The following is a 144,179-nucleotide window of genomic DNA, read 5'->3' as shown; positions in this document are numbered from 1 at the left end:
ATTAGGAGTTTTCAGGAGAGGTCTATGATCCTGGGGTAGAAACCATTATACCTTCAAGGCACTGACTGGTACATCAGCAGGAGTCATCAGGGTATTGGAACAAGTGCTCAGAAAAACACTAAAGGGGACCCTGAGCAGATAGTGGGCAGAAGCCCAGATAATGTTTGGCAAGTTCATTGCTTGTACATGGTCCTGTGTTACAGTTCCTGGAAAGATGAGTGCTTGTGATTGGTCATAAGAGGATAGGGGACCTGGTCATAGTCCCAGAGCAGAGAAGAACATTAGTATTTGAAGCGCCAGGAGAGAAGGGGACATAATCACAGTCCCATAGCCAAGTGCTTGCGACTGCAGGAGAGTGGGGGCCCTTCATTTGTAAAAATCAGAGCACAGAACAGAAGTTACCACACTTTACCTAAGATAGAATCAAATTGGAAACAATGAAAATGTGAGGGCCCCCTAGAACTAACTGGACAAACAGAAGTATGAAAATCCCTGAAGCTTGAGACAATACCTTCACATTACCAGGTGATCAAAGCCCTACTTTAACAAAAAATGTAAAGTGAAGAAATAGGCTGGGAAAATGAACAAGTAATAACAAAAGTGCCTGACCACAAAAAGGTATGATAGTGGTAATAAAGATCAAGACATGAACTCAGAAGAAAATACTAAGGTGAAAACGACTAGCAAAACCTCAAAGAAAAATGCAAAGTGCACACAAACCTAAAAACAATCCCTAAAAGAGTTAAAGAGATTAGTAGTGAAGGGGAAAAAGAAACAATGAGGAAAGAAAATTATTAGAAAGAGAATAAACTGTTTGGTAAAGGAGGCATAAAATAATATTAAACAAAATAACATTTTAAAAAGTCAGAATTGGTCAAATTGTCAAAGAGGCACAAAATGCATTGAAGACTAGAACTACTTAAAAAGTAGAATTGGCCAAATGCAAAAGAAGGTGCAAAAGCTAAATAATTTCTTAAAAATTAGAACTAGGCAAGTGAAAGCTAATGAATTCATAGTACATTGAAATAGAATAAAACAAAATCAAAAGAACAACAAAAAAAAGAAGAAAACATGAATTATCTCATCAGAAAGCAATTGACATAGAAAATAGATCAAAAAGAGATAATTTAATAGTTATAGGACTATTTAAAAGCAGTGATTTAATAAAAGAGAGTGCTTAGACATCCTATTTCAAGAGATTATTAAGCAAAATGGCCCAAATATCTAAGATGCAGAAGGTAAACTAGAAATTGAAAGAATCCATCAATTATTTCCTGAAAGAGATCCCAAAATAAAAACTGAGAAATATTTTAGCCAAATTACAGAGCTCCAAAACCAAAATGAATATACTTCAAATATTCAGGAAAAAAACAAACAAACATTCAAATAGTATGAAGGCACAGTTAGGTTCACATAAGATTTGGGAGCTTCCATTTTAAAGTAATAAAGGGATTGGCATATGATAATCCAGAAGATAAAATAGCTAGGATTATAACCAAGAATTACCTGCTAGGCAAAGTTGAGTGTAATTCTTCAGGTGAAAAGGGGCATGTAATGAAATAGCAACTTTCAAGCATTCCTGCTGATAGCAAAATACAAAAATTGACATTCACACACAAGGCTCAAGAGAACCATAAATAGGTAAACATGAAAGAGAAATGGTAAGAGACTTAATAATGCCTATCTTTCCTAAATGGAAAAATAATATATTTACTCCTAACAATTTTATCATTTTTGGGGAAGTTAAAAAGAGTCTACATAGGCAGAGGGCATCAGTATGAGTAAATTAGGTTGGGATGATCTGAAAAATAAATAAGATATAATAAAGAGAAATGCACTGAGACAAGGAGGAAGAGAGAAGGATGAGGAAAATTAGCTCACATTAAAGAGGCACAGAAGGAAGAGCTTTTATGGAAAAATGGGTGGGGGGGGGAGTGACAGGAAACACCTCACTCTCATCGGAATTGGTTCAAAGGTGAAAGGACACACACACACACACTCAATTTGGTAAAGAAGTCCTTCTTTACCAACTGGAAAGTAGGAGAGGAAGAGAATAAGACAAAAGAGGGGATGATAAAAGAAGACAGATTTAGGGAGTCAGAGGTAAGAAGCAAAATGAGAGACAGCAGGATAAAATGAAGAAAGAAGGACAAAGGAAATGCAGTTAGTAATTATAGCTATGAATGTGAAAGGGATGAACTCACCCATAAAACAGAAGTGGAGAGCAGAGTGGATTAAAAACCAGACTCCAACAATATGTTGTTTATAAAGAACACACTTGAAAGAGAAACAGAGTAAGAGAGAGAGATAATTAAAATAAGAAGTTGGAACAGAATCTATTATGCTTTACCTGATAAAAAAAAAAAAAGACAAGGTTAACTATCATGAAAGGCAGCTAGGTGGTCAACAGAGTCAGTATTGAGTCTAGAATGAGGAAGACTTTTAGACTTTATGACTTTAGACATTTTCTAGTGGTATGACCCTGGGCAAAACCTTTGTTTGTCTCAATCAACTGGAGAAGGATATAGCAAACCACTCCAATACCATTGCCAAGAAAACCATGGACAGTATCAATGTGCCATGGTTCATGGAATCATAGAGTCAGACACAACTAAATGACCGAACAAGTCCATGCGATCATGATCTCAGACAAAATAAAGCAAAAATAGGCTGATTTAAAGAAATAATCCTGGAAACCGCATTTTGCTAAAAGTTATCCTAGACAATAAAGTAATACAATTTTCACAAGTTTCTCTGATAATGGATTATTCTCTCAAATGTTGTTGTATTTGTCCTTCATTGCCATAGAAGATCATGCCATCAGAGAAATGATGACATGACTTGCACTTAACTTTGTTTTGAGGGAGGGAGGGCTGTGCAGGTCACCAGCCTCACTTCTCCTCTAGAGCCATCTAAATCTAGTGACCAGATAGTCATCAGGATGACTGGAGATGACCCAGGATGCACTGGGAGACCTTGTTCCCTTTAGGTCAAGGTCTATGCAGGTACTCACTTAGGGTAAGGTAATACCCATTCTTTGAATAGGCCTGTTTAAGAAGTAGCCAGGTCATGGACCCTTTAATGAGAAAGAAAAAGAAAGACATCAGGTTGGGAGGGAAACAGCAACAGTTATTATTGATAATCACTCTTAAGCCAGAAGGGTCCAGAAAAGAGCCCTTAGGCAGGGCCCAGTGTGGTCCAAGCTTCAGAGTGCAGTAGGTTTGGGAAGGGAAGGGAAGGGAAGGGAAGGGAAGGGAAGGGAAGGGAAGGGAACGGAAGGGAAGGGAAGGAATGGGAAGGGAAGGGAAGGAATGGGAAGGGAAGGGAAGGGAAGGGAAGGGAAGGGAAGGGAAGGGAAGGGAAAGCCATCCAAATTTACCTTCGTTTGGAGAAAAGAAGGAAGGGGAGGGGAGACACACAGGAGAGGAGAAGCTAAGTTACCCAGTTAGCTGAGTTCCCATTCAGGCAGCTGTGTCTACTCATAAGTTGTTGTGTTTGTCCTTCATTGCCTAAAAGGGTTGAAGTCTCGCAGTGCATCCTGGGTCATCTCCAGTCATCCTGATTGTCAGGATGAAAAGAAAAGAAATCATTTCTTCTTTTTCAGAAGAAAACAAAGCTACATATAGTCATATAAAAATCTTTAAATTACTATTGAATAGAGAAATGAAAATTAAAACAACCATGAAATGCTACTTCACACCTACTGGGTTGACTAACATGACAAGAAAAATGACAAATGTTCACTGAGATGTGGAAAAATATGTACACTAGTGCACTGTTGGTAGAGAGGTAAAGTGATCCAACCATTCTGGAGAACAATTTGGGACTATGCCCAAAAGGACAAACAACTTTGCCTATCCTTTGACCCAGGGATGCTATTAATTAATTCTGTATCCCAGAGAGGTCAAAATAAAAGGGAAAGGGACCATATTCACAGAAATATTTATAGTAGCTCTTTGCAATGGCAAGGAATTATGAATCTAGGGGATGTCCATTAGTTGGAGACTGGCTGAACAAGTTGTGATAGATGAATTCAATAGAATACCACTGTGCACAATCAAGTGAGCAAACTCAGGAAATCACTGAACACAAGTAACAGCAATATTATTAGGATGATCAGCTGTGAAAGACTTAGCTACTCTCATCAATACAATGATCCAAGACAATTCTGAATGACTCATGATGAAAAGTACCATCCACCTCCAGAGAGGGAACTGATTAACTCTGAGAGCAAATTGAAGTATGATTCTTTTTGACTTTCTTTACTTTTTTCTGTTTTTTTGTTTTGTTTTGTTTTTTGGGGTTTTTTTGGGTTTTTTGGGTTTTTTTTTGCAACATGGCTGTCATGGAAATACATTTGGCATGATTTCACATGAATAATATCGTACTGTTGCCTTCTCAGTGGAAGGAAGAGTGGCTGCAGAAAGAAAATTTGGAACTCTAAAAAATGGCATTACCTGATTGGTTAATGATCTTTAAAAATGATATTGTATATCACATGTGCTAGTTCTATGGAATGGGAAGAGTTAAGAGATAAAAGAAAAAATATATAACGATTAAAAAAAGACTTCAATAAAAGCATTTTTTAGTCTGAAAGTGAATAGAACTTTTTTTTCCCCTAGTAGTTTCAAGCTTCTCTCCTGTGAGTGAAGAAGTGTCTTTCATTATATCTTTATTGGGACTTTCACTAAATTTCCTTTACTCGGAGTTCAACTTCCTTTCAGTGATCTGTTATTTCATTTACATTGTTGTGAATATTGTTCTCTTCTTTCTATTAATTTCTCTTGGAATTAGTTAATACAAATCTTCCCATGTTTTTCAGAATTCCTGGTAAGAATAGAAAAAGAGATAGGGATAAGCATAAGGATAGAGATAAGGTCAGGGACAGAGATAGCGATTAAAGCTGATTCCATGCCTTTAGGAAATTCTTAGGTGAGAAAACTCTCTAGCAAGTCAGGGAAGCAACTTCTCTGAAACTGGCAATTTTAAAGTGCTGCTGAGAGGTGAAATGACTTGCCCCAGTTCAAAGAGGTAGTATGGGACAGGGGTGGCATTTAAATCTATGTTTTCCTTACTCTGGCAATCAATTTCTATCCATTAGATGCAGAGGTGGGGAACTTGCGACTTCAAGGCCACATGCAGCCCTCTAAGTCCTAAAGTGAAGCCCTTTAACTCAATCCAAAAGTTTAAATTCAGTCAAAGGGACACACTGGAGGACTTCGAGGACTGCATGTGGCCTCAAGGCTGCAGATTCCCCACCCCTACTAGAGCATCTACTGACTTTCTCATATCCATAACTTTTACTATACAATAAGTTTTTGTTACATTCATATTAAAGAAGTTTTTTAAGCTTTTTCAGCCTTTTGAGCTTTTTTTTTTAAATTGAGTACTTCATTTCTAATTTTTGTTACTAAGAGGAATGTTGCTGTAAATACTTTGTTAGATATTAGACCTTTGTTTCTCCCTTTGACCTTCCTTCTTTAGGTATTGTGCCTAGTACTAGAATTCCTGGATCAGGGTGTATACATTTTGATGATTGCAATTAATTTTAATTAATTTAATTAATTTTACATTTAATTTCGTTTAAATTTAAAATTTCATTTAAATTTTAAAAATTAGTTAATTTATTTGATGCAATCAATATTAATTTATTTAATGTATCTATCAAGAATTTAAGTGTGAATTACATAACTGAATTGTGTTAAAATTGTGGAGAACTGTGAGACCTATTCTTTACCCTTAAAAAACTTACAGATTTTAAGGATATGAGTTTAATATACATAAGCAACTGGAGAAAAATGTAAGATTTCATGATGAGTTGTGTTGGGACTGGAAGCTCAATTCCGTGTGGACAGTCTCGGGCAGGTAAAAGTGGGACTTCTAAATCTTAGAGTTTTACGAGGCCCTCCATGAACAGCGGGGGTTCGAGAAGGTCAGACCGAGCTAGCTCGGCTAGCTCGGGTATTTCCGCCTCTCCCCCGGAGATACCTGATGGGTGGAGTCTCCCTGCCCTCGAGGTCGTCCCGGATTGGAGCACACCTAGTTACCTAACAGCACGGTATTGAGATGCAAACTGTGTGGCTGAAGATTAAGTAGGATTGAGGAAGCCTAAAAGCTCTCTTAGCACGTGTGGAGCCAAAGAGAAAAGTAGGGCTCCGCTTCTTTTCTTTCCTCTCTCCCCTCCCCCTCTCTCCCCGCTTGTACTTCTACTTCCATTCCCTTAAGCTTAGCCTTCTTAGGAAATCTCCCCCTCTTCGTCCTAAGAAAGAAGACCCCCTGCACTTGTAACCGAAACCCTGTAATAAAGCTCAACCCCTGTTTGACTCTGGAACGTCCTTTCTCTCATACGTGCATCCGGCGTGGCCAGCCGAAGACCTGGACAGGTAAGAAAGACTCGGGTAGCCCAATACAGGCCTCTAGGCTTGGCAGTTGTCGCCCCAACAGGGATTGGGAGCGTAGATAATCCTGGGTGCTTTTGGGGTACACCCGGAAGGGGCTGTGAAAGAAGCGAGTCCCGAATCCTAGATTCGGAAGGAGAGAAAGGGGAGAGAAGCTTCCCAAACCCCTGGGAAAAGGGCAGGGATGAGGAATCAATTGCCAGTAATAAAGCCAGAGGAACAGGAGGTCTGGGCTGAGAAACTTCACAGGGAAGGCAGGGAGGCGGGGGTCACAATAGAGTTAAACGACCTCCGAGAATTTTGTAAGGAAGGGCCGGAGAGGCCAGGGCGGGATTGGAATAAGAGTGGAAGCGGAGAGAGGGGAGGGGAGGACCTTGGCGAGCAGAACCCTGGCGAGCAGAAAGTTAAGGAGTGTAGAGAAAAAATAGGTTCGGAGCTCCATCTAGAGGATGGGAAAGGCGAGGCAGGGGAGAATACGCCGTGCCTTCCCTCCGCGCCTCCTTATAACCTGCTCCATTGGTCAGACAGTTCAGGGCCACAGTCCAGTTTGGAAAAAGGAATAAGAAAGGCTATAGAGAATGGAGAAGATGTAGGGACATTTCCTGTGTTAGAAATAGCGGACCCCAGTGTCCCCGGTGGGGTTCGGAGGAGCCACATACCTATAGAGTGGAAGAGAGTGGCGACTCTTAAAGAGGCTTGTACCAAGCATGGCCCTAATTCACCCTTTGTTATAGCCATGCTTGAAACTCTCAGTGGTCAGTTCGTTCTGACTCCTAATGACTGGAAGAGCTTAGCTAGAGCCTGCCTTACCCCTGGGCAGAAAGAAATAAGTACAGGGAGGGGCCAGGATCAGCTTCCCATAGCTATTGCCCTTCCCTTAAGGCACTGGAAGCTTAAAGAAAGCCAGAGACCAGTGTGGGGAATAGGAGGGTGCCAAAATACCTTAGAGACAATGCACCCAGTAAAGTGGGAGGCAGAGGATCGCCAAGGGACCGTATGGCCGTTGGTGATTCCAGGACTTAGTTTTAACATCTGGGGCAGGGACATTATGAGCCGCCTCGGGATGAAGCTATCAAATTTTTAGTAAGGGCCATTGCAGTTGCACTGGAGTCCCCACCCTTGAATTGGAAGTCAGACACCCCGATTTGGGCCTTGACTCCAGAAAAACTCCAGGCACTACAACTATTGGTTAAGGAGCAATTAGCACCCTGGAATGCTCCTGTGTTTGTTAAAAAGAAAAAATCTGGGAAAGTCAGGTTCCTTACAGATGTTAATGAAGCATTTGTAAGCACCTGGCAGCAGCTATACCTAAGTAAAGAGCCACTATGCATTCTTATCATCTTTACCTTAAAGGCGATCCTCGCTAAACAAAGAAGGGGAAAAGGTCGCCTAATACAATCAGAGCTAAGATCAAGAGGCCTAATACAATCAGAGCTTGATACAGCTGTCTCAAAAAACTCACATACTACTCCAGCTATGAGACATTTTGTGACTTTTCCAAGACAACCCCGCAAGGAAAGTAATACCCAGGCTGGATATAAAGACACATGGGCCATGGTAAAGGATATGGCCTCAGGAAAATGGAAAGGTCCGTATAAGATACTAATATGGGGTCCAGGGTATGTTTGTGTCTCCACAGGAAAAGGTGATGCGTGGATTCCCATTAGAAGGATCCGTAGGTGGGAACCGAGGTCGGAGACGACGGAGACGCAGGAGGCGGAGACCCCGGAGAGCCCAGAGACCCCGGAGAAGGATCATACACCACCTGAGCCTGCTGCTGACAGCTTTAACCTTGCTGCCCAGAGAGGAAGCAGCCCTCATCACAACCGCAGACACTGCTGCTGACAGCTTCCCATCTAGGCATCCTTTTTTCGCCAGCTGAATGAGGACTTTGATATCACAAACCCAGGACACTTGGGTGGGGAGGAGGTGACCAATTTTCCACCTGTATAGATCCATTTGCAAGATTAAGGGAGTGGTGGTGTAAGGCGCCTACACCACCTGCTTCTCTTAAAATATGCTTTGGGATTTTAGTTGATTGCACTTCCCCTGTTGTAACTCAGCCATTTAGTTTCATCTTTGTTTTATTTGATGCCTCCCTTTGTCAGTTGTGCTAGCTGCAGATTTCTGTGTGAATGAAGTCTTGTTGTAAGGTACTCATATGCTAAAGGCCTTCCTTAATCCACTCAGCCTCCAGCCACTGTTTGCTCTAGAGCCAGGTGCGCTCCGCGCATAACAAAGAAGGGGATATGTTGGGACTGGAAGCTCAATTCCGTGTGGACAGTCTCGGGCAGGTAAAAGTGGGACTTCTAAATCTTAGAGTCTTACGAGGCCCTCCATGAACAGCGGAGGTTCGAGAAGGTCAGACCGAGCTAGCTCGGCTAGCTCGGGTATTTCCGCCTCTCCCCCGGAGATACCTGATGGGTGGAGTCTCCCTGCCCTCGAGGTCGTCCCGGATTGGAGCACACCTAGTTACCTAACAGCACGGTATTGAGATGCAAACTGTGTGGCTGAAGATTAAGTAGGATTGAGGAAGCCTAAAAGCTCTCTTAGCACGTGTGGAGCCAAAGAGAAAAGTAGGGCTCCGCTTCTTTTCTTTCCTCTCTCCCCTCCCCCTCTCTCCCCGCTTGTACTTCTACTTCCATTCCCTTAAGCTTAGCCTTCTTAGGAAATCTCCCCCTCTTCGTCCTAAGAAAGAAGACCCCTTGCACTTGTAACCGAAACCCTGTAATAAAGCTCAACCCCTGTTTGACTCTGGAACGTCCTTTTTCTCATATGTGCATCCGGCGTGGCCAGCCGAAGACCTGGACAGGTAAGAAAGACTCGGGTAGCCCAATACAGGCCTCTAGGCTTGGCAGAGTTGCATGTTTCACTACTGTTCAGTCTGATGACAATGGCTCCTCTCTGTTCCACAAGCAAGACATTTCATCTCTAGGCTCTGGGAATTCTTTCTTGCTTTTGTCCATGCCTCAAATACTTTCCCTTTACTGCTGGATTACTGACTTTCCTGACTTCCTTAAAGTCTCAATTAAAATCCTACCTTCTACAGGCAGCCTGCTCAAAAAATCTCTCAAGTCCAAAGTTGACCCCCTCTTAATTATTTCCTTTTCATCCTGTATATAGCTTCTTTGTACATATATTTGTTTGCATGTTGTCTCCACCTTTAGATTGTAGCCTCCTTGAAGACATGGAATGTCTTTTGCCTTTTTTGTATCCCTGGTCCTTATCACAGCACCTGGCCATAGCTGGTTGGTTGCTGTCCTTTGTTCTTGAAGAGGATCAATTGACATGACCATGATAAAGTGAAGTTTCAGTGTGTCTGACTGTGGCTGATCAGACCCATACGAATTCGGAATGCTATACTACAGGTTGGGTACAGATAATCCGTATTAATTTTTAGAGTGGCCACTCCAAATTTGTGCATTCTATGTTTACTTTGTGCTGTCTCAATTCTGCTTTGCTCATACAGCATATCACCTTTCTGAGGTGGACACACCATGCTGAGCGGTCCTGTGCCAGTGTCGCCCATGTTGTACAGTCAAATCCAAAGTTCTTGAGAGAGATCTTGAGAGTGTCCTTGTATCGCTTCTTCTGACCACTATGTGATCACTTGCCCCATCTTCATAAAATAGTCTTTTTGGCAAGCATATATTTTGCAATTGAACAACATGGCCAGCCCATCAGAGTTGTGCTCCCTGAAGCATAGTTTGACTGCTTGGTAGTTCATCTTGAGCAAGGACTTCAGCGTCTGGTACCTTATCCTGAGAGGTGATCCTCACACTCTTCCTAAGACAGGTCAAATGAAGGTGATTCAGTTTCCCTGAATGGCGATGGTAGACTGTCCATGTTTCACAGGCATACAACAATGAGATCAACACAACAACTCTGTAGACCTTCAGTTTGGTAGTCAGTCTAATACCTCTTCTCTCCCAAACTTTTCTTTGGAGACTTTCAAACACTGAGCTAGCTCTGGCAATGCATGTATCAACCTCATTATCAATATATACATTCCTGGAAAGTGCACTACCAAGGTAAGTGAACTTTTCCACCAGCATTTAAAACTTCTCCATTTGTTGTAATCAATGGTTTCATGTATGGATGGTGTGGTGGTAGCTGATGGAGCACCTGTGTTTTCTTGGTATTAATTATTAGGCCAAAATTAGCACAGGCAGCAGAGAATTTATACATACTTTGTTGTATCTCAGCTGCAGAGGCTGCCTTGAGTACATAGTCATCTGCAAACAGAAAATCATGCACCAACACTCCCTCCACTTTGGTCTTGGCTTGTATCCTTTACACATTGAGGAACTTATCAGCAGTACGGTGGTTGACCTTAATGCCAAGTTCATCATCATTTGAAACATTTGACAACATGGCTGAAAACATCATGCTAAAAAGCATGGGAGCAAGCACACAGCCCTGTTTCACTCCATTAGTGACTGGGAAGGCACGAGAGCATTGTCTACTATATAAAGTACAGACAAACATGCCATCATGAAATTGACATACAATACTGATGAGCTTTTCCAGACAACCAAATTTTGACATAATTTTCCATAAGCCCTCACTACCAATAGTGTCAAAGGCCTTGGTCAGATCTATATATGTTATGTACAGATCTCTGTTCTGTTCCTGTCATTTCTCCTGAAATTGTTGGGCAGTAAAGCCCTATCTACTGTTCCTTGACCCTTTCTGAAGCCTATGTCTAGCCATAGTTGGTTGGCCATAGTAAGTGTTTAATAAATGTTCATCAATTGACTGATTGACTCATGGGATCAGAGATTTAGGGTTAAGAGGGGCATTAGAAAACTAATCCAACTACTCTATTTTACTTATAGAAAAGTTGTGATTTAGAAATTAAGTGAATTGCCCAAGATTATATACACATTACAGTTTTGAGAATGACTAGGACCTGAGCTCTACCTTAAAAAAACAGGTTAAAATGGAATAGGAGCTAAGAGGATATTTTATCCTAAGAACACATTTCTCCTAAAAGTTCAGAGATAGCATGCAATAGAAAAGTCCTAACTCTACCTATTGCTATACCTCTGAGCTCCATTTCATCTGAAAAAGGCAGGGGGGAGGAAGAGAAAGGAAGAAAGAAGAAAAAGGAAGAGAAAGGAAGGAAGGAAGAAAGAAAGAAAAGAAAGAAAAGAGAAAAAAGGAGGAAGTTTAGAGTAAATGATTTCTAACGTTACTTCCAAATACAGTAGTCTATAACAGTGATTTTATACCATAGTAAATTCCAATATTATGATTAGAACAATCTTAACCTTCATTTTCAAAGAAGTGACAAGTCAGGGGATCAAGTCTATCATTTTCCCAACTATTAATTCTATTATTTTTTCCAGTTCCTTTTTTTTAAACATAATTTCCTTGGGTCAATATGAGGCTTTAGATCTAGTTAAATAAAAAAAAAAAACAACTAAAATATCACTTAAGGAAAGGATTGTCAACATATCCCTCACATGGTGATATTCAGTATTGCAAAGACGAATACTCCATAGCTAGGGTCATAGTCTCCCATTTCTTCTCTTTCTGAGAACTCCTTTTCCCCTCCCATCCCCAAAAATCCAGGTATGTCTCTACCCTTTGAGAGGATTAGCACATGGTCTCAACACATACTGATGCTCAGTTGGGGGAAAATACATATACAGGAGGGAAAGAAAAAGAAAAAAATCCTGTTCAGCAAACAAAAAGTAAGTTTGTTTTCTTTTCATCTTTTTAAGTGAGTAGACATCAATTTGTTGCGCCATATGAATCTTGACAACTACTGATAAATGGATCTTTCAGTGAATTCTTATCATCTACTCTTCCTTATCATTGGATTTCACAATTAAGCAAAAACCCCACAGCAGTTGCTTGTCAATTGTTTTCAGATTCAGCTTCCATGAAGCAATGAGCAGTCCTTCTTTTCCTGTCAATCACCTTTTGTAACCTGAAGAAAAGGGAAAGTTACTGACTGACACCAAGGAGAATTTCTTTACATTCCATTCTCAGCATCAGAGGAGTTCTGGGATTTGAGACTATCAAATTAGTGTCAATTTGAGGTATTTCTAAGAAGAGGAGGGAAAAAAATGTGAGATTACCTGAATTCATCTTGCATGTGGACCATTGCTAACTTCCAATCACAGAGGCTGTCACTCACTGAGAAGGACACTATATTTCAATGACTGGTATCTCTTTAATTATAAAGATGAATAATCCATCTCTCTTCTTGCAGACTGCAGCCCATGAAATGAAAGGGTAGAATCTGAAGCATCAACAAAAAACAGAGTTTGCAGCAATTTCTATTACTAGTCTCTTTTACTATTGTCTGAAAGCAATATTTCCTTACTGACAAAGGAAAATGGATGAGGTCTGGAAATACTTTTTTTTTCTAAGCTTCAGTGGCATTTAACAGCATTTCCTTCACCTTCTAAGGTTTTGAGACTGTGAATAACTTCAGAGATCGATGGTCTATTCCTCATAAGCTCCCACCCACATTAAAAGAGAGAAAGACAGAGAGAGATGCCAAGCCTAGAGGCCTGTATTGGGCTACCCGAGTCTTTCTTACCTGTTCCAGGTCTTCGGTTGGCCAAACCGGATAAACGTATGAGAGAAAGGACGTTCCAGAGTCGAACAGGGGTTGAGCTTTATTTCAGGGTCTAGTTTACAAGTGCAGGGGGTTTTCCTTAGGAGGAAGAGGGGGAGATTTCCTAAGGAGGCTAAGCTTAAGGGATTGGAAGTAGAAGTACAAGCGGGGAGAGAGGGGGAGGGGAGAGAGGAAAGAAAAGAAGCGGAGTCCTACTTTTCTCTTTGGCTCCACACGTGCTAAGAGAGAGCTTTCTGGCTTCCTCAATCCTACTTAATCTTCAGCCACACAGTTTGCATCTCAATACCATGCTGTTAGGTAACTAGGTGTGCTCCAATCCGGGACGACCTCGAGGGCAGGGAGACTCCACCCATCAGGTATCTCCGGGGGAGAGGCAGAAATACCCGAGCTAGCCGAGCTAGCTCAGTCTGACCTTCTCGAACCCCCGCTGTTCATGGAGGGCCTCGTAAGACTCTAAGATTTAGAAGTCCCACTTTTACCTGCCCGAGACTGTTCACACGGAATTGAGCTTCCAGTCCCAACAGAGAGAGAGAGAGAGAGAGAGAGAGAGAGAGAGAGAGAGAGAGAGAGAGAGAGAATGAGACAGACAGAGACAGACAGAGAAAAAGAGAGACAGAGAGAGAGAGAGAGAGAGAGAAAGAGAGAGACAGAGAAAGACAGAGAGAGAGAGACAGAGAGAGAGAGACAGAGAGAGAGAGAGAATGAGACAGAGAGAGACAGACAGAAAAAGAGAGACAGAGAGAGAGAGAGAAAGAGAGAGACAGAGAAAGACAGAGAGAGAGAGACAGAGAGACAGAGAGAGAGAGAACACCCCCAAATTGCAGTCAGTGCAGGAATCATGTTATCACAGATGCAGTGAAGGTAGAACTTATTCCTTTATTTCATTCAAAGAACTTTTATTAAGTGTATGGAATAGGAAGTTGATTTTTCTTGGTACTTTTGGGACTCAGAGATCTAAATGTTATTAAAGTTCACAATTATAGATTTAGTATTTAAAAAGAAATTATTGTTCAGTTTTTTCCACTCCTCTCATTTTACAGAAAATTGAACTTAAACCCTAAGTAATTAAATGGCTTACCCAAAGTCTCATAAATAGGGGAATTCGAATTTGAAAGCAGATCCTCTGACCCCAAACCAATCACGTAGTTGTTATGCCCAAGGAACTTATTATTTTGTAGTGAAATATTTAATGTACACAATTAAAATACTTGGAATTATGAATATATAATGTTAGTGCAAGAGGCAGCATATTACCATGTATAGAGAGTTGTTATTAGAATCAGGAAGATGAGTTCAAGTTCTGCCTCAACATACATCGATCATGTAATCCTTGGCAAGTCATCGTCTTCTTTCATTTAGCATAGGGCCCTGTAAGATCTGAAAGGTAGATGCTACCCTTCAAAGCACTTGAGCATTTGGGTTACCTGAACAGTTAATAACAAATCTGTACTCAAAGGAGATGAAACATTAATAATGAGTAGTCTTGCAACTGTCCCAATAAGTCTTGAAAATTAACCTCTCTACTAATTGTAATCATTTGATGATACTGTATTGCTAAGCATTCCATTTTCTACATGAGAATAAAACTAACTATTCCATAATCGATTCGTGTTTGGACCTGGGTTCTTTATTTTTTCTCCTTTCTCTCCTCTTACTGGGGAGTACCCAGAGAAGAGTAAAAAATGTAATTGTGACAAGTATCTGAGGTATGAGGGAAATTAAAGCACGAGGTCCAGTTCCCCTATTGAGGAGACAGGGAAACTCAGAATGATTTACCCAGGACAAACCCCTGGAATTGGGAAAGGATAGGGATTAGTAAATTTCTGTCCTCACCTTAGTGATTCCCTGCTATATTCTATTTTTTAAATATGATATTTTTCCCCATTACATGTTAAAATAATTTTCAACATTCATTTTTAAAATTGAATTCCAGATTCTCTCCTTACCTCCTTACCCAACCCCACCTTATTGAAAAGGCAATCAATTTGATAAAGATTATACATGTGTATTTACTTATTGGGTATGTTACAAAAGAAAACAGACAAAAATAAAAACCCAAGAAAATAAAGTCAAAAATTATGATTTGATCTGTATTCAGACAACATTAGTTCTTTCTTTGGGGATGGGTAACATTTTTCATAAGTCCTTCACAGTTGTCTTGGATCACTGTATCACAGAGAATAGCTAAGCCATTCACAGTTGATCACCTTTCTAGATTGCTGTTATTGTGTACAATGTTCTCCTGGCTCTACTTATTTCATTTTGCATCACTTCATGTAAGTCGCTCCAGGTTCCTCTGAGAGCATATAGCTCATTATGTTTTTATATCACCACAATCACATAGCACAAATTGTTTAGCCATTCCCCAATTAAAGGACATCCCTTCAATTTCCAATTCTTTGCTACCAGAAAAGAACTGCTTTAACTATTGGCTCTACATCAGTCCTGCACAACCTGTGGCCCACCAAAGGATTTTGGGCAGCCCATGAAAAACGTAGAGAAAAACATCCTCTTAGGGCCAGCAGGCAACAAGTTGTGCCAACCAGCTTTACATAATGGATGAATCAGTTCAGAAGTCTACCTACAGTATGTTAGTGTCTCGATTTTCCCATATCTCTTCTAACATTTATCATTCTCATTTCTATTCTATTAGACAACCTAATATGTGTGAGGTACTACCTCAGTATTGTTTTAATTTGCTTTTTTCCAATCAATAATGATTTAGAACATTTTTTTAATACAGCTAGAGATAACTAGGATTACCTCCTCCGAAAACTCACTGCTCATGTTTTTGATTATCTGTCAATTGGAGAATGACTCTTATTTTTATAAATGTGACTCACTTCTCTATATAATTGAGAGATGAGGTCTTTATCAAAGACACTTGTTCCAATTTTTTCATTGTTTTTTGGCACCACTTTTATAATTCCATTTATTCTCTTTTTTAAGGTTTTATTCAGTATTTTTTGTGCTTCCTTTATAAGCTGTTGACTTGTTTTTCATAATTTTCTTGCATCATTCTCATTTCTCTTCCCATTTTTTCCTCTGCCTCTCTTACTTGATTTTTAAAATCCTTTTTGAATTCTTCCATGGTCAGAGACAAATTCACATCTTTTCTTGGAGACTTTGGATGTAGGTGCTTTGACTTTTCTGTCTCCTGTGTGTGTGTTTTGATCTTCCTCATCACCAACTTTTAGTAGTCATAGTTTTTCTATTGTTTGCTCTTTTTCCCAGTCTGTTTCTTAACTTTTAATTCTTTTCTAAAGTAAGTCTCTTCCAGGGTGGAGGGCACTATAGGGATTCTGGGTTCTGTGAAGCTGTTTTCAGAAATACTTCTAGAGACCTGTAAGTTTTCAATTCTTCCAATGAGATATGATCTAAGAACAGGTGTGTTTACTAGTCTCCTGGTCTGTGCTCTTGTCTGCAAGTGACCACAAGCACTCTCTTCTGTTTTGGACTGTGATGAAGGTCCCTATTCCACCGTGACTGCAAGCTCTGATGGAGTCTAGTGCTCTTTCTCATCCTGGGACTAACACCTAGATCTGTGACCTGGTGAGTATGCACAAACCAACAGAGTCCTACCCCCAGTGCCAGCTAAGAGACCACTTTAATCTCCTTCTGACCGTATGTTTGACCCTCTTATCATCTGTGGGCTGAGAACTCCAGAAGCAACCACTTCAGCTGCTAATTCATTCATTCCCTATTCCTGCTTTGCTAGGCCCTGATCTATATTGGTGTGCCCTAAATTGGACTATGCTCCACCCTGACCCAGTGAGACAGACCTTTCCTGCCAAATTTTTAAGTTGTTTTGGGCCAAAATATTGTTTCTTCGCACTCTTTTGTGGGTTCTACCACTTCAGGATTCATTTTAGGTCATTATTTAATGGTCTTTTGAGAGGTTTGGGGAGAGCTCAGGTGGGTCTTTGTCTCCTTCTCTCTACCATCTTGTCTCTCCTGTCAGCTTCACTGGTAGAAGAGGTAAAATACACACACACACACACACACACACACACACACACACACACACACACACACACACACTTCAGTATTGTGACCTAATAGAACCAGAAAAAATGTTTATTTCCTTTTGTCTTAAAGACTGGATTTGAAGCCAGAAGCCCTGGTTTCTCATTTGAATCTACCACTTAATACCTATGTGATGCATGTCACTTAATTATTATAAGCCTCAGATTCTTCAAATCAGGGTAACAATATTTTCACTACCAAAGTTAATAGCCATGCTCACTACTAATTTGGCTCAAACTTGATTCTCTTGATATTTCTACTGTTACAATATCTGTCTTGTCATCCTGGAGATGTTTCCACAGCTATGACCCTCGACACTAATTGATTAATGGCTTTCTACCAAGAATCTCCATATGAGGAGGAGACCAAATAGTAGTATCCTGGACTCAACTCATACAAGTTTTTGAGAGCTGATTGTTAATTTTCAGTCTGACTATTTAAACCTCAGAAATCAGCAAACATTACAAATCTGGGCTTGATTTATTATTTGTTTACTGTCCATACTTAACAAAGTGATGGACAAAATGTTAACAAAGCAGATTAAATATAAAAGTGTATCACACAAATATTTTTTTCAGAGTTGATTGTTGAACATTTACACTATTCCCAAGCCGTCCTCCTCATTTCTAACATGACTCTGCACCTGACTCTCCTGATTCTATATTTTGTGCCTATGTGGGTTCCTCCTTCCCCTAACCTTGTTTTCCAGATCCCTTCTATGTGTTTACTTCATCCATTGGAAGGAAAGTTCCTTGAGAGTAGGTACTGTGTTTCCTTTCACATATATTTGTATTCCAGTTGCTTTGCAGTGGGAAGAAAATAACAAGCACTTAATAAATGCTTCATCTAAATGGTTTATGGTGAGGAAAACTTTTTGATTTTTAAAACTGTAAAGTACTCTATAAGAGGGACCTTTTATATAATTTAATGCCCTCAAAATTGTGATTTCACTGATATATATATATATATATATATATATATATATATATATATATATATATATATATATACATTCTGTCCACAGACACAAATGATATCTTTCCCTTGTGGGTAAAATTGTCTATGTCTCAACAAACAAGAATCAGAACCAAATAATTAATACCCAATAAATACGATGGAGGGAGAAATCCAGATTTTTTTTTCCTTTTCTATTCCCTCATTCAAGTCTAGGGTAACAAGGGCATTTCTGACCCTGCCCAAAGAATTCACTCCACTGAGACCATCGTATCTAGGTTAAATTCTTACTTAGCAGGGGAGAGAAAGAGAGGGGGAGAGAGAGAGAGAGAGAGAGAGAGAGAGAGAGAGAGAGAGAGAGAGAGAGAGAGAGAGAGAGAGAGAGAATGTGTAGATCTTTTTATATAGATTGCCCAAGGCAGGTGTGGTATGGATTGAGATGAATTCTTGGTCAAAGAGTGACATGTTCCACATTAGAACAGGGACAGCTCTCACTCTAATATTTACTATCTCTTTAATTGTTAACCAATCAAAGACGATTTCCACCTGTTGGGAACGTACCTTTCCAAGGGTAGATTGAAATGTCTATGGTCTGAATACCAGAACAGTTAAGCTCAGAAATGTTTAATACCATGAGGTTGGCTACTAGGTGATTATTTTATTGCATTCCTGCTAACTGACAAAGACCATCTAATAAAGTGGTAGCTGAGAAAGCTAAAGGAACTCTGTTTTGTTTGTAGGTCCTCTGAAAATTCTGATCCTCTTTGCATTGCAAAACCCACCCTGTCTGCCATCTTCCTTACTATTGAAGTAGCTAGAGCAATCCTGTCTATTATTATTGTAGGGTTACAAGAAGTAACTAAGTTAAAGAATAACGTTTCCTGTTACTACCCAAGGAACAGACATAGACTCAAGGGATAACATATCCCCTATTCCTACCCTGAAAAGCCTCATGCAGTCCTAGGGTACCCCGTTACCCAAGTCACCACCTACCCAAATTGAAACTTAAGTAAGCTTTGTTCTTTAATTCCTTTAGAGAGTCTCTGCCTTTGCAAGTGAGTCTCCTCTGTTGGTGAAACTCAATGAGCTCTTAATGGTTTCTAAATTTCAAGTAAACTGTGGTGTATGAAAAGTCCAAGATACATAGCTTCTGGGTAAATAATAAACAATTTATTAATTATGGCTATGATATAATTAATAAAATAAGACCAATGGCACTCTCAGAAGCCAAAGATGAACTTTCGATGCTACTGAACATTTATAATACATACATATATATATATACATATATATATGTGTATGTATGTATTAATCAAGTGATTTTAAAAGTCACTGTACTTGCTCTATTCATCTGGAAAAAAATAAGGCAAAAACTTATGCTCACTTTGGTCAAGAGGAAGTGCTGGCCAGATTTTGCATAGTGATCACAGAGTTGGTGACCACCTATATTACATCTCTTCCTCTTTCATTAAGGCCTAAAGGCCATACTGTGCTGATTATCTTAAGAGGTATCATTAGTATGGATTTATCAAATTAGAATTGGCTCTTAGGATATCACTTGCCAGATGTCCCACTATTTTCATGATTGTCCTATATTTCACTGAGTCCTGGGAACAGGCTTTTTGAATAGTAGAATTCCCCTTCTCCTAGGTGAACAGACAACTATGCTAGTATATTGCATTTATTGTTTTAGTCTTTTTCATAGAATAGATAAAAAAATTAAAGAACACATAACAAATCATCCTCTATGTGGCTTTTGAGGCATTTACAGTTTTCAACCTTTGGTGGCAGAAGCATTGCACAAATAACATCAGAGATCCTAGAAATTTTACTATTATGTAGTAAAATAAGATACTGTCCATATCTCAATTTTCTACTAAATTTACTATTATGTGGTAAAATAATATACTGTCCATATCTCAATTTTCCACCAAAGTCCTGCTGATATGCTTGATCATGTTTTGATGATAAACCTAGGCTTCTAAAGGCTTTAACAATGGATCAGAGGCTCTGACAAAGCTCTATCAAAGTGAAAAACTTTCTAATTTGATGCAATGGTGAAGTGTATACTGTGCTATGCATACCAGTCTCCCTAAATTCTCCAAAAACCCATCATCAGATAAAGCACAGAACTTCTCAATGACTTTCTAGTAGGTCATTGTCAATATTTTTTTTCGTATTTCTGAAATAAGACAATATTTGGGAAGACTTAAATTCACCTTGAATATGCTAAATTCACCTTCCCCTGTTTGTGTTTTCTTACATTTCTCTTAAAACAACAACAATTCACAGAATTTCCTCTAGGCATTTTAAGCCCCTAGTAGGGATTTGGAAGTGAACATTGTTTGATTCTCAATAAGAAAACATGCAAATACTAATAAACCAAACTTCAATAATAAACCAAACTTAGCAGCTTCAAAACCCTAAGCACAAATAATATCTTAGAATCACAATGTTCCTTTTAATAGATGTTTAAGTGCATTTGAATCACATCAAATAATCCAGTGATTCCATGGAGTCTAGTTTTACTCCCTTTTTACAGATAGAGAAAGGAAAATCCAGAGTAGGTAAGTTATTGATTATATTGGGATTAGAAGTCTTGACTCAGTATTATTTTTAAACACTAACATTCAGCAAGCTTTTTGTGTCCAGTAAATATCATTGCTATTAGATAATAATGGGCCTGATCTCCTAGTGAGGAGAATATTCCTTAGAATTAATGAACTCAATTTGGTGAAATAAATCAAACTATCTCTTAGACCTAAATGATGAATTAATAATCTCTAGGTCACTTTATTCCAGTTTATTGTTATGGATATAGTCAAGTGAATTTCATCTAGAATCATTTGCAAACACATTTTCCTAAAGGAAACAAATACAATTTAGCTCTCAAACACTTAATTATTGTGCTGTATGTTTCTCTAATCTCCTGTTCCCTATGCTATAAAAATCAGCCATGAAGAAGGTAAATATTTCACATGTATGGTGGCAAATCAAATTATTCAAAAGTCATCTGTATAGTCAATTAGGGAGACAAATAACAGCTACTATATTTTTACCATCTGCTTTTCTCAGTGACTCTCTCAATTTGGAAAAGGTCTTTGGTGAGAGCAAATGTCTCCAACGAAAATGTTTTTCTTCTTAATTATAGGCATTTTGGTGTTTTATATCTGTACCATGAGAAACTATACTGGGTTAAGTTCCAAATGTGATACAGTATAAAACTCTCAGAATTTGGAAGGATTAGACAGGAGATGTCATCTCAGGCAGACAATTTGATTTACATTCTGGAAGACTGAAAAGTTTACAGTTGGCAAAAAGTAATAGCCAGTACATTTATTATGTAATTGTTATTCTTTGGTGGGAGGGAAATAATACTTCTTCCAAATATAACACAAATACGCAAGGGAAATTTTGTTAATGTAGTAATCATAGAAAAATGCTACAAAGTATTTCTATATAGGAAAGAATAATGAGAGAGGGTAGAGCCAAGATGGTGGAGTAAAAGCAGGGACTTGCCTGAACTCTTCCCCAAAGCCCTCCAAATACTTGTAGAAATTATACTAAACAAATTATAAAACTACAGAACCCACAAAATGGCAGAGTGAAACAAATCCCCAGTCCACGACAACCTGTAAAGTTGATAGGGTCTTTCAATACCTGGCAGGGAGCAGAGCGCACTGGCACAGATCAGCTGCAGCAGTCTTCAGAGGACTGAATCATTCACAACTATGGCAGTTTCCAGACTTCTCAACCCACAAATGCCAAAAATGTCAGTGGCAAACTTCTGTGGGACCTGGGTGAAAAAGGAACATGTGCTGGATTCATCTGGTTCCAGTCTCAGGGTGGTGGGGATGTTGATGGCAGTGGCAGTGGTGGCAGCAGTGGCAGCAGCAGTGGCAGAGACTGCTTCTGGAGCTCTGGGTCCATAAACAGTGGGAGCTCAAGTGGCTGATACAAAATCCCTGAAGCCTGGAACAGTACAACCACCCCTATACCTAACCCTACTGAAAGTAGAGTCCTACTTGACAAAGAGTTAGAAAGCCAAGTGTTTAGCTGGGAAGATGAGTAAACATCATAAAAAACTTCAGACTATTGAATCTTACTTTGGTGACAAGGAAGATCAGAGCATAAAACCAGAGGAGGACAGCAGAGTCAAAGCTCCTACATCAAAAACCTCCAAGAGGAGTATGAATTTTGATCACAGGCCATGGAGATGCTCAAAAAGGATTTTGAAAATCAAATAAGAGAAGTAGAGGAATAATTGGGAAGAGAAATGAGAGTAATGCAAGAAAATCATGAAAAACTAGTCAACAGCTTGCTAAAGGAGACCCAAAAATACTGAAAAAAACAACACCTTAAAAAATAGACTAACTTAAATATCAAAAGAAGTCCAAAAAAGTCAATGAGAAAAATACCTTTAAAAGCAGAATTGGTCAAATGGAAAATGAGGTCCAAAAGCTCACAGAAGAAAATAATTTCTTCAAAATTAAAATGGAGCAAATGACTTTATGAAAAATCAAGAAATTACAAAATAGAACTAAAAAATGAAAAGAAAATATAGAAGATAACATGAAATATCTCATTGGAAAACCCACTGACCTGGAAAATAGATCCAGGATGGAATATTTAAAAATTATTGAGCTACCTGAAAGCCATGATCAAAAAAAGAGCCTAGACATCATCTTTCAAGAAATTGTCAAGGAAAACTGCCCTGATATTCTAGAACCAGAGGAAAAAATAGAAATTGAAAGAATTTACTGACTGCCTTTGGAAAGAGATCCTAAAAGGAAAATTTCTAGGAATATTGTAGCCAAATTCCAGAGTTTCCAGGTCAAGGTCAGTATTGCAAACAAGCAGAAAGAATCAATTCAAGTATTGTACAAATACAATCAAGGTAACACATGATCTAGCAGTTTCTACATTAAGGGATTGAAGGACTTGGAATGTGATATTCCAGAGGTCAAAGGAGCTAGGATTAAAACCACATGCCAAGCAAAACTCAGTATAATCCTTCAGGGGTAAAGCTGGATATTCAATGATATAGAGAACTTTCAAATATTCTTGATGAAAAGACCAGAGCTGAATAGAAAATTCAATTTTCAAATACAAGAATCACGAGAAGCATGAAAAGGGTCCTGAATTTCTGAAGCAAAGACTGATTGGCTACTTATTAAGTTCACGGTAAGAAAACTCATATTTGTGTTTGAGTTGGACTAAATGACATCAGAGATGCTTTCTAACACTTGAGATTCTTTTATTTTCCTTAATACTATTCAAGGTAAGAAACAATAAATTGTAATTAATTACCTGTTACCATAATGCATTTTACACTGGTAATTTTATCTGTCTCTTATAAAGGAATTTATTTAAATTCATTCTCATATTCCATTAGTACTCCACAATTCCCCTTCTTTATCAAGTCAACTGGTATCAGTATCATTCTCAACAGGGTCTTCAGGATGGACATCACCATATCTCTGCTGAGTTAATCCACTCTCTAATGGACAAAATTATAAATTTATAGTCATAATAAAGACTCATTATAATTCTAGTGATATTCAACAAACCCAACTTCAACAGGAAAACTATACAGCATTCAATCAATTCAAAGTACTCTGTACTAAGGACAAACAGGAGCTTGTCTTGGGTAGTCTTCAGATATATCAATATAAAGTTCACCATTAGGGCCTAGATCTTAATTATGATTCTCTGCTACCAGTTGGACAGTGTTATTCTATTTGTGAAGCTTGATACAAATATATTCCTGCTACCCAATAACACTAATCTTCCTGTCTACTTGGATGAAATTTATCACTCCCAAATCATATTGCAGTTGAAGACTCTGCTACTCAAGTCAAAATTCAATCAAATTCGTTCTTTGTAGCCATAGACGAAAATTATTTTGTACTTCTAGTTACCTTGTCTTTTGAATCTTCCTCTTTAAAAAGTATGGACTATTAATCCCAGACATTTCATCCCCTACAAAAAATTAGATTTGTTGCCCTGTTGAGTTAGGTCCAATACATACTATAAATGTTAATGGATGCATATTATCTCAATTTCCAAAGGGAACCCAGGCCTTCCTGACTACAAGACCAGCACCCTTTCCACTATTACCCATCTTTCAGAAACTTGGCTATTAGAAATGTACTGCCCCCATACTGCCCCATTTCTGTTTGTTTTTCATTCACCCAACTTATCACAAAGTAATATCAGTATATGTAAGGGTGGAGTAGTAATCATTCTGATTTCAATTGACATTAGAGTGTTGGTCATTACATGGTCCATATAACAAAGAATATATTTCTCTTATTTTAGTTTAAATTTTCAATAACACCAGTTTGAATACCATTTTATAATTCCTATCACATCCTTTTGAAAGTTGATGTGGTTTAAATCCAAAATAATACTTAATCATGTAACATAAGAAATTCTCTGTTCTCAGAGAACATTTTACAGCTACCACAGAGCTGCAGATGATATGCCAAAGGATGCTTAACATGCTGAATTCTTAGGCAAGGTCTCTCTCTAATGATAAAAAAGTTTCTTATTCTAAATATTTTTAATTTTTACTTTATAATAGGTATTATATATTTTAGATTATTTACAACTTTTTTTCCATTTCTGATTAACTGGCTAACTAATAAATTGATAGCATGCCATACAGGACTATCCTGATTCATCAAGTAAGCTCTATGGCCTTGACTGATGGGTTCTCTATACTCCTGATGAGCTTCTTCCTTTTCCTTACTCTGGAAGAGATTATTTTAAAATGCTGACATACATGGTGACTTCATTATTTCATTTAGTAGAGCTAATTATCCAAATCCAAATCCTAGAAATGTTCATTTCTGAAGTGAAAAAAAATTTGATATGAATATAAATTTGAAAAGTAGCCAATATGTGTAAAATCATTAGTCAGAAACTGATTATACCAGACAAATTAAAAAGGGTGTGTCCGTAGAAAGCAGAGCAACAACAACAAAAGAATAGTGAATGAAGAAATCAAATAATTTGTGAGAATTCTACAAAGTGTCTTAGAAAATTTTATTGGACTTAAATCCACTACCAATAAATTTTCAAAAATTGCTTAAAACGCTGCTAAGAATTTTAATTAAGAATAGATAAACTACAGAACATTAAAATATTACCTATATTTTTGATTCTCTAATACGTTAGCTACACTTGTTTCAAAAAGTGAATATCTTTTGAAGGACCTTTCAAAGTCTTTGAAATACAAAAAAAACCCCTATAACCTCAATTCCTTCAATCTTTGAAAAATGACAGGAGACATAAACAGTAAAAATAAGTGTAATCCCTTTGACCAACCTAGCAGAGAAAAAGAATAGTGTTGATTAAATGAAAAAAGGTGATTTGCCCAACAGACCACGTTCAGATATAGTTCTGTCTCCAAGGCCAATTTTACACAGAAGTAGTCACCAGTAGTGCATGGCTTGAATGGTATAAGGAAGGTCTTTTCCAAGATGGGTAATCATGAGTTTTCTTTTTCTTTTCCTTTTCTTTTTTTGAGTGTTTTTGAACTTTAAAAAATACCAAGCATTTATATTCTCTCTTTCCTCTACCTTTCTCAAAAGAAAAAAACAAAGGAACAAAAAAACACCCAAAAAACCCCTTACAACAATTATACATACTCAAGCAAAACAAAAACCCCCATTTTCACCTTGTCCAAAAACATTTGTTTCAAACTGTACCTCGAATCCATAATCTCTCTGCCCAGATGTAGCTAAAATGCTTCATCAGACTTCTAGATGGTTTAGTCTTCTGTGGTCATTCTGTGTATTGATTAGAGTTCTTAAGGCTTTCAAAGTCATTTGTCTATACAATGTTATCATTATTATATAAATTATCCTCTTAGCTCTGTTTACTTCACTCTGCATCAGTTCATACTAGCCTTCTCAGTTATCTGTGAAACAATTCTTTTAATGATTTCCTGTTGTAATTCTATTATATGACTATACCATATCTCAATTATGAAAAACTTAATGACTTTGGAGCAATTATTCAAAATTGCTTTCCAGGATGTGTGGACCAATCAAAATCTACAACAGTAAGTTATAATCCGACTTAGACAGGGACTTCAGAAATCATCTAATCCAGTTCTTGCATTTTATAGATGAAGAAACTAAGGCACACAGAGGAGAAATGGCTTGCCCAAAGTCACACAGACAGTAATTATCCAATGGGGATTTAACTTCTGTCTCCAAATATTTCTTTCTTCTGTACTTCTTCTCTATCTCTTCCCTACTAGAATTCCAGCTTCCTGAAATACAACCATTTAGAGTTCAGCCCCAAATGTTAACAAGTATCTTCTTTTAAAATGACATTAGGATAAAGAACATTAAATTTTTATCATATATTACCATGTTAGAATGAATTGTTTCATCAATTCATTTCTCAGTAGCAGAGAGTTGAGCAAGGAGCATATGGAGCAGGAGTTCGTGAAAGAGAAGAGAAAATAATGAATGGGAAACTTCTTTTTAAAAAGGAAGCCCCCAGTGTTTTATGCTTCATGAGTAATAACAAAGGAAGGTGGGGAGAGGGCTGAAGAAAATTAATAATTTTGCCTCAGGACTGATTTCTGTATCTTCTGTGTAACAGAATTTTAAATAGCCTTCAACTTGATTTCCATACAGAACTAAACTATCTCTCAAATTTTCTGAACCCAACCATGTTACTGGTCACTAATAGGGTTATAGATATTTTGGTTCTGGCTTCATGAAAGACTGGACCTTTTCAATGCTGCAGGAATACACGGCATGTCCAATATAAACTAAATGAGAATACGAAATCATCTCATCTCCAGTGATATTCAGTAGGAAGGAATTTTTATGTGCTTCCCCTATCCCCTTTGTTTCTTGAAACTGTTTCATTAATGCCAAAGATTAGCATGGGAGGTCACTGAGGAGATCCGTGTTTCAGAAAGCTTATTTGTAGAGGTCAATGGACCGATTAAGTTGGGCTCACCTCTCATTTGTTTCATCAGTGTTTATCCTTAAACTAGATGAAAGCTGCATTGTAATTTAAAGGTTAAGGCCCAGTGGAGTACATGGTAAGCCTGAGAAATATAGCTTAGCGGCTGAAATTGCAAAAAGTCAAGTAACATCAGCAAATGTGTCTCTTAAAATATGGATGCTTTTTGCCTTATCATACTAATTATTGCAGTTCAATCGTTTAAACAAAATGATTCCATAGATTTAGAACTTTTAGTTATTTATTTTTTGAGTGCAGTTCATTTTGCAGTTTCCTATAAGGTGCTGAATTCGTAGAATGCATTATTCCTCTGAGCTACTGTTCTGATACGGTGAGATGCAAAGAGGTCTTCCTATACTTATTTATTCAACAAACCTTTATTAAACACCTGTTCTTTCTAGTGTATGCTAATGGTCTTTAAGACAGATAATATGATAAACAAGACATGATCCTTATCATGGAGCTTTTATAAGTCTATACAAAAAAAAAAAAAAGACTAACAATATATTGTCATTCAATAAAATAGGTATAGAATGCAATGGTGGTTCAGAAAAGTGAGAGATCATTTTTAACCAAGGGAAACAGGGCAATTTCCATGAAAGAAATGGTATTTCAGCTTGAAGTGGGAATATACTAATGAACATACATATGTATTCACATCCTACCTAGGAGCCATGCTTCCTGTACAGCCTTTGGTGAGTCCCCTCAACTCTCAGTAACTCAGGAAATCCTTTAAGAATATAAATTGCATTACTGTTGTTTATCAGAATTGGTCGTAGAAGTTTCCTCACTGCAAATTATTTGGGGAGGCATTTCCTATATCAATGACATGATATATCTGGTGCAAAATAACAACTTCCCCTCAAAAACAAAAGAAAAAGAAAGGAGGAAGGGGGGGAGGAAAGAGGGAAGGAAGGAAGGGAGGGAGGAAGGGAGGAAGGAAGGAAAAAACAAGACATTGTGCTGTGTGCTGGACATACAAAGACAAAAATTACCAGTACCTACTCCTAAGTAATTTTCATCCTAGAAAAACTTACGTAGCTATGGAACCTTTATTTCTTCTTTATATGTAAAACTAGCCTTCATTATTTATGGGAACACAAATTATTTACCACATAAAAAATACACTTTCATGAAAATATAGAATGTCAGGGGCAGGAGAAGAATTAGAGATAGATCATACAAGTCAAACTGTTAAGGTTGGATTTGTCAAAAGGCCTCACACTTGAGGACCTAGAGGACCACATGTGGCCTCAAGGCTACAGATTGTCCACCCTTGATGGGCCATTCCTTAAATTTTCCATGTTACTGCCAGTGAGCCTGACTGATAAAACTCAGAAGCTATATATTCTCCAAACCTAAACAGATAGCTAAAATAAGCAAAGTACTCTCTGCTAATAGGATGTGCCATCTGGCATATATAATATCTTTTAATCTCTCATATTGAGTTCCATAAAAGGTGTCTTTTCCTAAACTCCCCTCCCCTTGCCTATTTAGTAACAAACTCTGTAATGTTTGTTATGAACTATTTTTCCTTTTATCTGATTTTTTTCCCTATTTCCTGGATGTGGTGTGTGTGTGTCAAACATAAAGAGGTCAGGGGTTAGCTAGAGTGAAACAAAAAAAAAAAATTAAAGCAGAAAACTTATAGATGTTAGAAATTTCCCTAATTAAGAGCCCCAAAATAATTTAATTGTAACTTTTTTCTGATGTAAATTCCATAAAACAGAGAAAAGGACCACATTGATCTATAGCTCATTATATTCTCTCTAGGATAAATAGCAAACTAATTGTTATAATACGTATTGCTTGTTAAATCTTCAGAGAAAGGGGATCAAGAAGTTACCTGAGAAAAGATCAGTCCCTAAACCAAACTCATGATAGAGCTAAGAAAGGTATAGGAAAGATCCAGATTTGTTTCAAACCTTCTAGAAGGATGAAGCAAAAATGATCTAAGATAAATCATCTAGCTTTATACTCCATAGTGAAATCCACTTTTGAAAAAGATATTCAGTTATATTGTCAAATGGTTCTTTATCACTCTGCTTCCATCCTGTAACCTCCCCAAATCATCTTGGATGAACCAGTTTGGCATTTCTCCCAGTCAATGGTTGCCTAGGTACAGTTAACTTGGTAGACATTTGGATGTAAATTCTGATAGGAGGCATGAGGCAGATCTGCTTTTTTTTCTTTTTCTTTTTGACTCTCTATGTCAGTGCCTAGCCAGCTACTTAATCTCTCACCAGTATGGTTTCCCCAAATAAATGAAATCATTGGGCTGCACTTTGATTTACCATAGCACAGAGATGACACTGGCACTAGATATGCTGCTTTAATTGGGATAGTTTTACATGGAAAATGTATTCATTGTCCTCTTTGCTGTTATGTATGTATATTTTATAACTGGAAGTTATTTAAAGACTTAAAACAATTCTCCTTGTCTCTGTTGTCTGTTTCTCTTTTTCTCTCTGCTCTCTTTCTTTTCCCCCTTTCCCTCTCCTTTTTTCTTCTCCTTCTTTAATTCCATGAGGTATATTCCACAAGGACCAAGTTCCCTGCATATATGTACTTTGTGTACAAAGTATTAGAACTCTTCTACATCTGTGGACCATCCAAAATTGAATCATTTGAAATTTAACCATAATATTTTATGTCCCTACAGTATTCTTTAATTAACACCCTGTGGGACTTTCACACACTAAGGTTAATTTGTCACATTGTACAATATGCTCCTTGAGGACTCATTACAAATTAGGATATAAAATTAAAAATTAATTTTGTCTTTAAAACCTAAGATATTGTTATTTTGCAGTAATATGAGCAAAAGACACCTACAGAACTACAATTAATGTAAACACTTTACATTATTTTTATCATCCTGAAGGATAACTTTGAATAACAAGCTTGACACTAAGAAATTTTTTAAAAAAGTAGATAGAAAGCGAATTTACTTTATATTACAAGGAGTGAGAGTACATAAAGGAGGTTTACATTGTTCAGTTGTTTTCTGTCCTGCCCAACACTTTGTGACCCCATTTGGGGTTTTGTTGTCATAGATGCTAGCGTGGCTTTCCATTTCCTTCTCCAACTCATTTTGTAGGTAATGAAACTGAGGCAAACAGGGTTAAGTGACTTGCCCAGGGTCACACAGCTAATAATTGTCTGAGACCAGATTTGAATTCAGGAAGACAGTCTTCACAAATCTAGTACCAGCACTTGATCTACTGCACTACTTAGCTCTCCAAAGGAGGTTTAAGAGAAAGATTAAAACAGTAAGGAGGAAGAGGAGAAGGAAGGGACAAGATGGTCTCTGCCTTAAGGAAATATTCCTGTTAGCTGAAAGTTCCTAAATATAGTTATTCCTTTTCTACTATAATGTGACAATTGACTGTCTTTCATTTGTTTGTGATAACAGAGTTATGTTTTCTCCATACATTTTTAAATGATGCCACTTTAACACATGAAAGTAAGATACTTGCATTTTGATGAATATACGCTCTCAGTGATATGGGTTTTCTCTCTGGCAATGCAAACTATTAGAAAATAAGATATGTACTAATAATGAAGCACTGCATCATCTTTCCCCTGCCCACTACCACCTTTTGCAGCACTAGAGGGTAGTACTAAATTTTAAATTGCCAGGGTGACTTTTGCAGCCTAAATTAGAATCAGCTTTGTCTGCTACAAAAGAAAATTATTATAGTAGAGCACTTGGGAAGGTCTAAAGTTAAATGGTCTCAATTCATTTCCTAGTAGAACTTAGACCTTATTGTACATTCACCAGAAAACTGTCATACTGCAGTCTAGCTAACTCTGGAGGGAGTAGGGTCTGAAAAGGATGAAGAATGGTGAATTCTTCTCTTGTAGGCAATCTTTTCCAATAAGATTTAAGTTCTTGGTGTTGAAGTGAGAGATTGCTAATATTCATCTGTCTGTCCATACTTACAGAAGCTTTTATTGTTATTAATATTTAACATTGGCTGAGGACCAACATTGCCTTAGGGGCTGAATACGACATACAGTTAGTCATGGTCTCTGTCCAGCTGGGTTCTTTCCAATAATCCCAGCTGAAAAATCAAACCTGTTTTTATAAATGCAGAGACAAACAAGATGTTTCAGGAGAAAACATGGTTATTTCTGGACTTTCTGAGCACCATTAGAATTGAACCTTCAATTAGTCTTCTACTTAAAATTTAAACATCTGGTTAATTTACTAATTAAAATGTTTCGTTTCATTTTTTATTTTTTTTTTTGCTTATACGAATTGACTGTTTTCTCTCATTAGAAAGTTTAGTTTCAAGTTACCCTGAAGAAGATGTTTTGAATTTGCATGGCTTCGTGAGTTTCAGAAAATCTGATATATTAGAATTAGCAGGTGAATTTGTCAAATAACAGAACATTAGAGTGTCCACAGAAGATTTTGCATATTTATTTTTGGGAAGTTGACCAACAGAAATTCATACTAATATTTTGATGTAATTTATCATCTTGATAAATATTCCAGAGTATCCTTTCAAAGTATCCAAATAAAGCTATGTACTTTTTCTTTTCAACTATTCTTTCAAAGAGGTAGCAATCACTTTGCTGCTAAAACTTCAGGGAATGTTTGTCTACCATAACTGAAAAAAAATCAATCTACACATTGCTTTTTGCCAGTTTCCTTTACTAATTGATATAAAGGTGAGTGAAAATAATCCATCCTTAGCTATGAGTGTGGTTTTAAAGTAAGTGGAGATATGAGAAGATATGGAAGGTATGGAGATATGAGAAAATAATGGAGAAATGAGAAGTTTTGCATGAATAAACAGAAGTTATTTATTAATAATTAGCCATCAAGGGCAAAAAAATAGAGTGTATCACCAAGGCAATATTCACAGCACCAACAATGACTGAATATGCCAGTGTAGTTCAGAGTTGGAAAAATATAACAGACTCTCCACATAGAAGGCAGAAGTAAAATATTTATTCAAACATCAGAAAGCCAAATTCCAACACCAGAAAGCCAAATCCATCATAGTAACCAAGAAGTCAATACATAATAACATTGCAGGGGACAACTCCGCTTCTAAGCCTTCCAATACTTCTCCCTGCCACCCCTACTGGAGCCTTCCCATGAGCAAACTCACAACCCTAGCTGTCTGCTTGCCTGTGTCCTCTTTCTCGCCTTCCACTTTAACTGCTCTCACCAACTTCCTCCCAGCTCTGCTGGACCCTTCCTGTTCCATCTGTTCAGCAAGCTCTTCCCAGCACATATAACTTAGGCCTCCATGTGGTTTAAGCAGACCACATGGGCCTGTTAATGGGTGGGAAAGATCTTCAAATTAAGCAAAAATATGTTAACAATACAAGAAGTCATCATAGCAAGGTCTTTTAAGATGTGTCTCCTGAAGCTATCTGTGAGACATTCATAATAGATTTTCCTGTCTTTTAGGATATATTTGAAAAGCTGACTTATAAAATCATTCCCAAAGGCTCAAGATCTAATATTAGAGTAACTGGAAGATGGTGAAAATTGTTTAGTTTTGGTGAAAATGACTTTAATGTAATTTTACTTTAGCAGGGCCCACATTTTAGAGTTCCTATGTAATTTAACTTTGGCCACGCACTACATTTTTGGTTGTGCTTTGGTTTTAAAGATGAAAGACATCAAGGATCACCATGTATATAGTTTTCAAAGAGACTAATTTCTCTTGATAAGTTTGATTAATTTTTCAAAAATTGATAAATTTAGTCTAATCCATCTTGATACGGATGATTCTCAAATCAACTTATCCAATCCTAACATCTCTCCTAAACTCCAGATTCATATCTCCAATTGCTTGTTGGACATATCAAAAAGCCTATCCTATAAACTTCTTAGACTCAACATGTATAAAAATGGAATCGTTATTCATCTGTCCAAACTCTACTTTCTTCTGAACTTCCCTATTACTGTTGAGGACATCACTACTCTCACAGCTCACTCCTCATTCTCTTTCACCCCATATGTCCAATTCGTTGCCAAGGCCTTTTGATTTTTACTTTTCTGATGTATTCATATTCTGATTCCTTTCTACTTTTGAAATCTTCTTATGATTTACTTCCCCTCTTAATACACTTACTCTGTGACCCAGTGAAACTTGTCTCCTTCCTGTTCCAACACACTCTATCTCCAGAGTATGGACATTTTCATTGGTTGTTTTACATGCTTGTATTATTCTTTTTCCTCATCTTTACAACTTGCATTCCTTGATTTCTTTTAAATCCCAACTAAAATCCTTTCTTCTAGGAGAAGCCTTTCCTGATTCCACTTACTGTTAATGCTTTCTCTATATTTCCTCCAGTTTACATATAATTAATATATAATTCTTTTTTTCATATTTCCTTCATTAGATTATGAGCTCTTGGAGAATGGGACTGTCTTTTGCTTTCCTTTTTATTCCCAGCATTCCACAAAGTGCCTGAAATATGGTAGGTGCTTCATAAATGCTTTTTGATTGACTATTAGATAACATTATCTTCTACCCAGATTTTTGATGAATTTCTAAAATTGATTTTATAGTTTTATGATGCTTATTATAGATTAAATAGAAATGAAATTTTGACATGATAAGCCATCCATAATCAGTGTCAGATTCAGAGTCATTAAACATGTATTAATAATCAACGTTGGGCCAATCACTGTATTACTCCTTAGGGATACTAAGAAAGGCATAATGGAGTCCCTTCTCTCAAGGAGCTCATAATCCAATGGGGGAGACATGACAAATAAAGAAGTTGAAAAGGGCTTGTAGGTGGGGAAGGCTATCCAGGGACATGAGAAGGCATGCAGCATGGATGGGAAAAGATTTGAGGAATTGTGAATTTCTGAATTGATTTTATCTTGTACAAGATAAATGATGAGCTTCTGGAAATGATGAACTCTGGAAAGTATCTTGGTAGGAAATGATAAAGACATTTCCTTGAGTGTTCTCCTTAAATGGAAGAGGAGCTCCCAGATTTCTACCTTCCACCGTCTCCAACACCATTGAATTAACTTTTTGTGCCCATCAACATAACCTCTATACTCAAGGAGCTTATTTCTTACTGGAAAATTACAACATGAACAGAGATTAAATAAATATAAATTAATCTCAAGAGGAACAGCATTATAAAAATTGATATCCATAAAAATATAAAAGTATTAAAAAAACTCTACAATTTCTGAATTGTAAAACTCCCTCAGGGATAATCTAATTCAACATGAACAGAAATTCCCTTTGTAACATTTGCAGCAAGTGGTTATCCAGCCTTTAGCTGAATACTACTAATAGTAAGCCCTTATTACCTCCCAAGGCAGCTTATTTTCTCAGTCCTATCCGGAAACATTATACCAGGAAACCAAAGCTGACTAAGATATCTTGTCTTCTGCACTGCTGCCAAACATATAATGTGAACCTACCTCAAATCTTGATTTTCTTCCCTTTCTATATGAATAGTAAAAAATAAAAAATAAAAAGGAAAATCTACACTGCTATTGCAAATGGCATGACAATAAGTTGCCACATGGTTACACACTAGAATTCCTATGACTTGTACTCAAACTCCATTCTCTGACAACTACTTCTCTAAGTATTGTCTCCTATTAGAATTAAAGGTCCTTTAAAAAAGAAGATCTAATTTTTGTATGACTGGTACTTATTCAGTAATTTTGGAACATTTCTAATTTTTATACTATTTTTAATCCTTTATGACAAACTGAAAACTGCCTTTATATGACTTTCAGTGTATTATTTCTAGTTCTCTCTAGGACAAATCTGAAATAGATCTCTATGAAATACATTCAAACAAATAAGGAATGCAATAATCTTTCTCCGACCCTTCTCTTTTCGAGATAAATATGCCTAAATCTCTCTAATGACCTCTTTATGTCATAATTTTCAATCATCTAAGCTTCTTGTCTTGTGTTCCAGTTTACCATTATCATCCTTCTTAAAAGATGGTGCCCAAAGCTAATCAAAGTGCTCCAGACATAATCTGATTAGACATAATTAAATGGGACCAATACTTTCTTTGTTTTATATCCTGTAGCTCTATTGCTATATTCTATAAACACATCATTCTTTTCTCTATTTAAAGTTAACGATCTTCTCCATACTGATAAAAAACAAAATCAAAGTGTCAGTCTTATTAGTTACAATGTTGTGGCAATCACATGCTTATTTAATTATTTTAGATCATGCTCAATCTTTTCTTGATCTTACTGTGAGGTAAGGAGGTATTCAATAAGTCAATATTAAAGAAATGGCTCTAATCTCAATTGAACTTTTTGTTATTCTAATGGTAGTTGTCACAGCATTTTCTAAAAATTGATTTCTTTTGAAGAAACACAACATTTTAAATATATTTTCTATCCTTAACTTTAGATCTCTCAATGAAGGATTCTTTGCAATTTTGAATAATTCTGATTTTTTTTAAGATCAGCAAATATTTTCTCCACTTTATTGATTTCCTGCAATCAACTTAGGTGGAAGCAGTGTCAGGTTTCATTTCTCTGAATTAGAGTAAAAATTGCATGTGCAGAACAGTCCAACAAACCAAGAAACTGCCAACAAGAATGCTGACTCTGGGAGAGAGATGGACTAATAGAAGACTCACTTTTCTCCCTATAAGTCTTTAATCTACAAGTACAGAGCAATTTCAGAATGACCCTCTGAGCTACATTTACTCAGTCTTGCTCTGTCAGACCTTATCTTTACATCGAATAGTGTGTAATTTATATATGTGTGCATAAGTATTTATGTCATGTACATAGATGTGCTTATATGTGCATTTGCTTATATGCATGTACATATATATATACATACCCAAACACATACATACAGGGAGAGAGGATGAGAGAGAGAGAGAGAGAGAGAGAGAGAGAGAGAGAGAGAGAGAGAGAGAGAGAGAGAGAGAGAGAGAGAGAGAGAGAGAGAACGTTGGAGAACATAATAATATTCATCCTTCATTTCAGTGAGGACCAATGACATCAAAAGGTGATGCCTTGACTTGTACATGATTTGGATTTGAATGAAGCAGAGTTGCATAGTCATCAGCCTCACTCTCTCTTCTGGAGTTATTGAAGTCCAGTGGCAGGACAAGAGTGTAGATGACTGGCAATAGCTTAGGATGCTGTGGGTGACTTTGCCATTTTCAATGTCTGAACAAACTCTAAGTGCTCTACAGCACCTGCTTAAGTCACCTTCATGGTAGCTGAAATAAATTGTTCTTATCTTTCCATTCCACCAGGTTATATCTTCAAATTCTTAGGGTAGAGTTTGAGGTCCATAAGTTGCCTTAAGCCTGGTTTAGTCCATCTACTGAGATGGTTTTACTGGAGTGTAGCAACTGCACATGCTACAGCTTCTTGGAACTACAGGTAATAATTGGGAGAAAGATGATAATCAAAAGTGTATACAGCAGCCCTAAAAAGGGCTTAGCAAGCCTTCATACCAAAAGTGCTAGTCCTCCCTTTACATATCATCTACCCCAATATATTTTATAAACCAGAAAATAGATCATGAGCTCAGTGACCAAACATCTCCCTAGATCACACCACCATAGAAGCACTGAAAACTTAACCTCTGACCTAGCTGAGAAATCAGAAGTTCCTAAAAGTTAGAACAAGTCATACTTCCCATCCCAATCCCAGAGGTAAGCAGAGTCGTACTCTAACATAAAGCCCAAAGTTGAGAAATAGGCTGGAAAAATGAGTAAACAATAACAAAATAATCTGATCTCAAAATTCTGTTTTGATATTGTGTTTGTCCTTTGTTTTCTTTTTCTTTTTTGCTAATAATTAATTTATTTGTTTTCAGTTTTCAGCAATCACTTTCGTAAGCTTTGAATTTTTCTCCCCCTCCACCTTCTTCCTTCCCATGATGGCATGCAATCTTACATGAGTTCCACAGACACATTCTTATTAAACATGTTTTCATATTAGTAATGTTGCATAGAATAAGAAATAGAATAGAATAAGAAAAATAAATGGGAGAAACCATAAGAAAAAAAACAAACCAAAACAAAACATATCAAAATAGAAAATGGTCTGACTCTAATTTTTTCTATGGATATGGATGGTATTTTGCATCAATAGTCGTTTGGAAATGTATTAGGTACTTGCATTGCTGTGAAGGGCTATAACTGTTATAAACAGTCCTTGCACACTGTGGCTGTTACTGTGTACAATGTTTTCCCGGTTGTACTCATGTCACTCAGCATCAGTTCATATAAGTCTTTCCAGGTTTTTCTGAAATTTTCCTGTGCATCATTTCTTATAGCACAATAGTTTTCCATTACATTCATATACCATACCTTCTCCAGCCATTCCCAAATTGATGGGCATCCCCTCAATTTTCAGTTCTTGGCCACCACAAAAAGAGTTGCAATAAATATTTTTGTACATGAGAGTCCTTTTCCCACTTTTATGATCTCTTTGGCATACAGACCTAGAAGCAGTATTGCTGGGTCAAAGGATATGCAGTTTTTTTCATAGACTTTCTCTACTTCCTCATCCTCTGTAACACATACTGGCATACATGCAACAATAATTTTCATTATTGATCATTTTATAAATGCTTTTCATGAACACTTCTACAAGAGCTAATCAAGTGTCCCATTAAATGATGTTTCTTATTGCCTCTGCACATATAATAAAACCAACTTGACCAACTCCCTTATTTGTCACCACCTAAAGCCATTCTATTTAGCGGCAACTTTCATTTAATCTTATTGCTTCATTTGCAGTGAAAATGCCAAGATTGATATGACTCTTCCAGTGGAACATCCTCTTTGTGTTGCTGGACAAGACTCTCAGGTTAGAATGCCAACAGTTGTTAAAGTTTAAAGACGGTCTGAAAATTTTGCGATATTTTATCAGTCTCTGCTTCCTTTTCAAGCATTCTTCCATTTTCATTAAAGAACAGACTAGAACTTCATAGGACACAGGGCTATTTCTGATTTTATTTATTTCATAGAGTATAGTGGCCAAAGAATCCATGACCAATTGCTAAGCTTTATTTAACACCAAGCTTTATTTAACTGCTGGTGAGCCTTTCTGTGTTCAGCACACACAAAGGTGTGTCCTTAGAAAAAGATATACTTTGTGGCCAGGACTATACAAAAAAAAAAATCTTTCTATCCTTTAAAAATGATCCTTTTTGAATACCACTGGCCTGGTCATTAAAAATCCATATTTCTCTCCTCCCCAATGATTTTGAGATTTTATAATATAGCTTTGTGTAGTAGATTTATCTAGAGCCAAAAATACATCTGAGATTTTTGTGACCATGTCCTTTTGGCTCTTGTAAATAAGAAGGAGTCCTAATTAGACATCATCTGCTTGGCAAAGTCATATTTATACATCAAGTAGACTGACTCTTCACAAAGACACCATCCTACAGTGGAAAGGTTGGATTCAGAGGTGGGAAACACATTATAGCCCATTACTGTCACTTAATTGGAAAAAACAAAGCAAAACAAGACAAAACATGGCAAAATTAACTTCCCTGAATCAGTTTCCTCATCTATAAAATGTGGATTAAAATATCTCAGAGCTGTTTAAAAATTATGAGATAATACCTGTAAATTGCTTTGTAACTTTACAGTGCCATTTGAATTTGAGGTAAATAAATCTTCTTTCAGATAAGTAGGAAGCCACAAGAAAATCAATTCATAGGATATATTTTGCATGATTTCACATGTATAATTTATAGCATATTGCTTGTCTTCTCAATGGATCAGGAAAGGGTTGGAGGAAGGACAAGAATTTAGAACTCAATATTTTGAAAGAACTGAATATTAAAATAAATAAGGTATATTTAAAAGAAGAAACGTTGAAAAAGATAAGCACCACTTAACCTCTGAGCATTGGGCATCTTGAGCCCCTACTGGTGCCACAAGGATGATTATTAACAATTTAGTAGGGACAATAAAAGGTATTTCACTCCTTGAGATTTTTGTACCCTTTATTTTCAGGTTTTGCAAAGTCAAGTCCAAAAGAACTCATGAATGAAAGATAACCTTGCCACTTTCCTGAGGCCTAGGAGGTGATTAATTGAAAATGAAAGTGAGGTACATGAAATTTGGGGCATGCACAAATCATCAGAAGATTTCTCTTGTCCATGGTGATTTGTAATATGATTTTGAATTTAACTTTGGAGTAGGCATTTTTAGAGTATTTTTCTTATTTTGTTCCATGGGGATGAGAGTACTAGGGAGCACCATTTTGAGGGAAAAAAAGTTGTAAAAAGTAGAGAAATTCTTTTTTGTTAAAATAAGGGAATAGTCTTGTTTACTGAAAAAAGTAAATCTGTTTATTAAGATGAATACAAAAAAAAAATCAGTTGCAAGATCTAGTGTTGTATAGACCTCAGAGGCCCCTTAATTCAACCCACTCATTTTACAGAAGAGGAAACTGAGGCCCAACAACATAAAAAGATTTGTTCAAGATCACACAGGTAGTAAGCATTAGAGGAAAGATTTGAACATAGATCCTTGGACTTCACAGCTAATACTATTTCCATATGTCTTTACTCCTGGCAATTGTGCCCATTTCCTGCTCCCTCTCATTCCCACTGGAAATTTAGATACCATTCCTGTTATCTGCAAGGTCAACTTTCCTCTTAACTAGCCCAGTTCTATAATCCACCTCCTCAAAATCTCAACCAGGTATCCACATTCCTATCAAGTAACCCTTTATGCATTGTCTTCTCACAATATAGTACAGAGAACACATTGCTTACATTTGTGTAGTAAGAGGTACATTATAAATGCCTAATACATAAATTATTTTTCTATCCACAAAACTGCTTGCTAGCAAAGTAAAATAAAGACATGGTTTCTCTCCTTGAGGAGGTTTATAGTCTGGACATGCCATATTATAAGTGGAAAGAGTGTTGGACTTTAAGTAAGGAAATCTCTAAGTTTGAATCTTATGCTTGTTCACCATATACCTTTGACAACTCAGTAAGTCTCATTTTTCACTAGCTCTAATTCTCTTTTGGACAGTTAGGTACATAGTGGATAGAGTACTGGGTCTGAAGTCAGGAAGACTTTTCTTCCTGAGTTCAAATCTAGTCTCAGACCCTTACTGGCTGTGTGACCCTGGGCAAGTCACTTAATGCTATTTTTCTCAATTCCTCATCTGTAAATGTGTTGGAGAAGAAAATGGCAAACCAGTATCTGTGTCAAAAATGCCCTCAATGAGATCACAGAGAGTTACATTATTGAAATGACTGAACAATAATTCTTCCCTTTAGGAAAGCACTGTCTCAACTGAAAAAAAAAAGATAAAAAACAATGTAAGATAGTTTGTCATTGATTTATATGATAAAGATATTTCTAAGCATTTTTCACTTGTAAATCCTACCTCTGATTGCTTGATTCAATGTAGATATTCTTATCTGATAAAATATCAGAGTTAACTAGAGTAGAATGAAGTGATTGATTAGTCTGCCCATTGTGTGCCACTATTATTGAGGAAATGATCAGTAGCATCAAAAATGGCACCAAGGTCAAAGACGATGGTAACTTAAAGGCAGTTTGGGATTTTGCAATATAAGGATCATTGACAACTCAAATGAGAATGGTTTCAGTCAAGTGGTAGGCTCAGAAGCCAGATTTCAAAGAATTGAGAAGTAAATCAGTGGTGAGAAGGTAGAGGCAATGGGTATAAAAGATGCTTTCTAGAAGTATGGCAGTGCAGTGAGAAATATGGAACAGCATAATGGGTCAGCTAGATGGCAAAACGGATAGAGTGCTAGGCCTGGAGTCAGAAAGATTCATCTTCCTGAATTCAAATACAGCCTCTCAGATACTTAATAGCTGTGTGACCCTGTTTGCCTCAGTTTTCTCATCTGTAAAATGAGCTGAAGAAGGAAATGGCATGCCACTTCAGTATCTTTGCTAAGAAAACCCGAAAGGGGTGATGAAGAGTCAGATTGACTGAAAAATGACTGGACAACAACAAAATGTGTAGGGCTATCAAGGTCAAGTGAGGATTTATTTGTTTTCCTTTATCTTTTTTAAAAGATCTGATATAACAAATTTTTAAAATATTACTATAAAAATATTACTATAAAAAATAGGATTAGTGATGTATCCAAAGTCATGCAGATAATAGGTGATTGAAAGAGAGTTCACTTAATCTATATCCTTTATTATTTTCCCCAAGGGTTAGTGAAAGTAAGGTGATGGGGTGAGAATGATAAATATTTTATAGTAAGTGAAGGGCTGTCACCTAGAAGAGGGATTAGACTTGTTTCACTTAGCCACAGAGTAATCTTAAAACAATGGATGGAAGATAAAAAGAAGTACATTTATACTTCAGGTAAAGAAAAGTTTCCTTAACTGTCTAGATTTATCACAAAGAAAAATGAGCTGTCATGGATTCACTCTCACTCACTCTCTGCACACTTTGTGCAGGGATTGTCCTCACCTCTAACTTATGCCTTTCTGTGCTATCTTCAAAATGTAACTTAAATCCTACCTTCTTCAGGAGGGACGTCTTTCTCTTAGACCAAGACTGTTGCTAATGCTTCCCCACTGAGAATTTCTTTCACTTACTCTGTATAAATCTTATGTGTATTTTTGGGGGTTTTATTGGGTTCTTTGTCTGTTTGTTTTTTATGCATATTATGCCTCCATTAGAATATTTCCCTTGAATGGCAGGGGAATGTAAATGAGACCTGTGAGGGCTCATTTGCCTATGAATCCCCAGGATTTAGAACAATGCTTGACATCTAGTAAGTGTTTAATAAATCCACATGGATTGATGATTTTTCTTTCCTCAGCATCTAGAACCATGTCTGGCTCAGAGTAGTAACTGCATGATTGATAACATTGGATGACCACTTCTTGGCAGTATTGTAGATGGGACTCTTGTTTAGGTATGGATTTATTAGACATTCTCTAATTTCCCTTTGAGATTTTATAATGAGCTCTACATTATAATTAAACAGGAATGGAGAAAACAGGAGAGGGATTTGTAAAGAAATATAAAAGGAACAATCCTAGTTGGAAAATATTAGCTTTTGCCATTGGGAGAGGGGAGGAAGGTGGGGCTAGGTAGAAGACTAAAGGTGAGAATGAGGAGACAAGCAACATAGACAGCTGGACCACAGGAGCAGTTGTTCCAAGAAGAGATAGTCTGGAATTTGATCCTGGAAATGTTGAGGGGAAAGATTATTAAGAAAGGGGTGCTGACATGAATCTTGGGGAGAGAAAGGGCTGTCTTCAAGTTATTAGTGTATACCTGCCAAGGGCCATGAGGAAAGACACAAATGTGGGAATGGTTCCTCCCAAGAAAGAACATTTCCACCATGTGGGTATTCTGTGATTAAACATCACTAGTCCCTTCATAGCTGTAGTTTGGAATATGCTCAGGGACATACTGAATTTAGATGTTAATTTTTCAGTGTAAATATTTGTTCTTCAGAAATTGAAAAGGCTATAAATCAGAGCTTAATTTATTTTTTGATTGACTAGACATAAGAAAGTGATGGAGAAAAGTTAATAATGCAGATTAAACTTAAAAGTATGGATTTTTAAAAGTATGTCATGCTTTGTTTGGTTTGGTTTGTTTTTTTTTCTCAAGAGGTAAGTGTTAAATATTTCCCAGTACTGTCCTGCTTATACCCACTTGAAATTCCATCTTTGCCCTTTTATTTAAGTGCAAAGAAGGCAAAAGAAACTCTTGTATGCTAAAAAGACCTTATTTTATCTCACCAAGTCTTGTTAACCTTGTGAATGAAGATTTGTAAAATCTTAGAAACTTTCTCCTGAACGCCTATAAAAACATGAATAATGCAACTAAAAGAAAAGTTAATGCATTGACAAAATCTAGTTGACTTGGTAGTATACAAATTTTTTTTTGATAATTTACTTTTATATATTTGAAGATCTTCCCTACTCCTTAATAGGTCATGTGACTTACTTTTAGCTGTGGTCCAGGCCACAACCTGAGTCACATGGAGCCAGTGGTGGGAGGAGCTTGCTGAATAGATGGAGCTGGAAGACAGAGTGAGGCAGAGCTGGAAGAGAGTGAGGCAGAGCAGCTAGCAAGAGTGAAAGAGGAGGAATTTTTACCTAGGGGAGCTTGTTTATGGGGAGGCCTAAGGGAAGTAAGGCTTAAGGACAGTGGTCCTCCTTGTATTGATAATGTGTATAAACTTCCTTGTTACCATTGGAGAATTGGCTTTCTTGTATCTGAATAAATATTTTGGCTTTATCTTTGAGGAAGGGAGTTTATATTTTGTGAATTTATCCCAGAAATACATCTGAATATTCATAGCAGCTGCTGTATGTATCACATTGGTGTTACAGGAAGTATCATAGACAGTAAAGTAATATCAGTACTTAACATATATGCATCAAGTGGTACAGCATCAAATTCTTAGAGAAGAAGTTAAGTGACTTACAGGAAGAAATGGCAAAACTATACTGGGGGGGATCTGAACCTCCCTCTCTCAGAACTAGAAGAATCTAACTAAAAAAATGAATAAAAGAAAAGTTAAGGAGGTGAACAGTTTTTTAAATTAGATATGATGGCTCTATGGAGAAAATTTAACAGAGATAGAAATGAATATACCTTATTTCCAGTGGTACATGGAAGCTACACAAAAAATAATCATTTTTTAGGGCATAAAAAAACCTCACAATCCAATGCAGAAAGACACAAATATTAAATGCATCCTTCTCAGATCATAATGTAATGCAAATTATATGTTGTAAAGGTCCACGGAAAGATAAATTAAAAAGTAATTGGAAAATAAGTAATCAAGTCTTAAAGAATAAGTGGATCTGTTACCCAGCATTGTACTAGAAATAATACCTTTAACAATAAGAGAAGAAAAACAAATTGAAGGAATTAGGGTAGGTAATGAAGAAAAAAAAGTTATCACTTTACAGATAATTTGATGGTATACTTAGAGAATCCTAAAAAATCAACTAAAAAACTGCTTGAAATAATCAACAATTTTAGCAAAGCTGTAGGGCATAAAATAAACCCACATAAATCATTGGCATTTCTACATATTAATACTGAAGCCCAGCAGCAAGAGATAGAGAAATTCTATTCAAAATGGCTGTAGATAATATGAAATATTTGGGAGTCTACTTGCCAAGACAAATCCTGTATGAACACAATTACAAAACACTTTTCACTTAAAGTCAGACATAATAATTGGAAAATATTAATTGCTCCTACATAGATTGAGCTAATATAATAAAAATGACAATTATACCAAAATAATTTATTTATTCATTATCATACCAATCAAATGACCAAAATATATATTTTCTAGAACTAGAAAAAATAACAACAAAATTCATCTGGAAGAACAAAAGCTCCAGAATGTCAAGGGACACAATGAAAAGAAATGCAAGGGAAGGTGGCCTAGCTGTACCAGATCTAAAACTGTATTATAAAGGAGCAATCATCAAAATTTATTGGTACCAGCTTAAAAAAATGGTGGATCGGTGAAGTTGGTTAGGTATATAATATATATCAGTCAATGACTTTAGTAATCTACTTTTTGATAAGCCCAAAGACTCTAGATTCTGGGGTGGGAACTCATTATTTAACAAAAGTTGTTGGAAAAACTGGAAAACAGTATGACAAAAACTTGGCATACATCAAAATCTTACACCCTACACCAAGATGAGGTCAAAATGGGTACATGATTTAAGCATAAAGGGTGACAATATAAGCAAATTAGGATATCAAGGAATAGTTTATCTGTCAAATCTATGGCAAATGGAAAAATTTATGACCAAACAAGAGATAGAGAACATTACAAAATATGAAATGGATCATTTTTATTACATTACATTAAAAGTTTTGCGCAACATGACTAATGTGAAAATATATTTAATATGAATATATATGTATCAGATTACATGCTGTCTTGGGAAAGAGAAAAGGGATGGAAGTGGAGAAAACTTAAACTCAAAAGTTCATGGAACTGACTGTTGGAAACTAAAAACAATGAATTAATTTTTAAAAGTTTTAAAGCAAATGCAACCAAGGTTTTTAATGTCAAGGTCTCTGATAACGGCCTCATTTTTAAAATATAGAGAGAACTGAGTCAAATTTTTATTATTTATATTATTTAAGTCATTTCCATTGCCATAAATGCCCAAAGGTTATAAACAGGCCGTTTTCAGATGAAGAAATTAAAGCTATCATTAGTCATATAAAACAAAAAGCTCTAAATCACTATTGACTAAGAAATGCAACATCATCTTAGAATGCAATGTCACCATAGCCAATATGATAGATGTGATGTGGTATCACATCTGAACTACCACATCGCACTTATCAGATTGGCTAAGATGACAAAACAGGAAAATGGCAAATGTTGGAGAAGATGTGGGAAAATTGGAATATTAATGCATTGTTGGTGATATGAACTGATCCAACTATTCTGGGAAGCAATGCAGAACTATGCTCCAAGAGCCATAAAATTGTACCTCTCTTTTGACCCAGCATAAAAATATTTATAGTTCTTTTTGTGGTGGCCAAAAAGTGGAAAGTGAGGGGATGCTCATCAATTAGGGAATAGCTGAACAAGCTGTGATGTATGAATATTATGGAATACCATCATTCCATAAGAAATGATGAATAGTGGACTTCAGAAAAATCTAGAAAGACTTACATGAACTGATGATGAGTAAAGTGACCAGAACCAGGAGCACAATGTACACAGTGACAATAACGTTATATAATAAGCAAATTTGATAGACTTTACTCTTCTCAGCAATACAAGAAAAGAATCTAAGAAAATTCCAAAATACTTATGATAGAAAATGCTATCCACATCCAGAGAAAGAAATATGGAGTGTGAATACAGATTGAAGCATACTATTTTACCTTTTTTTGTTTCTTCTTTTTTTGTGTTTTTTCCCTTTTGTTCGAATTCTTCTTTACAAGGTGACTAATGTGGAAATATTTTTAATACAATTGTACCTGTATAGTCTGTATCAAAGTAAATGCCATCTTAGGGAGAGGGGAGAGAAAGAAAATTTAGAATGCAAAATACTATAGAATTGAATGTTGAAAACTAAAAATAAATAAATAAGTTTTTGAAATATGTTCAAAGGAAAAATGCAAAAAGAAAAATGAAATAAGAAAGGTAGGAACAATGAAAACTTAATATTATTATGTTTATACAAAATTGATATGAAGAATTTATAAGGATTATACTAGTTGGGATAAGAAATATATAAAATGCATGAATAACAATAAAAATGCTTAAATAAAAAAAGAGGAAGGAGTAGGTTAAACAACAAATAATAGAAACAATCAATAATATCATCAAAAAGAATGACAATAATGAGATGACAACAAGATTTATGGGATGCTGTCAAAACAGTTCTTAGGGGATATTGTATAGCTCTATTCTCACATCAATAAAATAAAGAAAGTGCTGATCAATGAACTGGGTATGCAGCAACTAAAAAAGATAGAAAAAAATGGAAAATCCCCAATTGTACACCCAATTAGAAATTCTGAAAATCAAAGGACACATTAACAAAATAGAAAGTAATAAAGCCATTGAACTAGTAAATAAAACTAGAAGATGGTTTTGTGGGGGGAAAAAACCAATAAAACAAATTAACCTTTGGTTAATTTAATTTAACAAAACAAAGACAACCAAATTGCTGATATCAAAAATGAAAAGTTTGAATTCAATAAAAATCAAGAGGAAGTAATAATTGGGAGCTATTTTACCCAATCTTATGCCAATAAATTTGATAGTCAAAGTGAAATGGATGGATACTTGCAAAACAACTTATAAATTCCCTAGATTAGTAGAAGAGGAAATAAAGTACTTAAGTAATCCCATGTCAGAAAACCAAATTGAAAAAGTCATCAATGTACTCCCTAAGAAAAAGTCTCCAGGGATAGATGGATTTACAAGTGAATTCTATCAAACATTTAAGAAACAATTAATTCTAATGCCTTATAAAATATCTGGAAAAATAGGCAGTGTCCTACTAAATTTCTTTTATGACACAAACATGGTGGTGACACCTAAACCAAGAAGAGACAAAAACAGAGAAAGAAAATTATAGACCAATTTCCCTAATGCATATTAATGAAAAATGAAATATATATGTATGTATATATAGATATATATATAAGCAAAGAGATTACAATAATTTATCACCAAGATAATACACTATAACCACCTTGAATTTAAACCAGGAATGCAGGACTGGTTCAAAATCAGTAAAATTATTAGTATAAGTGACCATATCAATAACAAAACTACCAGAAATCATATGATTATCTGATTCTTCTTTCACAACCTGATTAATACAGAAATATATTTATTATGATTATACATATATAACTTGTTATCAGTTTTCTTGTTTTCTAAGGGAGGGGAAGAGAAAGTAGGGAAAAGGAAAACTTGGAACTCAAAAGTCTTATAAAAATGATTTTTGAAAACGGTGTTTACATGTAATTGGGAAAAATAGTATGTGGAAAAATAAAGTGATTTTGTCCTCAGAAAAAATGACCTTAAAAAAAGCATTAAATACACTAATCCTCTTTCCATGCCCCACCTACAATCACACACATAACTTTAATTTTCCAGTCTGTTACTTAAATTTTGATCATCCAGTAGGAATCAAATTAATGTTTTATTTTGTCAATGTGTAATCTTAGTAATATATTACTCCTTCTTCTAGTGAGTATTAAACCAACCCCTCAGTGTCAGCCCATCGTGTGTGACTCTCATCCAAATCTTTAAATGTGTTTTCTATAGACAGAACACCCTATTTTTTGAAGGTCTTCTTTTAGTCTTTCAAGTATAATAAAGAAATGCACAGAACACCAGGGGTATCCATCATCTCTTGTTCTAAATACATGATCACTCTGCCTTCATTTCTAATCCACATATCCTTGAAGATATCTTTAATACTGACTATGTGAATATCAGTTAGTAATATATTATGGTGCCTGACAATAATCCTGGACAAATTATTCAACTTGAGCCTAAATTTCTTCATCCATCAATTGAAGATAATAATTGTTCTTGTATGTAAGTCCTATGGTTGTTGAGGTGATCAAACGAAATAATGCCACAAAAGTTATTTAAACTTTAAAAGTGCTACAAAAATGTCAGCTCCATCATTCCCAAAGGCCATTTTAATCTCTTCAAAGATGATTGTTCTGAGAACTTAAAAAGCCACAACTCCAGTCATAAAGCAGGTGAAGGAGAATAATGTGGTTAAAAAGCCATGGGTGTTTATGATAGCAGTCTAGGATAACTTAGAATTATTGAAAGTAGTATGCATTCCAAAAATGTGATCCAGCTGATTCAACTCTGTGAGTAAGTTCTGGGTGAGATTATTGTCCATCTGCAATGACTGTCCAAATTATATATGTAGATGAACTAATTCAATGGGTTGTCTTGCCAGCTGCATGTCATAATCTGGATAATGTGCATTTTCATTTACTTTGTTTATTTTTCTCTGGTGTGGGTGTTTAGACTAATCTCTTTTGAATTATTATGAATTTAACTGAGAAGATTTGGATTGCCTAGGGTTTCATTTCTCAAAAAAAAAGGATTAGTAAAGAAATTCAATATCATCTGAATAGGTTCATTTTGATAATTTCAGCATCAATATGAAATTCATCTTTTTTTAATATGGTGTAAGTTTAGACCACTCCATATTACTGAGAAATAATGCCTTAGGTCATTGCATCATGCCTATTCTACAATAAGACCCTATAAGTTATTGACCTGTGAATACCTTTGACTCAGCAATGCTATTGCTAAAAAGAAATATACCCAAGGGAGTCAAAAAATGGGAGATAACTCATACATGGAAACATGTTTATGTGCACAATATTTTATATAACAAAGAAACTGGAAACAAAATGGGTTCCCATCATTTGGAGAGTAGCTGAAGAAGTTATTATATGAACTGATTGTGAGTTGAAGTGAGAATAATAAGTGAGAATAAGAAAATAATTTACACCATGATTATAATATTGTGAAAGAAAATAACTTTGAAAATCTTCAAAATTCTGACCAATGCAATAACCAATCATAACTTTAGAATATTGATGTAAAACTCTTGGTCAAAGAGGTGATGAATTGGAGGTATGGAATGAGATATGCATATTCATACTACAAACACTGATTTTTTTTTGCTTTTCCATACTTTGGTTTTTTAGTTGAGGTGAGAGGAAAAAGTGAAGCTTGCTCTCAACACATTTGGCTTAAGGGGGGAATAACAGGCACACTCAATTTAGTATGAGAATCTATCTTACACTACAGGAAAGCAGGGGAGAAGGGGTTAAGTCAGGTGTGGGATGACAGAAGGGAAGGTAAATGGGAAGGAGTAATCAGAAGTAGACACTTTAGGTGAGGGACAAGGACAAAAGAGAGAATAGAATAAATGGGGGGGCAGGACTGAATGAAGGGAAATATAATTGGTCTCATATCATTGCTATTATGGAAGTCTTTTGCATAACTACATATGTGTAGCTTATATTTAATTGCCTGCCTTCTCAGTGGGGATTGGTGAGGAGGGAGGAAAGGAGAGAAGTTGGAACTCAAAGTTTTAAAAACAAATGTTGAGAATTGTTTTTGCTTGCAACTGGGAAATAAGAAATACAGGTAATGGGATATAGAAATCTATCTTGCCCAACCAGAAAATAGAGAAGATAGGGATAAGGGAACTGAAGGGTGTAATTACATGAAAGGGAAGATTGGGGGAAGGGGTAATCAGAATGCACAGTGCAAGGGGTGAGAGGAGAGATGGGGCATAGAGGAGAGATGGGGAGAAAATTTGAAACTCAAAATCTTGTGGAAATAAATGTTGAAAACTAAAATTAAATAAATAAATTTGATAAGAATTTTGGAATTGTGTGACATGGGAGATGCTAGCACAGGACAGCTCAGCAAGGTGTGCCCACATGAGAGAAGATGCTGTGCTCTATGAACAAGGTAGAATTGAAACAGCTCAAAAGAAACACAGTATGCACAAGTTTAGAGTATCCACTCCAAATGTTCACTTGGACTATTTTTGCCTTACCTGTGGTAGAGTGTTCTGAGCTTTTACTGGTCTGATTACCCACAGGCAGACACATTGAAACTTGATTCTAACATAGTGATGTCATTTTGATGCTCTTTGAGAACAAAGGACAACAGCCAGTCAACCAACCAATATGATATCAATGCAAAATTATACAAAATATATTTCCATATTAGCCATGTCACAGAAAAGCAAGAAAAATAATTAAAGTAGAAGTACTTCAATTTGCACTCAGAGTTCATTAATTCTCTCTGGAGATGGATATTATTTTTTCCATCATAACACTTTGCAACTGTCTTGGATTATGGTATTGATTAGAGTAACTAAGTCTATCACAGTTGATCTTCATTACAATATTGTTGTTACTATGTACAATGATCTGTTTCTGCTCACGTCATCTTGCATTTATTATTTTCTGAAACCATCGTCATCATCATTTCTTATAATACAATAATGTTCTGTCACAATCATATGCCACAGCTAGTTTAGTCATTCTCCAATTGAAGAGCATTTTATTAATGAAATCACACAAAATGAGTTGTTACAAATATTTTTGTATATACATATAAACATATATACATATATGTATATGCACACACATATAGATATTTGTGTGTCTATTGTATATATATATATATATATATATATATATATGTGTGTGTGCGTGTGTGTTTATATGTGTGTGCATACATATATATATTTCCTTTTTTTTTCATTTGATCTCTTTGGAATATAGACCTGGCATCGGTATTGATGTGTAAAAGGATATGTAAAATTTTACAGTCATTTGAATATAGTTCTAAATTGTTCTCCAGAATGGTTCAGCCAGTAATATTACATTAGTGTTTGATTTTCACCCATAATATGCATAATTTTTCACTTTACTTTTCTGTCAATTTAGCCAATCAGAACGGTTCAAGGTGATATCTCAGAGTTGTTTTGCTTTGAATTTGGAGCATTTTGTTTTCGTAGAACTAGAAATAGTTTTGATGTCTTCTTCATACCCTTTGAGAATTTACCAATTTGGGAATGGTTGGTAATTTTTATGTGGGGAAATCAATTCTCTATATTGTTGGAATATGAGGCCATTATCTGAGAAACAGGTTTTAAAGTGTTTTGATGGTCCTTCATTGTTTATAGTTAACTTAGAGTTAATGGGCCAGATTCCTTCCTTCCTTCCTTCCTTCCTTCCTTCCTTCCTTCCTTCCTTCCTTCCTTCCTTCCTTCCTTCCTTTCTTCCTTCTTCCCTTCCTTCCTTCCTTCCTTCCTTCCTTCCTTCCTTCCTTCCTTCCTTGTCTTTGCCAAAACCTTAAAATCAGTGCTCTCTGAAACTCATACATTACACAACAATAGGTCACTGCCCAAACTCTACTTGAGGGCTCTTTTCAGGACACTCCTGACTTCAGAATAATGATCAGTAGTAACTATTGCTCTTTCCCTCCCAGCTCTGTTTACTTATTTTTTTTCTTTCTCTAGCTCATTAAAGGGACCATTCTCTGTTTACTTCTTTAAAAGGCCTATTCACTGAATGGGCATTGCCTTTCTCTAAGTGAGTGTCTGAATAGACCAAGGTCTCCCAATGCATCCTGGACCTTCTTGAGGCATTCTGATGAATATCTGGTCACTGGATCCAGGTGTCTCAAGAGGGGAAGTGAGGCTGGTGACCTTGCACAGCCCTCCCTCACTCTAAACAAAGTCAAGTGCAAGTCATGTCATCATTTCTCTGATGTCATCATCCTCTTCAAAAATGAAGGACGGACACAGACAGAACTTTTAGCAGGATGTAGTTTCCTTGCTTGTTTCTTTTATTTTAATTAATTTATTTAACTTTTAACATTCATTTCCACAAAATTTTGGGTTCCAAATTTTCTCCCCATTTCTCCCCTCCCCCACCCCAAAACGCCGAGCATTTTAATTGCCACTATCACCAATCTTCCCTCTCTTCTAACATCCCTCCCTTACCTTATCCCCATCTTCTCTTTTGTCCTGTAGGACAAGATAACTTTCTATACCCCATTACCTGTATTTCTTATTTCCTAGTAGCAAGAACAGTACTTGACAGTTGTTCCTAAAACTTTGAGTTCCAACTTCTCTTAATCCCTCCCCCCCCCCACCCATTCCCTTTGGGAAGGCAAGAAATTCAATATAGGTCATATCTGTGTAATTTTGCAAATGACTTCCATGATAGTCGTATTCTGTAAGACTAACTATATTTCCCTCCATCCCATCTTGCCCCCAATAGCTTCTATTCTCTCTTTTGATCCTGTCCCTCCCCAAGAGTGTTGACTTCAAATTGCTCCCTCCTCCCATTGCCCTGCCTTCCATCATCCCCCCCACTATGCTTATCCCTTTCTCCCCCACTTTCCTGTATTGTAAGATAGGTTTTCATATCAAAATGAGTGTGCATTTTATTCCCTCCTTTAATCGATTGTGATGAGAGTAAACTTCATGTTTTTCTCTCACCTCACCTCTTTTTCCCTCCACTAATAAGTCTTTTGCCTGCCTCTTTTATGAGAAATAATTTGCCCCGTTCCATTTCTCCCTTTCTCCTCCCAATATATTTCTCTCTCACCCCTTAATTTCATTTTTTAAAGATATGATCCCATCCTATTCCATTCACTCTGTGCTCTCTGTCTGTCTGTGTGTGTGTGTGTGTGTGTGTGTGTGTGTATGTAATCCCACCAACTACCCAGATACTGAAAAGTTTCAAGAGTTACAAATATTTTCTTTCCATGTAGGAATGTAAACAGTTCAACTTTGGTAAAGTCCCTTATGACTTCCCTTTGCTGTTTACCTTTTCATGCTTCTCTTGATTCTTGTGCTTGAAAGTCAAATTTTCCTTTCAGCTCTGGTCTTTTCATCAAGAATGCTTGAAAGTCCCCTACTTCATTGAAAGATCATTTTTTCCCCTGAAGTATTATACTCAGTTTTGCTGGGTAGGTGATTCTTGGTTTTAGTCCTATTTCCTTTGACTTCTGGAATATCCTATTCCACACCCTACGATCCCTTAATGTAGAAGCTGCTAGATCTTGTGTTATCCTGATTGTATTTCCACAGTACTTGAATTGTTTCTTTCTAGCTGCTTGCAATATTTTCTCCTTGACCAGGGAACTCTGGAATTTGGCCACAATGTTCCTAGGAGTTTCTCTTTTTGGATCTCTTTCAGGTGGTGATCTGTGGATTCCTTGAATACTTATTTTGCCCTCTGGTTCTAGAATCTCAGGGCAGTTTTCCTTGATAATTTCATGAAGGATGATGTCTAGGTTCTTTTTTTGATCATGGCTTTCAGGTAGGCCCACAATTTTTAAATTGTCTCTCCTGGATCTATTTTCCAGGTCAGTTGTTTTTCCAATGAGATATTTCACATTATCTTCCATTTTTTCATTCTTTTGGTTTTGTTTTGTGATTTCTTGGTTTCTCATAAAGTTATTAGCCTGCATCTGTGCCATTCTAATTTTGAAAGAACTGTTTCTTTCAGTGAGCTTTTGAAGCTCCTTTTCCATTTAGCTAATTCTGCTTTTTAAAGCATTCTTCTCCTCATTGGCTTTTTGAACTTCTTTTGCCAATTGAGTTAGCCTATTTTTCAAGGTGTTATTTTCTTCAGCATTTTTCTGGGTCTCCTTTAGCAAGATGTTGACCTGCTTTTCATGCTTTTCTTGCATCTCTCTCATTTCTCTTCCCAGTTTTTCCTCCACCTCTCTAACTTGATTTTCAAAATTCTATTTGAGCTCTTCCATGGCCTGAGCCCACTGAATATTTAGTTTGGATGTTTGGGATACAGAAGCCTTGAATTCTATATATTTCCCTGATGGTAAGCATTGTTCTTCCTCATCAGAAAGGATGGGAGGAGATATCTGTTCACCAAGAATGTAACCTTCTATGATCTTATTTGTTTTTCCCTTTTCTGGGCATTTTCCCAGCGAGTTACTTGACTTCTGAGTTTCCTCTCCATCCCCACCTCACCTCCAGATCCTCCCAACCAGTGCTTGGGGTCTGAGATTCAAATGCTGCTTCCCAGCCTCAGGGCTTTCGGGGTGGGGGAACTGCTATTCAGTGTGAGATTAAGTTCAGGTGCTCAGGTGGAGACAGGGCTGCCACAGGGGGCTTAGTTCCCTCAGGGGGTTTATGCAGAGACCTTCAACAATGTATCTGGGCTCCTGCCAGCTTTGGGAGCCCTTGTCTGCTGCTGTTTCCACTGCTGCCTCCCTAGGGGGCCTAAGTCATAGGGACACCCCACTCCCCTTGGCGAGCCGAGAAGACCCTCTCACTAGCCTTTGGCACCTGTGATTGGAGGGACCTGTGCAGCTGCTGGAGATTCAGTCCCTGGAGCCTGCTTGGATCTGCTCTTCTTGGTGCTGCGAGGCCAAGGCAGGGCTGGGCTCTGCTCCAGACCCAATGCGCAACGGACCTTTCGAGTTGGTTTTTCAGGTCTCTCTGGAACAGAAATCTCCCCCACTCTGTTGTTCTGTGGCTTCTGCTGCTCCAGAATTTGTTTGGAGTTCTTCTTTCAGGTATTTTATGGGCTGTGGGTTCAAAGCTAGCATATGTGTGTCTTTCTACTCTGCCATCTTGGTTCCTCCCCTGATAATTTCTTTTAATTGCATTTTTTTTTGCTTTTGCTTTGTCTGAGATCTTGATTACTACTCTTGCCTCTTTTAAAACCTCATCTGAAACATAATAGATTCTGCCCCAGTCTCTTATTTTCACTCTGCATATATTTTCCCTATTCTAGTGTCTTTCTTTCTTTTTTTTTTTAATTTTGTAATGTTTAACAGTCACTGCCATACAATTGTGATTTTATCCCCCCCAACTACTCCCCACTCCCCCCCTCCCTCCCCACGACTGCATACAATTCTGTATAGATTCTACATATACTTTCCTATTGAGTATATTTTCACTATAGTCATGCTATGTAGTCAGACTAAGATAAATGAAAGAAATCGTATAACAAATCAGAACATGATACACAAACACATACACATACACAAACATGATCTGCTACAATATGTGAGTGACTTCCATATTTCTCTCTCTGAGTGTGGCAGGCATTTTGCCTTGAGATCCTCCATTGGGATTTTTTTTTTTTTTTTGGTAAGAAGTTCTTGTGTTATTACAAAAATCTAAGTCTACCAGAAAAAACTCTCACACACTGTGGTTGTTGCTGTGCATAAAGTTCTCCTGGTTCTGCTCCTTTCACTCAGCATCAGGTCATATAAGTCCTTCCAGGCCTCTCTGAAGTCTTCTTGTTCATCATTTCTTATGGCACAATAGTACTCCATTACATTCATATACCATAATTTATTCAGTCATTCCCCAATTGATGGACATCCCCTTGACTTCCAGTTTTTGGCAACTACATAGAGTGCTGCTATAAATATTTTTGTACATGTGGGACCCTTTCCCATTTTTACGATCTCTTGGAGATACAGTCCTAGTAGCGATATTGCTGGGTCAAAGGGTATGCACATTTTTGTAGCCCTTTGGGCATAGTTCCAAATTGCTCTCCAGAATGGTTGGATGCGCTCGCAGCTCCACCAACAATGAATTAGTGTTCCAACTTTCCCACATCCTCTCCAGCATTTATCATTTTCTTGTTCTGTCATGTTTGCCAGTCTTATAGGTGTGATGTGGTACCTCAGAGTTGTTTTGATTTGCATCTCTCTAACCAATAGTGATTTAGAGCATTTTTTCATATGATTACAGATAGCTTTAATTTCTTCCTCTGAAAATTGCCTGTTCATATCCTTTGACCATTTATCAATTGGGGAATGACTTGTATGATTGTACATTTGGATCAATTCTCTATATATTCTAGAAATGAGGCCTTTATCCCCGAGCTTAGCTGTAAAAATTCTTTCCCAATTTACTACATCCCTCCGGATTTTGGTTGCATTGGGTTTGGTTGTGCAAAAACTTCTCAGTTTAATGTAATCAAAGTTATCCATTTTGCATTTCATAATGCATTCTATCTCTCCTTTAGTAAAGAATTCTTCCCTTCTCCATAGATCTGATACATACACTATTCCTTGCTTCTCCAGTTTATTCATGGTATCAATCTTTATACCTAAATCATGTACCCATTTGGACTTTATTCTTGTGTATGGTGTCAGGTATGGGTCTATGCCTAATTTCCGCCACACTGTTATCCAGTTTTCCCAGCAATTTTTGTCAAACAATGAGTTCTTATCCCAGAAGCTAGGGTCCTTGGGTTTATCAAACAGAAGGTTGCTATATTCCTTGCCTACTGCATCTTGAGTGCCAAGTCTATTCCACTTGTCTACCTCTCTGTTTCTTAGCCAATACCAAGTGGTTTTGATAATTGCTGCTTTATAGGACAGTTTGAGGTCTGGTAGCGCTAGGCCACCTTCCCAAGCATTTCTTTTCATTAGTCCCTTTGATATTCTGGACCTTTTGTTTTTCCAACTGAATTTTGATATTATTTTGTCCAGTTCTAGAAAGTAATTGTCTGATAGTTTAATTGGTATGGCACTAAATAAGTATATTAATTTGGGTAGAATTGTCATTTTTATTATATTAGCCCAGCCTACCCATGAGCAACTAATGTTTTTCCACTTACTTAAATCTGACTTTATTTGTGCAAAAAGTGTCTTGTAATTGTGTTCATATAATCCCTGGGTTTGTTTTGGCAGGTAGACTCCTAAGTATTTTACACTGCTTACCCTAACTTTAAATGGGATTTCTCTTTCTATCTCTTGCTGTTGGACTTTGTTGCTAGTATACAGGAATGCAGAAGATTTGTGTGGGTTTATTTTGTACCCTGCAACTTTGCCAAAGTTGTTTATTAATTCTAGTAATTTTTTACTTGAATCTCTGGGATTCTCTAGGTAAATCATCATATCATCTGCAAAGAGTGATAACTTAGTTTCTTCTTTGGCTATTTTAATTCCTTGGATATCTTTATCTTGTCTAATTGCTACAGCTAACATTTCTAGTACCATATTAAATAATAGTGGTGATAATGGACAACCTTGTTTCACCCCTGATCTTATTGGGAATGCATCTAGCTTATCCCCATTGCATATAATGCTTGCTGAAGGTTTTAGATAGATACTGCTTATTATTTTATGGAAAGTTCCCTTTATTCCTACATTCTCCAATGTTTTTAGTAGGAATGGATGTTGTATTTTGTCAAAAGCTTTTTCTGCATCTATTGAGATAATCATGTGGTTTTTGTTAGCTTTGTTGTTGATGTGATCAATAATGCTAATAGTTTTCCTAATATTGAACCAGCCCTGTAGTCCTGGTATGAATCCTACCTGATCATAATGTATTAATCTCGTGATAAGATGCTGTATTCGTTTTGCTAGAATCTTATTTAAAATTTTTGCATCTATATTCATTAGGGAAATTGGTCTATAATTTTCTTTCTCTGTTTTGTCTCTTCCTGGTTTGGGTATCAAAACCATATTTGTATCATAGAAAGAATTTGGGAGGATCTTCTTCCCCAATTTTCAAGAATAGTGTATGTAGTATTGGAATTAACTGTTCTTTAAATGTTTGATAGAATTCACTTGTGAATCCATCTGGCCCTGGAGATTTTTTCCTAGGGAGTTCATTGATGGCTTGTTCAATTTCTTTTTCTGAGATGGGGTTGTTTAAGTAATCAACTTCCTCTTCTGTTAATCTGGGCAATTTGTATTTTTTAAAATATTCATCCATCTCATTTAGATTATCGAATTTGTGGGCATAAAGTTGGGCAAAGTAGTTTCTAATTATTGTTTTAATTTCCTCCTCATTGGAGGTGAGTTCACCCCTTTCATTTTTAATATTAGTAATTTGGTTTTCTTCTTTCTTTTTTTTAATCAGATTAACCAAAGGTTTATCAATTTTATTAGTTTTTTCATAAAACCAACTATTGGTTTTATTTATTAATTCAATAGTTTTCTTAATTTCAATTTTATTAATCTCTCCTTTGGTTTTCAGTATTTCTAATTTGGTATTTACTTGGGGATTTTCAATTTGTTCTTTTTCTAGCTTTTTCAACTGCAAGCCTAAGTCATTGATCTCCTCTTTCTCTATTTTATTTATGTAAGCATTCAGAGATATAAAACTTCCCCTAATAACTGCTTTTGCAGTGTCCCATAAGTTTTGGTATGTTGTCTCACTATTGTCATTCTCTCGAATGAAGTTGTTGATTGTTTCTATGATTTCTTCTTTAACCCAATCCTTCTTTAGAATTAGATTATTTAGTTTCCAATTGATTTTTGGTTTCTCTTTCCATGGCCTTTTATTACATGTAATTTTTAATGCATTATGATCTGAAAAGGATGCATTGATTATCTCTACCTTTCTGCACTAGATTGTGAGATTTTTATGTCCTAGTACATGGTCAATTTTTGTAAATGTTCCATGTACCGCTGAGAAAAAAGTATATTCCTTTCTATTCCCATTTAATTTTCTCCAAAGATCTATCATATCTACCTTATCCAGAGTTTTATTTACCTCCTTAACCTCTTTCTTGTTTATTTTGAGGTTGGATTTATCTAGTTCAGAGAGGGGGAGGTTGAGGTCCCCCACTAGTATAGTTTTGCTATCAATTTCTTCCTTCAACTCCCCCAACCTCTCCTCTAAGAATCTGGATGCTATACCACTTGGAGCATACATGTTTAGTAATGATATTGCTTCATTGTCTATGGTGCCTTTTAGCAGGATATAGTTTCCATCCTTATCCCTTTTGATTAGATCTATTTCTGCTTTTGCTTTGTCTGAGATTAGGATTGCTACTCCTGCCTTTCTTACATGAGCTGAAGCACAATATATTCTGCTCCATCCTTTGACCTTTATCCTATGTGTATCCCCCCATTTCAAATGTGTTTCTTGTAAGCAGCATATTGTTGGATTATGTCTTTTAATCCATTCTGCTATCCGTCTCCGTTTTATGGGAGAGTTCATTCCATTCACATTCACAGTTATGATTACAATCTGTGTATTTCCCTCCAACCTCTTTCCCACCATTTGTGCTTTTAGCTCTCCCGTCTCCCTTCCCCTCCTCAATAGTATTCACTTTTCTCCCCCTCCTCCTGCAGCCTTCCCCTCCTTCTTTTAACCCCCCTCCCTTTTAGTTCCCTTTACTCTTATTGCTTCTTTCCTCCCTTTTTATCCACCCTCCCCTTTCTTCCCCCTTCCCCTCCTACTACCTATAGAGCTAGTTAGGCTTATCTACTTAAGATTATTGTTCCCTCCTTTGAACAAATCAGATGAGAGTACCTCTCAAACAATGCTCATCTCCCTCCCCTCCTTCCCTCTACTATAGTTTTGTACTTCTTCCTGTGATATAATTTGCCATTTTCTGCTTCCCCCTTTCCACACCTCCTATTACATTCCCTTCTCATACTTAAATCATATTTTTGACATGACATCATTTACTTTATGCCCGTTCCCTCTACATATATCCCTTTTATCATAATAGCTGCACAGTTCTCAAGATTAACAGGTATCATCTTCCCTTATAGGGAGGTAAACAGTTTGCCCTAATTGAGTAGCAAGTTTTTGTTTTTGTTTTTTCCCCTCTGTTTACCTTTTTATGATTCTCTGGAGACCTGCATTTGAAGATCAAATTGTCTATTGAGCTCTGGTGTTTTGGTCAGGAAGCTCTGGAAATCCCTTATTTCGTTGAATGACTTTCTCCTTGCCTGAAATGTTATGCTGAACTTTGCTGGGTAGTTGATCCTTGGTTGAAGTCCCAACTCCTTTGCCTTACGGAATATTCGGTTCCAATTCTTTCGATCTTATAATGTAGAAGCTGCGTGTAGAAGCTGTGTGATCCTGACTGTGTGTCCTTGATATTTGAATTGTTTCTTTCTGGCTGCTTGTAGTATTTTCTCCTTCACTTGATAGCTCTGGAATTTGGCAACTATATTTCTTGGGGTTTTGAGTTTGGGATCCCTTTCGGGAGGGGAACGGTGGATTCTTTCGATGACTATTTTGCCCTCTGATTCTAGTACTTCTGGACAGTTTTCCTTGATGATTTCCTGGAAGATATTGTCCAGACTCTTTTCTTCATCATGGGTTTCTGGCAGGCCAATAATTCTTAGATTTTCTCTCCTGGATCTATTTTCCAGGTCAGTTGTTTTTCCAATTAAATATTTTACATTTTCTTCTATCTTTTCATTCTTTAGATTTTGTTTGACTGATTCTTGTTGCCTCATTGAGTCATTAGTTTCTACTTGCCCAATTCTAATCTTCATCGTAGTGTTTTCTTCAGTTAGCTTTTCCATCTCCTTTTCCATCTGACCAATTTTTCCCTTTAAGGAGCTATTTTCTCCATTTAATTTTTGTACTTCTTTTTCCATTCGACCAATTTTCCCAGTTAGGTTTTGGGGTTCCTTTTCCATCTGATCTATTTTCCCAATTAGGTTTTGGGTTTCCTTTTCCATTTGATTAGCTCTTCCTTTTAGGGAATTATTCTCTCCAGTTAATTTTTGAACTTCCTTTTCCATTTCTTCAATTTTCTTTTTCAGGGTGATGTTCTCATCAGTGAATTCTTTTTTTATAGTTTTAAAATCATTGGCCAGTTTTTCTTTTATATCCTTCTTCAGACGTTCCAGATAATCTAGTTGTGCTTGCGAGAAATTCATAGTCCCATCTGAGGTTTCAGATGGAAGTACAGTCTCAGCTCTGACCTCTTTGGTGTTTGTGTTTTGGTCCTTATCCCCATAGAAAGATTCTATGGTTTTTTCACTTTTCGTCTGCTTTTTCCTATTCATGATGTTGGCTGAGTGTTGTAGCTTTTGGTTCTTTCAGCCAGAAGGTACAGATCTTTAAGTTGAGCTGATGTGTGTCTAGGCTAAAAGCAGGCTTTTGTTTTTTGTTTCCCTGATCAACCCTGGGGTTAGCTTGTTAGGTGTGTGGGAGGGGTGGTCTGGTCTCAGGCTATCTCCTCAGCTGACTTGAGGCAAAGGCAAGGTCAGGGGATGGTAATCCCAGCTTCCCTTTTGTCTTCCCTTTTCCCCTGGAGGGCTGGGGCACACCTAGAAGCTAATGCGTGTTCCCGACCCTCGTGGGGCTAGTCTCCCGGCTCTGAGGCTTGCCTGGGTCTCAGTACGAATTTTCTCTGCCCTGGGTCGTCTGTCCCTCCAGATCGCCTCCACCACAGTTGGAAGACTCCCCCTTTGCCACTTTTCCAGCCTCTGGTGTTATGAGACCACCCGCCCCCTTCTGCTGTTCCCGCTGATCCAGGATTAATCTGGGGAAGAATTTTATGGTTCCCTCAGGGTCATCAGCGGGGAGGAGAGAGCACTTACTGATCACTCTGCCATCCCAGTTCCTGGAAGTTCAAGTAGTGACCCACCGAAGTCCGTCTTCAGGGTGAAGATTTCAAGGACTGCTGCGCTGATGTCTGGCACTCAGCGGCTCTCACCGGCTCGGCCTGGCTTATCTCCTGCTCCGCTGGTCTCGCCCGCCACTCTCAGGCTCCTCTGGTCCCCTCCACCCTGCCGCGCTGACCGCGCTGCGCTGTGTGCCGGGGTCTTACCCCCACGGAACAGATCCCTCCTGTGGACCCTCCGGTCCAGCCTGGGCTCCGAATCCGTCACCCACTGGATTTTACACCTCCAAAGTCTGGTCAGACTCTCCCCCCAGATATATCCAGAGGAGTTTTTCCAGGAGCTTAGGTGAGTCGTTGCTTTCACTCCGCCATCTTGGCTCCGCCCCCCCCGTGTCTTTCTTTTTAACAACATATTGTTGATTCTGGTTTTTACTTCATTCTGCTATTCACTTCTCTTTTATAGATGAGTTCATTCCATTCATGTTAGTAGTTTCATGCTACTTGAAGTATTTTCTCTTTGACCTGGAAACTCTGGAATATGATTATAATATTCTTGGGAATTTTAATTTTGGGATCACTTTCAAGAGGTGATCAGTGGATTTAATATTACTCTCTCAATCTAAGATATCAAAGCAGTTTTTCTTTATAATTTGACTTCATTTTATTGTTTCCTGATGTCTAGTAGAGTCATTAGCTTCCACTTACTCAATCCTAATTTTTAAGGAATTATTTTGTGAAGTGCTCTTTCATACTTCTTTATCCATTTGACAAATTCTACTCCTTAAAGAATTGTCTTCAGTGGGATTTTGTACCTCTTTTTTAACATTTGGCCAATTTAGTTTTTAAAGTGTTTCTTCAGTAGTTTGTGTGCCTCTTTTACAAGCAGTTAATTCTCTTTTCATTATTCTCTTGCTTCACTCTCATTATTTTCTCAATTTTTCCTCTACCATCTTAATTTCTTTTGTTTATAAAAGACAAAGAATTACCTTTAACTCTTTTAGAAATGCTATTTGTGCTTGTTTGCAATTTGCATCTTTTCCCTTTGAGACCTGCTTGTACCTGTTTTTATATTTTTGTCTTCTTCTGAATATGTTTCTTAATTTTCCCTGTCATCAACTGTAGTTTTTTTTAATGGTAATGTTCTTTTGTTGTTGTTTGTTCACTTTCTCCAGACTATTTCTTCTAATTTGAACTTTATATTAAAGTTGGACTCTGCTTACCTCGGGCTAGGGAGTCATTGTCCCAAGCTTTACACTTTTTCATGCAGCTCTTCTCAGCACTAGTTTTAGGGATTTATAAGTTTTCAGTTTTTCCAAGGAGGTGCGGTGCAGAGAGAGGTGTGGTAACTCTTCTCCTGGTTTGTATTCTAATTTTTACCCAGGAAGGTCCCCTGGCCCCCTAGTACTACAAGTCTGATGCTTCTTTTTCACTAGACTGTGAGCAGTGTCCCTCTTTCCTTGTAATCAACAAGGTCTCCTCTCCAACCTGATATTGTGTATGACCAATATAGTTACAAAATAGTACCTGTTCTTACAACTAGTATCAATTCTGTTTGTTCTGTAATCTCTTTATGACCTGTTATCAAATCCCCTTACTGGATTTAGAACCCCTGAAACTGCTCATGCTGATGTTGGTACTGTATCTGCCACATGTGCTTTGGATTGGACCCTACTCCACTATCATGGACCTCTCTTGCCACCCTCCTATGTTGTCTTTGGCTGGAAAAATGTCTCACCTCAATGTTTCCTTGCCTATGCTTCTCCAGAATTTGATTCATTGTTTTATTTTTAAATTCTTTGAAGGGGAATGTTGGGAGATATCAGGTAGCTTGCTGCCTATGTTCCACCATTTTGGTAAACCATACTTTGTTAAAACAGAAGATTTCTACATCTAGAATATGGGGTTATTTCAAACAGTCATCCTAGTGATGAAAAAGAGGAGAAAAGAGCATTAATTGCACAATTAAAAATATTAGAAGAAAGCAGAAAGAAGTTCCTAAAGTCATGTAATAATCAGAGCAGTTTTGTTATAAATTTTGTTAAATTTACTATGCACCTAAAACTATAATTAATAGTTCACAGTTTTACTTATAATTCTCTTTTCTGTACTCCATTCTGTAATGAAATTTTCATAGGATCATATAAAGAGAGAAGAAGAGAAAGAAGAGATTGATGATGATGATGATGATGATGATGATGACAATGACGATGGTGAAAAAGAGAGAAAGAAAGAAAGAAAGAAAAAAGAGAAGAAGAGAAAGAGAGAGGAAAGAAGGAAGGGAAGAAGGAAAGAAGGAAGGAAGGAAGGGAGGGAGGAAGGAAGGAAGGAAGGAAGGAAGGAAGGAAGGAAGGAAGGAAGGAAGGAAGGAAGGAAGGAAGGAAGAAAAAGAAAGAAAGAAATATTTAGGGGAATGACTTGCATAGAGATAATGCTCTGTTATCTAGAAGCAGAAGAGAGTACTAAAGAAAAGAATGCAACGACAGAGACAAGGGCCCAGGATACCCATACTGAGGAAATATGAGAGTGATGAATCAAGGAAGAGAGTTATGTCACAGTAACCTTGGAAGGGGATTATCTTAAAGAGTGAAATACCTCCTCCCCCACAACACACACATTAGGATACTTATTATCATGAATATTTTTCATTAGCTAAATGTCTTTAGAAAGTGTAATTGTGATAGCAGTTGTGTGTGTCTTTGGTCCATTTCCAACTTTTCAAAGCTAACAGTATGTTTACACAAGTTAAGATAGAGCTGCTGCATTGGCATGAAATACTTTTACATTTTTATCCTTTATTCTAATTTGGTATTGGGTTTAACCTTAGTACTTTCTAGTCAATGAATTAGAAGCACACTGAGAGGAGGTTCTAAAATAACTGATATATCTGTCAAAGTAGAGTCAATGTCATGTTTTTTGATGTCCATTACCTTTTGACTATAGTCTTAAAGACAGTATTCCTGATGTTTAGCAGTGGAATTTACAAAGTTGATAAACCTTTGGTCCCTTTCTCTTCTTGATCCTGAACTATATTTTCCAATATAATTTTCACCATTCTCTCACGTTCATTATTTTACTAAAGTGACTGAGTGTACAGGTATATATTATATACATTGATTTAGTTTAGAGGATCTTACCAATTTCTTTTATCTTCCTTCAGTGACACAGTGAAGTGTGAGAGGAAATGCACTGGACCTGTCACAATCAGCAACTGGAATTAGTATCCAAAGTCTAGCATTTACTCTTCTTTGCTGCTAGGCTCTGAATTTTAGTTATCTCACATAGGGACTGTTAACTAACCTCACAGATTTGTTGCGAGGAAGGCACTTTGTAACCTTTAACACTAGGGAGAAGGACTGGATCCTGGATTTTTATAATGTTTATAAATTCATATACATATGAATTTACAAACACTATAAAAATGAACATTTCCCCAAGCACACAAGAAAAGAAAAGATGTTTATATATGAAAATTTAAATTTCTATTATATAAAAATTACTTTTAAAAAATGCTTAATTGAGCATATTACTTTCTAAGTAATATAGACCTGCCTGTCTAATTCCTTCTGAACTTCCTTTTGTTCTCTTCTATGGCTTTTAAAAATAGTTCAGTGACCTTTCTCCCAACCCCCTTTTTCAGGGACACAGTACAACCTTATCTCTAACTCTCTTCTTCCTCTTCACCAAAGAAAAAAGAAAGAAAAAAACACAAACAAGGAAACAAATCCACAAATTAGCCATTCTCAAAAGTTCATGTCTCATTATTCGTCTTGGGTCCATCAACACTCCATCAATAAGTACATGGTATTCTTTCTTTTATTCTTCTTTTTTTTTAATATAAAATGTTAAAATGTATTAACTGGTCCTAAGAATTATCTATATCACTACCCATCTTTAGTAGAACAAATGGCTAAGTGATAACAAATGTAAGCCTCAAGATGCATATCTGAATCTACACAAAAAGGAGGGGTCATATCCATTTCTGGTGAATACCAGTAAAAGGCATACCTCTATCCTGTCCAAAGGTCAGTTAATATTATCAATGTGATTTGTGACCCTTTACTACCTCTGTACTAATGTGGACCCAGATTCAGCTTGAAGACTTTTCAATGATGTATGCTTTATAGCTTGTTTTTCTTCTCTGCATTTCTCTTTTCCCTCTCCCTTGAGAGGACATTTCTTTTTTAAAAAATATGTATTTATTTTTAGTTTTCAACATTCATTTCCACAAGATTTTGAGTTCCAAATATTGTCCCCATCTCTCCCCTCCCCCACCTCAAAAGGACATGCATTCTGATTACTCCTTCCCCCAATCTGCCCTCCCTTCTATCACATCCCTTCCTTCCCTTGTCCTCATCTTCTCTCTTTTTTTGTTTTTTATTTTTTAATAATTTTATTTATTTATTTTTAGATTTTGACATTCATTTCCACAAAATTTTGAGTTCCACTTTTTCACCCCATCTCTCCCCTACCTCTACCCCATAACACCTTGAATTCTGATTTCCCCTTCCTTCAATGTGCCCTCCCCTCTATCACACCCCACCCTTCCCTTATCCCATCTTCTCTCTTTTCTTGTAGGGCAGCATAAATTTCTATACCCCATTACCTGTATTTCTTATTTCCTGGTTATATGTAATAACAATTCTCAACATTCACTTCTAATACTTTGAATTCCAGTTTCTCTCCCTCCCTACCTCCCCACCTATCCCCACTGAGAAGGCAAGCAATTCAATACAGGCTATAAATATATATTTATATGTGTGTGTGTGTCATTTTGCAAACGACTTCCGTGATAATCATGTAGTGTAAGACTAACTATATTGCCCTCCATCCCACCTTGTTCCCCCTTCCTTTTCTATTCTCTTATTTCACCTTGTCCCTTCTCAAAAGTGTTTACTTCTAGTTACTCCCTTCTCCCATTTGCCCTCTCTTCTATCATCCTCCTCACTCTACTTGTCCACTTCTCCCCTACTTTCCAGTAGTGTAAGACAGATTTTCATGCCAAATTTAGTGAGCTTGTTATTCCCTCCTTACGTCATATGTGAAAAGAGTAAGTTTCACTTTTCCCCTTCTCATCCCCTCCTTTTTCTCTTCCATTGAACAAGATTTTTCTTTACCTGTTTTATGAGTTATAGCCTGCCCCATTCCATTTCTCCCTTTCTCCTCCCTTTCTTCTCCCACCCCTTAATTTTATTTTATTTTTTATGGATACCATCCATTCCTATTCAACTCACCCTGTGCTCTCTGTCTATATATATATATATATATGTGTGTGTGTGTGTGTGTGTGTGTGTGTGTGTGTGTTTGTGTGTGTGTGTGTATAATCCTGCCAACTACTCAAATACTGAGAGAAGTCTCAAGAGCTACAAATACTACCTTTCCATGTAGAAATGCAAACAGTTCAGCTTTAGAAAGTCTTTTATGATTTCTCTTTCCTTTTACCTTTCCATGCTTCTCTTGATTCTTGTATTTTGGAGTCAAATTTTCTATTCAGTTCTAGTCTTTTCATCATGAATGCTTGAAAGTCCTCTAAATCATTGAATGACATTTTTTCCCTTGAAGTATTATACTCATTTTTGCTGGATAGGTGATTCTTGGTTTTAATCCCAGTTTCTTTGACTTCTGGAATATCCTATTCCAAGTCCTTCAATCCCTTAATGTAGAAGCTGCCAGATCTATGTTATCCTGATTGTATTTCTGCAATACTCAAAGAGTTTCTTTCTAGCTGCTTGCAACATTTTCTCCTTTACCTGGGAACTCTGAAATTTGGCCACAATATTCTTAGGAGTTTCTGTTTTCAAGTCTCTTTCAGGAGGTGATTGGTGGATTCTTTCAATATTTATTTTGCCCTCTGGTTCTAGAATATCAGGGCAGTTTTCCTTGATAAGTTCCTGAAAGAAAATGTCTAGGCTCTTTCTTTGATCATGGCTTTCAGGTAATCCCATAATTTTTAAATTCTCTCTCCTGGATCTATTTTCCAGGTCAGTTGTTTTTCCAATAAGATGTTTCACATTATCTTCTATTTTTTCAGTCTTTTGTTTTGTGAGTTCTTGGAGTCATTAGCTTCCTGAACTGCACTTTCATTTTTAAAGAACTATTTTGTTCAGTGAGCTTTTGAACCTCCTTTTCCATTTGGCTACTTCTACTTATTAAAGCCTTCTTCTTCTCATTGAATTTTTGGACCTCTTTTTCCAATTGAGTTAACCTATTTTTAAAGATATTATGTTCCTCAGCATTTTTTTATTTCTCCTTTAGCAAGCTGGTGACATGCTTTTCAAGCTCTTCTCTTGCCTGAGCCCATTTCATATTCATTTTGGATGTATTGGAGGCAGAAACCTTGACTTCCTCTGATAGTATGCATTGTCCTTCCTCATCCAAAAGGATGGAAGGAGATACCTGTTCACCAAGAAAGTAACCTTCTATAGTCTTATTTTTCTGCCCCTTTTTGGGCATTTTCCCAGCCTGTTACTTGGCTTCTGAATCCTTTGTCAAGAGAAGCGTCCCAGTGCTCCTCCTCCCCCCAGGACCATGCTCAGGGCTGAGGTTCAGATACCCTGCTTAATTCCCCCAGAGGCTTTAAGCTGAGCCACTTGGACAATGGACTCAGGCTGCTTCCATGGCCATCATAGCCACCCACCACCCTCTGCTGCTGCTCCCTCTGCCTCTGTGGCCACCTGGGGCCAGTGCTGGTGAGCTGAGAAAGCCCTCCCACACTGACCTTTGAAGCTTTCTTTGTTGCTTGTGGATTGAGGGATCTGGAACCCTCCCTGCTGGGGATTCTGCCCTGCAGACCTATTCAGGTCCTTTTCCTCCCTGTGCTGCATGGCCAGAATTGGGTTCCTCTCTGCTCAGCGTCCTGTGGGATAGACATTTCTTGTGGGCCTTCCAGGTTATCTTTGGCTGGAAATCTCTTTCATTCTGTTGTTCTGTGGCTTCTGCTGCTCTAGAATTTGTTGAGAGTCATTTTTTACAGGTATTTTGTGAGCTGTGGAGGAAGCCCTAGAGTATATGCATCTTTCTACTCTGCCATCTTGGCTCTGCCTCCTTCTCTCTTTTTTTTGTAGGGCAAGATATATTTCTATAATGCATTACCTGCATTTCTTATTTCCTATTTGCATGTAAAAGCAATTCTCAACATTCATTCCTAAAACTTTGAGTTCCAACTTCTCTCCCTTCCACCTTCTCCATCCATCCCCACTGAGAAGGCATGCAATTCAATACAGGTTGTATATGCGTAATTTTGCTAAAGACTTCCATAATAGTCATGTAGGGCAAAACTAACTATATTTCCCTCCAATCTATCCTGCCCCCTGCTGTTTATTCTAGTCTCTCTTTTGACCTTATCCCTCCCCAAAAGTGTCTATTTCTAATTACCACCTCCTCTCATTTGACCTACCTTCTATCATCCCTCCACACTCCACTTACTCCCTTCTCCCCTACTTTCCTGTAGTGTAAGATAGATTTTCTTATCAAATTGAATGTGCCTGTTATTGCCTCCTTAAGCCAAATGTGATGAGAGTAAGCTTCACTTTTTCCCTTTCACCTTTCCCTTTTTCCTGTCAATTGAAAAAGCTTTTTCTTGTCTCTTTATGAGAGAAAATTTGCTTTTCTTTTCTCCTCCCAATATATTCCTTTCTTATCACTTAATTTTATTTTTTTTAGATATCATCCCTTCCTATTCAAGGGAATATATTGTCTATATGTATATAATCCCTCTGTCTCATTTTATTTTCTCTGTTGGTATATGTGATTATAGAAGATTGTTGACCCCTCAAAATTGTTTTCCTATTAGAAAGGCAGGTCTAAATACCTGTGCTAGCTGGTCATACTTCATGTGTCAGCATATTTATCTTCTATTTATTCTGTATATAACCTTGATTTTTATTACTTGAACTTCTACATGAGACATCCATGTACCACTGCAAGTCTGCAACTCCTCTGTAGCTTATTATTTTAGAGGAGGGGTTCTTAACAGATGGTCTGTGAATCTTCTTTTTTTAAATGAAAATGTTTTAAAAACTGTGTTTCAACACAATTAGTTTTCTTTGTATTTTCAAGTATTTTATTTTATACATTTAAGAGCATTATTCTGAATATGGATCCATACTGCCAAAGGAGTCTATTGATAAAAGAAAGTTTAAAAACTTCAGTTTTAGAGATTTTCTTAGAGCAATAAGACATCAAGTGACTTATCCAGAGTAATATATCTGATTTATGTCAATTCAGGACTTGAATCCAGGTTCTCTTTTTGTTGTAAACAAAAACAAAACAAAACAAAACATTCTTAGGTAATGGGTTATATCTAACTGGGTGCTAAGCAGGATTTACCCAGAAGTCATAGATCCCTGATTTATGAGAAGAATATCAATATGATTATATCTTACTTTCAACAATGATGTATCAACAATAGTCACTGTAAACAAATTAACATTGAGGAGAACAATTTGTTTTTAAAAAATTTGATCTTGATTGATATTTGTTTATATAACCTATGTCTGCCATGATATTTCTTCCACAGCTCCTCTGATATCCACAAAATGGAGGAAAGGAAGGAATAAGTTTACTAAAGCTACCCATGATATTAAAATAAAAAAATCAGTGCTGTACATATTAATTCGAAGTCGTTTCCCTCTCTCTGTCACCCATTTGTAAAGGAGCATGGATGAAACCATATTCTATTCTAGAACTATTCTATATTCTATTCTACAACTAGCTACCATTTACTAGTAGTGTTTTGGTGCTCAAGGAGGACTAGAACCTCTGGTGTGAGGTTTGATGAGCCCTTTTAAAGACTGCTCATCCACCTTTGGTGGTCACTTGGCATTCAACTCTCATCTGTGGCTCTAAGGAACTGTAGAATGAGCTGTGGCTATAATCTGATAAAATGTGTCACCAGGCAGACTAAAACATGTTAAGGGTAACCAATGGACCTCAAACTCATCAGTGAGTTGGGGGAGGGTGATATGTCTACCCCAAACATGTGAGGACTTCCCCTTATGAAATGAGTAGATGAAAACAATTTGTTCCAATAACCATGAAGGAGCTGAAGTAGGTGCTGTGGAGCACTTAGATCTTGTGTAGCTATCGAAGACCCCAGGTCATCCACTGCCTCCTGGATCATTACCCATCCTCCTGACTTTTGTCTGGCTATGGACTTTGATGTCTCTGTAAGAGAGAGACTTTGTGCAACTCCACCTCACTTAAATCCAATCCACACATGAGTCAAGTCATCACCCCATGATGTCATTGGTCTTCTTTAAAAATGAAGGACAAACAACATCTACTACTAGTACAATTTAAATATTAAAAATTAGGTATTTTATGGGAAACAGTGTAATGAAAGATTTTTTTAAAGTTTTTGAAGGCAAGCCATCTCATCCTTATGATAAAACATGAAAATAGGTAATATTGGAAGAAGTGCATTGACACTTTTTGGTAAACCTATGAATTGGTCTAACTATTCTGAAAAGCAGTGTGAAATTATGCTAAAAATTGACTAAAATGTGCATACACTTTCATTTACACATTTCTCAACTAGATGTGTACTCATAGAGAGCAAAAACAGAAAACTAAGTTGTGGATCTCATATATATTTTATGTGAATATAAATATATGTGGGTATGTGTGTGTAAAATGTGTGCATGTATATACATATGTGTGCATATATACATATAAGTGTGTGTGTGTTTGTGTGTATTATCAACTTTTTTTTGTAATAACAAAGGACTAGAAAAAAATAAGATGTCAATTATTTGGGAGAGAGGATAAAGGTGTGGTACATGAATGTAAAGGACTGTTACTATGCTATAAGAAATTGTGAATATGAAGAATTCAGAGAAATATAGGAAGACATATGTATTGATGCAAGGTGGTAAGCAGAAACAAAAAAACAAAATGTGACAATCATGTATGTAAATATATAATAAATTTCAGTTGAATACTTTGTAATTCTATTGACCAATTGAATGACCAGGAATAATAGTTTGGGAAAATAAACCTCCCTCCTTTTAATGGAGAGCTGAAGGACTGTAGATGGAGAAAATTTCATTAAAGTAAGAGTTTTTAATCTGTTGGTTAATCTTGCTGAATTGCTCCTTTTTTTTGTTCTTTTTTAATCTTTGTCACCAGGGAGTGTTTACTGCATAAGGGACGAAGGATGATCATATTTGGAAATGAATATGATCTTAAAAATGGTATGTAATTAAATTTACAGAAGAATAATTTGAACAGGTAGCTCTTGTTTATGTTTTAATAATTTCTTCAGAATTTGTTCCTAATAGTAGCATTATTATTTGAAAGGAAATGAATGTTTTATAACTTCTATTGCATATAGCTATTTAAGATAATTGTTAAGCTTGCAATTCTGCCAGCAATGAATAAATTTACTTGTGTTCCTGACATCCTATTAACATTATGATTCATTGTAATTATTTTTTGCTTGTTTGATGGTGTTGATGTGATTCTTCAACATTTTAATCTGCATCTCTTTGATTTTAAGAAAAATATTTCAACAGCTATGATATTAAAAAAAGTTTCTAGGTAAAATAACCTTGAATGTACTGAGAGGCATTTAAAAAATATTTTAGAGGTTTAGTACAGGAAAACTCATGGAAATTTGGGGGAATTTGGAAAGACAATCAATCTATGTTGACATGTTTAAAGAAAGAGGAAAGTGAAGGGGGATCCTGGGATCATGACTGAGCAAGACCTCTTCCAAGTTCTGGAAAAAAAACAAACAAACATAAAGAGTTAAAACATTCACAATAACTGTAGGCTTTTTTAATTCTAACAGGTTCATTAGATAAACTTTCTAGGTATCATATTTGTTATCACCCATTACCTTCTTGAGGGAGTAAACTCACTCTCCGAAGTGCAGAAATAATTAGATTAACCTACTATGAAGAGACCTAATCCTTCCACCCACCCACCCAAATACACAGACATATACATACTCACACACACATGCACACACACACACACACACACACACACATTTACACAGTAAAAAGAAAAGTTTGCTACTATCATAGAAAGAGTACTCAACTGAGGGTCTGTGAACTTGAATATGAATCCTTTCTCTAATATATACTATTTGTGTGTCATCTCAGGCAGTCCATCAATAACTTTTTAAGTGTCTTAAATGTAGAGTAAGCACTGAGGAAAACAAAAATGAAACAGTGAAACAGGCCTTGCCCTTAAGGAATGTCTCCATGTGAAAAAGACGTGAACACAATTCAATATATACAGAATACATGCAAAATAAACATAAAGAAATTTTTGTGGGAGAGTGAAAAATGGAGAATGAAAGCTGTGGGGCATAAGGAAAAGCTTGATGGTGAAGGTGGGTCTGAAGCTGAGTTTTGAATCAAGCAAGAAATTCTAAAAGGTCAATGTGAGAAGGAAGTGGAATTCAACTTTTTTTTTTAATTTATTTATTTAACTTTTAACATTCATTTTTACAAAATTTTGGGTTCCAAATATTCTCCCCTTTTGTCCCCTTCCCCCCCAAACACCAAGCATTCTAATTGCCCCTATGACCAATCTACTCTCTCTTCTATCATACCTCTCTGCCCTTTTCTCCATCTTCTCTTTTGTCCTGAAGGGCCAGATAACTTTCTATACCCCTTTACCTGTTTTTCTTATTTCCTAGTGGCAAGAACAGTACTCGACAGTTGATCCTAACGCTTTGAGTTCCAACTTCTCTACCTCCTTCCCTCCCCACCCCTTCCCTTTGGAAGGCAAGCAATTCAATATAGGCCAAATCTGTGTAGTTTTGCAAATGACTTCCATAATAGTTGTGTTGTATAGGACTAACTATATTTCCCTCCATCCTATCCTGTCCCCCATTACTTCTATTCTCCTTTGATCCTGTCCCTCCCCATGAGTGTCAACCTCAAATTGCTCCCTCCTCCCCATGCCCTCCCTTCCATCATCCCCCCACCCTGCTTATCCCCTTATCCCCCACTTTCCTGTATTGTAAGATAGGTTTTCATACCAAAATGAATGTGCATTTTATTCTTTCCTTTAGTGGAATGTGATGAGAGTAGACTTCATGTTTTTCTCTCACCTCCCCTCTTTATCCTTCCACTAATAAGTCTTTTGCTTGACTCTTTTATGAGAGATAATTTGCCCCATTCCATGTCTCCCTTTCTCCTCCCAATATATTTCTCTCTCACTGCTTGATTTCATTTTTTTAAGATATGAGCCCATCCTCTTCAATTCACTCTGTGCACTCTGTCTCTATGTGTGTGTGCATGTGTGCATGTGTGTGTGTGTGTGTGTGATCCCACCCATTACCCAGATACTGAGAAGTTTCAAGAGTTACAAATATTGTCTTTCCATGTAGGGATGTAAACAGTTCAACTTTTATAAGTCCCTTATGACTTCTCTTTGCTGTTCACCTTTTCATGCTTCTCTTCATTTTTGTGTTTGAAAGTCAGATTTTCTTTTCAGCTCTGGTCTTTTCATCAAGAATGCTTGAAAGTCCTCTATTTCATTGAAAGACCAGTTATTCCCCTGAAGTATTATGCTCAGTTTTGCCGGATAGGTGACTCTTGGTTTTAGTCCTAGTTCCTTTGACTTCTGGAATATCCTCTTCCATGCCCTTCGATCCCTTAATGTAGAAGCTGCTAGATCTTGTGTTATCCTGATTGTATTTCCACAATACTTGAATTGTTTCTTTCTAGCTGCTTGCAATATTTTCTCCTTGACCTGGGAACTCTGGAATTTGGCCACAATGTTCCTAGGAGTTTCTCTTTTTGGATCTCTTTCAGGTGGTGTTCTGTAGATTCCTTGAATATTTATTTTGCCCTCTGGTTCTAGAATCTCAGGGCAGTTTTCCTTGAGAATTTCATGAAAGATGATGTCTAGCCTCTTTTTTTGATCATGGCTTTCAGGTAGGCCCATAATTTTTAAATTGTCTCTCCTGGATCTATTTTCCAGGTCAGCTGTTTTTCCAATGAGATATTTCACATTATCTTCCATTTTTTCATTCTTTTGGTTTTGTTTTGTGATTTCTTGGTTTCTCATAAAGTCATTAGCCTGCATCTGTGCCATTCTAATTTTGAAAGAACTGTTTTCTTCAGTGAGCTTTTGAAGCTCCTTTTCCATTTAGCTAATTCTGCTTTTGAAAGCATTCTTCTCCTCATTGGCTTTTTGAACCTCTTTTGCCAGTTGAGTTAGCCTATTTTTCAAGGTGTTATTTTCTTCAGCATTTTTTTGGGTCTCCTTTAGCAGGGTGCTGACCTGCTGTTCATACTTTGACTGCATGTCTCTCATTTCTATTCCCAGCTTTTTCTCCACCTCTCTAACATGATTTTCAAAATTCTTTTTGAGCTCTTCCATGGCCTGAGCCCATTGAGTGGGCTGGGATACAGAAGCCTTGACTTCTGTGTCTTTGCCTGATGGTAAGCATTGTTCTTCCTCATCAGAAAGGAAGGGAGGAAATGCCTGTTCACCAAGAAAGTAACCTTCTATAGTCTTATTTCTTTTCCCTTTTCTGGGCATTTTCCCACCCAGTGACTTGACCTCTGAATATTCTCCTCACACCCACCTTGCCTCCTGATCCTCCCAGCCAGCACTTGGGGTTTGAAGTTCAAATGCTGCTTCCCAGCCTCGGGGCTATTGGCAGGGGCAGGGCTGCTATTCAGTGTGAGATTAAGTTTAGGTGCTCAGGTCAGGGCAGGGCTGCCTCATGGGCTCAGTTCCCTCAGGGGGTTTATGCAGAGACCTTCACCAATGGATCTGGGCTCCTGCCTGCTTTGGGAGCCCCTGTCTGCTCCCGCCTCCGCTGTTGCCTCCCGAGGGTGCCTGAGTTATGGGGGCACCCCACTGCCCTCTCGACCCACCAAAGAGACCCTCTCACCAACCCACGTCACCTGTGGGTGGAGGGACCCGCGCGGCTGCTGGAGATCCCGTCCCTGAAGCCTGCTCGGATCTTCTCCTCTCAGTGCCGCGGCTGTGGCAGGGCTGTGCTTGGCACCCAGTCCGCGGTGCCCAGTCCGCGGCGCAAAGGACCTTTTGCGTGAGGTTTGCAGGTTCCTCTGGAACAGAAATCTCCTTTGCTCCAATGTTCTGTGGCCTCTGGTGCTGCAGAATTCGCAGTGAGTTGCTGTTTACAGATGTTCTATGGGTTGTGGGTTCGGAGCTATGTGTATGTGCGTCTTTATACTCCGCCATCTTGGCTCCGCCCTCGGAATTCAACTTTGAGAAAGAAACAATGAAGAAGTCCAAATGATGACCACGCAGAGTCATGTGGGAAAACAGGAAGAAATTCATTTGTACTTAACCACAGATTTTAGGGATTCCTTCATTTGGTTTCCAAGGGCTTTAAAAGCCAAACAAATGAGTTTATATTTTATCCTAAGATCAATAAGGAGTCACCAGTTCATTGATAAGAGGTGTGCCATGGTCAAAACTGTGCTTTCAAGAAATCACTTTGGTGACTCTATGAAGGATAGATTTGATTGAAATGAGAAGCACTGTAAAGAAACCAAGTGGTAGATAGAAAACTATTGCAATATTTCAATAAAGAAGTGATAAAGGTCTAAATGATGGCTGTTGATGAGTAACAATGAATTTATGTAAGGCTGTTGTGGAAGAAGGAATGATGAGACTTGGTGATTGATTAGATATATAAAATAAGGTCAGTAAATTGTGTGTAACACAGAGTTTGTGAATATGGGTGACCAGAAGGATCATGGCACCTTGGACAGAAACTGGAAAATTTGGAAGTAGTAGATGTCAGGAAATTGATGATTTATTTTTCCATATATTGAGTTTAAGATGCTTCTGGAATATGAAGTCTGAAATGTCAAATTGATAGTTGGAAAAGTACTTCTGCTTAAAAGAGAGTCTAGTGCTAGGATCTGAGAGTTTTCTCTAAAGATATGATAATTCAACCAGAAGAGCTGATGAGATCACCAAGTGAAAGTGTAGAAGAAATGGATGAAATCAATGTTCTGTGATTTTGGGAGAAACATCTTCTCTTCATAAAAAGTAACCATGAGGTTGACCTTTGACAGGAGGGGAACTATGGGACTGTGCAAATAGACCATCAGTCTATATTTTATTCCACAACAGGAAAACCCCATTGATTATGTCTTGAAACAGGCCTACACTAGCTTGAAGACTTCTTATCCTGAATATTCTGATAGTATTAACTAGGGATTAACTATAGGGGAACATACCCACCAGAATAAACCAGATCTTTGGCAACTCCTGGAACAATAAGGTCAACAAATTCTAATCACAAGGTTAAGACATTCTCAAAACCCCACTCCCAAATCATTTGACACCCTTACACAGCCTCCCCTCAAAGGAAAATAACTGAGCAACTTCACTTGAAAGGTTTCTTTTGTTACCTGTGCTATTGCCATAAGCCTGTGTAGAACCTTATGCATGTCGCAAAAACCCAGAGAGGATAAAGTGTCCACAAGGAAAGGGTGATCAATAAGAGGACTATGGAGAAAAAAGAATTGCCTTTAAATTTGTGAAAATGATTTCATTTAAATGATGAGATTAGAAGACAGACTCTAAAGGTTTGAGAAATGAGTTAGAGGAGAATAAGCATAGGTAGCTTATTCTAGGAGCTTGGCTATGAAAGGTGAAAAATTATAAGGTGATAACTTGATTGAGTGGTAGAGTCTGGTGAGAAATTTACAAGGATCAGAAAGATTTAGGCACATTTGTGGGCAACAAAGAAAGAACCAATATAAATGAAGGACTGAAGATTAGAGAGAAAAGGATGGATAACTGAAAGACCAATCTGTAGGAGACAATGGAAGAGTCTGGAATCATGTACAAGGGTTACTCTAAATTACATAGGTCACCTTTTCATCAAAGACTAGACTAAATGGGGAGAGAATGGCAGAAAATTACTTAAGGTCTCTGAACCTCAATTTCCTTCTCTGCAAAATGAAAGGGTTGTACTCTAAGCTCTCTAAGGTCCTTTCCAGCTCTAAGTCTGGACATCTATCATTAACTGAACTTTCTTACAAAAGGGTTCAAAGTCTTTTATTCTACAGTCAGAGAGTAAAGTTTTCACAAATAAATGCCTGGTTGAAGTGACACCTTAGTGTGAATTAATTTCACTAGGTCTTCAATCAGTCAGTAAATGTAAATGAAAAGACTAGTTCTTTGCCTGTTCTATTCAAGCAATGGGAGTAAAGAGAAACAATAGGCAACTAGAATTGGGAAAAGGGTCACATTGAAGGGGAAAAAAATCATGCTCGAAGAATATTTTGTAAATGCAAAAGAAAAAAACTTTACAAACTAAACCAATTTACCTTCTGGTGAGCCCTGTTTGCCTTTAATTGTTTGAGGCCAGATAAATCTGTGCATGGAATATTTTTGTGTGCAATGCAGCTGTAAACAGTCAGTTTTGCTTTCTATGATTTATGAAGATTTTTCTTTTCCTTCTTCTTTTGCATACATAGGTGACTTCTTTATATAAGTTTCCTTTCCAGGCAATTTATTTATCAAGAAAGCATTGTATCTGCTATCACCCAAATGTAGCTGTTGCATGAGATATTCCTAGTATCTCTCAGCATTTGTTTTAGGTTCACTGTTCCCCTGGAAGTTATTTGAGGGAAGGACCTATGCCTAATACTTCCTTATATTACCCCCTAACACCAAGCATAATACCCCACGCAGAGTAGCTTGTAATTGGTTGATTGATTTTTGACTACTTGTATACAAGGGAAGATCACACTCAATGAGCAGCATAACGCACAACAAAGAGGAATTACTCTCTGGCTGAAGACCCAAGCTTTAATCATCACTCTGGTGATACTCCTCTTGGATCTCTGGCTTGTCAGACTTTGAATCACCTTTCTTCAACCTATCATACCTCTCTTGGCCAAAATGCATTAGCCATTCTCTCTGATTTGTACTTCTTGCCTGCCTCAACTTGTACTATTCACTAGCCTCCTCCTATTTCCTGAGCTAGTACTTTTCACATGCTTTTGATGTTTCTCCTTCCCAACATGCTAAGCAACCAACACAATCCTAAAACAGTCATATCTCACCATGACATTCTAGAAATCAGTAAACCAATTAATATACAGTTCTTCTAACTACCCTCCCTACCCACCACCACCAATTTCCTTTGAATTTTCTCATCCAACCATGTTACTCACCTGCCCAAACCTTCAGTGCCTCTCTATTATCTCTAGGTGAAAATACAAAGTCCTCTATTTGACATTTTAAGGCCTTCATAATCTACCTTCAGCTTGTCTTTTGAGGAAAAATGTTTTCAATTTACTTCTAGTCATACACTCCACTTTTCAAATAAACTAACTTACTTGGTTCTCCCTATATATATAATATATCCTACCTCCTTAACCTGTACCATTATACTGGCTATCTCCCATTCTTATAATCACCCCTCCCTCTTTCATTCCATAGTTCTATTAGAAACTCATCTTCAAGTTCCACCTTCAACTGAAGGTTTTTCCCGATTGTTTTAGTAGTTGCTATCTTCCAAAGCCTTGAAATTTGTGTGTGTGTGTGTGTGTGTGTGTGTGTGTGTGTGTGTGTGTGTATACAAGTGAAACATAAGCTCCTTGATGTCAGGAACATTTTCTTTTCTTTTTTATCTTTGTATTAGCAGAGTCTAACTCAATGCCTTACACATTCTTTAAAAATACTTGTTGAATTGAGGAAAAGAGATTGGTTGTTACTCTAAAAGAGAATTTTCTAGTGGCTTCCAACTAGACTAAACTTTCTTGCAAATAATTAAAGAATGGAAAATTTGAATTAACCAATTTATTTCTTACAGTTTAATACAACTTTCATATACCCCTGCCCTCATGTCAATTCCAGCTAATTAACAGAAACCTTCCTATGTGTTTAACTCTCTGTTTCTAGTCTTGAAATTGTTAAATGTTACTATCATTGCTATCATAGTTTTGGGCTCATAGTAATGGGATCAAGAGCACAACATATTTTAGACTAAAGTGTACACAACTCAGTTCTATTGAATGAGCATTTATTCAGACTATATTATTGACAAATATTTGCAGAGAAAACCTACGTTGTCTTCAAAAATGGTTGAAGTGATTTTGTAATTTGTAAGTGGAATTAATCAGACTTATTTAGGTGTTAGTTTTTAATCTTATTTTATTGATATATTTTGCTTTCAGATTATCTACATTTGTGAACATATCTCTTTTCCCTCCTCTCTTCAGCAAACCATCTCTTGAAATGAATATTTTAAAAGAAAAGGAAAAAAACAATTCAGCAAAGCATTCAGTGTGTGATAAGAGCAAAATAATATCAACTGATATTAATATAACACTTTCATGTTTGCAGCATATCTAATAGTATAAGCAGTATTCCATGTACATAATTTTCCACCTCTATCAAATAGGGAGGGAGGTTCATTTTCTTGGAAATTACATTATTCTGACATTTTCTAGTGCTTCAGTAGATTCACTGTCCCATGTTTGTTGGTATTATCTTTTCTGGTGTAGATTGCAATTCCTAAATTCCCTGACATATGTTTCTTGTCCATATCTTTCCATAAATCACGCATGGAGGATGCGCCTAACATGCTAGAGGCCTTCCAATTTTTTTTAACAGTTTGTGAGCACCAGTGCAGCCAATGTATTATACATGTTATTTCTCTTTCACTGACTGATCAGCCTGCCTTTTCCACTCATACATCATTTTGATGATTTTTTTTTATATCACTTTTCTCATACAAGTCATTTTTGATAGTATGCCTATAAACACAATATACCTTTCCATTGCCTCTGAAATCACTTGATTCCATTGCCCCTGAGGTCATCTGATCAAAATCACCTTCTCATGAAGATGTTCTATTATTTTTTGTTGTCTGGGATAATATTGACATCAGAAAGATGGCCTTTTGCAGCAACAAGCATCTTGGGATCATGAAAGTACTGTACTGTTTCCCAAATATGATCCAGACCAGTCTTCTCCCTCCTCCAGTTTCATTCTGGGTTCAGTTTAGTGTTTCTGTATAGTATTTTGTTTGTTTGTGTGTGTGTGTGTGTGTGTGTGTGTGTAGGTGTGTTGTGTGTGTGTTAATTTTGTTTTACCTCAGATTCACCTCTGAGGAAACATGAGTTCTCAATAGGAAAAGTAGGCTTCCCCTTCTCATTTTTATTGCCTCAGTGATTCTTCTTCAACATCCCAAGGAAAGTTTCTAATTAAAAAATTGAGAAGTATAGAAATAATTATTGGATTCAAAATCTAATGGATTTACTCATAAAGAAGAGGGAGTAAAAAAAATACCCTCTTTTCCAACATGAATTTTGTGCACATGTTGTGTTTTGTTTTGTTTTATTTTTGTTTTGTGAACAACAAAATGAAAAACAAAAGAATCCTGGTATGCATTACAGAATGATTAAAACAGGATTTAACATCTTATCCCTACTATCACAATTAATTAGGAGGTGAAGCTTTAAGCCTTGTTGGGAAATGAATCTGATTTTTGAAATGCTGCTAATTAGCCATTTCTCATTTCATCTCTGCATATACATTGATCAAATAACTAACCTTGACCTTCCTAGTGGTTTCTCTCTTTTATGTAGACACCTCCTTTGATGTCAGACTGCTTCTGTTGCAGCTACTGCTACAATTACCACAATTACTCTAGTGGACATGTCACTACCACAGACAATCTCTCAAGTCCACCCTTTATAAAGGGGGAAAAACACAAAAAAGAAAGAGCAGCTAGAAACCCCCAGTACTAACCTTAAGTCATCATACGCTAACTCCCATGTGGGTAGGACCAACATGACACCTGGTTAAAGAGCCCATCCTTCACTGGAATCATATCTTGTGCTCTCAAAAGCTATTGCTAAGAAATGCTGTCAGGCAGATACTGCCTATTCTTCTGCAAAGTGGGACACTCCATATCAACATTTCTGTCTCAATTCCTATTTCAGGACTTTCAGTCATAAAAAAATCATAAATTTCCTAAAGTTGCCTCGAAAGTATCAGACTGGTGGCTACAAGTGTGTGTGGGAGGAGGACAGGGCACTGTTTACATTCATCATATCCTCTTCAGTTTAATATATGTTCTTTGAAAGTAAGAAATGCTTATTTTAATCGACGTCTAACAACTTGCCCATCGTCTAACAGAATATTCAAATTCTAATAGAGTATTAAATCCTTAATATGTGCAATGTACTGTATGGAGCACCTGAAATACAAAAGCTTAATAGAAGACATTTAATAAACATTTGTTGAATTGAGCTCTAATTCCTCTTTGAGTTACCCTCTTGATTTTCTCATGACCCAAGAAACCTCCATCATGGAAGTTAATTCAAATTCTGGAATTCACAAAATGGAAATACCCTTATCCCCGCCCCCTGCCCCTCTGATTGAATGAATCCTTTGCTTGTTTTGTTTTTTAATAGAGGAAAAGACTGACACCTGGGAAGTTAAATTGATTGGCTAAGCTCATATAAGTATAAACAGAGTAAGTTAGATTTTAACCTGACTTTTCAGGCAACTGATTCAATGTTCTTTTCCCTCAATGCAATCTTCTAGAACGAAAAATTTAAAAACATTTTAGGATTTTCACTATGAAGATAATCTGTTAATAAGAAACATCAGGTCCAATGTGCCATTACAAGTCCTTTCTTGAAGTAGATCCCTTTGTTCTCCTTAATCTGGAATTTTGTTCTGTGATTCAAGGGTAGAAGATATATTTTTATTTTTATAGAAAATCGTTGATATGTAGAGCTAGATCCGACCCAGTTTTGACTTAGTGGACAAGTCCTGAGGCAATAAAGGTGCAATGACTTTCCAATGGTTTCACAGATATCACAGATCTAAGGAAGTATTTGAACCCAGGTCTTCCTGGTTCTAACTTTATCCACATTATGATGCTGTTTCTGAACTCAGAGAAAAGTACTTTAAAATTAGGCATGTGAGGCATAAGTGGTTTGATGCCAGACTGCTACTGTTGCTGCTGCTGCAACAATTACTCTAGTCACTACCACAGACAATCTGTCTCTACTTATCTGAGGACTCTCAGCAGAACTGAGACCACAGCCCAGAATTTTTAGATGTGTTATACAGTTTTATATGGTAAGAAAAAGGAAACCAATTTTTTTGTGAAGTTTTTACGTAAATTTATTTCTAATTTATTTGTAGTCTAGAATGATGGTGATATATTCTGGTTTAAGACTACAAGAAGAAATACAAACTAAGAGCTTAAAAAAATATTTAGTGTTCCAAAGTCTATACTCACAAATATCTATCTTTACTTTCACATATTAGAAAAATTGCTGCCATTTTTCTTTGATTTTCCTGGTCTTTGCAACCACCTGTCCATATCTGGACTCCTGTTATGTAGCAATTAACCAGCAGCTTCATAATGACCTAATTAAGCAATAATGATTGAGGTGCAAGACATTTCCTGGGGATTAATGGCCAAATGGGAGGAGTTGATGGCCTGTGGCATAGCCTTGGACCATTAACCCCAACCAACCATTAATCCCCCCTAAAACACTGTGTACAGAGGTGGTAATTGCAATAGTAAACTACAAAAGAAGAAAAAGAAAAATAAAACAAAAAGCAGCATTTGGTGTATTTATACGTAGTGCAATTAGACTTGCCATGCACAATATCCGAGTGAAAAGTAAATTCTTGGTGGATTATCCAGGCATCTCCAATTATCTTAAAACTTTAATGTCTTGGAGACAAGCGTTTGCCCTAAAAATCTCTTTCACAAATTATATGGAGAAATTCATTCTTATTGAAATCTTTGCAAACTGAGTTCCTCTCTGCTTGGTTTTTTTTTCTTTAAATCTCTATCAGTCTCCATCCTCAGGGTCTGACTGTCTATCTCTCTTTTTCTGCCTCTGTTTCTCTGTCTCTCTGTCTCTGTCCCTCTGTCTCTGTCTCTGTCTCTCTCTCTCTCTGTCTCTCTCTCTCTCTCTCTCTCTCTCTCTCACTCACACACACACATACACACATGCCATTATAATACTCTCACAGCAATTTATTCCCTATCCCTCCACAAATAATGAATTGTGTTCAAGTGAAACTGTCTTCTCTGAATGGTATAGTTCCTTATTCTGTCACTTATTAGCTCAATGACCTTGAGAGTCCAACTTTCTGAACCTGAATTCCTTGGTCGTTGAAACTACGAAGCTTTGCTACATTTTATGTAGTGACTCCATTAAGTAAAACAACAACAACAACAAAAGACATGTCTTTCTTCATTTTGTTATAGACAAAACTCCCCCCAATTTGGATTCAAAGAATTATGAATGAAAGGGACCTTAAAGATCATCTTTTTCAACTGTATCATTTTATATGTGGGGAAACTGAGAACCACAGAAGTAAGTGACTTGTCTAATGGCTTATATGTTGGATTTAGTAAAGCCAGGATTGGAAATTGGATCCTCTGAGAACAAAGCCAGCATTTTTTTCTAAATCTTGTTTATGTATTATAAATTACAGCTTTTCTTAAAACATTATACTACCTTATAAAACATATTTTCAAGGAGACCTTCAGTATAATATGTGACAAAGTACAAGGGAGTTGTAGGAAAGTTTTAGCTCTTTACATAATTATTCAAATTTTAATTTCTCAGAACTACTTCCTCTTACCACATCTAATCAATGAGACTTGATTCATATATCTTATTATTCATACCGTTGCTGTTGTTTTTTTTTTCTTTAAGTGCAGGATTACATTTTTTTTTTCTCTTTCTAATAGCACATACCCATTAGTACCATCACTAATGGCACATACCATTAGTAATATTATCTCAGAGTAAATTTCTTTAGAGGAATTTCTAGTCTGATGACCAGAAAACAGGATTCAAATACTTTAATAGAAACTTTGTCATTCTTATTAATCTTCTTATAATTATTACACCAAAATACACAGCTCAGGATAGTATTTGGCAAAATGATGTTCTAGGACTGCTCTTGATTTCCTGTTTATTTCCAGGCACTAGTCTTTCTGTACATTGGTTTTTCCCTTGGCAAGTCATAGAAAAAACATCAGATTTGTAGTTAAAGGATGTGTATTTGACTCCCAGCTCTATAAGATACTACATATATAACATTTGGTGTGACTATTTAACCCTTCTGCTCCCAGTTTCCTCATCTGTGAAACTGAACCATTATACTAGAAGGCCTTTAAGGACATTTACATGTTTCAATATATTATTTAATGTCCTAATTTTACTCATTTGTAATATGAGGGGCTGACCAGATTAATGATTCTTAAACTTTTTGTGTCATAAACTCTTTTGGGAGTCTGGTGAAACCTAAAGACCCCTTCTCAGGATAATGTTTTAAAATCTATAATAGATTATGTACCTGGACCAAGTAAAATGGTATCATTCTTTTTGGGTAGATGCTTAAGACCTGTTTCTGGGAAATGCATGCATGGAAATTCCATATTGAGCTACGATTTAGTTTATAGCAGTTTTCCCCCCATTAGTTTTGTAGCTAGAACTATCTATAAACTTATTCAAATAAGTTTAAGTATAGACACTTTCCTTTCTGTATTCCCTTCTGGGGTGAAGGACTCCTTTGTCACATCAATACTATGTGGTAAAGGAAAAGGGCATGAGGACACTTAACTAAACCACATAGGCCTGAGAAATGGATCTACCTTTTTGGTCTTTTTTTTCCTTGTTTAGTTCTAAGTGTAGATATTGGAGTACCCATTTCAGTAGCTTCAGCCATAGAGATCTCAGAGCCCAGTATTCCAGTGCAGATTTTATAGCCACTTCAATAAAAAAAATAATAACACAAAGCCTTGAAGAACAATGGTCAGGTATGCCAACACAGTGAGGTTTGGGGTTTGGACTTCTTGGGACTAAAGATCATCTATGTAGGAACTGAATAAATCCATAAGTATAAGTACCCTACCCACACACCAGAGGCAAGGTCACCTCTATAAACTTGAAGTGGTATAAGGGTGATTCCAACAGGTGTTGAAGAAAATATATTTATGTTCATTCTTGCTTTGCATTTGAAGTTAATATTACTTCAGAAAAGATATGATGTTAAGTGGTTAAATGGAACTTGGGTGATAATCTTTGAGCTTCTAAAATTGAGGAAACACAATCGGTGGGAATTTTAACCAATGGCATAGGAGAGAAACCATTAAAACATCTATGGGTACAGGAGAACATTGAGAGAAAGGTAAGACCTTGGCCTCAGAGAGTAAAGATAGAGTAAAATCATGTTATAAATGTATAAAATAAAATATACAACATCACAAGGAGATAAATCATTCTGAAACATAATTATAAACACATTAAGGATAGTAGCAGCACCAAGAATAATAACAACAGGAAGAAAAAGCTATTGGATTCAAGGTTAAGAAGCCCTGGGCTAGAATATTGGAAGCCAGTCTTCTTTTCCAGGACTGACATGTTACGATTCAGTCAAATCCACTTTGAATGCTCTACTTCATGTCACATTTGACTAAAATATAAAAAAAAGACTCATTTCAGGTCTAATATTGATTATAGAATCAAAAAATATAAAAATCTTAGGCCTTCAGAAATTTACTTGCTTAACCTAATTCTCAGCAAGAATCTCCCTACATCCTATACATCAAATAGTTATCAAGCCTTTGTTGAAGAGACCTCAAATAAAGGTGAACCCATTGCCTCCAGAGGCAGCCCCTTACATTTTTGGTCTGCTCTAACTTTTAGGAAGCTTTTCCTTAGATTGAGCTTAAATCTGCTTCTTTGCATATTCTACTCATTGAACCTTGTTCTGCTCTCTTGTCTACTCTAAACCTTTTCTTCTACAAGGTAAACATTCATAGTTCCTAGAAATAATCCAAATGTTCAATATTCTGCATTCTTCACCTCCTCCCATTGCATCCCGTCCTGGTCATTCTTCTCTGAATGATCACCAGTTTATTCATATCCTTTTGAATACTGAGTGCTCAAACTGGACACAGAATTCCAGTGTGACCAAGGCAACATGTAGGAAGACTATTTTTCCAAATAGCTCATTTTGTATGTAATTTTCCTCTTACTACAACTGATTATCATAGTAATGTAGATGTTTTGTTATCTATCATATGCTTTTGTCAAAATTGAGTGTGTTGTCCTAAAATCCCTTAATTTTTTTTTCACAAGAACTGTACTTATATAGCCTTTTCTCCTTGATCACTCTCTCTTCCTTGATACTTTTTCTAGGTTTTTGAAATACCACTCTCTTCAGGTTTTCCTCCCACTTATCTGACTGCTCCTTCTCTGCCTCCTTTACTGAATCCTCCTCTAGGTCACACTCTCTAATCATAGGTGTACCTCAAGGTCCTGTCTTGGGTCCCCTTTTCTTCTCGCTCTATACTACTTCCCTTGGTAAGCTCCTCAGCTCCTGTGGATTGAACTACCATCTCTATTCTGATGATTATCAAATCTATCTTTTCTGACTTAGTTTCTTTGCTGCTTTTCAGACACCTCAACCTGGATATCCAGTAACAATCTCAAACTCAATATGTCCCAAAACAGAACTTGTTTTCATTCCCCCTAAACTCGCCTCCTCTCACCTCTGTTTCCTACTTTCCCTATTACTTTTTAGAATAGGTCATCCTCTTAGTTCTTCAGGCTCAAAACCTAGGAGTCATCCTACATTCCTAACTATCCCTCAAACCACTATTCAAACTGTTACCAAGGCCTGTTCATTTCACCTTTGCAATATCTCTTGAATAAATCCCATTTTTCTCTCTGACCCTACTATCAGTCTAGTACAGGCACTCATCACAGAATATCTAGATTATTGAAACAGCCTTCTGGTGCATCTGTCTGCATTAAGTCTCTTCCCGCTTTATTGTCTATTCAGAAACTAAAATGATTTTCCTAAAACACAAATCTTTGTCATGTCACACAAACACACACACACATGCACACACACACACACACACACACACACACACACACACACCCTCTCTCCCACTTAACAAACTCTAAGAGCTACTTATTGACTTGAGGAACAAATACAAAATGCTCTTTTTTGATATTCAAAACCCTTCTTTATCTAGCCCCATATTTCCTTTTCACTCTTATTATACCCTGCTCCGCAAAACATTCTCCTCAATCCAATGTCATTGGTCTCCTGGCTGTTCCAAAACCAAGACCCTTCATGTCTTATCTCTAGACATTTTTCTGGCTGTCCCCCATACCTGGAATATTCTCTCTACTCTGCTCCAACTATTGACCTTCCTAGCTTCAAGTCTCAATTAAAACTTCAATTTCTACAGAAGTCTTCTCTAACCCCTTTTAATTGTAGTGCTTTCCCTCCTTTAATTATTTCTGATTTATCTTGAATAGAGCTTGTTTTCTATATATATTTGGTTTCATGTTGTCCTCATTAGATTATAAACTCCATGAGAGCAAGGACTGTATTTTACCCCCTTGCCATCACTTAGTACAATACCTGTCACACAAGAGGCATTTCATAAATATTTATTGATTAATTTGATCATTTTCTGGAGTGGAAATTTACTGGAGTTGAAATTTAGAACTCAGTTATAGATCTTTATTTTCATCTGTATTAAATTTAATCCTCCTAGATTTAATGTTTTACTTGCCTATTCAAAACTTTTTGGATTCTGACTTTTCATCCAATAGGGTAACTATAGTGCTTTCCTTTATGTTGTCTTTGAATTTGATAGCCATTCCATCTTTTCTCCTAGAGTCTAGACCTTCCTCAGACAGATCCTCTAGTAATTTAGGTTCAATACTAGAATAAAATGAGGCAGTCATCATAACACCAAAGGTTAATTTAGACATGGAGGGGAAGGAAAATTCAGAACAGGGACTGGCTATCCTGAAAAGAGAAAGTCTTGTCTCATCTAAATATAACTATCATGCTAATATTGATCATTTTTTGAGAAGCTGTGGTCAGAAGCCTGAAAGAAGAGTTCCAGCTCTTCATATCCTAGCTGTTTTTTTGTAGTGTGGTAACTAGAAAGCTACACCAATGACCCAACCTTTAGTCCTCTCCGCCATGTACAATCTGGGAGCACCTTCAATAATTCTTCAGGAAAGACTAGCCTAATCCGAATACCACTGGGCTTTAGGATATTGCTCCCACCATTTATGCCTTCATCTAAGTTACTCATGATCTCTAAAATTATTCATTCATGTCTGTCCTCCATATTAGCAATAATCAATTCATGGATAGTTTTGGTATCTGGTCATCTGGCCAGTATGGAATCACTCTAATTGTAGTATCATAGATTTCTCCATAATGTCACAAGATTAATTGGAAAGATTTTATCAAATGTTTTGGTGCAATGTAAATTATTTCTATATTGTCCCATCGATATAGAACACTGGAAATCTTTTGAAAGGACAAAATTACTATAATTATTTTTCTTCTGGAAAGAGAGAAATCAAGAAGGACTTGATAACTGCCTTCAAATATTTAAGGGATTGTCATAAGAAGAGAGATTAAACTTGTTCTAGTTGGACATATAGTGCAGAACTAGATCAAATTGGTAGAAGTTATGAAGGGCAAATTTAGACTTGAAATAAATAAAAAAAAAGAATTACAGGAGCAGTTTTGGCTACCTGTGGAATTATAGGTGTTTTAACCTAACTCATAATCTTCCAGATGAAGGATTGAAGACAAAAACAGTTGCCATTTATATTGCAGTGGGAAAGATGTTTTAGGTACAGGTCAGAAATCCTATGATTCTATAATAATCTGAAATGACCTATTCTTCATAGATATCTTATATCAGTGATCACTGGTTCTTTTCCTAATATGCACAAGTCATTTTTAATAATGTGCTTTAGAATTTTTCTTAAATTAGTGATAGATTAAGTAGCATTTAATTTACAGAATCCTCTAAGATACCTTTTCCAAAAATCATGACCTTTTCAGGTTTTTAGTTCTATAGCATCTCTCCCAAGGTCTTTCCTTAAGAGAGGCCTTGGAATCACATTTGTTACTTCTTTCTGTGTATTTTTTGAAAGTGAAGGGTACTAGGTACACCTAGGGTCATAGAAATAAAAATGGAAGGTATTTTATAAAGTATCTTTTTGTCTCTCATTTCACAGATAACAAAACTGTGTCTCAATGTGGTGAAATATTTTAACTAAGGTAACACAAAGTTTTTGGTGGAACTGGGGGTAGAAATGAGGTTTTCAGACTCCAGGTTCATGCTTGAAACAAAGGCCCCAGCATATATAGGGTTAACATAGGAAAAATGATGAATTGGGAACAGGTTGGAGAACATACAGTCAGTAGTTTTTCAGAGGAATATCTGGCAGAAAGTTATCTTGCAGAAAGAAAGGGAAGGGTAAAACCCTGGATTTAAGATGGGGAGAGATATGGGTATAACAAGATGAAAGGAAGATGAACTTTCCTATAGTCTGAATGATTAGCTAGGCTAAGAAAGTTGGAAAGACAGGATAAGAGAGTTCAGTAGTTGAGGTAAGATATAATCAAAGCACTGGGGAGAATTTTAAAAGAAGATAGAATTTGAAAATATATCTAGTATGTTATAAAAAAGGGATTTGGTCATGTGCCTTGCTGAACTCTCAAGTAAAGTAGTGTTGAGGGAGGGGAAAAAGCACTGAACTTAGAAATGAACTAAGTTCAAATCCTAACTCAGACATGACTCATGTGACTATGGGCAAAGCCACTTCAACTCTTAATGTCTCAATTTCCTTGTCATTAAAATAGTGGCAATAAAGCCTGTAATATATAAATCATAGGGTGGTGAGGATCATTGAGAAAATGTCTCAATTTTGCAGATATTAAAGGGCTAAGTATAAATATCTGTTGGCATTATTATTACAGTGACTTCTACATAAGTTATTCAGAATTGGTTCATGGAAATTAAATTTTATTCAAAATAATATATTATTAAGAAATTCAGAAGTCCAGCTGTTATGATATGAAAGTGAAATGTTGCTAATGTCCAGTGTTTCCATTGTGAATTAGCAAGTAAAAAGTGAGTTTAATAGAGGAATTATTAAAGGAAGTAATGTCTTTCTATTCTAAGCTTCTGGAATTTCTTTTGTTTTGGATGGTTTGATAATTTTATTTAGGATATTTGACATAAGGAAAAATGCAATGGAGCACTGATGGTTGTAATTTTATACTCATGAGAGGACAAAAACAATTCATGGAGTTAATCTAGATCTGCTGTTTTTTAACTGTCTCTGTACTACAATGGCAATAGAACTTGTTGCTTGGTTATTTCAGTCCTATCTGACCCTTTATGAGCCCGTTTGGGGTTTTCTTTGCAAAGATACTGGAATGGTGTGCTATTTCATTTCCTTCTCTAGCTGATTTAATAGATTAGGAAACTGAGGCAAAGAGGGTTAAGTGTCTTGCCCATAGTCAAATGGCTAGTAAGTGTCTTAAGTGAGATTTGAACTCAGGTTTTCCTGACTCCAGGCCTGGCACACTATCCACTTTGCCACCTAGTTGCCCTAATAGGCCCTAGTTGGAATATTTCATTACAGAATGTTAAATAGCATTTTAAAGATATATTTGCCTACACATATCTCTCACAGCAATCTTCTGATTTGGGAAATAGGTATTCTTTGTAGTTGATTTTTGGTGTATTTGGGCTTCTACATTTATTTTATATTTGGGTATTTATACTATATAATCTTTTAATCATCATGTTTTTAATGCTCTGAAATCTAACTTGAAGATAAAAAAGACCATGGCTTACATGCCTTAGACACTTACTAGCTATATATCCCTAGGAAAATCACTTATTCTCTTATTTTTAGGTTATTCATAAAGTGAGGGAGTTGGACTTGATGGTCTTTTAAGTCCCTTCCAGCTCTGAATCTATGATGGTATGATCTCATGAATGTGGGTCCTCCCACCACTGGAGCACATCATAATTTATCTGTGTTTTATCATCCTTGGTCATTCTTTCTGATCTATGCCCTCCAATAAATCTGTCCAATTTGCTGCACACTGTCTTTAGGACACTGAAATTTTGATGTAATAAAGATGATAGTGATGATGATGATGATGATAATAGTTTTTTCATAGTGCTGACTATGGGCCTGGCACTGAACTAAAATTATATATATATATATATATATATATAATCTCATTTGATCCTTCAAACAAAATCTCATTTGATCCTCCAAACAACCCTAAAATGTAGGTGCTATTATTATCCCCAATTATCCCCATTTTACAGATGAGAAAAATGAGGCAAAGAGATGTTAAGTAACTTACTCAAGATCAAACAGCTACTAAGTGTCTTAGACTAGACATGAATTTATATCTTCCTGATTCCAGCTTCATTAACCTATTCACAAACCGCCTAGCACTCAGGCTGTACCTCTGTTATCTTTAGCACTCTACTCAAGACTTTAAGACTTCTTTTTTCTAATCATACAGTTCTTTATTAAGGTTTTTATTTTACTTTAATTGAATTGAATAGTACGTTATTAGGTAACTACTCTGTTCTAAGCACATTCTAAGTGCTAGGGGTACAAATAAGAAAAAAAAAAACAGTCTCTGCCCTTAATGGCTTGCCTTCTACTGGGGGAAGACAAGTCACAAAAGGAAACTAGAAAATAGGAGAGATACCATGGGTCACATAGGGAGGAGCTATCTTGATTCCTGGAGTTGAAGCTAAACAGACTTGCAAATGGAAAGTAGAATTAACTTGCAGTCCAATTGCATTTATATAGGAGAGCTTTGGAATAGGTTAAATGGTCCCCTCTATCCTGCCCTCCCTTCAGAGAGGAATTTTAGGATGGTGGGTAGGCGAATAAATTCAAAGCTGCAGAATGATAATGAGATTAGAAGTAATCAGCTTCTCTTGGGAGAGGATTATTCCTTGGAGTTGAAAACAAGTAGAGCTGCAGATAGAAAGAGAATATATCATTCTTGGTAATGTGCTGCATACTACTTATACCTTTCATGTATCTTTTCATTGTCCCCTGGATCACAGCATTTTCTAACTGGTCCAAGGTACATGAAACCTGAAAGCAATGCCATAAAACCTCTGAAGGTTTGGTCTGAAGTCTACTCCTATTCATAGCTTTTTAAAGCATTTTTTTTTCTTACTTAACAAAAGGGTTTTCAATCCTCTTCAATTCTGTAACCAGATCTTCAAAGATAGCCCTGCTGCTTTTAACTGCTAGAGTGGCCCATCAGGTAGCCAGTCTTATGCAAGTGAAAATACTTCACATATCCTTTTTAAAATTGGTACTAAGAGGATTTGAGCTCCACAAGGGAAGAATATATGCTGGTTAATATTATGGTATGTGTCCTTCATTACTTGGATTTTCATCATTTTTACTGATGGTAAGTATACTTGCTGAATTTCAGTTTTTAATGTCATGTTAGTGGCATATAACATTTATGTATCTTTATGAACAGAGAATGTTGAGCTCTTAAACTTTATTTAAGTGGAATAAATAACAGGGAGGAAATTAGCCGGTCGTAACTGGTCTCAGCTTGACTTAGGTTAAAAGAAAGAAATGGAGATCTGTGCTTTCAAATGTGGAAAATCGAATAGGTGATTGTAGAGCAGTCTAGATGACATCATTACTCTTTCCCAGATAGATGCTTAAGTGTTTACCACATTAATGCGCCACCGGATAAAAATGTTTCTCCGGACTCGATGGAAAGATCAATAAGAAGAAAATGATGCTTTACAGGCCCTTCTTCCCCCTCCACCTCCCTTTTCTAGTAGACACTGTCAACTGGTATGATAAGAATGAAGGTCGAACAATTCCAGAGAGAGACCTCTTTCAACTTTCAGAACATTAATAACACTTTGTGGGCATTATTGTTTTGCACATTTATCAGACAACCAATCCTGAATCTGTAATTTCAGAATTTAGATGAACTCTAACAACTGCCTACAGATCAATCTTCTGATCCTGCTTCTGAAATAACAACATTATATGAGTCAAAGTGAATTGAAAATTTCTCTAGGTCCCATTGTGATGAGAGGGAGGATATCAATGCTCTAGTTTGGTTTGAGAAAACACCTTTAATTTTAGACCTACATGGCTAAAGTTCTGAAAAACAAAATATTCTGAGATCAATTTGTGAATAATATAATTTCTTTGAACTATTTTTTTCAGAAGTGGGTTCCCAACCTGACATTTCCTTAATGTGGAAAATGCTCCACCTCAATGCAGATTAGCATATCATACAACCATCCTCCCAGTCATTTAACTTTATAACTTACATGTTATCACTGACTCCTTGCTCACTCTCATCAGATAAATTCAATCTAGTGTAAAACCCTTTCATTTAAACATTTCTATATTTATTCCTTTCTCTCACTCACACAGCCACCACAGACTCATATAACTTCTGACTGGGATGTTTTCATAGCTTACTAATGGTTTTCTCTACCTCACCTCACTTCTCTTACACACTTCCATCCATCTTCCTCATTACCAAAATGATTTGACTGAAGCACAGGTCTTCCCATGTCACCTCTGTAATCAGTGAACTCCAGAGACTGCTTGTTATCTCTAGGATCAACGATAAAGTCTCTATTGTATCATTTAAAGCTTTTCACAGTGTAGCCCCCTCTCACCTTTCCAACCTTTTGCATCTTCTTATTCTCTACTTCCTTTCATAGACTCTATTATCTAGGTATACTGGTCTCCCTTCTCTGCTTCATGTAATACTCTATCTCCCAAATCTGTGCATTTGCACTGATTTTATCCATTGTCTACAGTATTCTACCTCTTCAGTGTCAGGTTCACCTTCTTTGACTTACTCTAAGACTCAGCTCAAGTCCCAACTTCTATAGGAGAGCATCCTTCATCCACATTACCTCCCAGTGCTCTCACTCTGTTTATACGTCATATGTACATGGTTAAATGTTGTCTCTCCCACTTAAAATTGAGCTCCTTGAAAGCAGGCTCTGTGGGGTCTTCAGAATTTTTGTTTGTTTATTTGCCTTTATTTGTGCCCCTGTGATTAGCACAATGCCTAGCCAGTTGTTCTGCAGTTGTTTTCAGTCATGTCCAACTCTGTATGTCCCTATTTGCAGTTTTATTGGCAAAAATACTGGGGTGCTTGTCATTGCCTTCTCCATCTCTTTTTATAGATGAGGAAATCAAGGCAAATAGGGTTAACTGACTTGCTCAGAGTCATACAGCTAGTAAATGAAGTCAGATTTGAACTCAGGAAGCTGAATCTTCCTAATTCCAGGCTTGGTGCTTTATCCATGGTACCATAGTAGCTATCCACCTAGCAAGTAGTAAATTGGTACTAGATCCTGGGTAATTGATTACAGACTCAGTGAAGAAGACAGTTTTTTAGAGGTTGAGGCACAGTCATCCAGAATTTGTTTTCCTTTATTATGTATACTTGTTACAAGTTTTTCTTTTCTTTTCTTACCTTGGTGGAAGGAAGTGGAATGGAGAGAAAATAGATATTTGTAAATTGAAAAAAAAATAAATATAGGAGACTTGCTTATGTACTACTTTCTACTTTCTCTCTGAATTTGTACAACAAAAACCTCATAAAGGGTTATTTTAATGGCTTCTATAAGTCTCCATATCAACTTATTTGTAATATCTTAAGTCACATTAAATGTTACATGGTGTATCACTTGTTTGTTCATTTGCTTCTTGCTGAAGGATGGAATAGCCATAGTCAGGGAAGCATTTACCTAACAATGATGTTTGATCTAGATTGGCCGACAGCCATCACTTCACAGCAGCAGTGCATATGTCTGTCTGGGATTTCCATTCCTGCCATGGTGCCAAACTGCCCTACAGTGTCCTCATCACTTTAAAGGTTAATTAGTTTCCTCTTCAGTCTGTGGTTCTGTGATGTATTATGTAGGTTGTAGAGATGATAAGAACAAGTACTTGGTGTGCAGTTGTGAACTAAGTGTATTCATCATGGAAGCATAAATCTACTTCTCTGGGACTATTCCTATCCTGGCAGAGTGGCAAAGAAAATGGGTTTTTCATATTGCTGGTACTCATATCCCTAGTAGAATCGGTTAAAGGCCCATTATATACCATAACCAGATAGAGTTTGTTAGTAACAGGAAAACAAAGCAAAACAAAATTTCACTGTTGATTTCAGTTGTGTAACAAGACTCACAGTGCAATGATGTGTTAGAAAAATAGTCATTTGAGAATACAGAGATGCAGAAAAGATACGTAAAACTAGTCAAAACTTTACCAATTCCCATCACTTCCCATCACTATATAATTCACATTGGCATTGCAGAGAGCAATAACAGAGCAGCAAGTAGGAAAGGCAGTCCTTTGATTCTTTTTGTATACATAGAAATGAAAAAAAAGCAGCTTCAGTTGGTTTTCTCTCTCATTCCTGCACACAAAAACTCAAAGGCTGGTCTCTATACATGTGAAAATTGGAATGATTATTGAGAGGATTGAGAGAGAGAATAAGGCAGGACCAAGTTTATGGGGGTAGAGGAGGATAGTGTCTTTAAATTTGAATTATAAAGATAAATTAAATTATTTTAAAAGTAATTTAAGGCTTTGGGGAGTTACAGTAGAATTAGCTTCTGAGATTGTCTCTGAATTTGTTGCATACATTTGGTGGTGTCGTAAAGCAGAGTAGTATTTTTAAAGATCAAAACTTTTCTTCTTTATAATTGCAATTCATTTGAAGCTACCTTACTGGAACTCCTCATTTAAATATTTCTTAAAGAAACGATGACCTTTCTCTGTAGACTGAATAACTTGGCCCCTCCGCTTCAATCACAAGACAATGCTGGCTCCCAGATAAGATACAGAAGTGAAAGTTGCAAGAAAAATGCAGGATTCCTGCAAAAATCCCAGAAAAGATCTAAAAAAAGGGCATATATGGAATAGCAATCATGATGATAAAAATTAATCCTGTCCAAGAATGTCCAAGAAAGCCATCTGAGGCCTGAAGGCATTCAGAGAATGTTTACATCATGGGAGCTGAAAGCTAATCTGAGCTCCAATAAACAGAGACTATCACTTGTAGTAGATCTGGACTATATCAATCAACAGTAATAGGGTATAAAATCAGGAAGCACTAACAACTTGCTGTTTAAGAGGAAAAATAAAAGTGTATGAACAAACATATTTTCAAGTTTAATCTGTATGACATGTTAATATTTTTGCATCATTTTCTTAATTCCTGACATTCAACATAACAATAAATTAAGCCCTTATTTATAGAAGTTGGTAATTTCCAAGGCATAAATTTAATAATTTGATCAGTTATTCAATAAATATTTACACACACTGACTATATACTAGGCATTGTACTAAGTACTGGATTGGTACCCTTGAGCTGTTATTACCCTCTAGTATACTTCTAGTCATTATGGACTCAGAGTTTATTATACAGGAACATAGGGGTTGGTCAAGCATGACTTAAATCACTTGGAGATATAGCATGAGAAACATCCAACTCAACAAATAATCAGAAATGCAAGAGTAGAGGTAAGGTATTACAGAAAGTATGAGATCCAGCATGATCCCTGATGTCTGGGGCTTTGGAGGGTAAAAAGCAAGGGATTTACTAATTGGAAATCATGAAAGTGAAAGGATAAAGAAAGCAGAAAAGACCAGTACTTCCACTGGCCACCAGACTACAAAGGGAACAAGAAAAGTCAGGGACTGTACCATCCTTCTGAGTTTAGAAGGGCACAGAGCTTTGGAAAAAAACTACCATTCTAGGCAATTTAGCTGGTGATATGAGTAAACAAACCAACAACCAAAAAAAATCCCCCAATATAGTGACACAAATATGGGTTTAAAGAAACTCTAAAGGAAAAACCAAAGGAGACCAACTCTGCAACAAACACCAGTGGAGCACTGGAGAAAAGAATGGTTTGGTCTCAGGAGCTTCAACATTGATTAGAGGGAATAAAGTAAAAGGGTTAGTTCATTTTTTTATCCGTTTGGTTTTTTTTGTTTGTTAATGAAATTAGAAATGGAATCAATCTGGCAAGGCATTAGAAAAGGGAAACAAGAAGAAATTTAGACATTGGAGAAATTATATATATATACATATATATATACATATATGTGTGTATATATATATATATATATATATAAAATGTGTGTGTGTGTAATTTATTTTAAAGAGAAATGAAATATCAGCTATTGAGGGAAGGGAAATAGATAGATGATATAAGACTCAATAAACCAGTCATCAAACAATTATTAAGTACCTTATGTTCTAAGCATTGTGTTAGGTGTTAGGCATACAAAAAATCAAGAATGAAAAGATCCTTACTCAGATAAAATTTGCATTCTGTCAGAGGACTCATCTCTAAGACAAGTAAAGATTATTTTATTCTTGATTTTTTTTGTCTGCCCAGTACATATACACATATATATGTACACACATATACAAATACAATGCATACATACACACGAACACTTAAATACATATACATGGATATTTGCATGTTTGTGTATATAAGCATGTGTATATATAGATATATACATGTATACTCATATCACATGCATGTATATGTACATATGACTATATATAGTAGGCAATATGAATATAATATGAACAAATAAAAATATATGCAAAGTAGATAAATATAAGATGGTTTAGGAAAGAGGGCAGCAGCCATTGAGGATATAAGGAAAGGCTTCATAAAGAAAATAGTGTTTGAGTTGCATCTTAAATAAGATGAAACAAAAAAGTTTACATGGTACAGAGGAAGGTGCTGCAAAATTGTCTTTTGGATGACAAAGTATGTGACTGGGTGCTTTCTTTGCAGGTTAGTCACAGCAGATAGGAAACAATCTAATTCCAGTTGATTAAACTTGATTATACTCAACTTCCAAGCTACCAATTACACCTAATTTCCACTGTCATCCAAAGTCTCTATGGGGGTCATGCGATGTCTTGTAACATTTCATGTGTGTGTGTGTATATATATATATATATAGAGAGAGAGAGAGAGAGATATAGATATAGATATATATATATATATATGCTATTTTCTCAGTTCTTTCATTCACTTCAAGAGCAGACTATTCCCTAACCTTGAAGGCTCAGGTAGTTATGAACCAATATCTGGCCTCCTGATTTCTAACTTGATTAATCCCAACCAGATTGTGATATTGGCTTGAATCTTTAGATTACTCAATAGTATTATAATTTGTTTGACCAAAAAATCCAACCAACCAGAAAACCAAACAAACACCTAACACAGAGGCACTGGATGCTTTAAAATTCATACAAGATCAATTGCAATATGTCTATATAGACATGTAAAGCCCTGTGTAGAGATAATCGGTCCTTTCTTCACTAACCTTCTCAAAAAAAGGCTAAGTAAACACTTGCCAGATGTGGTGCAGATGAGATTCTTTCTCAATTATAATTCTAAACATTGATATTGTACTTTAAGATTTACCAAGTGTGTTATGTATATTATTTCATTTGCCCTTGAAAACAACCTTGTAAAGCATTTGTAATTACTATCCCATTTCAAAGACAAGGAAAATGAGGCTGAGAGGGCTTAGGTCAATTGCCAGTTTTTCTTGCCTAGTACATAAGGTAAATTTTGAATTTGGGCCTTCCTCGCTCCAGGTCCAGTGCTCTATCCAATATAAGTTGAGTCAAATGTCCTTAACCCCCTTCCAACTTTGAGATTCTGTGAATCTGATTTTGTGAGTAGTTAATTCTCCAATTTGCATGATTTGTGTCATTCACAGTGAGAAGAGGGGGGGTTCTTCTGACTTGTAGCTCTAATTAATGCTTTGCCTCTCTTCTACTAATTATGCACTACCTATTAGTGATCTCCAGTAATGAGGGAAAAAATCAAGGTTATTTCTGTTGTTAACTTACTCCCCCTTGTTTTCCACCCACAGAACTCCCTGTGATTTCAAGGCTTGCATTTGAGTGTTATTGATTGGAGTTATGGCTAAGTAAAATGTATGCTGTGGTCAGTCTTTAAGAATCACCTTTAAAATGAATGGAACTTCTTGGCTTAACAGTTATCAACACACTGGATACCCTAAAATAGGGTAAATGAGACAGAGGAAAAAAATGTACCTAATTAATTCCCCAGATCACTCTTGACTATATTGGCAGTTTTAATTTGCATAATATTATGTGTGAAATGAAATATGTGTATATGTGTTTGTATGTATGCATGAATGTGTCTATAAATACATACTACAATCACAAAGGAAAGAAATACAGTATACATTTTCCATGATAGAGAATATCACAGCTGAATCTTATATTAAAATAAAATGATTTTTATGACTAATAATTTTGTTACCAATACCTTTTAAAATGTACAGTATTAAAAAAACTATCTTTTACTAGATTTCATTAGTTTTATACTTCCATTCGTGCAGCAAGCATTCATCACCAGTTCCAAAAAGTCACATTTATCTTGTATTGGAAAAAATATGTATCTATTAAAACTGTCCTTTTCTCCCCATTCAAACAGTACAAGAATAGTTTGAAATCTAATTATCAATTGTAATTGCTTCATTTAAATGTCTACCATCACCTGAACCATTGCTGTATTGTGTTTGATGAGCATCTTATTCTCAGGGAAACATCAGTGGAAATTTAGCTGTGTGATTGTTTTTGTTTGCTTCTCAGAACTAAAACAGACTTTGAGGTTAGTATACCGAACAAAACTCAAGTGGGCTGTTTTCCCATTTGACAAGTATATTTCCCTAGGAGCTATGAGGACTGTTGTGTGTAGTTTGAACTTATTCAAGGTCATTTCTTCCTAGCTTTAAAGATGAAATTTTTAGGTACATGGCACAGCTGCACATTGTAAATAATTCTCAATTTCCTTGATCTTGAAAAGTGATGGGACAATAGTGGATTCATTATTATAGGAATTCAAGGCTTCCCTGTGGGGGTATAAAAAAGAGGACATAGAAAATACTAATCTAGGTGTCAATGTTATTGACAAGGACTGGTCTTCAAAAGTCATTGCAATGAGAGATCTGGCTTGAATTTGTCATGTTGACAGAGAAAACATTTTGTCTAAGTATAAAATTTTGTAGGAGATAAAGGGGAAGAAAGAAAGATCATGATTTTTTGCTCTTCTTTTTTCAAGCTGTTTATTCTTTTATCTAGACCCAAGCTCAAACAAATCTGCATTGTTGGGGGAGAATCTGATTGGAAAGATGGATTAGGCTTTTCTAATTTTCTTTGGTTGTTTCTGACCCACCTTGATGTTCTTGGGAATATCTCTTCACCAGAAAATTAAGTATGACAAATGTCTAGGTCTTTGTCTAGAAGTGACTTACAGGGCCCCTTCTGAAAGAAAAGGATATGCAAAATATAAAATAGATATCAGGAATAGAATAGTTACTTTTTCCTTAATCAAAAATTGACGGTCAAAATTAAATACTCATAAGCATTTATTAGCAAACACTTAAAAACATGAACCAATGGCCTATTACTTTTTGTACACTGACTTTTTTTGTAGAACTGCTGAACAGAAATTTGACATTTACTTTAGTTTTGTATTGTGCAAGTAAGTCACAAAGCTAAGGTCAGTCCATGGCTTACAAATTCATAGGATTTTCAAAAGAAGCATCCTCTTGGCTGTGGCCATCTTGTCCTGAAGAAGCAGCGTAGTTGCAGAAAGCACCCTCTTCTGAGACTCCTGCAATCCTGGTTACTTGATTCATGAGGTGGCTTCCAAGCATAGAAACATCAATCCATTCTGATTAATGCACAATAACCTATACTCAGGCAAAGAAAAATAAGAAAGAGGCAACCAGATCTCTCAAGTCGGGGCTCAGACTTGCACAGACTAATAACTAGTCTTGCTGATATAATAACAATCAACAACACCAAATAACATTTATATAGTGCTTCAAGGACTAAAAAACACAGTATATGTGTTAACTTGTGATCATCACAACAATCCTGTGAAGTACTTGCTTTTTTATACCATTTTACAGAGGAAAAAAACTGAGGAAAGCAGAGGTTAAATGACTTCTTCAGTATCCCACAGCAACTAAATTACTAAAACTGGGTTTGAATCCAGATCCAGCACTTTTACCCATTGTTCCACCTAATTTCTTTATATGAGTGTCTAGGTTCCATAATTGGAACAATAGGGTAAAATAAAATCAATATTCCTATATTGATGGAAGTCTAAGGGAAAGTTAGAAGAATCTCAAAAAATAATGGTCAAAAGAGGGAAAGCACAGGATTAGTGCTATCTTTCCGTAAACTACTAAGTGGGCTATTATCAATTATCTTTGATATAACACCACAGTAGTAGAGAATGAATTGCTATATGAGGTCAAAGGAAAAGTCTTTGCCCCACTATATGATATGGCTATCCCCACAAAGCTAGAGTTCATGACCATCTTTGCAGAGGTACTAGAGTCCAGCATGGGATTCCCTGATCATCACAGCTACATTCACTATTCCTGTAGCAACTTTTTAATGGCATAGTTTAGTGAGCTAACCATGACAATGAATTCACCAGCTCAGTCTAGAGAAGATGGAAGGGGATGGCATCATGAGTACAGATAGAGGGATTAACTTTAGTGAGCAAAGGAGCTACTTCTTCCTCACAGACTATAGTAAAAGAGTAGAGGTCATCATAGCTTAACAGCTAGAAGCCCAGTACACACACACATCTTTTATATCTGTCACACAAGAATAAATAGGTATTACAGTAGGGTTATCTTAGCAAAGTTACACAGCCATTTAGTGCCAAAGATAGGTTCAGTACCTCATCTCATGACTTCTTATCTGGTATACCTTCTATTAAACCACACTAGTCAAATGCTTCAGAGAGCATAACTCCAATGGGCTGGTCACATTGTTTGAATGCAAAACATACACTTGCCAAAAAAGACTATTTTATGGCGACCTCACACAGGGCAGGTGATCACATAGTGGTCAGAAAAGGTGATTCAAGGACACTCTCAAGGTCTCTCAAGAACTTTGGAATTGATTGTGTGACATGGGAGACATTGGCGCAGGACCACTCAAAATGACATGTCCACATCAGAGAAGGTGTTGTGCTCGGTGATAAAAGCAGAATTGAAACAGCTCAAAGGAAACACAGAATGTGCAAATTTAGAGTAACCACCCCAAACGTTCATTCAGACTATCTGTGGCCAATCTGTGGTAAAGAATTCCAAGCTCATGTTGTTCTGATCAGCCATAGTCAGACACACTGAAACTTGACTTTATCATAGTGATATCATTTTGGTACTCTTCAAGAATGAAGGACAACAACCAACCAACAGTAATTCAGGGTACAGTGCAATTTGAATTCTCCCACTAGGTTTACAAAAGAAAAAAATTCTCTACCTATTGGTGAATTGAAAAATTAAAATGTTACTTCAGTTATGCAGTAATAATACATTAAAATCTAGCAGCAATTGCCTTGATAGCCAGGCAACTATGGGCTGTGGCATGGCTACCCATTATGGTGATATTTCAGGATTGGAGCTTCCCACTATGGCACAGATGTCCAGGTTGAGTGAAGGAATGCATTAATGAATAAATGAAACTATTTTAAGTGCATAGAATGTACCAGACATTGTGCTAATGGCTGAGGATAGGAATACAAGTTATATAGTTTTTGTTTTCATGGAGACTATATTCTAAAGGAGGAAGACAACACATCAAGTGTAGCTGGAAGTGTGGGGAAGAGTAATGTGCATAGCTTCATGTTTGAAAAATGGTGAGAAAGTGATTAGATGCATGATTCTTCACAAAATAAAGTGAAAGTTCACCTGTTAAAGTCCAGGGATGCCTTTTCTCATTTCTCATACAGGGACAAGTTTAGTCATGAGAAATATATTAGAGTTCAGTTTCTTCATTGCTGTTTTCTTTGTTCTTCCCACGTACATTGTTAGAGTGTAAATTATTTTCCTAATTTATTACTTTGCACTGTATCATTTTATGTTTTCTTATGTTTCTCTGAATTTCTTGTATTTTTTGTTTCTTATGGCCCACTAACATTCCATTAAATTAATGCAAATATATCCTATTTGCTCTTTCCACAAAAAATTGGCATCTATTTTGTTTCCAATTCATTGTTTGTACAAGATATATTGCTATAAATATTTTGATACACATAGGACCTTTCTTTTCATCCTTGACCTCTTTAGGGAAAACCTTTTTGAAAGCAAATATATACTTTCAAAGAGTGAAATGGACTCAAATTCCCTAGTATTTGGTCCCATAGTCAGAAATCTTATGTGGTTATGCCCTCCTCTCCCATGACACTATCATGTCCTCTCTTCTCTTCTTCTTCTATATTATAACGTGGTTATTTCATCATCTCCCATGGATTTAATTATTGTCTCTGAGTATCTATCCATAACTTTTCTACTCACCTGGAATCTTGTTTCTCCAGTTATCTGATGGAAATTTTAAATTGGATATCCTAAGGATGTTGTAAGGTTACCATGTCAAAAACATAACTTATTGTCTAACCTTAAGAATTTCCATCTTTCTAACCCTTTTATTGCTCTTGTTTTTTTTTTACTACCATCCTGTCAATTAGCCAGCTTTACAACTAGACATCATCCTTTATTTCTCACTCTTTCTCACACCCTCTAATGTTCAATCTATTTCCAAGTTTTATTCATTCTACCTTTATAGCATCTCATATATGTCCCATTCTCTCTTCTGATGTTGCTACCACCACAGTTCAGTCCCTCCTCCACCTAATTAATGCCTGGAGTGTTGCAGTAACCTTCTGATTTGTTTCTTTGCATCAAATATGTACTTACTGTGCTCCATCATACACTCAGTGGTCAAATAAATGTGCATTTTGACCACTTTATCTTCCTATTCAGTAAGATACGAAGGTTCATTGATATCTCTAGGTTTCAAAGTAAAATCATATATTTGGCGTTTAAAATCCTACAGTCTTCCTACCTTTTCAATTGTCTGAGTCCTTATTTGCACATACTCAGAAAACAAGTGAGACTAGTCAGCTTGCACAAAACATACAATCTACCAAGTCTGTTATTTTCACTGGCTATGCCTCATGCCTGGAATTCTGGCCCTCCTCATCTCTTTCTCTTGGATTCCTTGACTCTCAGCAATAGCATAAATATTACTTTGAAAAAGAAGACTTCTTTTCCTAATACTCCTTAATGGTAGTATTTTCTCTGCTTTGCTTGTTCATTCAAAAATTTATCTCCAATTTTTGTGGGGGTAGGAGATACTACATATATTATATACCTATATTTATGTCTATATATCTATATGTATGCATTCTTCATGTCTTCCATGGGAGATAGAGATGCATTCATCAACACAGAAATTTGAAATTAGCTACCAAATGTACACTGTTCAATGGCAGTGTCCAAATTTTTTCCCATGGGAGTATTCAGTTGTACAAATATATTATGTATAATGTTGAAAGCGAAGTACTAGGCATTTAAGATAAAATAACACAAATAAAATTATACTTACCCTCAAGAAAATTAGATTATATTTAATGATAGAATTAAGGTGGAGTGGAATATAACATATACCCAAATTAGAAAATACAAAATATATTCAAAGTAACTTAAAGAGAAAAAGCGTGGTATATAGTCTCTTTCATTTCTTCTCCTTGGAAACTTAGAACAGAAAACAATGGGGCTGACACATTGAGGCAAATTTACATAGTTGAATAAGTGGGTGAGAATTTAGAGAAAAAGAGGCTAGTCGTGGACAGATTTAAAGTGAGCAAAAAATAAGAAATGAATGAAAATTATAGAATACCAGGGTAATATAGGTCAGGATTCAACAGATCAATATCAAAATAGCATGAATTTCCTATTCAAGTATTGCTGTGTCCATCTGACAAAATAATTAAATCTATGGTACATCAATCACTCTGCAGAAGGAAAAAAAACCCACCATAATACTAGGTTGTCACAGGATCAATGTCTTTAGCTTTCAGATATATCTCAACTTTTCCTCAGCATTCATTTTCTAGAAAACAGTAATTATAAAATAAATAATTGGCTTTACCTTGGCATTTGAATAACTTCAGAGGATGATTATTATGAGATATTTTATTCCACTGAGATTATCTCTTGAGATAAACATTGACCAGCAATTTACTGTCTGGAACATATTCTTTTCAGTCTAACTGCAAGCCTAGTATTTGTTTTTATCATATCTATCTTATAGATCTCTCTATATGGACAAATTTCTGATGATAAACAGCTATATGTATATACACACATGCATATATTACATATAATCTGTATATCCGTATGTGTTTTATATATGTATATATAGATAGATATAGATATAAACACATATATGTGTGTAATTTTAAAATAGAACAAAAATTCATTCTTCCAAACAGCTTTTATGAAATGGTTATGTGTACCACACAGTGTTAAGTGCTGGAGGAGATACAGAAATAAATAAAAATATAGCTCTTTTCTTGCAAACTTAAAGTAGATAATTTCCATTGAGACTTCCTCTTAGTAGTTACGGTCACACTAAAGGGAAGATTTAGGAACTGGTGTGTTGCTTGGAACAATGAGGATGAGCATATTGATTATTTATGTTCCAAAATGGGGGAGAAGATTTGAGTCTTGTGTGGGTTGTGATAGTGTTTGGACCTTCCCTTTTCTCCTACCTTCATTGTTTTGATACATCATATAAAGAACAAACTCAAGGACAACTGCCTTTCATTTTAAAAGGTACATTTATAGGGTAGAATCAAGATGACAGAGTAAAAATCAGTACTTTTTTGCGTATTTGTGATCAGGAAAGCCATGACAAAAATCACAATGAATCATTATTTCCAGTTGAGGGCAGCTTAGGAAGATTGAAAAGAAAGGTTTGTGTATCATGGGGTGGGGCTGGCTAGGAGTACAGTGCAATGACAACAGCAGGCAGTAGCAGCAAGTAGCTGGCCACACTCTTGCACCCGTAAACAGTAAGGGGAGCAAGACTGAACTCCAGCGCAAGAAGCATCGGATAACAAAGAGATTCCAAGGGACTCATGAACCAGCACTGGGAATAGAGAAAGCGGAATTTGGCAGATATTGCCCATTACACAATTAGTGTTCATATTAACAGGGTAGAGAGGAGAGGTCATGAACAAGAGAAGACCTACCAGTGTACAGAGAAAGGAAAAAGTTTTTAAAAACAGATAAATGGCTCTGATGTTGAGTGGAGGGGAGATACAGAAAAGGTAGAGGGGCTTATAGAAAAGAGAAGAGATTGAGGGAGGTGGTGGTCAGAAGAAAAACTTTTGAGGAGAGGAAGGGAGAAGGGAGAAACAAAAGCATAAAGGTAGGGGAAAGGATGGAGAGAAAGACACAGATAGTAATCATAACTGTAAATGTGAATGGGATGAACTTTCCCATATGAAACAGAGGTGAATAGTAGAATGGACTAAAACTCATAATCCTAGAATAAATAAGAAAGAGAAATCATAAGAGACTGAGTAAAATTGAACTGTTTACATTCCTACATGGAAAGATAATTTGTAACTCTTGAAATTTTTCTCAGTATTTGGGGAGTGGGAGGGATCATATACATATAAACCGAGGGCACAGGGTGAGTTGAACAGAAAGGGATGATACCTAAAAAAGTAAAATTAAGGGATGAGAGAGGAATACATTGGGAGGAGAAAGGGAGAAATGGAATAGAGCAAATTATCTCTCCTAAAAAAGCAAGAAAAAGCTTTTTCAATGGACAGGAAAAGGGGGAGGTGACAGGGAAAAAGTAAAGCCTACTCTCATCAAATTAGGCTCAAGGAGGGAATAATATGCATACTCAATATGACATGAAAATCTATTTTACACTACAGGAAAGTAGGGGAGAAGGGGATAATTGGCTGTAGGAGGAATGATAGAAGGGAAGGCAAATGGGAGGAGGGAATAATTAGAAGAAAACACTTTTAGGGAGAGACAAGGTCAAAAGAGAGAACAGAATAGATGGGGGGGGCAAGATAGGATGGAGGAAAATACAATTTTTCACAACATGATTGTTATGGAAGTCTTTTGCATAACTACATATATATATATATATATATATATATATATATATATATATATATATATATATATATATAACCTATATTATATTGCTTGCTTTCTCAGTGGGGATGGGTGGGGAAGAAGGAAGGAAGAGAAGTTGGAAATCAAAGTTTCAGGGATGGATGTTGAGAATTGTTTTTTCATGCAACTGGGAAATAAGAAATAGGGGTAATGGGATATAGAAATCTATCTTGCCTTATAAGAAAAGAGAGAAAATGAGGATAAGGGATGGGATTGGTGTGATAGAAGGGAAGGTAGATTGAGGGAAGAGGCAATCAGAATGCACAGTGTCTTGAGGTTGAGAGATGGGAGAGACGGAGAGAAAATTTGGAACTCAAAATCTTGTGAAAATGAATATAGAAAACTAAAAATAAATAAATAAACAAGCAAACAAACAAACAGGCAAATAGATAAACAGGCAAACAAACAAATAAATAAAAGCACATATGAAACAGGGTCATACACACAAGGTAAAGGTACAATCCTGGACCAGAATATACTGTGTTTCAACTGAAGTACAAAAAAACAAAAAACAAAAATCAGTGGGGGGGTGTAGCAATCCTAATCTCTGATAAAGCAAAAGCAAAAATAGATCTTATCAAAAGAGATAAACAAGGAAACAATATCCAGCTAAAAGGCACCATTAGCAATGAAGTAATATCATTACTAAACATATATGCACCAAGTGGTATAGCATCCAAATTCTTAGAGGAGAAGTTGAAGGAGTTACAGGAAGAAATAAACAGTGAAACTGTACTAGTGGGGATCTCAAACCCCACCCCAAACTTGATAGATCTAATCTCAAGATAAACAAGAAAGAAGATAAGGAGGTGAATAGAATTCTGGATAAGATAGATATGATAGACATCTGGAGAAAAAAGAATGGGCATAGAAAGGCATACACCTCTTTCTCAGTGGAATATGGCACTTACACAAAAATTGAACATGTATTAGGGCATAAAACCTCACAGTCCAGTGCATAAAGGCAGAAATTGTCAATGTATCCTTTGCAGATCATGATGCAATAAAATTATATGTAATAAAGGGCCATGGAAAGATAGACCAAAATTAATTGGAAACTAAATGATCTAATCCTAAAGAAGGAGTGGGTCAAGCAACAAACCATAAAAACAATCAATAACTTCATTCAAGAGGAAGAAAATAAGAAGGCAACCTACCAAAACTTATGGGCTACAGCGAAAGCAGTTCCTAGAGGAAGTTTCATATCTCTGAATGCTTATATGAAAAAAATAGAAAAGGAGGAGATCAATGATTTGGGTATGCAACTGAAAAAGCTAGAAATTGAACACATTGAATATCTCCAATTAAACACTAAATTAAAATTACTGAAAACCAAAGGAGAGATTAATAAAATTCAAATTAAGAAAACTATTAAACTAATAAATAAAACTAAGAGCTGGTGTTATGAAGAAATAAAATCAATAAATCTTAGGTCAATTTGATTTAAAAAAAGAAAGAAGAAAAACAAATTACCAGTATCAAATATGAAAAGGGTGAATTCACCTCCAATAAGAGAAAATTGAAACAATAATAAGAAATTGTTTTGCCCAACTGTATGCACAAAAATTTGACAGTCTTAGTGAAATGGATGAATATTTGCAAAACAAATATAAATATCCCAGATTGACACAAGAACAAGTATAATACTTAAATAATATCATCTCAGAAAAGGAAATTGAACAAACAATCAATGAAATTTCTAGGAAAAAATCTTCAGGGCTAGATGGATTTACAAACAATAAACTGCTGTCTTGTGTCTTCTCTACCTAACCTATTCCACTGCTCTACCCTTTATTTCACAGCCAGTACCAAGTGGTTTTAATGATTGCTGCTTTATAATACAATTTGAGATCTGGAGTGCAGAGCTAAGATGGTGGAGTAGAAAGACGCACATACACTAGCTCTTCCCCCACAGCCCATAAAATACTTGTAAAGAAAGACTGTCAACAAATTCTAGAGCAACAGAAGCCACAGAGCAACAGAGTGGAAGAGATTTCCAGCCCAGGGTCATCTGAAATGATGACAGGAAAGGTTTGTCATACCGGATGCAGAACAGAGCCCAGAGCCCAGCCCAGCCTTGGCTGCATGGTATGTGCCAGGAGGAGGGCCTAAGCAGGCCTTTGGGGCAGAATTGCTAGCTGTAGTAGCAGTGGTTTACATATCCTTCAACCTATAGGCGCCAAAGGTCAGTGAGAGGGTTTTTTCAGCTGGCCAAGAAGGGAGCAGGGTCAGCCTCAGGGAGTGGTGGCAGAGACTGCTTTGGGCAACAGCAGCTCCCACAGCAGCCCACATCCATTGTTGAATCATAAAACCCCTGGGGGACCTGAGCAACTGATCCTTACCTCAGCCCTGTATGGTGGCTCTGCCCCCACCTAATGCGCCTGGAGGAATTGAGCAGCTGATCTTTATCTCACACTGAATGGCAACCCTTCCCCCTCCTAAACTAAGCAGCTTATCTGAATCTCAGACCCCAGTACTGGCTTGGTGGAATTGGAGGCAAGGTGGTTGTGGAGAGGAAACGCTACTACTCACAGATTCTGGGCACAAGAGTTTCTGATTTTTCCCAGACCAGTGTACACACTTGATTGTGCCACCTTAGAGAAACTGAGATCTTACAGATCCCCAGAGTATACTCTACTCCTGACAAAGAACCCAAAAGTCAAGCAATTGGTTGGGAAAATGCCCAAAAAAGGGGAAAAAAATAAGACTATATGTTACTTTCTTGGTGAACAGATATCTTCTCCCATTCTTTCAGATGAGGAAGAACACAGCTTCCCATCAGGGAAAGACATAAAAGTCAAGGCTTCTGTATCCCAAACATCCAAAATAAATATTCAATAGTCTCAGGCCATGGAAGAGCTCAAAAAGGATTTTGAAAATCAAATAAGAGAAGTGGAGGAAAAATTGGGAAGAGAAATGAGAGAGATGCAAGAAAATCATGAAAAGTGAGTCAACAACTTGCTAAAGGAGACCCCAAAAAATAGCAAATAAAATAACACCTTTAAAAACAATTTGAGATCTGGTATGGCTAGGCATTTTTTTTTCATCAATTTCTTTGATATTCTGAACTTTTTGTTCCACCAGATGAATTTTAATATTATTTTTCTAGCTCTAGAAATTATTTTTTTAAGATTTTGGTTGGTATGGCACTGAGTATGTAAATTAATTTAGGCAAATTGTCATTTTTATTATATTAGCTGAGCCTATACATGAGCAATTGATTTTTTCCAATTATTTTTATCTGATTTTATTTGTGTGAAAAGTGTCTTGTAATTGTGTTCATATAGTCCCTTGGTTTGTTCTGACAGGTAGACACTCAAATATTTTATACTGTCTACAGTAACTTTAAATGGTATTTCTCTTTCTATCTTTTGCTGTTTGGCTTTGTTACTAATACACAGAAATGTAGATGATTTATATGAGTTTATTGTGTATTTTGCAACTTTGTTAAAGTTCTTTATTTCAAGTATTTTTTTTTTGACTGATTCTCCAGAGCTTTGAAAAAAATACTCTAAATCATTATTGATTAGAGAGATGCAATTCAAAACAGCTCTGAGGTACCACATCACTCATATCAGCTTGGTTAACATGGAGCTGTGAGCTGATTCAATGAGTCTGGAGAGTAATTTTGAACCATCTCCAAAGGGCTGTAAAATTATGCAGACCCTTTGACCCACCAATATAAAGTCTAGGTCTATATCCAAAAGAGATCATGAAAAGGGGGAAAGGACCCACGTGTACAAAAAATATTTATAGAAGCTTTTTTTGTGGTAGCAAAGAACTAGAAATTGAGAGGATGTCCATCAATTGTTGAATGGCTGAACAAGTTGTGGTGGATGAATATAATGGAATATTATTGTGCTATAAGAAATGATGAACAGATGGACTTCAGAAAAAACCAGGAAAGATTTATATGAAATGATGCTCAATGAAGTGAGCAGAACAAGGAGATCATTATACACAGTAACAGCCACAGTGTGTGAAGACTGCTTTTGACAGACTTAGCCCTTCCCAGAAATGCAAGGACCAAAAACATTTCCAAAGGAATGACTCATAATGAAAAATGCCATCTGTTTCTAGAGAAAGAAATATAGAGTTGGAATGGGAGAATGAAGCAGACTATTTTCTCTTTTGTTATGTTTTGTTTTTCTCATGGTTTATCCCATTCTTTTTAATTCTTCTATGCAACATGATTAATGTGAAAATGTATTTAAAAAGAATGCATATGTAAGAGCCCATATGAGATTGCATGGCATCTTTGGAAGGGAGAAAGGAAAGAGGAGGAGAAAATTTGGAAATTATGGAAATGATTTTTGAAAACTGAAAACAAATTAATAAATTTGAAAAAAAGAAAAATATTATTTCACTTTTTAATATCCTCTAATTACCTTTATTTTGACTTTTATTTTGTCTGGGAAGGTGATTGCTATTCCTGACTTTTTGTCTTTCAGCTGAAGCATAGTAGATTCTGCTCTTACTGATTATTTTTACCATGTTTGTATCTTTCTCTTTCAATTTTTTTCTTCTTGTAAACAACACATTCAAAGAACAGTTGTTATACTACATAAATTTAAAAATATTAAAGGAGCTATTGCAATTTCCTGCAGGGAAACCAGGGAAGTTTAAAATAGAAAATAATCTATAGAACAATTTCTCTAATGAATGTTCATGCAAAAAAATAGGTAGAATACTCCCAAGGAAATTACAAGAATATGTCATATAGATCATACACCATGACCAAGTTGGATTTATATCCTCTATAAAAAAATAAAAAGACATTCATGTTTATAAATTTGGATGGAGAAGGAAAAGACAGATCACTGTAATATCTCTAAAAAGAAAACACCCACAAAATAATGACATTTTAAAAAGCCTTCCAATTTTTTAAATATTGGTTGAAATTGAAGGAAGTCTTCCCATCTCGTGTGAGTCAATCTGCCAAGGATACAACAACTTTCCAGATACAGTTAGAAAGCAAGTCAATGTTAAATGCTTTGCCATAATTTATAAAATGCCTTTCACTTCACCTTTTTTTTTTTAGCTAATATCTACAATGAGTATATAATAGTACAGACCAGTAATCTCATATGCCTTTGAATATTATCATCAATTGTTTATTGAGTCCTTGTTTAAGCATCTATTTAGTTCTCATAAGACACCTGAACATATATCAGTTTAAGCCAACCATCTATTAGAAATTTGCATAATAATTTAACAGCACGAATGTTTCCGAAGGGAAATATATGTAGTATGACCAAAGTATTATGCAAATTTTGTTTTTACAGCAATTTAGTCTTGCCATAATATCTTATGCTATTACCCAAGCAGTGCATTAAGCCATGTCAGTGCTGACAAAAGCAGACAGGAGCTGGACTCAAGATCCTGCAGCTTCAGTTTGAATGTATGGATGCCTTAGGGGCACACTATCTATTAATTTAACATTGCAAAACTAATTATGTATGTCAGGGTGACCTCTTTCTAATCTACATTCATCACAGAACTCAAGCCTTCTGTCTCCATTGTTCCCATAATAAAATAGCTGTTGATAGACTTATATAATTGACTGTATCTGAAGTGGACTCATATAATGGTCCTACATACAAATGGTATATAGTCCCAATAGAATAAAGATAAGCAAAAAAAATTATCCGACTATCTACAGTAATTAACTTTGGATGCTTCATAATAACAGTAGGAAATATATTAACAATTTACTTAAGAATGAAATTGGGGAGTATACAGAAGCCACATTTATAATAATTAAGAAGTTTTGTTAGGGAAGAAAGATTTTTCTGTTCCCACTCTTTCTTCATATGAAACATATCATAATTCATATGCTTTCAAGGTAAGCATATTTAGAGACAACTCCATAAATTCATAATAGCTAAGCATAGGTCATACTTAATCCTTTCATAAAATTCTGATAGATTTAAAATAATGTGCTATGGAAGAGTAAAGCTATTTTTTATAATGCAGATGATAGGTATAGTTTAATTTACCAGTCATTATTGCATTTATGATGAAATGAATTTTAATGACCAGTTAATAAGTTATATCTAATGTCATGGAAGAAAAACTTTTTTTGAAAAAAAAATTATTATATAAATAGTTTTCTTAATACTTAACATCATCATTGATGATTAAATTTGCATTAGAGTATTACCCTTAGATATATGGAGAATTACAAACATGGTAGAAGGCAAACTCTATCATAGAGTCATATATGATCTAATGGAAAATTTATCTCTTCCAAAAGTGATAGGAACAACATAAATCCTGGGCTCCCTGGAAGTCTTGTATATTTTTTTCCTCTTATTTCCCATAGCCCAATAAGCATGCATTGAATACTTACAGCGTCTCAATCATTGTGCATAGGGACTACCCATTTGACTATGTATCATAGTCTAGACCACAGACATTTATAATCTATATAAGATTATATAGATAGATAGATAGATAGATAGATAGATAGATAGATAGATAGATAGATAGATAGATATTTCTAGTTGGAAGGGGATTGTGGGTTATCTAGTCCAACCTCTTATTTTACTTTCAAGGAAATTGAATGTCAGGTTACATTAGTTGATCAAGGTCATACTGCTAATCATAAACAAAGCCATGACATAAATCTATGTTGGGGTTTTTTTCTGATTTCAGAACCAACATTTATCTAACTTTATCAATGTCTGTTGAAGGTCAAATTTATTTGAGCGGTTATAACTCTCATTAAATATGTTATACGTGGTCAAACTTTCCCCAACTTTATATCTTTGCTCCTTTGGTTCCATATACTTAGAAAGCCTTCCCTGTTCTCTCCTATTTCCCTTTTCAAATCCCTTCCATTCTTCAAGGCCCAGTCTAAAATGCCAGCTATTATACAGAAGTTTGTTTTTTTTTTCTTTGCTTTTTCATTTGCTTTTTCATTTGCGTTGGAACTAACTTGTTTTCTCTTAATTCTTAAAACACTTTTGGTGTCTCATAAGCACTTATACTACATTCTGTTTTGTATCATAGTTACTTGCAAGTATTATAGATTATCTACACTGAGAGCTTACTGGAATAAGCTCAAAGTGCAAATCAGAGCTAATAGTTAAAACTTATGCATGAGAATTTACACCTCAGAACTAGATAATCACTATAAATCAGGGCTCAATTTATTGATTTGTTGATTTTCTAGACTTAAGAAAACATTAGAGATGCAGATTAAAGTTATAAGTGTGTGTATATATATTATATATGTGTGTATGTATATAATATATATATACATATATACATATATATATATGTATATATCCCCACCCATGCCAAGAACAAGTTAAACATTTTCTAGCATATCTCTCACGGCTTGAACTTAGCAGGAGTGTGGTCAAAGACTCAGGAATTATCATAATGAGTGGAGGTTTGGTGATTATACATGGCTGTTGTTGCTGAGGCTAATAATAATAATTGATTATAGAACAGTAACAATAATATTAAATATCAAATAGTGTCTTAAGGTATACAAAGTACTTTACATTTATTGTTTAATTGCAACCTCATGAAACCACTGTCTCCACTATATCATGCTTCTTATGAAGAGTGACCATGTATAGTAACAACCACAGTGTGTGAGGAATTTTTCTGGCAGATTTCGTACTTCATTGAAATACATGGACTTAAAAAATTTCCAATGGACTCGAGGCAAAATGCCTTCCAGAGAAAGAACTATGGAATTAGATCACAGATAGAAACAGACCATTTTCTTTTGTATTATGTTTTGTTTTGTTTTATTGGTTTCTCCCATTCATTTTAATTCTTCTATGCAGTATGCATTTAATAGGAATGTACATGTAGAACTTACATAAGATTGCATGCCATCTCAGGGAGGGCGTGGAGAGAACGGGGGAATGAAGGGAAGGGAGTGGAAAAAATCTAAGATATACGGAAGTGATTGTCGAACACTGAAAACAGATAAGGTAATTCAACTTAAAAAAAAGAAGAGTGACCATGTATTATTCATATTTGCATATTCCTTAAGGATTTATATATTACCTTGAACATAGTAAAGTGAACATAGTAAATTCTTATCAAATGAATGAATATATGCCAGAAGCAATTATATGATTTACCATAACAATTCCTCAGTTTCTTGTCTTTGCTGTCTTAATTAAGCACCTATTATTTGGAAAGCACCATGCTAGGTACTGGGGAGAGTAGTCACATAAAAGAATACCCTGGCATGAATTCTGCTTTCATGGAGTTTGCAATAAAGTTCATAATACATAGAGTGCAAACCAGAATGTTTCTGCTTTTGTTTTAAATTAACTCTCAGGTTGTCCTTGTACTAGAGCTGACTGAGCCTCTGAACTGTTTCTAGCCTGGCATCATGATAAATCTCATTTTTCCATATTTTATCATTTTAATTTTGTGAGTTGCTGTTTAATTTGTTTTAAAAATGATTTCAATTTTTTTTGTAAAAGAATACTGTCTTTAAGTGACATATGTCCTTAACCATCATATAAAAAACATCTGTGTATCTGATTAAGCATTCTGATACATGGTATATTTGTGCCACAGGGAGGGATATTGTAAGTGGTTAACCAGATCAATCAAGACACAGGGTGAAATTAGACCCATTAATATGATAAATTGAAAGACATGCTACAATCAAAGGATCATAGGTAGGAAATCACCTGTTTTATTAAGGCTTGAATGTTAAGTAGATTCAAAGGAAGAGGTAAGTGACAGATGCCTGACATAAAGTCTGTGGTCACTGTCTAAGAAATCAGGCAGACTAATAAATGAAAGGCAGGCCATGAATTCTCAGACAATAATTCAGTCAATAATCACATAAAATAGGATGACTTGGAAAGGGATGTTCCCTTGGAACAATGAGCCAAATGCAGCTTGGATTAGCATCCATACTCTACTCATATGAGAAGCTGTCTCAGTAAAGGGTGAATTTTCCAGTTATATGCTATGTTCAAATATTGGCTTATTTGGTGTTATTTTAGAAATATCTTGATCATTAGAAATCCGGATCATGTATGCATTAGACTAGATGATTCCTTAGAGTCCTTACCACTCTGCACTATTCATCACAAAAGAACCTAGCTGCCCTCTACCATCATTCTATGTATCTTGATGGACATGGGTTTAGTAAGAGTGGCAGATGTATGCTTGAATCTATAGAGTCAAGACTTTTGCACTTCCTCAGGTAGTCATTGTAGCTAATTGGAGAAGAGAGGATAGCTTCAGGTGACATCAAGGATGCCACATAAATTGGTTCTTAGCCCAGTAGGGAAAAAATAATCTAGGTGTTGCTCCATAAAATTAAGACAATGCTGTAAAAATCATTGTCAGAAAAACCGTCAATTCCAATTGCCTCATTTTATAGATGAAGAAACTGCTACCTGAAGAGGGTATGGTTTGCTCAAGGATATTCAGACAATAAGTGACAAAGGAAAAATTCATACTCACATCTTTCTGAATTCAAATCTGTTACTCTACCCACTATCCTTCCTAGTTACTGTAATGCCAATGTGATACCCACAGCACTCTATCTTCCTTACTGCAGGGTTTCCACATATAAGAGAGGCCACTGCCCCAGTATCTTTTAATGCCCTAATCACAGTAGTTGATCCATTTTTTGAACATTTAGGGTTCAACTGATATGAGGTCTGTAATCTTATCTGTGTACTTCTTTAATCTGAACTGAGGCTCAGTCAATTTCCTATTCTTTCTGCTGGTGTGACAGACTTGAATACAATGATTCAGGAGGATCTATAAGGACAGTTCTTATTTCCCTATTCCATCTACTGCATTCATCAGCCTCATTGTCAATGTATACATCCTCGGAAAATACACTACCAAGGTAAGTGAAATTATTCACAGCATTCAAAACTCTCCATTTGTTGTAACCAATGGATCCACATATGGATGCTGTGGTGGTGGCTGATGGAGCACCTGTCTTTTTTTGGTGTTAATTATTAAGCCAAAATTAGCACAGACAGCAGAGAATTGATCCGTACTATGTTTTATATCAGCTTCAGAAGCTGCATTGAGTGCACAATCATCTGCAAACAGGAAATCATGCACTAACACTTCCTCCACTTTGGTCTTGGCTTGTAGCCTTGCAGAATTTATCATCAGTATGGTAGTTGACCTTGATGCCATGTTCACATTAACAACAAGTTTGATGCACGTATTGCCAGAGCTAGCTCAGTGTTTGGGAGGCTCTGAAGAAAAGTCTGGGAGAGAAGAGGTATTAGACTGACTACCAAACTGAAGATCTACAGAGCCATTGTGCTGACTTCATTGTTATGTGCTTGTGAAACATGGACAGTCTACCAGCGCAATTCCAGGAAACTGAATTGCTTCCATTTGAACTGTCTTAGGAACATTCTGAGGATCACCTGGCAGGATAAGGTACCAGACACTGAAGTCCTTGCTCAAGCTGCACTGCCAAGTATTCAAACTATACTTCAGAGAGCGCTACTCCTATGGGCTGGCCATGTTGTTTGAATGCAAAATGTATGCACAGAGTAAACACAGGATGTGCAAAATTTGGGATATCCATCCGGAATATTCACATGGACTATCTGTGCCCAATCTGTGGTAGAGCATTCCAGACTAGTATTAGTGTGATCATCCACAGTCAGACACACTGAAATTTCACTTTACAGTAGTGACGTCATTTTGGTCTTCTTCGAAGACAAAGAACAACAACCAATTCCATCTAATATTAAGTCACTTTTCTTAGTACATCTTATGTAGTTTGTTAGTTGGAATACAGTCTATTCTTCCAACATCTATCCTTACTCTTAATAAAGCAGTGAATAATTCTTTTCTCATTAATCTATTTTGACTTTGAATCCACTAGCTATTTGCTGTTCTTTCTTGAGGAAATTCATCTTTTCTCCATTACTTCCCATTCACTGAACTGTGAAATCTTATCCAGCACCTCTGAAAGAGTGTGCTGTATTTCCCCAATTACTAGAGTCAGAATTATATGCTTATAAGCTGGAGGAGCAGTACTCACTGTTTCATTCCTATGAGAAACTGTTAAGGGAGTGCTATGATAAGCATTGGTGTCTCCAATCATAATCACTATTTTCTTTACCTCTTTCTTTAAATTTCTCATACAGTTCCTAAATGAATACCAGGTTCTATCTGCACTAGGCCACATAGAGTCAATGGGATACTGCTTACTGCATCCTTATGCAGCTAAAGCTAACAGATCAGAACTATTGTTACCTCTTCGAATATGGTAATCCCTAGAAACCTGTTGTACAAACGGATTTTAATGCCTATAGATTTCAAACTATCTATATCATCTATCAATACTCCTCTGGCTCCTTTATCACTGATTCTCCTCATCTAAGATACTAATGATTCTCCCTTTTTTGGAGTGAATCAACTTAAAATATCAATGACCTCCTGCTGTGTAAAATCCTCAGTTACTTCCTCAGACACTGGGACCCCCTGGTTCTCCTATTTCCTTTGTAGTGTTGGATGTGTGTCCATATTCCTAGATGCCTCCTCATATAAATTTGTTCTATTTTCCTCCCATGAGTCTTCCTCCCAGGTGTTCCAGGGCCCAATCAGGCCCTGTAAATACAAAGGTTGCATTTACTTTCCTGTTGTTAAATTTCCCCTTTTTATTTCTTACAACTGCTTTTTCTGTTACCACCTGATACTTTTTAGTTTTCTCTTCTAAAGGAAAGTTAGGACACTGTAGCATAGAAAGCTTCTTGCGTAAATCAACTCACTTTTTTTAGCTCAACCTTATTCTCCAACAGTTTTTCTCTACTTTTACACATAACGCAATATCTTACTAGCTATACCTATTCTCTTCTACATGTCCCTGTCACTTCTTTCCCCAGTTCTATTGATATTCTTTGCAAACATCTTTCTAAATCTCTGAGTTCTCTTTTCTGTAGCCTCAGTTTCTAATTTTCTCAAAGTCCTGTGCTTTTAGTCCATTCTCTTGTGAGGGAGGAATAATGTAAATCCCCCAAACCCTGGATACCCATTTCTTTCCTTAGAGCCTTCCTGTCTCCAAGTTGAGGTTTTATATTTCATGATTCCATCCTTGCCACCATTTGTAACACCAATGTGATACCCACAGCAGCAGCTATTGATATGTACGCATATTTCCAGGGTAAATTCACTAAATATGAACTGTCTTCCTCAAAAATAAAATCAAGACATTTATTCAGATTCCAGAATGTCAATTCCACCATGGTAGCAAGGAACTTTGCACACATTACCTTAGATTGGGGACCACTATCCTCAAGCCTTTTGCTCATCAGGCCTCCCCACAAACAAACTCTCTTAGACAAAGTCACTCCCTCTTTCACCCAGGCTAGCAGCTCTGCTCTGTTCTGCCCACTCTCTCTCAGTTCCATCTCACTCTCTCTTCCTGCTCAATCCATTCTACACACTTCTCTCATCATCAACTCCACGTGACTCAGGCTGTGGGATGGGCCAAAGCTCAAAGCAGGTCACGTAGGCCTATTAAAGGGCAGGGAAGATTATCAAATTTCATTAATATTACAGTTACCTTAAACTAAAATTATATTTGTGAAATATGTGTGGAGTTTGGTAAAACATATTTCTATGTTAGCCATGTTGCAAAGGAAAACACAAACAACAAGAAAAATAAAGTTTAAAAATATACTTCGAATTTCATTCAAACTCTCTTTTTTTTTTTTTTTGGAACTGGATAGAATTTTTCTCATAATTACTTTGGAATTGTCTTAGATCATTTTTATTGTTGAGAATAGCTGAATTATTCACAGTTGATCATCCTCCATATTGCTGTTACTCTAAATGATGTTGTCTTGGTTCTACTCATTTCACTTTGAATTAGTCCTTGTAAGTCTTTCCAGGTTTGTTTTGTTTTGTTTTGTTTACAGTCATTTTCTACAGGTATTTGGAAGAGTTCGTGGGAGCGCTCAAGTGAGTCCTTACTTTTACGCTGCCATCTTGGCTCTGTCCTCAAGTCTTTCCAGGTTTTTTTTAAAGAGCATCCTGCTCATCATTTTTATAGCATAATAGTCTTCCATCACAATTATGTTCCAAAATTTCCTTTTCTACCATATTAATCAACCTGATAGGTGTGAGGTAGTCTCTCTCAGTTGTTTTAATTCACATTTTTTCAGTACTAGTTTGAAAATTTCCCTCTGAATGGCCTTAAAATAGTTCCTCAAATCAAATTTTGCAGTGCAAGACCCAAAAAAAGAACAAGATGAGATATTTTTCTAGCCTAGGAAAGTTTTAGAACTCAATAGGAGAAGCTTGTTACACTGGAGGAGAGGCCTGCTCAGGGCTACCACATGTGACAGCCACATTAGGAGCCACAGAAGCAGCAACAATTTCAAGAGCTCTTGGACAAGAGATTGTAAGGGGATTAGGCAACCTGTCAGAAAAAGATTAAAGGGGCCCCTCTGCTGGGATTGAATACATCCGATACCAATTGGCAACTTTGTTGGTCATATGTAGTTCTATATCACAGTTTCAGGATGGAGAGGAGCATTGGTAGTCAGTCACCAGGGAGCAGGGGGAATGATAGCAGTTTCAAAAGGAAGAGGAGTGCTAGCTTCAGGGAAACAGCAACACTTTCTAAATAGAGACCAGAGCATGAACGAAGAGAGCACTGACCATACATATGCTAGGATCACACCACCTTAGAAGTTCTAAAACCTTGTAGATTTCCAGAACTAGTTCTGAAAACAACAGTGTGAAAACACCTGAAGCTTGGAAGAGCAACTTTCCACCACCATGTGAACAGACCAACTTTAACATAAAGTTCAAAATCAAGAAATAAACTAGAAAATAAAGTGAATAGCAACAAGAATTTGACCATAAAAATCTACTACACTAGTAGGAAAGGCCAAGACATAAGCTCAGAAGAAGACAATAATGTCAAAACAGTTCTACATAGTCTCAAAGAAAGAGGTTATTTAGATCCAAACTCGACAAGAATTCCTTGGAAAGTTAAAGAAAAGATAAGAACAATAAAGGAACAATTGGAAAGGAAATGGGAGAGATGAGGGATGCAAGAAAATGGTGAAAAAGAGAATTAACCAGCTTGTCAAAAGAGGAACAGAAATACTAAAGAAAATAACACTTTAAAAAAATCCAGAGAGGTTCAAATAATATAAGAGACAGACAAGTTACTGAAGAGAAGAACTCCTTAAAAGATAATTTGGTCAAATGGAAAAGTAAGTGCAAAATCTCAATAAAGAAAATGATTCCTTAAAAATTAGACTTATAGAAATGGAAGGAAATGACTTCACACAGTAACAGGGAACAATATAACAAAGTCAAAGGAATGAAAAAAAAGAAGAAAAAAGTGTGAAATACCACATTGGAAAAACAACTGACCTAAAAATTAGAATGAGGAGAGATAAATTAAAAATTATTGCACTCTCTGAAAGTAATGATTGAAAGAAAAGGGTCTACATGTCCAATTTCTTTTTTTAATTCAATTTATTTAGTTTTGTTTTCAATATTCACTTCCATAAGATTTTGAGTTCCAAATTTTCTCCCAATTTGTCCCTTCCACCACCCCAAGACAACATGTAATTTTATACAGGTTCTAAATATACATTCATATTGATTCAATTTTCATATTAATCATATTGTAAAGAAGAATTATAACCAGTAGAAGAAACCATGAGAAAGAAGAAACAAACAAAAAAGAAAACAAAAATAGAAATACCAAATGATACTATTCAATCTGCATTCAGACTCCATAGTTCTTTTTCTGAACATGGACAGCATTTTCCATTATGAGTCCTTTGGACTTGTCTTCTATCCCTACATTTTCAAGAGGAGATGAGTCAATCAAATTTATTCATTACTCATTGTTACTGTTACTGTGTAAAACATTCATCTGATTCTGCTCACTTCACTCAGCATATAAGTCTTCCTAGGTTCTCCTAAAGTCTGTCTGCTCATCATTTCTTATAGGACAACAGTATTCCATCAGATTCATATATCACAACTTGTTCAGCCATTCCCCAATTAATGGATACCTACTCAATTTTCAGTTCTTGGCAACCACAAAAAGAGCTGCTATAAATATTTTTGTACATGTGCGTCCCTTTCCCATTTGTATGATATTTTCAGGATATAGACCTAGAAATTGTAATGCTAGGTCAAAAGGTATGTAGTTTTATAGCTTTTGGGTTATAATTCTAAATTGTTCTCCAGAATGGTTGGATCAATTTACAGCTCCACCAACAACACATTAGTGCTCCAATTTTCCCACATCTTCTCCAGCATTTATAATTTGGCTATTTTTTAATGTTTTCCAATCTGATAGGTGTAATATGGTACCTCAGAGTTGTTTTCATTTACATCTCTCTAATCGATAGTGATTTAGAACATTTTTTATATGACTATAGATAGCTTTAATTTCTTCCTCTGATAACTGCCTGTTCAAATCCCTTGACCATTTATCAACTAGGGAATGACTTGCATACTTGTAAATTTTGGCTCAGTTCTCTATTATATTTTAGAAATGAGGCTTTTCTCAGAGACACTGGTTGGAAAAATTCTTTCCCCATCATATTTCTTGTCAAGGAAATCTTTCCTAATATCCTAGAAATAGGGGATAAGATAGAAATCAAAAGAATTAACTGATTTCCCCCTGAAAGAGATCTCAAATGAAAAAACATCACAGATATACTATAGCCAAATCCCAGAGCTTTCAGATTCACATCGAATAGAAAATACTTCAAGCAATCAGAAAGAAAGACACCAAAAGTCTTGGACCCACTTTCAGGATCACAAAAGATTTAGCAGTTTCCAGATTAAATGAGCAGAGTGCTTAGAATGCAATGTGTTGAAGGAAAAAGAAAGCAAGATTCTGACCAACAATCACATACCAGCAAAACTGAGTGTAATCTTTCAGAGGAAAGTGGATATTCAATAAAAAGAAGACTTTCAGGCATTTCTAATGAAAAAGACCACAGCTGAATAGAATATTTGATATTTAAACACAAGGCTCAAGAGAATTACTAAAAACAATAAACATGAAAGATGAAAATGAAAGAATGATCATAAGGGACTTAATAAAGTTAAACTCTTTACAGTTATATATGAGAAGATGATACATGTAATTCTTAAGAACTTTATCATTGTTAGAGTAGTTAAAAAGAGTTTACATAAGAAAAAGGAATTAGCAAAAGTCAATTATGTTGAGATGATCTAAAAAAATGAACAAGTGAGAAAGAGGGATGCACTAAAAGAAGGGGGAAGGGTGAGGCAAAATGGGGGAAATATTCTCACTTGAAAGAAGCATGAAAGTAAGAACTTTTATAATAGAAGGGGAGGTGAGAGGTAGGAAGTGCTTGAAACTCATCCCATCAAAATTGACTTAAAGAGGGAAGGATACAAACACACAAATGCACAAACACAAACACATATATACACACATATAGATGGAGACACATTCAGTTGTGTATAGGAATGTAATTTACCTAACATTAAAATAATAAAGGAAGGAAAAATCAGAAAGTGAGGAAAGGTGATAAAAGAGAAGGTGAATTAAAGGAAGTAGTTCTTGGAAGAAAAATAGGCTTCTGAGGAGGGACAGTATAAAAAGAGAGGGAGAATAAGGAAAAGAAGGAAATGGAATGGAGAGACATGAATAGATTTTAATTAAAATTGTGAGTGTGAATGGGATTAACTCACCCATAAAATGGAAACAGAAGACAGAGTGGATTAGAAACCAGAATCCAACAATTTGTTATTTACAAGACATGCACTGGAAACAGAAAGTCACACAAAGAGCTAAAAGACAGGGCTGTAGCAAATTTAATATGTTTCAGCTGAACAAAAATAAATAAAAGGCAAGGGTAAAAATAATAATCCTTTTTTTAAAGCAGAAACAGAATTAATTAAAATGGATAATCAGATAAACTACATTTTGCTAAATGGTGACATAGAAAATGTAGTAACATCAAAAAATATTTACAATAATTCTCTCTGATAAAGGCCTCAATTTTCAAATATATACTGAGTATAGAACTGAGTCAAATTTATAAAAATAAGTATCATTCACTAATTGATAAATGGTCAAAGGATATAAACATGAAAGGTTCAGAAGGAGAGATCAAAACTATCTATAGTCATATAAAAATCCTTTACAAAGAGCGATAGTTTTGGGAGAGCAAGCAGTAGTTTACCTTTAACATTTTTGGAGAATGGAAGAATTTATGACCGAGTAAGAGAAAACATAATACAATGCAAACTTTTTATTACACTAAAAAATTATTGCACAAACAAAGCCGATGCAACCAAGATTAGTAGGAAAGCAGAAAACTGGGAAGCAGTTTTTACTGCCAGTGTTTCTGATAAAGGCCTCATTTTTCAAATATATAGAGAACTGAGTCAAATTTAAAATAATACAAGTCATTCCCCAGTTGATGAATGATCAAAGGATTTGAAAAGGCAATTTTCAGAGAAAGAAAGCAAAGCTGTCTATAGTCATATAAAAAATACTATAAATCACTCTTGATTAGAGAAATGCAAATCAAAACAACTCTGAGGTACCACATCACACCTATCAGATTGGCTAACATGACAAAACAGGAAGATTATAAATGCTGGAGAAGATGGGGGAAATTTGGAACGCTAATGCATTGTTGCTGGAGCTGTGAACTGTTCCAGCCATTCTGGAGAAAAATTTGGAACTATACACAAAAGACTATAAAACTTTGCATACCATCTGACCCAGCAATACCACTTCTAGGTCTGTGTCCCAAAGATATCATACAAATGAGAAAAGGACCCACATGTATAAAAATATTTATAGCAGGTTTTGTGGTGGCCAAGAACTGAAAATTAAGTGGATGTCCATCAATTGGGGAATGGCTGAATAAGTTGTGAATCTGATGCAATACTGTTGTCCTATAAGAAATGATGAGCAGGCAGATTTTAGATAAAACCTGGAAAGCTTTATAAACTGAGTGAAGTGAGTAAAACTAGGAGAACATTTTGCACAGTAACAGCCACAATGAAAGATGACTGACTTTGATTGACATCTCTTCTTAGCAATGTAATTATCTTCATGACTGAAAATATTATCCACATTTAGTCTGAATGCAGATTGAATCATACTATTTTTTCTCACTCTCTCTCTCTTCCTTTGTTTTGTTTGTTTCTTCTTTCTCATTGCTTCTCCCATTGTTTCTAGTTCTTCTTTGCAACATGATTAATATGAAAATAGGATTTGAAAAAAGAGTGACTGAATGAATAAGTTATTTGGGGTATTATAAATATCCCAATTAATTATAAAGGATATGTGAATGAAAATACTATCTGTATCCAGAGAAAGAAGTGAAAAATAGAACTATGTATAGTATAACTTGACATCACACACACACACACACACACACACACACACACACATCTATTTGTGTCTAATTGTGACCATATCAAGGAGAGGGGAGAGAAAAAAGAAATTTACATGCTAACTTTTTGTATACTTCTAAGGAATAGAAATTGTACATAATAGACTTGCAATCTCATATGTAATTATCTTTTTATTATACTATGTTACGGAAATACTTGCTTTATTCCATAAATTAAAAATAAAATAAATTCTTAAAAGAAGAAAAAAGAAAAAAACATACAGATCTCAGAGGAAAATGAAGGTTTATGAGGTCTATTAATAAATCACAATGATATTCAAGTTTCAGCAGACAGAAGGAGGTCTATACACTTCCTCTGAAGTTTGTAGGGTTATACTTTTAGAATTGGAAGGTCCAGAGCTGAGAGACCATATAAGCCAACCTCCTCATTTTAATCAAGACTGAGTTGTCCAAAGTCATCCATGTAGTGGTAGGAATCTAGATCCTTCACAGAATTACATTAGGGTTAAAAAGACTTCATTGGCCTTCTAGCTAACTTCCTTTTTTATGGATGAAGAAACAGGGATATGAGGAGGTAATGTCAATTGCTTAAAGTCATGCAGGTAGGAAGCATTGCAAGCAGGATTTGAACCCAGATCCTTTCCCTCTCCACTGCTCACTCAAAAGTGCCCTTCTACAACCCCTGCTCCTAGGAACTCAACAGAAACTCTTAGGATAAAATATTTACAGAGAATAAATTTCAGGTTCCTACCTACTGTGCACAATAACTACCTCACTTGCATTTTTTCCTCCATTATATTAACTTTAGCATGCTCCCTTCTCTTCCCTTGGCAAGATCTTCTGTCTGTGGAGACTACCTAAGGGAACACAGGCAGTTGCACTAAAGTTCCTAGAGTCCACCTAAGAAAGCCTGATTCACAAATTGGCAGACTCCATGGCAAACTCGTCATCACAGGTCAGAGAGACAGTTTTGAAATCTTAAAGTTCCCTTGTTTTTCTTCCTTAATCCCACCAGGGAAGAATGGACAGAGAGAGTAGAAGAAAACAAAATTGAAATCTGTATGAACAGATATAGAAAAAGAGTAACTGAGAGAAGGGCAGCCTGAAGCCCTGGATTTAATTCCCACATTTGAAATTTACTAACTAGTGACCATGAGCAAGTCCTTATATTTCAAATGCTGGAACCATTTGGCAAGATACTATATGCTCAAAAGATGACTTCTGGTACTGTGGATAGCTCCAGAATCATGCCAAGATCTTCCAGTGAGTGTTCTTAGTGGTATAGGGTGCATTGTAGGAGGAATTTTCCACCAATAAGATCTTAGCATTTTATCATGGTATATCCTGGCATAAGCATGACTTAATAATATCAGTTGGACAGTTATTATATTATGTTCCCTTTTCTAAAATTTTTATCTGAAGTCTTTAAAAATGTTTTTAATTAATTTGTTTATTTTTAGTTTTCAACATTCTACAAGATTCTGAGTTCAAATTTTCTCCCCATCTCTCTCCTTCCCCCAAAATACTTAAAGGCCTTATGAGGAATGGTCAGATCTCTAGTCCCTCAACTCTTTAGGGAGAGAGTTAATATTTGGTGTTCTGTAACTATCTCTAACTAGAGAACTATTAGTTTTGTTATTGATATGACCAACTATGCTTACAGCTTTTCTAATATTGAACCAGTGTTTCATTTTTGATATAAATCCCACCTGTCATATTGTACTATCCTAGTTATAAATTGTTGTAATTTAATTGCTAATAGTTTATTTGCTTATTGCATCAGTATTCATTAGGGAAATTGGTCTCTAATCTCTTTTTTCTATTTTGGCTCTTTCTGATTTAGATACTAGCATTATATTTGTGTCATAAAATGAATTTGGAAGGATTACTTCACCTACTTTCCCAAATGTTTACAAAGCTTGAAATTAATTAGTTTACAAAACATTGGAATTAATTGCTCTTTATAAGTTTGGTAGAATTCACTTGTAAATTAATCTGGCCCTGGGGATTTTTTCTTAGGGAGTTCATTGATGTCTTGTTCATTTTTTCTTCTAAAATGGGGTTATGTATGTGTTTTCTTTACTCTTCTGTTAATCTGAGCAATTTATATTTTTGTCAATATTGATCCATTTCATGTAGATTTTCACATTTATTGTCATATAGTTGGGCAAAATAGCTCCTAATTATTGTTTTAATGTCCTGTTCATTGGTGGCAAATTCAACCATTAATTTTTGATAATGGAAATTTGGTTTTCTTTTTTAGTAAAATTAGTCAAAGATCTATCTATTTTGTTTGCTTTTAACCAGCTCTTCACTGTATTCATCAGTTCAATAGTTTTCTTAATTTCAATTGTATTAATATGTCCTTTGATTTTCAGGGTTTCTTATTTGGTATTTAATTGAGTATTTTTAATGTGTTCTCTTTTCTAGCTTTTTTAGTTGTATGCCCAATTCATTTTCTATTTTCTTTCTCTATTTTACTCATGTGAACTTTAAAAGATATAAAATTTCCCCTAAGAAATGCTTTGCTTGCATCCCACAAGTTTTGTATGTTGTCTCATTATTGTCACACATTTTGAAAAAAATGATTAATTGTTTCTATGATGTATTATTTGACCCACACATTTCTTAGCATTAGATGATTTATTTTCCAATTAATTTGTAGTCTATTTTACTGTGGCCCTTTATTACATGCTCTTTTTCTTGCATCATGATCAGAAAAGGATAAACTTAATATTTCTGCCTTTCTGCTTTGGACTGTGAGGTTTTCATGCACTACTACATAGTTAATTTTTGTGTAAGTGCCATTACTAAGGTAAAGATACAATCATTTCTATCCCCACTCAATTTCACTTTTTTGCGGATAATGTCAAGACATAGATAATCTTAGAGAATCAAATACAGATTATTTGAAATAAATAACAACTCTAGCAAATTGTAGAATACAAAATGAATTCACTTAAATGATCAGCACTTCTATATATTCTGAACAAAGCCTAGCACCAAGAGATAGAAGAGAAATTCCATTTAAAGTAACTATAGATAATTTAAATATTTGGTAGTCTACCTGTCAAGACAAACTCAGAAACTGTATGAACACAATTACAAAACACATTTAACACAAGTCAGATCTAAATAATTGGAAAAAACATAAATTTATCATGGATAGGCTGAACTAATATAATAAACATTAAATTCTACCTAATTTTATTTACTTATTCAATAACCTTATCATTCAAAATACCAAAAATACTTTATAGAGCTAGAAAAAAACAATAACAAATTTCATCTGGAAAAATGAATGGTCAAAAATTTCAAAGGAATTAATAAAAAATGTAAAAGAAGTTGTTCAAGCTTTGCCAGATATTAAATTGTTTTTAAAAGCAGCATTTATCAAAATTATTTGGTACTGGTGAAGAACAAGAGTGGTGAATCAGTGAAATAGATTGGATCCAAAAGACACAGTAGTCAATGACTATAGAAATCTACTATTTTATTAATTGAAAGACTCCACAGTCTGGAATAAGAACTCACTATTTGACAAAATCTGATGGAAAAACTGAAAAAAAGTATAATAGATACTAGGAATAAACTAGAATCTTATACCATGTACCAGGATAAGTTCAAAAGTCAATTGGGAGAGTAAGGAATAGTTTACCTGTTACATCTATAAAAAGAGGAGGAGTTAATGAACAAACAAGAGAGAAAGAACATTGTGAAATGCAAAATGAAGATTTTTGATTACATTCAATTTAAAAGGTTTTGCACAAACAATATCAATGCAACCAAGATTGGAAGAGAAGTAGAAAACTGGGAAATAATTTTTACAGTCATTATTTCTGATAAATATCTCATTTCTCAAATATATAGAGAGTTGAATCAAATTTACAAGAATATAACTAATTCTCCAATTTATTAATGGTCAAAGAATATGAACAGGAAGTTTTTAGAGGAAGAAATTAAAGCTATCTATGAAAACCTATCTATCATATGAAAAATGCTCTTAATCACTATTGATTAGAAGAACATAAATTAAAACAACTCTGAGGTACCCCCTCATACCCATCAGATTTTCTAATATGACAGAAAAGGGAAATGATAAATATTAGAGATGATGTGGGAAAATTGCAATACTAATGCATTGTTGGTGGAGTTGTGGACTCATGCAACCATTCTAGAGAACTATTTAGAACTATGCCTAAACAGCTATAAAATTTTACATGCCCTTTGATCCAGCAATACCAGTACTAGATATTTATCCCAACAAGATTGTAAAAATGGTAAAAGGGCCTATGTGTACAAAAATAATTTATAGTACCTCTTTTTTGTGGTGGTCAAGAACTGAAAATTGAGGGGGTGCTCATAAATTGGGGAATGACTGAACAAACGGTGATATGTGAAGGTAATGGGATATTAGTGTGCTATAAGAAATGATGAGCAGGCAGATTTCAGAAAACCTGGAGTGACTCACATGAACTGATGCTGAGTAAAGTGAGCAGAACCAGGAGATCATTGTACATAGTAACAGCAACTTTGTGCAGTGATCAGCTTTGATAGACTTAGCTCTTCAGAGCAATACAATGATCTAAGGCGGTTTCAAAAGATTCATGGCGAAAAATGCTATCCACATCCAGAGAAAGAACTTTGGAGTTTCGATGCATATCAAAGTACTATTTTTAATTTTTTTTAATGTTTTTTCATTCTTGCAGTTTTTTTTTCCATTTGTTCTGATTCTTGATTCACAGTGTGACTAATGTGGAAAGATGTGTAATATGATTATACATGTATAGCTTCTATCAGATTGCTTGTCATCTTGGGGAGGGAGAAAACACTTGAAAGTTAATATAGTATAAAAGTGAATATTGAAAACTAATACATGCATGCATATATACATGTGTATACATATGTGTATATGTATGTGTGTATGTATATGTGTGTATATGCATACATATATACATATATATATATATATATATATGCTCTGAGTCATTATTGATTAGAGAAAGGCAAATCAAAATAATTCTGAGGCACCTCATCACACTTATGAGAAATCACAAATGCTGAAGGGGATGAAGGAAAAATTGGTATGTTAATAAACTCCTGGTGCAGTCATCAACTTGTCCAGTTCTTTTATAGAACAATCAGCAACTTTGCCCAAGGAGTTAAAAAAAGCATGTAGTTTGACCTAGTGATACCAAAGAAGAAAAGTAAGGAATCTGGATATATAAAAATATTTATCTCAGCTCTTTTTGTGGTAACAAAGAATTAGAAACTGTCAAGATGCTCATCAAGGGGGGAAGAAGTTGTGGTATATGATTCTCATGATATACTTTTATGTTATGAGATAATGGGAGGTGGTTACAAAAAAACATGGTAAGAACTATATGGACTGATGCAAAGTGATGTGAGAACTGAAATCATTGTGCCTAATAAAAGCAATATTGCAATGATGGTTACCTGTAAAAAGACTTGGCTACTCTGACCGATGCCATGATCCAAGACATTCCAAAGGACTCATGATGAAAAAATTGCTTTATATTTCCAGAGATAGAACTGATGAACTCCTGAGTGAAAATTGAAATATAATTTCCTCACTTTCTTTTTATGAATGATATGGAAATATATTTTATATGATTTCACATGTATAATTTACATATTGATAGCTTTCTCAGTGGGTAGGGGAGTGGGTGAGAAAGAGGGAGCGCATTTGGAACTCAAAATTTAAAAAGAAAAGAATTAAAACAAACAATAAATTGGAATATAAAATCTAGTGATTTATAGCATGTTTTTATTTTACTGTAGATAGGTTTGTTTTCTTCTTCTGAAAACAGCTTGCTCATGTCCTTTGGCCATTTATCAGCCATGCAATGAATTACATTCTTATTAGTTTGATTCATTTCTCTATATATTTAAGAAATGAGGTCTTTATCAGAGAAATACTATAGGTTCCCCTGGTTTTCAATTTATTTTTCTAATCTTGACTGTATTGGGATAGTTTGTGCAATTAAAAATTAATATAATCACAATTATTCATTTTATATTCCATAATGCTCTCTATTTCATGTTTAGTCACAAATTTTTCCTTTATCCATTTCTTACAGATAAATTATTCCTTGTTTCTCTAACTTGTCAGTGGTATCACCATTTATGTCTAAATTCTGTACCCATCTTGACTTTATTTTGATACACAGAATATGTCAAGGTAATTTGAAGAACCACCCTTCCCTTATCAACTCATGTGACCTGCTTTGAGCTTTGGCCTAGCCCACAGCTTAAGTCACATGAAGCCCATGGTGTGAATAGCTCACCCTGGAAATACACCTACACATTCATAGTGGCTGTTGTGGCTATTGCACTGGCACTACAAATGGCAATGAGGATGGAATCGTGAAATATAAAACTTCTAATTAGAGATAGGAAGGCTCTAAGGAAGGAAATGGGTAGCTCAGGATGGGAGAATTTACCTTATTCCTCCCCAGCAAGAGAAAGGGCTAAAAGCACAGGACTTTGTGGAAGCTGGGAACCAAGACTACAGAAGGGAGAACCCAGAGATTTAGAAAGATGTTTGCAAGGAATACCAATAGAACTGAGGAAGGAAATGACAGGGATATGTAAAAGAGGATGGGCATTGTGAACTAGCTATTATGTTATATATAAAAGTAGAGACAAGTTGCTGAAGGAAAAGGTTCAGTTGAAAAAAGGGGTTTCCATGAGAAATTTTCTATGCTACAGCATCTGAACTTTCCTTCAGAGGAAAAAGTTGAAAAGTATCAGATGATAACTGAAAAGACAGTTGTGAGAGTGACTCAGAAAAACAAAAAACAAAAGAAGGTTCATGCAATCCTTCCATCTCTGGGTTCTGATTGGGGTCCAGACACCTGGGAGAAAGATGCATGAGAGAAAAATGAAACAAATATAGATAAGGAGGCTTCCAGGAATGTGGGTATATGCTGCACACTACAAAGGAAGCAGGAGAACCAGGGAGGTGATACAGTGTCTAAGGAAGTAACAGGATTTTACTCAGCAGGAGGTCACTGATATTTTAAATTGATTCACCCAAAAATAAGACAATCATTCCTATCTTGGACTTTGAGAATCAGTGAAGGGGCCAGAGGAATATGGATAGATACTGGAAATGGCTTGAAATTCGTAGGTATTAGAATCCTTTTGTGCAACAAGCTTTTATGGACTATCATATTCAAGGAGGTAGCAATGGAACAATCTGTCAGCTTTAGCTGCAGAAGAATGCAGTAAACAGTATCCCACTGATTCTATGTGGCCTGATGGATACAGACCTTACTATTTGCTTAGATAGTGTATGAGAAAGTTAAAGGAAGAGGTAATGAAAATGGCAATTATGATTGGAGACACCGATGCTTATTCTAGCACTCCTTTAAGAATTTTTCATAGGCATATAATAGTGAGAACTGCTCATCCTGCTTATAAGCACCTAGTTCTGATTCTACTAATTGGGGAAATACAGTACATTCTTTCAGAGGTACTGGATAAGATTTCACAGTTAAGTGACTTAGGGAAATGGGGAAAAGATGAAGTTCCTCAAGAGACAAGAACAAATGGTCAGTGGATTAAAAATCCTAATAGACTAACAAGAAAAGAGTTGTTTACTACTTTATTAAGAGCTGGGATAGATTCTGAAAGAGTAGATGGTATTCCAACTAATGAACTACATAAGATGTACAGAGATAAAGACTTAATATTAGATGGCATAGTGAAGTAAGAACTGTCCTTATAGATCCTCATGAATCATTGATTCCAAGTTTGTCACACCAGCAAGGAGAATAGGAAATTGATCAAGCCCCAGCTCAGATTAAAGAAATAAACACATGAGATTACAGATCTCCTAGCACTTTAACCATGGGAAAATGGATCAACTACTGCAACTAGGGTATTAATAGATACTAGGGCAGAGGTCTCTCTTTTATATGGAAACCTTTTAGTAAGGAAGATAGAAATTATTGCAGTTCTAGTAGATTCATGGACCCCAGAAGTACAGCTTACTCTGCTTCTAGTTATTATCTCCTTAGTCTTTTGGGCCTTTGTTTTTAACAAGTTTGCTATATTTATCTCCTATAGGCTTAGTGCCCTCCACTTGTGGATGATTTACTGCTTAAGCTAGATGTCACCCTCTGTCCAAGACTGTGACATGTCATCCCTGGACCTGGTATCAACTAAGGTCAGGATACTGGCTAAAGAACTTATGCCCCGAATGGGACCTCTTGAAGCAGAGACAGTTCTACTTCCAATCTCAGCAGGAAGTAGTTCCCTTAGGCAGGAAGCCTAAGGGAGCTTGTTTGTGGGGAGGCCTGATGGAGGAAAGGCTTTGGGATGGCAGTCCTCCTTCTATTGGTAATGTGTACCGTGGTGGAACTGGTATCTGAATAAATATTTTGGTTTCATCTTTGAGGAAATAGAAGAGACCTCCATCCCTTATCCCAAGGGATTTGGGGTCCCATTCATTTGAGAAGAAAATGATGGGGTGCTTGTTCTCAAGCCCCTAACCTATGATATTGTTTTATGTGTTTATTTTGTGTTATCCCTGTTATTTCTTTATACTTCTATGAAGTTATGTTGATACCTCATCTGTAAACTCCCAATGCCCTGTTTATGGACGTGAAAGATTTTGGGGCTGAATATAATGTTAAGGTAATTTGAAGATCTTCCCTACTCCTTAAAAAGTCCATGTGACCCATTTTGAACTTTGACCCAGCCCACAGCTTGAGTCACATGAAATTCTTGGTGAGAGGAGCTTGCTGAATGGGGGGAACAGGAAGTGTGCAGCAAAAAGAAAGAAAGAGGTGGAGAGAGTCAGCATGAAGAGCAGGGCAAAGCAGCTAGCCTGGGTGAGAGATGGTCATTTTGCCTAAGTGAGCTTGTTTGTAGGGAGGTAGTCCTCCCTCTATTATTAATGTGTACAAACTTCCTTGTTTCCATGGTGGAACTGGCTTTCTGGTATCTGAATAAATATTTTGACTTCATCTTTGAGGAAGAGAGTACTTTTATTTGTCTGTTTGTTTGCAAATTCACTCTGGAAATACACCTGCATATATATAGTGACTATTGTTAGTATCATATTGGCACTACAGATACGGCTTTCAAGTTAGCCTGCAATTTTTTGTCAAATAGTGAATTTTTTGTCCCAGAAACTTAGATCTTTAGGCTTATCAAAGATGGGACCACTATGATCATTTAGTACTGTGTGCTGTATATTTAAACTATTTCAGTGATCCATCACTCTTTCTTCGTCAGTACTAGATTTTTTATGATTATCACTTTTGATAAATTTTGAGATCTAGTACTAGTAGACTACATTCATTCATGTTTTTCATTGATTCCTTAGATATTCTTGACCTTTTCTTTCTCCAGATGAATTTTATAATTTTTTCTAGCTCAAAAGTTTTGGTAGTTTAATTGGTATGGCACTAAATAAGTAAATTAATTTAGGCAAAATTATCATGTTTATTTTATTGGCTCAGCCTTGATTAGACCTGTTGTTATTTGGGTGAATCATGGTTTGTAATTGTGTTTCAATAGTCCCTGGGTATGAACTGGCAGATAGACTACCAAGTGTTTTGTATTGCTTTCAGTTATTTTGTTTTTAAATTTTATTTTGTTTAGTAATTTCCCAATTACATGTAAAAACAATTTTTAGAGTTATATTTTTAATTTGAGTTTCAAATTCTCTCTCCATTCCTTCTCTGTCCTTGTTGAGAATTCAAGCAATTTTAGATGGGTTATACATGTTCAATCATGTGAACCATTTCCGTGTTAATCATGTTGTAAACAAACACACACATACAAATGAAATAAGAAAAATTAAGTTTTTAAAAATGTATTTCAATATTACTATGCAATAAGAAGTGATGACCAGGTGGATTTCATAAAAACCAGGGGAGACTTACATGAACCAGGAGAACACAATCATCCAAAAGAGTTCCAAAGGACTCAAATACTATCTACCTGATAAGAAAGAAATGATGCGGTTTGGGTTCAGATCAAAGAATACTATTTTTCACTCTCTGTGTTTTTATGCTTTTTCCACTTTTGACTGTCTTTTTTCACAATGTAACTAATGTGGTAATATATTTTGCATGATTGAACATATGTAACCTCTATCCAATTGCTTGATGTCTCAGGGAGACGGGAAGTGTGAGAGGAAGAGAGAAAACTCGGAACTCAATTTTTTTAAATGAAAGTGTAACATTGTCTTTACAAGTAACCCGGGGAAAATATAAAAAAGATAGAACATATGCTTTGGTCTGCATTCAGACTCTATCAGTTCTTTCTCTGGAAGTGAATTACATTTTTCATCATAAATTTTTGTGTTACTGTAAATAGGTGAGTCATTCATAGTTGATCATCCTTTGATATTGCTGTTACTGTGTACAATATCCTCCTTGTTCTGTTCATTTCACTTTGCATCAGTTCATGCAAGACTTTCCAGGTTTTCTGAAAGCATCTTGCTTTCACAATAAGATTCACAAAGCACATGTAACCATTCACTGACTGGTAGGCATCCCCTCAGTTTTCAGTTATTTGCCATCACAAAAAACAGCTGCCATAAATATTTTTGTACATATAGGTTATTTTCTTTTTTTGTTTTTATGTCTTTGGAATACAGTCATCGTAGTACTATTGCTGGGTCAAAAGGAATGAACAATTTTACAGCTCTTCAGGCAAAATTCAAAATTTCTCTCCAAAAGAGTTAAATCATTTTACAATTCCACCAACAGCACATTAGTGTCTCAGCTTGTCCACATCCCTTACAATTTTGATCATTTTCCTTTTCCTTGTTCATTAACCAATCTGATAGTTATCAGATTTTTTAAAATTGTAATTTAGCTTGCAATCAATAGTAAGTTAAGACATTTTTTCATGAGACCATAGATTGCTTAGATTATATCCTTGAAAATTGCCCGTCCATATTCTTTGACTATACGTCAATTAGATAATGAATTATATTTTAAATTTCACTTAGTTCTCTATATATTTGAAAAATGAGGTCCTTATCAGAGAAACCTGTGACAAAAATTTTTTCACAGGTATAATTATCGTGTACTACATCCTATCCCTCATTTATCTTACTTTCTCCTTTCACTCTATCCTCAGAAAATGTTTTGCTTCTGCCTACCCACCTGTTCCAATTGACTCTCCCTTCTATACCCCCCCACTTTCTTATCCCTGATTATCTCTTTTATTATATCTATTTGTTTTGCTTTTGCTTTGTCAGAGATTGTGATTGCTATCCCTACTTACTTTTAACTTCAATTGAAACATAGATTGTGCTGCAGCCCCTTACCTTTTACCCTGTGTGTATTGCCCTGCTTAAAGCATGTTTCTTACAAACAATATATAGTAGGATTTTATTTGTGTAATGTACTCTGTCATCTGCTTTCATTCTGGGGTGAACTCATTCCTCTCAAATTCACAGTTATCATTATTCTACATTTCCCTCCACCCTACTTCTTTTCCTTCTCTCTCTCTCTCTCTCTCTCTCTCTCTCTCTCTCTCTCTCTCTCTCTCTCTCTCTCTCTGTTTCTCTCAAAAATATTTTCCTGCTGACCACTATCTCCCCCAATCCACCATTAATTCTACCAGCCAGCCCCTTCTCTTATTCCCCTCTCCTCATACTTTTCTGTAGAGTAAGATAGATTTCTACACCTAACTGAGTACATTTGGTGATTCCTCTTTGGAAGAATAATGATGAGAGTAAAGCTTCAAACATTGCCCATAACTAACCCTATCTTCCCCTTCATTGTAAAGGCTCTTCTGCACCTCTTTTGTGTGAGATAATTTACCCATTTCTATCTCTCCATTTCCCCATCTTCAAGCACATTCCTTTTTCTTACCCTTAAATCTTACAGTTTTGGATATCATCCCATCACAGTCATGAAGTGAACTCACATTAATACTCTGTCTCTCTCTCTGTCTTTCTCTGTCTCTCTGTCTCTCTGTCTCTCTGTCTGTCTCTGTCTCTGTCTCTGTCTCTGTCTCTCTCTCTCTCTCTCTCTCTCTCTCTCTCTCTCTCTCTCTCTCTCTATATATATATATATATATATATATATATATATATATATATATATATATATATGTACACACACATATATATATATATTCCTTCTAACTGCCTAAAAATGACAGAATTCTTAAGATTTATAATTAGCACATTCCCATGTAGTAATGTAAAAAATTTAAACTTATTCAGTCCCTTATGATTCCTCTTTACTATTTACTCTTGTAAACTTCTCCAGAGTCTTGTATTTGAAGGTCAGATTTTCTATTCAGAACTGGACTATTTACCAGGATTGCTTGAATTGAAAGTCCTCAATTTCATTAAATATCAATTTTTGCCCTGAAGGATCATACTCAGTTTTGCTTGGTAGGTGATTCTTGGTTAGAATCTTAGCTCTTGTGCCCTCCAGAATATTATATTGCAAGCCCTCTGATTCTTTAAGGTAGAAACTTAATCTTATGTTCTCCTAATCTCATGTTCTCCTGATATGCAACACAATATTTGAGTTGCTTCTAACTGCTTGCAATATTCTCTCCTTGACCTGGGAGCTCTTGAACTTGACCAAATATTCCTGGCAGTTTTCATTTTGAGGTGAGGTCTTCAGTGGATTCTTTTGCTTTCTATTTTACCCTCTGTTCTAAGTTTGCTTTGTTAATTTATTTTTCCTTCAGCATTTTTGCATATCCTTTAAAAGCTGTTGACTAATTTTTCATGAGTTTCTTGCATCCCTCTCATTTATCTTCCCATTTTTTCTTCTACCTCTTTTACTTGATCTTCAAAATCTTTTTTGAGCTCTTCCATGGTATGAGACCAATTCACATTTTTCTTGGAGGCTTTGTATGTAGGAGCTTTGACTTTGTTTTCTTCTGATTGTGGGTTTTGATCTTCCCTGTCATCATACTAACTTGCTATTATTGGATGATTTACTCAGCCTATTGCTTGAGTTTTAAGTTTTTGTTAAAAGAAGGCAGAGCCATGATGGTAGAGTGAGAACTCATGCTTGCCTAACCTCTTAGACATACTCCTCCAGACACTTCTAAGAAAGAGCATATAAATACATTTCTGAGAGGCAGAATTCAATAGGAGAGAGTATAGCAGATTTCCAACTCATGACAGACTGAAAGTTTGACAGGAAGGATCTGTTGGACAGGGCTGGAGTAGTGCACACTGCACAGGCTGAACCATTGAAGACCCTCTATAGCAAAGCCAGGCAGGAAGCTCAGGGGTGTTATGAAGCAGCAGCAGTGGAAAATCTCAAACATATCAGCCCAGGACAGGAGTTCAGTGGAAGTGAGTGAGAGAGAACCCCAGGTAACTGCAGCAGTGGCTCCTGAGACTATCAGCCCACAGATTAAATAGTAGCTTGAATTTCCAGGAGCCGAGATGGAGAAGTGATCAGTAAATGCTATCTCCCTACCCTTGTTGACCTTGAAAAACTCAGAGGATACTTCCCCAGGAAAAATCCGGGAACAGCAGGATCAACTGAAAGGGTAAACAGTTTCTTAATCTGTGAGCCTAGGAAAATCACAAAGGAGGATCCCTCCTGCTATGGCTGAAGGGGAGCAGAGTAGTACCAGAGCTGACCCAGACAACCCTACCTCAGTAAAGCAGGAAAACATCCTGAGCCTTGGGGTGGGGGGGGAGCCCACAATCACCAATACCAGGACATTAGACATGCCTCAGGACCCCAAGGGAGTCAGGAAGACACTAGAGCAGATGGTATTTGCCAACCACTGAGCTTGCCTATGCTCTAGCTCAGTAGAGAAGACCTCCTGTGGCCAGACCACCTCTACCTCACACTTAACCCAGCTAGCTCAAGGGTAACTCCAGGGAAACCTAGAAATACTTCACCTGGTCTCTGCTTGGGCACACAAGATAACTCAGCACCAGGTAAGCTGCAGCATTTTAGCTTCTAGCTGAAAGAACCAGAGGCCACAAAACACAAAGCCTCAAGTTCTAAGCACAAGAACTGTGGGACAGAGTTCCCTGTGTCCCAGAAGAAAACATTCAATTTAAAAGCCAGGAAAAGGGTGATGATCATCCTGAATAAGAAGCAAACCAGAAAAAAAAGACCATAGAATCATTCTATGCAGACAAGGACCAAAACACAAATATCAAAGAGGTCAGCATTGAGACTGTACTCCCATCTGAAATGTCAGAGGGGAATGTGAACTGCTCTCAGGCCCAAACAGCATTCTTGGAAGAGTTCATGAAGGATTTTAAAAGCCAGATTATAGAAGTAAAAGAAAAACTGGTCAATGATTTTAAAAATATGCAAAAAGTAGTCACTGAAGAGAACAGCTCCTTTAAAAGGAAAATTGGAAAAATGGAAAAGGAAGCACAAAACCTAACTGCAGAAAATAACTCCTAAAAAGGAACAACTGGGCAAATAGAAAAAGAGCTGCAAAAGTTAATTAAAGAAAACAATCTATTAAAAATTAGAATTAGGCAAGTAGAAGTAAATGATTCTATGAGACATCAAGAATCAGTCAAACAGAATCTAAAGAATGAAAAAAAAATCGAAGTAAAGGTAAAATATCTCACTGGAAAAACAACTGGCCTGGAAAATAGATCCAGGTGAGAAAATCTAAGAATTATTGGTCTACCAGAATAACATGATGAAAAAAGACCTGGACAATATCTTCCAAGAATTCGTTAAGGAAAACTGCCCAGAGGTCCAAGATCTAAAGGGCAAAATATTTATCAAAAGAATTTACTGTTCACCTCCTGAAAGGGATCTCAAACTGAAAACACCAAGGAATATCATTGCCAAATTTCAAAATTATCAAGTAAAGGAGGAAATACTGCAGGCAGCCAGAAAGAAACAATTCAAATACCAAAGAGGAACAGCTAGAATCACACAAGACCTTGGAGTTTCTACATTAAAAGATCAGAGGGATGGAATTTTGATATTGTGTAAGGCAAAGGAACTGGGACTACAAATGAAAATTAACTACTCAGCCAAATTAAGCATAACATTTCAGGCAAGGAGATGGACATTCAATGAAATAAGGTCTTTCTAAACCTTCTTGATGAGAAGGCCAGAGCTCAATAAAAAATGTGATCTTCAAACACAAGTCTCAAAAGAGTCATAAAAAGGAAATGGGGGAAAAATCCTTGTTATTCAATATAGGTGAACTGTTTAAATTCCTATAAGGGAAGATGATACTTGTTAATCTTGAGTATTGTATACTTATTATGATATATAATAGGGATATACAGAGATAGAGGGAGTGGGTATAAATTAAATGTGATGATAAAAATGTGATTTAAGGGTGCAAAGGGATTATAACAGGAAATGTAAAAAGGAGGCAGAAAAAGGTAAATTACATCACAGGAAGAGACACAAAAACATATTACAGTAGAGAAAAAGAGGGTACAGAGATGAGCATCGTTTGAGAATTACTCTCATTTGATTTATTTCAAGGAGGGAACACCAAATTCAGTTAAGGATAGAAATCTAACTAGTTCTATAGGTAGTAGGAGGGGAAAAGGGAAAGAAAGGGAGTGGAGCTGAAAGAAGGGAGGGAAAATTGAGGGAGGCACTGGTCAAAAATTAAAACTCTATTGTGCAGGGGAAGGGATTACTAAAAGGATAAACAGGGATAAAGTGGATGGAGGGAAAGACACAGATAATAATCACAACTGTAAATGTGAATGAGATGAACTATCTTAGAAAATGGAGGTGGATAGCAGAATGGATTAAAAACCATGATCCAAAAATGTGTTGCTTACAAGAAATACATTTGAAACAGGGGGATACACATGGTAAAGGTAAAAGTTTGGAACAGAATATATTGTGCTTCAGCTGATGCAAAAAAAAAACAAAACAAAACAGAAATAGTCATTTTAATCTCAGAGAAAGCAAAAGTAGAAATAGATCTAATCAAAAGAGATAAAGAAGGAAACTATATCCTGCTAAAGGCACCATTGATAATGAAGCAACATCATTACTAAACATATATGCTTCAAGTGGCACAGTATCCAAATTCTTAGAGGAGAAGTTCAGGGAGTTACAACAAGAAATAGACAGCAAAACTATACTAATGGGGAACCTCAAGCTTCCACCTCCTGAACTTGACAAAACGAACATCAAAATAAATAAGAAAGAAGTTAAGGAGGCGAAAAAAACTCTGGAGAGGTAGATATGCGGGGAAAAATTGAATAAGAAAGGAAAGGAATATACTTTTATCTCAGTGTTATATCTCACGTGTTCAAAAATTGACCATGTGCTAGGGCATAAAAACCTCACAATCCAGTGCACAAAGGCAGAGATAGTGAATGCTTCCTCAGATCATAATGCATTAAAAATTATATGTAATAAAAGACCATGTAAAGATAAACCAAAAATTAATTGGAAACTAAATAATCTAATCCTAAAGAATGAGTGGGTTAAACAACAAATCATAGAAAAAATCAACAACTACATTCAAGAGAATGACAATAATGAGACAACCTACCATATCTTATGGGATACTATAAAGGCAATTCTTAGGAGAAGCTTTATATCTTTGAATACCTACATGAACAAAATAGAGAAAAAGGAGATCAATGAATTGGGCATGCAGCTGAAAAAGCCAGAAAAAGAACAAATTGAAAATTTCCAAATAAACACCAAATTAGAAATACTGAAAACCAAAGAAAAGATTAGTACAAATTGAAATTGAGAAAACTACTGAATGAATAAACAAAACTGAGTTGGTTTTATGAAAAAGTCAATAAAATTGATAAACTTTTGGTCAATTTGATTAAGAAAATAAAAAAGAAAACCAAATAACCAATATCAAAAATGAAAAGGGTGAACTCACCTCCAACAAAGAGGAAATTAAAACAACAAATAAAAATTACTTTGCCCAATTGTATGACCATAAATATGAGAATCTAAGTGAGTTGAATGAATATTTAGAATAATATGTATTGCCCAGATTAACAGAAGAGGAAGTTGAATACTTAAATAACACCATCTGAGAAAAAGAAATTGAACAAACCATCAGTGAACTCCCTAGGAAAACTTCTCCAGGGCCAGATGGATTTACGAGTGAATTCCATCAAACATTTAAAGAATAATTACTTTGAAAACTATTAAGATTACTTGGTAAAATTTGGGAAGAAGGAGTCCTACCAAATTCTTTTTATAATACAAATATGGTTCTGATAGTTAAACCAGGAAGAGTCAAAACAGAGAAAGAAAGTTTTAGAGTAATTACTCTGGTGAATATAGATGCAAAAATTTAAATAAGATTTTACCAAAAAGAATACAGCAACTTATGAGAATAATACATTATGATCAGGTATTATTCATACCAAGAATGCGAGGCTGGTTCAATATTAGGATATCTATCAGCATTATTGATCATATCAACAACAAAACTAACAGAAGTCACATGATTATCTCAATAGATGCAGAAAAAGCTTTTGACAAAACACAACATCCATTCCTATTAAAAACACTGGAGAGCACAGGAATAAATGGAATATTACTTAAAATAATAAACTGTATCTACCTAAAACTATCAGCAAGCGTTATATGCATTAGAGATAAGTTAGATTTATTTCCAATAAGATCAAGGGTGAAACAAGAATGACCATTATCACCACTGTTTTCAATATGGTACTAGAAATGTTAGCTCTAGCAATAAGAGAAGAAAAAGAAATTGAAGGAATTAGAATAGGCAAAGAAGAAACTAAGTTATCTCTCTTTGAAGATAATATGATGTTATACTTAGAGAATCCCAGAGAAGCAAGTAAAAAACTACTTGAAATAATAAACAACATTGGCAAAGTTGCAGGTTACAAAATCAACCCAGATAAATTATCTGCATTTCTATACATTATTATTAAAGCCCAACAGCAAGAGACAGAAAAAGAAATCCCATTTAAAGATACAGTAGACACTATAAAATTTCTGGGTGTCTACCTGCCAAAACAAACTCAGAGAATATATGAGCACAATTACAAAACACTTTCCACACAAAAAGAGTCAGATCTAAGTAAGAGGAAAAATATCAGCTGATTTTGGTTAGGCCAGGCTAATGTAATAAAAATGACAATTGTACATAAATTAATTTGCTTATTCAGTGCCATACCAATCAAACACGTAGATAATTATTTTCGAGAGTTGGAAAAAAAATAATATCCAAATTCATCTGGAACAACAAAAGGTCCAGAATATAAAGGTAACTAATGAAAATAAATGCTAGGAAAGGTGACCTAGCCCTACCAGATCTCAGATTGTATTATAAAGCAGCCATTATCAAAACCATTTAGTACTGGCTAAGAAATAGAGGGCTACATGGGTGAAACACGTTAGGTACTCCAGACATAGTAGTCAATGAATATAGCAATCTACTGTTTGATAAACCCAAGGACCCCGGCTTCTGGGATGAGAACTCACTCTTTGACAAAATTGCTGTGAAAACTGGATAACTGTGTGGTGGAAACTGAGCATAGACCAATGCCTGACACAATACGTAAGAATAAAGTCCAAATGGATTCATGATCTAGGTAGAAAGATTGTT

The sequence above is a fragment of the Notamacropus eugenii genome, chromosome 1 (genome assembly GCF_028372415.1).
Source record: "Notamacropus eugenii isolate mMacEug1 chromosome 1, mMacEug1.pri_v2, whole genome shotgun sequence".
Taxonomy (NCBI): Eukaryota; Metazoa; Chordata; class Mammalia; order Diprotodontia; family Macropodidae; genus Notamacropus; species Notamacropus eugenii.
Note: the sequence above shows the minus strand (reverse complement) of the source record.